This window comes from Pieris rapae, chromosome 5 (assembly GCF_905147795.1).
Source record: "Pieris rapae chromosome 5, ilPieRapa1.1, whole genome shotgun sequence".
Classification (NCBI taxonomy): Eukaryota; Metazoa; Arthropoda; class Insecta; order Lepidoptera; family Pieridae; genus Pieris; species Pieris rapae.
The window spans coordinates 9,196,394-9,340,572 of NC_059513.1; the positions used below are offsets into that span (position 1 = coordinate 9,196,394).

The 144,179-nt window shown below is 32.9% G+C and overlaps 9 protein-coding genes across 25 annotated transcripts; 5 read left to right on the forward strand and 4 right to left on the reverse strand.

Annotated features, from left to right (window-relative positions):
* Nucleotides 1–2,394: 2,394 nt before the first annotated feature.
* On the reverse strand, nt 2,395–9,487 carry LOC111003626 (E3 ubiquitin-protein ligase arih1l). Of its 2 annotated transcripts, none has more exons than XM_022274248.2 (10): nt 9,111–9,487; nt 8,312–8,491; nt 7,642–7,710; nt 7,236–7,322; nt 6,958–7,086; nt 6,374–6,544; nt 5,760–5,956; nt 5,013–5,202; nt 4,256–4,482; nt 2,395–4,002 (listed from the first exon to the last, which is right to left on the reverse strand). In XM_022274248.2, exons 1-10 carry the CDS (start codon nt 9,312–9,314, stop codon nt 3,921–3,923), a joined length of 1,536 nt encoding a protein of 511 aa, XP_022129940.1. In that variant the 5' UTR covers nt 9,315–9,487; the 3' UTR covers nt 2,395–3,920. The 2 variants fall into 2 exon arrangements, with proteins under 2 accessions (XP_022129940.1, XP_022129941.1); XM_022274249.2 differs by having other exon boundaries at nt 8,339–8,491; nt 9,111–9,486.
* A 183-nt stretch (nt 9,488–9,670) lies between these two features.
* On the forward strand, nt 9,671–10,733 carry LOC111003630. The gene is made up of 2 exons (XM_022274256.2): nt 9,671–9,990; nt 10,066–10,733. Exons 1-2 carry the CDS (start codon nt 9,959–9,961, stop codon nt 10,622–10,624), a joined length of 591 nt encoding a protein of 196 aa, XP_022129948.2. The 5' UTR covers nt 9,671–9,958; the 3' UTR covers nt 10,625–10,733.
* Nucleotides 10,734–11,172: 439 nt separating this feature from the next.
* LOC111003625 (isoleucine--tRNA ligase, cytoplasmic) lies at nt 11,173–15,228 on the forward strand. Its single transcript, XM_022274247.2, has 4 exons — nt 11,173–11,394; nt 11,472–11,577; nt 11,652–11,853; nt 11,965–15,228. Exons 1-4 carry the CDS (start codon nt 11,261–11,263, stop codon nt 15,093–15,095), a joined length of 3,573 nt encoding a protein of 1,190 aa, XP_022129939.2. The 5' UTR covers nt 11,173–11,260; the 3' UTR covers nt 15,096–15,228.
* Nucleotides 15,229–15,692: 464 nt separating this feature from the next.
* Nucleotides 15,693–61,069, reverse strand: LOC111003631 (dmX-like protein 2). 11 transcript variants are annotated; one of them, XM_045628221.1, is made up of 63 exons: nt 60,774–61,069; nt 59,977–60,177; nt 57,177–57,330; nt 56,116–56,189; nt 54,035–54,164; nt 53,132–53,234; nt 52,695–52,880; nt 51,301–51,428; nt 50,506–50,666; nt 50,210–50,285; nt 49,456–49,530; nt 48,729–48,912; nt 46,785–46,969; nt 46,569–46,673; nt 45,786–45,967; nt 45,413–45,527; nt 44,331–44,523; nt 43,632–43,779; nt 43,273–43,468; nt 42,833–43,039; nt 42,363–42,514; nt 41,666–41,811; nt 41,363–41,466; nt 40,981–41,288; nt 40,327–40,611; nt 39,858–40,121; nt 39,090–39,239; nt 38,231–38,382; nt 37,821–37,884; nt 37,166–37,243; nt 36,425–36,547; nt 36,161–36,299; nt 35,289–35,468; nt 34,531–34,752; nt 33,981–34,156; nt 33,677–33,814; nt 33,290–33,405; nt 32,627–32,861; nt 31,879–32,113; nt 31,452–31,608; nt 31,006–31,208; nt 30,179–30,406; nt 29,312–29,544; nt 28,710–28,882; nt 28,157–28,257; nt 26,786–27,030; nt 25,752–25,943; nt 25,135–25,253; nt 24,685–24,821; nt 23,978–24,140; nt 23,650–23,752; nt 22,719–22,886; nt 22,031–22,212; nt 21,517–21,625; nt 20,084–20,167; nt 19,510–19,570; nt 19,119–19,351; nt 18,440–18,509; nt 18,258–18,332; nt 17,696–17,913; nt 17,327–17,432; nt 16,952–17,054; nt 15,693–16,530 (listed from the first exon to the last, which is right to left on the reverse strand). In XM_045628221.1, coding segments are annotated over exons 1-63 (9,621 nt in total). In that variant the 5' UTR covers nt 60,861–61,069; the 3' UTR covers nt 15,693–16,529. The 11 variants fall into 11 exon arrangements, 10 of the variants coding, with proteins under 10 accessions (XP_045484177.1, XP_045484175.1, XP_045484176.1 ...); XM_045628219.1 differs by having other exon boundaries at nt 49,456–49,527; nt 53,132–53,252; XM_045628220.1 differs by having other exon boundaries at nt 43,638–43,779; nt 53,132–53,252.
* Nucleotides 61,070–61,403: 334 nt separating this feature from the next.
* Nucleotides 61,404–90,455, forward strand: LOC111003627 (endophilin-A). Of its 6 annotated transcripts, none has more exons than XM_022274253.2 (12): nt 61,404–61,654; nt 73,088–73,161; nt 79,243–79,311; nt 80,295–80,511; nt 80,966–81,099; nt 82,547–82,613; nt 83,686–83,786; nt 84,371–84,474; nt 84,829–84,920; nt 86,361–86,447; nt 88,008–88,126; nt 88,728–90,455. In XM_022274253.2, the coding sequence occupies exons 2-12, from the start codon at nt 73,117–73,119 to the stop codon at nt 88,851–88,853; spliced, it is 1,161 nt and encodes a 386-aa protein (XP_022129945.1). In that variant the 5' UTR covers nt 61,404–61,654; nt 73,088–73,116; the 3' UTR covers nt 88,854–90,455. The 6 variants fall into 6 exon arrangements, with proteins under 6 accessions (XP_022129945.1, XP_022129944.1, XP_022129946.1 ...); XM_045628228.1 differs by lacking the exon at nt 86,361–86,447 and having other exon boundaries at nt 61,406–61,654; nt 84,829–85,085; nt 88,728–88,900; nt 89,090–90,455; XM_022274252.2 differs by lacking the exon at nt 86,361–86,447 and having other exon boundaries at nt 83,701–83,786; nt 84,829–85,085.
* A 3,162-nt stretch (nt 90,456–93,617) lies between these two features.
* On the reverse strand, nt 93,618–96,299 carry LOC111003629 (polyubiquitin-C). Its single transcript, XM_022274255.2, has 2 exons — nt 96,140–96,299; nt 93,618–95,924 (listed from the first exon to the last, which is right to left on the reverse strand). Exon 2 carries the CDS (start codon nt 95,912–95,914, stop codon nt 93,857–93,859), a length of 2,058 nt encoding a protein of 685 aa, XP_022129947.2. The 5' UTR covers nt 95,915–95,924; nt 96,140–96,299; the 3' UTR covers nt 93,618–93,856.
* Nucleotides 96,300–96,918: 619 nt separating this feature from the next.
* LOC111003525 (ras GTPase-activating protein 1) lies at nt 96,919–115,821 on the forward strand. Its single transcript, XM_022274072.2, has 20 exons — nt 96,919–97,473; nt 97,661–97,774; nt 99,184–99,256; nt 101,151–101,304; nt 102,248–102,372; nt 103,220–103,375; nt 103,647–103,833; nt 104,719–105,012; nt 106,091–106,261; nt 106,785–106,960; nt 107,291–107,363; nt 107,750–107,868; nt 108,267–108,397; nt 109,165–109,334; nt 109,789–109,917; nt 110,444–110,573; nt 112,895–113,049; nt 113,401–113,533; nt 114,199–114,372; nt 115,021–115,821. The coding sequence occupies exons 1-19, from the start codon at nt 97,317–97,319 to the stop codon at nt 114,348–114,350; spliced, it is 2,799 nt and encodes a 932-aa protein (XP_022129764.1). The 5' UTR covers nt 96,919–97,316; the 3' UTR covers nt 114,351–114,372; nt 115,021–115,821.
* A 3,442-nt stretch (nt 115,822–119,263) lies between these two features.
* On the reverse strand, nt 119,264–119,979 carry LOC111003570 (protein kish-A). The gene is made up of 3 exons (XM_022274158.2): nt 119,801–119,979; nt 119,569–119,678; nt 119,264–119,418 (listed from the first exon to the last, which is right to left on the reverse strand). The coding sequence occupies exons 1-3, from the start codon at nt 119,801–119,803 to the stop codon at nt 119,313–119,315; spliced, it is 219 nt and encodes a 72-aa protein (XP_022129850.1). The 5' UTR covers nt 119,804–119,979; the 3' UTR covers nt 119,264–119,312.
* Nucleotides 119,980–121,885: 1,906 nt separating this feature from the next.
* On the forward strand, nt 121,886–124,071 carry LOC111003601 (protein prenyltransferase alpha subunit repeat-containing protein 1). The gene is made up of 3 exons (XM_022274206.2): nt 121,886–122,118; nt 122,225–122,613; nt 122,802–124,071. Exons 1-3 carry the CDS (start codon nt 122,042–122,044, stop codon nt 123,653–123,655), a joined length of 1,320 nt encoding a protein of 439 aa, XP_022129898.2. The 5' UTR covers nt 121,886–122,041; the 3' UTR covers nt 123,656–124,071.
* Nucleotides 124,072–144,179: the final 20,108 nt, after the last annotated feature.

Here is a 144,179-nt window from a genome sequence, read left to right on the forward strand (position 1 = left end):
ATTTATCTACTTTCTCGGTATATGCATCAATTGTCGAGCGAACCGATTCGGCTATCTGAAAAACATGACCGTAATTATTAGCAGTAAGATATTAAATTGATATTACTAAGAAATCGAACGTCCCTTACCGAGTAAGGTAGAATATTATCTTTATTTTCGACATTTGTGTTCAAAGCAGACGTGATTGCGTATGCCCATCGTCATACATGCTCGATTAGTTCAATGTAGTTTTCAGTCAGTGTCTCTTCTAGCACAATATGAGTGAAGAACGTTTATCTTGAGAGTAATAAATTTTTTACTCGAGTGTAAATATCGCTTACTGCCGGGAGGAGCCCGAGGTGCTTGACCTCACCACACATTTTAATGTTAAAACAGCGATTCGAATACGATTTAAGCTTCAAGCAATAACTTTAACTTGTGCTCGAGTTTCGCTTTTTATTACGAAACCGGCGCGTAATAGTTGTGTGTTGGTTGTTTCAATTCGTTTTTACATGTGCATTGTGAAAAAACGAACGTGCTAGATTTTTGCAAAAGTCAGTGTAATGTAACGTTAAATGAGACGCTTAAACTTTGGCACACATTTTAAATTAATAATTACGGTTACAGATAACAATTAATATGTAGATACTTTTGTAATTGTCGCACGGAACGAGGGCTGGCGAGCTTCCCCATCGCTCGCACTCGTTTTGTGCCTTCAGACCCAATATTTTAACAACTTCTGTTCACCTTACAATGCTGTAATAACATCGTCGTGTTCAAGCATTTGAGAGTGACGACCAGGAAATCACTTAGCCTTATACCAGGATTTGATTTAATGTAAAGGTCATATTAAGAGAGTAGAAAGTTTGTTGCGGTTGCCTGCCTTATAAAATCTACGAACTCGGAAAGCAAGCTAAAATCTTCTTAGCCTAAGTGATTTCCTCTCTGTCAATAAGTTATATTTTTGTTGATGTTACAGAATGTAAAAATAATTGTGTTGGTAAAACCAAACATTTTATCTACTATTAGGCATATTGGCACAAAAGAAGTTGTGTTTAATTAAGTTTAGACAATAAGTTATAATATCATTGTATTTTTTTCTTTAAAATAAACTTATGACAAAAAGTGAGTTCAGTTTGCTGTATGAGAGGTTTAATTGAGTATTTATTATATATATTGTTGAAGTTTGTACAAAATAAATTAAGTAAACGATAAAATATAGAACTTGACTGCTTTACTACATAGTTTTATTTATATTAAAACATCGGGGTCTATTTTTATTGAAATTTATTTTCAAATAATATAAGACATATATATGAGTATAACTGTACATTTTTGTAAATCACAATTTTATGACAATAACAATAGCAAATTAGTCTTTACACACTTGATTTGGAATTTATTGGGATGTCACTTGCTCGTCTGAAAACAGTTTTTTATTTTGTCACATTTAATTAAAATAGCCTTTTCTCACAATTGTTCAGATACACAAGAGATAGAACAATCCTTTGCTAGGTTGCAACTTATTAATTTGCTACACTACGCTACAAAAAAATTGGGTAAACGCTAACTAGGAAAATACTTGTCAATTTGTTTCCTGGGCGCACTGGCGAGAAATTTTACTCGAATACCAAACACTCACCAAATACTTCATCAGGCCTTACCAGGTCTCGTGGGAGACGGAGCCAGAGCATCCCTGAAGCAACAATGTATTTTAAAGATAGTTTCTACAACTAGCTGTACCGCCTAAAACACTAAGCCCCAACAGACAGGTCTGCTACTGCCACTGAGAACTAAAAGGGAACACACACAGGCGACGATATTGCAGAAAGGAGTATTAAGAGCAATCTAGCAGCGGCAATGTAAATGTGGTATTAAAAGCATTTAGGTGATATGGATATAGGGGCTTGTTCTAATTTCATTTTTTCATAATTTAACGGGCATTAAATTCCTAACAGTGAAGGGAAAACAGGACCTTATGCTGCCAATAGTTTTACAAATTTAGAGTTACAAAAGATCCAAGATCCTAATTCATAAAATAAATTTGTGCACAAAAAATATTTACGGGCTGTTAGGCACAGAAGGTTGATCAACTATTTACGGCACGTATCTCGGTCAGATTTCGCACGTGTTTGCGTATATATATATATATTTTGAGTGACAAACTTACAAATTCTAAGCATGTATGACAATGTCAAGTTCCAATGAAATACCTACTAACCACGTCACCCACTCATACCGTAAAATTATTAATAGTAAAATAATTCTGATAAGATTATGAAACCAATGGGTGTATATCTGGATTAGAAATAAAGTTAAACTTGCTTAAAATATGAAATTCAGATGTTCTATGTACCATTAGCAGTTTCGAGGATATTATATTCATTGACGCGTTGGATAGGAAAATAAAAAAAATCGATGTTACTATTTTTATTTCCGTCTTAAGATAATTATTGTGTCCTAAAAGACACACATACAAGATGCTCATAATATAATAATGAATATTAAACATATCAATTTATACAGCATCCATTATATGTACAATGTATGTGTGTTTATGTATCGTTTCATCTATTTCAGAAATAATGATAAAAACATTCCTTTAGTTATATATAATAACTTAGAAAGTAGAGCCCGCTAACTCTGACACATGTCAAATGACAGTTGACATATGACATCTGAAATAGACGTAAAACGATACTAAAAGTTCACTATGTGAACGACTAACACATTTACTGGCAGTGCAATAACGCACAATGTACGACATATATTAGCACTAAATTTTCAAGCGAAATCTGTGGACTTTCCAAGCTTTATATATACCATCTTGCTCATCATGTAAGAGTGTAAAAGAGACATCTCAATCCTTCATACAAATTATATCTCGATTTTTGCTTTGAGAATCCAGAATTCCGGTTAAAATAGGTCAATTAAACTAAACCAGTCACTGAAAATATTACTGATGAAAATAAAATAACTTTAACTATACCATTCCTGAATAAAAACTACATTGCAACTAAAATACGATTTAGGTAAAAGAACGCGCTTTATGATAAAACTTGATATTGCATAGATATGTTACCAAAATTCATAGACAAACTTCAGAGAAATATCAGCGCATGTTTTAATAAAGCGGATTCTTAATCTATAAACGTATAAAATACCTCAGACGGATTTTTATCCATTCGAATCAGATCAGACAAATAAACTATTATCATCTATGATACAATACGAAATGTTAGTATGGGAGATCCGATATTACAAAAATACTCTTACATTAATTATTATACAAGCGAAAACTATGATATTACAATGTTCGCATCGGATGAACATGACATTTCTACATTACTCTAATTCCTAATTGGATTGTCATGTTATAAACAGCACCAAATGCTAGTTGTAAATGAAACTCAGTTAAATTTTAACCTTAGGCGGGCAGATCTATTATAAAACATAATTTAAACATCGTGCGTTGCCATGGTTACAATTCTCCGTGTTAAAATGGTAACCATGGTAACGACACGGTTTGGTCCACGTTTTATAACATGTCGAAGTTCCGTTCCGTTTCACTTTCAACTCGCTTTAAGCGCTCGAAATATGTGATTATTATGACATTTGAGTGCGTAAATTTAATATACCTATAATTAAATTATAGGTTAAAAGACTGTTTAGGCAGAAGTGAAGTAGTCAATATTAAAAAAGAATTTCCCTCTGAATTACGAATAAGTCCAACCCGTTGCCTATATTTACACAATTCCGTTTAGTCTGCAAATTTTATTAATTTAACTAGCGACGAAATAAATAACCGAAATTTTCTTTATAGAAATTCAGTTTGAATCCCTCAGGAGTAGTTGGTTCCTACAGGTGTTTATCGCTTAAAGAATTAGTAAAACCTGCATAAAGTGTTTGGTTTGTGGTGTGATAATGTGCGAGAGAAACATTTACTCAGTGTAGTCCCAGCAGTCTTTCTCGTAGCCCTCGTGCACGTGCTCTAGGAGTACCTTGCGCCGGCTGTCACAGTATCTGAAAAAAAAACCACCTTTAGCTGTTCAGTATTCTTTATCATTTTCATGATCATTTGTCAATGTAAGAGGTAAGTAGGTCATCATCAGCCTCTTGTGCCTGATTCATGCCGTCGGGTTGGGTCTGAAGGCATGTATTCACTTTGATAAGTGCAAATGCAAGTGATTAGTGATTGAGGATGATTAGTCCAAGTGTGTACTGCTTGCACTTGCACTGCTGCCAACTTACGTATACGTCCCATATTTCTACAAACCTGTACTTGTCCTGCACTTTCTGCTTAATATCGGCAAGATTTTCGCTAGTGATGTCCCTTTCGAGATATTCGGAAAGCGTTTCCGTAGCTGATTCGAGGTCCCGCTGGTTGTCCTCGAATATTACTGACTGGTTGTTCTTACGCAGATAGTACGCGAACACGTACGTATACATCAACGTCTGCCTGCACTGGCACAAAATGTCCACCGCCTTCTTTAGGAATTGGACCTGGAAATGTTTGGGTTTTGTCAAATATATGGTCTGGAAAATATGTATGTTATAACTTATGAGATTCCATGGATTTCCTGAATAGAGAGATAATCACGGTAAGAAATAATTCGGGTTTATACTATTTTATATGTATATATATATACAATATTATACTAGTAATTTTATTCTTGTTTATTTGATCTCGCACTTCTTTTACCCTTAATATGTCTTTTTGAGAGTTATTAACCTTACTAGGGTTGCCTGTAAGAGTTCGCTTGTTAGCGATAAGGCCGCCCGTTGCCTCTCTAATAATTTAAGTTACTTGATTTAATTAAAAAAACAAAAATACTCATACATTCGAATACAGGTTGCTTATAATAAGCGTATTTTATAAATGAATTAGGTTATTATATACCTAGTTAGTTATTAGCATTTTTTGAAAGGCGATTGTTGACTCATTGTTGAAGGAAAAAAAACAATATATAACTTAGAAACCATATGTTTTTGACACGGTCTAGTGTATACGATACCTCTTAAATTATACTAACCTCGATCCAGCTCATGTTATGCTGTTGCATCTCTTCCATCTTCTCCTTGACGGAGGCGTACAACTTAGACTCGAAACGCAGTGACTGCATGTGATTCATGTACCGGTTGCAGTAGAACAGATATCGTTGGAGGGCCGCCCTGGAACGTTCCTGGGCGTCTCGAGCCGCTTTAGCTTCATCTTCATCATATCTGAAAGGAATAGTCAAAGTTAAGGGCCATTACTTACATATAAGATGTTACTCAATTGAACTATCAAGAGAGGTTTGTTTTTAAAAATTATATGCATTTTTACGTACATTCTGATCTCTCAGATCTATAGATTTTTTTAACATACACAGTAATGCCCAAATATAACGTGGTACATGCGTATTCTGGTAAAACCGTTTTTTTTTTCGAAAAATTAAAAAACTAGGAACACGAATTTCATAATCTCATTTAGTTTAATTTTATAAGAACACTATTGAAACAGATTCTAATTTTATTAGATAGGCAATTCGTTTTATGGGACGAAAGTCGCGCTATACGAAAACGCGTTATAGATAATATAATTCTATGTGCAACTTCATAAGACAAAGAACGATAGTAAAAAAAACTCAATTTACCATATCAAACTCTTTAATCATAAATTTGAACGGGTATCTTCAGAATTGGTAAGATTAGGGCCACAAAATGCCCACTAACACAAATTTTGTATAATTTACTATTGAAACATATAGTATGTTGTCTATTTATTTCAATATACATACCGGTTACAGTTGTACCAGCTGCTGCCATGCGGCTCCCAGGGCCCGAGGCAGACCCAGCAGAAGTCGGCCTTACAATTCTGGTTCTTGCAGACCATGTGGTTGCAACCACCATCCTTCTCTATCGTCACATTGCATTTCGGACACTCTTTTGTATTCGCCGCTATCCAGTTGGACGTCTCAGAGTCGTCATCGCATTTCTACATTAAAAGTAATGAAACCTATTATTTGAGAAGAAAATTTATAATTCATGGTATATTTACAGCTAAGTATATTTTCCATAAGTCGAGTAAATTTTATTTTTATCTGCATAATTATCCCAAACATAATACCTATTAGTAATAATAGTTAGGGAGTGCATTAATATGGATGGAATTCATTTGAATCAGGTTCTAAGATAGAGAAGCGGTGGTAAATTTACGATTAATTTAATTTGTTTTTCTTGACGTTCTTAAGTGTACATGTTTACCTAAATGAATAAAGATTAGATTAGATTGAGAGATATTTTGATTTGATTTGATTTGAACCGTTTAAGTTTTATCAACGTCAGTTTACTAGTTAATGTAAACAATGGTAAACGATATTCAAAGTTTTTTATTTGCAAGCTTTAAGCGTACCTTAATCCACTTCCTGAGCAGACAGCACCGTACGGGGTCGTGCCAATTCTCTCCGCACGCGAAGCAGAAAGTGTGTCCACATCGGCAAGTGACGGGTGCTGCTTCCACGTACGCCACTTTGATCGCGTTGCTGCAATCTGGTGATGGACACCAGCGGAGAAGCCGGTTACACTAAAAACATTTTATTAATATTTAAAAATAAACAGGGAAAGAAGCGTTTATTTGAATAAAGTACACAAAATATTGAACATCGACAAATAGCTCAGAAATGAAAACAAGTGACTTCAAATTAAAAAAAAAAAAAATTTTTATTTTATTTTTATTGAATGAAAATGTATGAAATGTATATGAATAAAAGAGTATGTATTTAATGATCCCTCTTTCTAACACACAAAAAAGTCAACACATGTCAGGCACAGACGGCTAATCACCTTGCTAGATAAATAGATCACTTATGCCCACTTCCGCTAGTTTAATTTTGTTTTGTTTATTTATATGTATGATACTCTAGAACGATAAGTATAAAGGTATAAAGATGGAATTTCAACATCATAAAAACATGGAATTTTAAAAGAAAAACTTACCTCAACAAAACTGTTGGTGATGATGTGCTGGTACTTTAGCTTGACGCGCGCGTCACGGACCAGCCGCATAACGGTCGCGTCGTCCACTAAAATTTCGCACGCGTGAGCGGCGCACGCGATTGTTTGACCCTACGACGAAATCAAGCACAAAGTATTGAAATCATCTATGTAATAATGCCTGTTAGATTTTGAAACTTTTTTTCCCCAGGAATTGAAGTCAAATAAACAAATATTGTATGTACAAGTATCAGGCAATAGATAGAAAATACTACACATACCAAACCTTCTTCCATAATCTTGGTTGTTAGATATTCACACCAGCACTGAGTACAAAAACGGTGCCCACATTCCAGCCCAGTCATCATCTACGATAAAAAATATATTGCTTAATAATACTCTTTTATATAAATTAAATTAAACAGAATAAAAATATTTTCAATGGTTTATACTGGAAAAGATCTCTGTAGTCGTAACTTTACGGCAAATAATGATGATATAGATAAAAAATTTAATAACATATGATCCTAGCTCCTGGAGTATAGGATCAGGGTATATGTGATTTCCCAGTTATGCATTAGGCATAGCAAGAATAATTCATTCTTATCCTCATGTCACAGATCTAAGAATGATTGCAAATAGTTATGAAAGAACTAAACATATAAAATAGTTTTCAAATATACATACTGAATTGGGTAAAATAGAAAAGCAAATTTCACATTCTTCAGCTCCCGAACTGGATATTCGTCTAGGTTGCTGTAATAAATATTATGTAAGATTAACACATCGTTTAATCAACATTTTGACCTGACCCAAATTGTACAATATGACTCATGTTGATAAAGTTATAGAATAATAATAATTGTAAAATACTATATTTTGTTATGTAAAACATTACATAGGATTGTGAAATCACGCTGATGTAAACAATTAAGTAAAATTATTTATCTCAAATTAGAATTTCTTAATTTACAAACAGTGCAGAATTATGACTCATCTCAATGTTTTAATTAATTAAATTTATCAAAAGTGCAATAAGGGATTGTGTCCAGACATATTTACATATATTTCTTAATGCATGAAAATTTGTAACTCTACATGGGTGAGTTGAAAGTAAGGGTAAACAATCAATAAATGTAAGCCCTTGTTACTAATTTTTGTTCAAACTCAAATATCAATTGTCATTCAATAAGAAAGAATCTAGAAAATAAAATGTGGTTTCAACTAAGGTTATTTATACAATTATTTATAAAAGCTAATATTATGACAGTCAGAAACAAACAACTACACAAATAAACTGAAATATGGTATTTAAAATATCTATGAGTACACAATTTGAAGCCCTGCAATGCCTTACATCCATAAATAATCCACTTTCATTCACCTTTGGCCTCTGTATGACTGGTTTTCTAAATGGATTTATAACTCTAGCCTCTGCAAATAGCTGATCCTGGTCACCATCGTAAAACCGTTCCATCAACTTTTCTTTGTCCCATTTAAAATGATTTAGAAGTATGCGAGTTGTTGTTGCTGGTATCTGCAATAAACATTTTTTATATTTCTAGATTACACATATCATAAAATTGTGATAATTTATTGGGTTTGTCACTGTAAATAAAATTATTAAAAGATACAATAAGTTCAATTTAATTTAGGTAAATATAAGTTAACATACATTTTAATAAACTATTTAGGACAACCAAGCAAAATAATAATTACCATATAACTGAACTGTATTCCACCCTTTAATAATCCTCACTAAGTGTGAAAGTTTGTTACTGTGTAGGATGAATATTAAACTAAGAAATTTAATTTTTGACAAATTATATAAGGTACACAATTATTAGTATGGTACTTTCTGTTTAGAAGACAAAAGATATATGTATATAATAATTCCTTTTATGTTATAAACATATTATGTGTATGTGACTAAAGGAATGAGTCATTAAGGTGAATATTTTATTTACCTAGTAATACTCCATAAAACAGATTCAAACAATTAATCTAAAACAAAGATCTTTCTGGTGATAAACAAAGGAAATAAAAATAAAAGCAAGTTAGTTCATAATAATATATAAGTAACTGGAAGGTTTAAAAAAAATGATTTTTTTTATCAGATGATGAATCCCATCATTGTTTACCATTAACATACTGACCTCGACAACTGTATTAACGTCTTTTATGCAATCGACCATGTGTTGAACAATTTCCTCTGTGGAAAGCACTTCGTATGGATATTCTTCAAGTTCCGTTTGTCGTTCCCTTGTACTGTGAGTCTCGTCCATGACAAAGTCGACATCGTCTCCACTGGACTCGTTACCAGAATCAACATCATCCTTTGTGTCGTCCTCAGAATCCATCGTAAATAAAAATTAATTATACACTAGACAATAAAGGTACTGGTTATAGCTTCTAATGTTGAAATAATTACACCTAAGATTTAGGAAAGGTCAACAATGAAGAAAATAGTTCACCCACGGACTGCCAAAATCTCTGACGTACAATACGAAAGTGGGCACTAGTTTGTCTTTGTAAATGAGGTGCACAGAATATAAATAACATCTAATCTCTATGGTGTATCATCTTTCAACGACTATTTTATTCTATGCTTTAGAGAAGATATAAGAGTTTAATCTACGAAATTTTTATAGAGTGTGTTATAATATGCGCATTCTTTGTATCAGCTCCATAGTCCATATTCCATAATACTTTTGACTGACGTTTAACTTTATTGAAAATTCTGAGTTTTATGACAGATACTTTTTAACTTCAGCGAATAGGAATAAAACTTGAAACTACCTATTTAAATTTGACTAATTTAAATAATTACCATGTTAATTCGTAAAAGCAGATACATTTTATAGACTTACAGGATTTGAATTACCTATCATGAAAGTGATATGTCCAAAATAGTCATTTTTTCTTGTTTCATCAAGTATCTAATTACTTTTAACACTTAACTATTGTTTTCAATTAAATATATAACAAGGACTTCTTCACGGCGATGGAGTCTAATTGGATCAAGGTGTCAGCAAGGTATACATCAAATGATTAGCCTTTTAAATTTCTAGTATGGTTTTAAAAGTTGTTGAATGTGTTTTTATTTTTTAGTTTAAGCAATGGTCTAGCAATCTTAAATGAGTTGGAAGACACAAAGTTTGAACAATTTCTGAAACGAATTGTTATGAAATTAAAAGCCCAAGAAACAGATAATATTTTTAGTGAAGATGAGAGAAGAAAATTAGAAAAAATCTTTAAAGTTGAATCAGATCAACTTTTATTAGCAATAAAAACTATTATTTACATGTTCAAAAAGATTTTTAAATATATATTCATGCCATCTGATTTAAAAATTGATTTGACAAAGTTTGGTTTAAAAGGAGAGAAAGCAGATAAATTTGTAAAAATATGGTCAGCAGAAACAAATAACACTCTCACTGAGTTGACTAATAAAGGTGACCAGTTTGATGATGATCCTGATTTTTCTTGGAAATTAAATGCAGAAATAAGCTCTATTTATCATAAAAAATGTAAAGTGCCAAAAGCTTACTTAAAAATAAATGGTGTCAAAAATGACTTGGAGGTTGAGTTAACACACCCCGAACTTCAATCAATATTCCTTCAAATTGAATCAATACAAACTGAATTAGATAATTTAATACTACCTTAAAATGATGTGGAATTGGACATTTTATTAGGTATTATTATAAATGTCTATTTTGTAGTTAGAGTGCCTTCAATATTAATAGGTAAATGAAAATAAAGTATATTTTTAACAAGCAGTTTTCTTTATACAAAAACAATTTCACTTAAATATAATTTGAAACTGGTTGTCTGAAAAGTTTTTTTATTTGGTTACTAATGCCAACTACCATAAGCTATAATAAATACTTTTTAAATTATAATCTTTAAAAGAACATAATATGATAAGAAATACTCTAAATTTTACAAAATAAATAAAAACCGTTTTAATCCAATAATATAAAAAGATTGTGTTTTTCTTTATTAAAAGGCTGTTTATGAAAACTAAACAGGTGAATTAAGTAAATCTCTGTAACGGTAAGCAAATTTGTTTCATGCCCCTAATGTTTAAAAAATAAGAAGGGTTAGTGTTCTTTGTTTCCATTTTCAAAGAACTGTGTTCTGTGACTAATTTTGTAGTATAGATAACGATTTACGAATGATATTGGTCACGGCTGACAACAGCCAATTTTGACATTAGCATTTGCGCTTTGTGAGTGATTTGCATGTTGATTTTTGGCATTTGGCGTGGCAAAATCCGGCATGAGAAAAATACTCTTGCGTCATGTCTTTACCAAGTCAAATAATTAGAGTTCCTGAGAACATCGATTTTCCAAAGGAAGAGGAAAACGTACTGAAATTCTGGAAAGACATAGATGCGTTTCAAACATGTTTGAAGCAATCAAAAAATAAACAGAGGTAACCTATTGGTACAAGTCTTACTGTTCTTACTGTTGTTTGAGTGTATTCACTATAAATTTTGATCTAAATTACAGGTACTCGTTTTATGACGGTCCACCCTTTGCTACAGGCCTTCCCCACTACGGACATATTCTTGCAGGCACCATCAAAGATGTTGTCACAAGATATGCTCATCAAAAGGTAAAGTTAACTGACTATAATTTTTTAGGGGCAATGTAATAACTATTTGCCTGAAATTCTGGAATGTGTCGTAGGGCTACCATGTTGAGAGAAGATTTGGATGGGATTGCCATGGCCTTCCAGTAGAATTTGAAATTGATAAGTCATTGGGAATAAAGGGACCTGAAGATGTAGCTAAAATGGGAATTGATAAATACAATGCAGAGTGTCGTAAAATCGTCATGAAATATGCCACTGAGTGGGAAATGATCATTACAAGAATGGGTCGGTGGATAGGTAAGATCAATTTTTTAGAGTGCATTTATGTTTGAATGACTCATGAAGCCCTACTATAATTTTGTTTTTTTATTTAAATTTGTTTATTTTTCACCCATTAAAATGTTTCAGATTTTAAAAATGACTACAAAACTCTATACCCATCATTTATGGAATCTGTATGGTGGGTTTTTAAGGAGCTATATAACAAGGGTCTAGTCTATCAAGGTGTGAAAGTAATGCCATTCTCCACAGCATGTTCTACTCCTCTTTCAAATTTTGAGTCTGGGCAAAATTACAAAGACGTTGTTGATCCCACTGTCGTAATAACTTTTCCTACTGCTGAAGGATTTTCTTTATTAGCATGGACTACCACACCTTGGACACTTCCTAGTAACTTGAGTCTTTGTGTCAATCCTAAATTGATTTACCTGAAAATAAAAGAAAAAGCTACAGGAACATTGTATGTGTTGCAAGAAAGTAGATTTCCAGTTATCTTTAAAAATGTTGATGATTTTGAAATAATTGAGAAATTCCCAGGCGACAAATTAAAAGGGCTAAAATATACTCCAATATTTGACTATTTTGTTGGAAAGTGCCCCAATGCCTACCAAGTGTTGACAGATGCGTATGTTACTGATGATTCTGGTACTGGTATTGTACATCAAGCTCCATATTTTGGTGAGGATGATTTTAGAGTATGTTTAGCAAATGGTATCATTACTAGAGATCAAGAAATAATTTGTCCTGTAGATTCAAGTGGGCGATTTATAGAACCAGTCACAGATTTTATAGGTCAATATGTTAAAGATGCAGATAAACATATAATAGCAAATTTAAAGGCTCGTAACAGATTAGTGCATTCAGGACAAGTGAAACATAGCTATCCATTCTGTTGGAGGTCAGAAACACCTCTTCTATACAAAGCAGTACCTTCTTGGTTTGTTAGAGTTGAACAAATGAGTCAAGACCTCTTAAAATCAAGTGAAGCCACATATTGGGTTCCAGAATCTGTAAAAGAAAAAAGATTTGGTAACTGGTTAAGAGAAGCTCGAGATTGGGCGATTAGCCGGAACCGTTACTGGGGTACACCAATTCCCCTCTGGATTTCTAGTGATAAACAAGAAGTTATATGTGTTGGCAGTATTGCTGAGTTAAGTGAACTAACAGGAAAAGAAATTAAAGACTTACATAGGGAGAGCATTGATCATTTGGAAATTCCCTCTTCTCGTCCAGGTCAACCACCTTTGAAAAGAGTTTCAGAAGTTTTTGACTGTTGGTTTGAATCGGGTTCTATGCCATATGCCCAGTGTCATTATCCCTTTGAAAATAAAAAGGAGTTCGAAGAAGTTTTCCCTGCTAATTTTATTGCTGAAGGAATTGATCAGACTAGAGGGTGGTTTTACACATTAATTGTACTGTCTACTGCACTATTCAATAAACCACCATTTAAAAACTTGATTGCAAATGGCTTAATTCTCGCTTCTGATGGGCAAAAAATGTCTAAGCGTAAGAAGAATTATCCTGACCCTCTTGATGTAGTTAGAAAATATGGTGCGGATGCATTAAGGCTTTACCTCATTAATTCCCCTGTAGTCAAGGCAGAGAACTTAAGATTCAAAGAGGATGGAGTAAGAGATGTTATTAAAGATGTGTTTCTGCCTTGGTATAATGCATTTAGATTTTTGATGCAAAATGTTGAAAGGATTATTCAGGAAGATAAAATAATATATAAATTCAATGAAAAAGCAGAAAGGGTAAATGTCATGGATAAATGGATAACTTCATTTACACAATCTCTTATCCAATTTGTGACTAAAGAAATGGCTGCATATCATTTATATACTGTTGTACCAAGACTAACCAAATTTATTGACAACTTAACCAACTGGTATGTAAGAATGAATAGAAAAAGACTAAAGGGTGAGAATGGTGTGAAAGACTGCCAAGTAGCCCTAGATACTTTGTTTGGTGTCTTATATGACATGGTCCGTGTAATGGCACCATTCACTCCTTTCCTGACTGAATTCATGTATAAGACATTAAGACAGCTGCTGCCTGGTGATTCCTTGGAAAGTGTACATTACAACATGATACCAGAACCAAAACTGGATTTAGTAGATTCCGATATTGAAAGGGCTGTGGAAAGAATGCAAACTGTAATAGAGTTAGGCAGAGTAGTAAGGGACAGAAAAACTATTCCAATCAAGTATCCTTTGCCAGAAATGGTAATAATTCATCAAGATCAGACATACTTAAATGATATTAACTCTTTATTAAATTTTGTTTTGGAAGAAATGAATGTAAAGAGTGTTGTTTTATCAAGTGATAAAGAAAAGTATGGTATCACACTCAGAGCTGAACCAGATCACAAGATACTAGGTGCTCGATTGAAAGGAGATTTTAAAGCAGTCACTCAAGCATTGAAAGATCTCAACAATGAAGATTGTGAAAAGCTAATTGCAAATGGATATGTTGAACTAGTTGGTCAGCATATTGATGTGTCAGAAGTAAGAATAATATTTCAAGCTAAAGGTAATGAACAATATGAGGCCCATAGTGATAATGATGTATTAATTCTGCTTAATGTAACACCAGACCAAGATATGCTTGATGAGGGCTTTGCAAGAGAAATAATTAACAGAGTCCAAAAATTAAGAAAGAAAGCGCACCTTGTGCCTACAGATGAAGTAGATGTTTATTTTTCTGTTAATAAGACTAGTGACATATTAAGAATCATTAAAAGCCATCGGGAGTTGATAGAAACGACTGTGAAGGCACCATTAAAAACAATTGAAGATTTGTCACCATCTAAGCCGATTGTAATTCAAGAAACTCAAGAATTAAAAGGCTCTCAGTTACAATTGGTTATTACTTGGAGAAAGGATGTGGAAATGCCAGCAAATCCTTGGGCAAATGTCATTCTTCAAAACATATCACCAAGATTTGGTGCTGAAACAAGTTACGGTAGTATTCTTCTTAAAGACAAGGATAACAAATATTTAAACATAGACAAGCTATACAAGGAAATTGAAATTTTGTTTGGTTTATATGGTATGAAGTTTTATTTATGGTGTGATGGAAATGAAGTTAAGAATACGGTTGACTTGAATACTAAAGTAATAGTTGTTTCTCCAACAAAACCAAAAAGCGTAGATGCTGAAAATATACCATATTGCAAATTTGTTAATGTTGCAAATGGAAAGAAAACTGCAACAATGTTTTTGGAAAATCCAAGAGGCAAATTGACGGTCCAGAACTAACAAGCATTATAATTTTAACATTATTATTCAGCATCAATATTTATTGTTTATTGTTTTAGTCCAACTTTGAAGTCTTAAAAAGCGTGTTTCATGTGTTATTGTTGTCTTGGTGCAAATATATTTAATTATTGCATGAGATCTTTTATTTGACCTTATTTTTTATACTTTACAATTATTGATATATAAAATGTTTTTTAAAAATAAACACATTATTTTGATTTAACCTTTATTTAAACGTCCTTTCATAAATAAAACAAATTAATAAGCATTTAAATACAATGTTTACAATTTAATAATAATAACACAGATATAGTGTGGCTTCATAATAAAATTGAACTATCTTCACATAATATAATAATTTAAATAAGTGATGCAACAATCTTGTATATACAAGATATATTAACAAGATTGGTAATTAATAATAATAAAAAAAAGATTTACCAAGATAAAATAAACATACTTGATTACATTTGTAGATAATATGTAAAAAGAATTTATTTGAATTTATATTTTTAATCTGTTTATTGACTGTTTTGTATAGCACATAGCAAATAACAAAGAAAACACGGCCATGCACACGCGAGTGTACAAAAAATATTGTGCGGTTTAAAAAAATACTTTCTAACGTTTGGTAACTTGTTTCAATGTGAATATTACGTACGCATATACTTTGGTTACTAAATAATAATTATCCTAAAATACAATTAAATAAAAACAATATCTAAGAAATTGTCTTTTAGCTAAACATTGGAAAGATTGTAACAGAACAGCAAATTGAAATAAGACAGACAAAATATGTTTGATTAATATCCGAGTTAATCGGAATAAAATGCTATATTACCGTCAACTATCACATCACAACATATAATTTAAAAACATTTCGCAGCCTTCACACATGTCTTAATACTGTTTTCCGAGGCTTCTGTTATTGCTCGCGAAATATATTGCTGAGAAAAATGGACCATTGAACAACACTCAATAGATTAAAGGGGGAGCAACACTTACACCTAAGGTTATTAAATGTAGAATGCCAATGAGACTGAACAATATTTGATAGAGATTATAAGAATAGTTATTTAAATACACATACTAAGCCACGACGACAATTAGAAGTATTAAAATATTTATTATGCGTCAACAAGATTACATTAAATGCGAGCTTACATCTCATAGAAGGCTCGACTTAGTCGGAATCATAAGACAGCGAGGGATTGCACACAGGACTGTTTCCCTTAGGCCGACATTCATTCGGGATAAATAGACCTCGTCTAGGAGAGGTTAAATTATACAATTGAACTAAAGATTCATATAAGACTAAATTATGGGCTACTCGGTGACTAGTCTAGGGTACATGTAACACGAACAACAACAACACGATCACTCCGGCCGAGCGCGTTCCTTTTTCCTATCTACCCTCTATTTTCCTAAAGTTCACCTGGAAATTATAAAATGTATCTATAACAAAGAAACATACTGTATATGTATTTCTACACTATATATTCGACAGATAAAATCAAAATCGCTATGGAAAAGAATTAGGTACGCAGATATTTTATGATTTGATATTGATGCGGCTATCCAGCGAAAATCCACATATTCGAGAAGTGTGAACTCAAATTATAGTAAAATTAATAATGATAATATTTCCGCATAACTTGCTAAATATATACGATATAAATAATTTTGATAGGTAAGTAAAAGAGGTATTTTTGGATCTCTAACAAGGCTGGACCTTAACCTTGAATTAGGCAAGTACCTATAAATAGACAATTGTTCCAAGTCTCAACTAATCATATTCGAAAACATCGCAATGTAAGAAAGGGTTTTCTTTTATAAGAATAATAAGATTCCCTCACTAAGTAGTGTAGTGCGCATGATGCAGTGGCGCATCTCGTTCTGGCAACTTGCGCACTTTCATTGTTCCATCTGCACCACACGAGAACAAACGGCCGCCATTATCTGAAAATAATGTACATTTTCAATTCCCTTTGAAACATTGTTCACCGCATAAGTCGATTTTTAGTTACCACCAGTAAAAATTTTTTAACGCGTATTGCATTTGATAACTTATTGAAAAAGAATTTCTATGAAATTCCGCCGCAAATGTGTGCTTGTGGTTTGAAATCAAACGGCATCGTTGCTGACCACGACTGCTGTAGAGGATTTGACATTTTAGACCGTTTAAACTTTACGATGAGAAAAGTATGTTAAAATTTATTCCTAATACTTACCAATATGTATTTGTGTGACACCTTGTCCAATATGTTTGAAGAAGGAACTTCTTGCGTGTTCACCCGCGAACGTATGCAACAATTGATGCGTCGCGAGCGAATACACCTGAAAATTTTAGTTTTGTTGATTTTTTGCTTTAAGATGAGGACCACGATACTTGGTTTAAGAACACTTTGTAAAAGAAAAAACTTGTAATGTAATTATATAAACCGAATAACTTTAAAATAAATTTTATTTTATTTTGCTGAAAGGATAATGAATTAATAGCTCTAGTTTTGCTTTGAAACGTTTTATATTTACTACAAATTGCTTTGACTAATTTATTTTTTAAGGAAAATTAACTATTTTAAAACGTAACGTTTGCGTACCTTTATATCCCCATCGGCGGCGCCAATAGCATAATAATCCTCTTTAGGTGAGAGTGCCACGCACTTTATGGGCGCGTGATGCGCGTGCAACTTGTGTCTTGGTGCACGTGCACGTAAATCCCAAACGAGCACGTCGCCGCGACGCCCGCACGAGACCAATGCGCCAGTGCCGCCTGCCCATGCGACACAAGAGGCGCCGCCTTCGTGGCACGTCCACGCTAAAAATATCACGTGTACGAGGATGTCTTAAAGGAACTACTATTTTATTTTCAGTTTTGTACAAATAGTTAGAAATAAAGAACTGAAATTACGAATTATTGTTTTTATTCAAATTCAAAATTTATTTATTCATGTAGGTAACAATGTACACTTATGAACGTCAAAAAAAAGAAATATTAAATGAATTTAATTTTACATTTACTGCCAGTTCTCAAATCAAGGGCGTAGAACGGAAGAGAAGAACTGGCAATAAACTCTCCGCCATTGTATATTAAAATCATTAATAATCAATAAATAAGCGTTTTGTCTTATTTCTATTTAGTAAATTTAGAAATATACTCACAAACGACTAAAGCCTTCTTAATCGGCATCAAAGTATCCCAAATAGCCACGTTTTTACTTTCCGAACTGTGACCGGCTGTAAAGAAAGTTCATATTTTTAATAACATATCATAAAGGTGAAATTGTATCTTTCCCTTTTATAACTTAGTTACTTATATTATAAGGTATATTAAATTTTCTTACCTGTGGCTACTAAACTACAGGAACCCAAGAAAACAAAGTCACTAATTCCTTTGCTATGACACTGGTGAGTCTGAAAATAAGGTAATTTTTATTACTAAAGAAATCTCTGGACGATGACTTGTATGATATATGTAGTATATATCATACATATCTATAAAATTTGAGACTATAGATCAACCTCTAAAACCAGCGTGGGAACATAATATCGTTTACGTCAAATACCTGTTATTACTAGCTTTAAATGTTAACTGTATATAGTTAATGGACATAAAACATTTATCATTTATACAAAAGTATAAATAACAAAATAGAACACAAGAACAGAGTGTTTTCTTCCCTTTAATAGAGACTGTAAGTAGTGTTATTGGACACTTACTTATATTATAATCCTTATTAGTAAATTAGGTTAGACTTAAATTACTCATTAGTCTAAGTTAGGCTAGATCGTAATGTTCCATGATGTCTTAGTGAAGACACATGTATATAGAAAAAAAACAAAATTATACAAAAGACCCCAAGAAAGAATCTATCTGCCCTTTTAAATAAAATTTTATTAATTTTATTTGTTTCACAGAGTCGTTAATAATTGAGTACTTGAAAGGAGTGCTGTGGCCAGACTGTTAATATCGGATAAAGAAGTTATGTATATAAAAAAGAATATGCAAGACGGATTCCTTACAAAGAATGGCCTCGGTGGTGTCTGCGGCTGGCTGGTTCCATTTTTGGAGGACGGCTGCAATTGCCACATTGCAAGATTGCCGTCCGCATCTGATGCCGCGAACTTATTGCCGTAGTCCGAGAATCGTACCCGGGTTACTTTTGCAAAAGCACCAGGTGCGCGTGGAGACCATACACAATAGGGATGGCCCCACTCCCAAAGTTGAACTGAGCCGTCTGCGCCTCCCGTCAAATCTAAAACAGATATTAAATCACATATAGTACCCAGTGCGTAGTAAGAGCCTGCATGAATAAAAATAATATTTTTCTTAAATTCCTAACACTATACTTATTAATTAAAAAGGTTTTATTCTCGATTTGAGTTGGTTTACTATAAAATAAATATTACTTACATAATGGTTGTGAAGGGTGCGCTGCCATACGCTTAATGTTGTCAATCTTATGCTTCAACACCTAAATAAAAAACATACGTTTAAATTGACGAATAAGGGAAATGAACAAAGCAGCCAACACCTCTTCATTTTATTAACACATATATAAAATTTATAGGTGTTTACATAATAGCAATAATATCGATTACAATAATGTTATAATTAGTATAAATAAAATACACAACGAAAACTTAATACGAGCACGTATAAAACAACAAATGTTAGCAAATTGCTGTGCAGCCAGCAGACGAAATCAAATGCCAAAATAAAAAAGTTCCAATATCTAAAATGACGTGAGTAAAATAAAAGAACACTGAATGAAAACTCTGCAGCTAAAACCAAACGACACGGTGAAACCAAAATTTCAAAAATGTGAAATCAATTTAAAAATGATCACGATGAAAGGTAAAAGAAAAGACGACTTCTAATGAAAGCATCTGGCCAAGTGCGGGACGGGGGGGGTGGTATGGACAAAGGGAAAATGATAAACGGGAGTTTTCATTAAAGAAAAAGGGGACATTCGGTAGTCACTGACCGGTCTCATGAGAAGCTTGGAGCGATGTAGCACCAGACGACAGTATTTCGCGTCGTGGCAACCCGGGAACTGCAATCCTTTCACCTGTGGTCAACACTTAATACTTTCAACGGAAACAGGCACACCTCATTTCTTAACCATTTGGGATATTGGAACTTCTCTTTACTCTTCTCCATTTGAAGTTCATCTAAGCGAAGCGCGTAGGCGACACGCAAAACGTTACAATTTGCCCACACCAAACCAAAAACCCAGCGGATAATAATTGAGTGAATTAATATAAATCTGACTAATTATAACTAAAAAATAGGAATTGTGAAATAATAACCTAAAACCCGCCATAGTTCAAATGCGAAATAAATTTAATACTTAAAAAGACGCCTTAAATACGAGTTAGTATCGTACGTCGTTCAAGATTGTTTGAGAATAATACTTTGTTTATTAATTCACTCAATCCCATTAGCAACAATTGAATGTTGTTAGTTAATATACCGTTCACGTACTGTGACAATGTACGCTTCATGCCCACTTGGCTTTGTGGCGATAAGGCTTGCCCGTCGCTCGTGCTGTGGAGTTGATACTTGTTAGCAAGCATTATCCTTTGTTATTTACACTATTAGTTATGTTAAAAATTAATACCATTGAATTAGTATCGTGGATAAATAAATAAATAAGGGAACTGAGTTATACAAGCGCGTGTTAATTACATCTGAAATAAAAATTATAAGCAACTAGTTTCTCACCTGCTAATACCGCATTTAATTTAATACGTAAATCCTGTAAAAGTAGACTTGCTGTCAAAGTACTTCAGTTGTTTTGTTAAAGTCAGTCCATCGCAGTTTATTTATATTACTCTGATATTTCATTCCGTAGAATTCTGACGATAAGTGTTGCTACTAAAAAAGTTCTACACCGAAAAAGGGACATTTTTGTCCCATTTGAGAACAATAAAAAATAAAACGCTATATATTTTTATATTATTCCTACATAAAGGTAAATCTAAATATTTACTTAAGTGAAGTAATACAAAAATAACAAATATTTCAATATTCTATAATGCGATATTCATTAACTTTCATTGCTTTAATTTATTTCTTAGCTGGCACATCACTGCCTACTCATTTTAGGGACGTAATTATCACTCGCCGTTAAATCACTTTTAATGTGGAGCACTTAATAAAATAGAAACATTCACTAACAAATAAAATGTATGAAAACATGTGTTCAGATGCGTATTGAAATTGAAAAATATGCCCGGCCAAAATGGTTTACCATCTCTGACATGTCAAAAAATGATAACTGTCAGAATTCTACGGAATCAAAAATCTGAGTATAAGTGTATATGTATATTTGAACTGCATAGGAAGAAATCCAAACCAGACAAGGAAAACGCTACAATTAAGGGAATATTAATGATTATACATTTAAGAACTAACCACGCTAGCTCCCCTTCCTGTCTGTCCGGCCATTCCTACAGGCGCCTGTGGCGCGTTGGGATTCATTGGAGAAGTATTTCCTGTTCCAGGCACAGAACCACCGTTGCCCCTGAACGGAAAGTGAAGTTAAGCCTTCATAGCAATCCGAGTAATTGAAATTAAGGCTTTAAAATTTAAAAAAAACCAGTGTGATTGTAACGAAATGTTAACCGTTTATATAACTATGAAATACATAACACGGGAAAGTTTTAGTTATCAAAGCTTTTAATAATTATTTGATAGCCAAGTCAATTTCTTTAAATTTATATTTCTAATAGTTTTAGCCAGACTAACATAAACCTAAACTTTAACCTAACACTTTCAAAAGTAACTTTCATTACCCTTAAAATTCTAGAGTAACCCTTAAAAGTATTAGAAAAAACTAAAGCAAGCTGAATCACAGTTAAATCCTTAAAATAACACAAAAACTCATTCAAAATCAAAATTCCACAATTATAAAACAAACAAGACTGACTTGTCATGATGCTGTATCAGCAGGAAGCCGGTATCGGGTAGAGCTGCAGGGTCGGAGGCCAAAGCGAGTAGATCTACTTCGCATTCATCTTCAGCCCAACAGGCACCTCCTCGTAATAAGAGAGACACGTCCATCTCTTGCACTTCACGTGCCGTTGCCACTGCCAGGAGTCCACCTCCCACCTGTTCAAATTATGTGATCAACAACAAATATTATTTGATACACAAAGACAACGTGTCAATCACAATATACATCTTTATAGAAATAGTCACAAATTATACGATTTTAAAAAGTCGGCGTTCTGTAGATTTTTATTCAGCATTTTTCAATGTAAGCATCTAAAGTTTAAACGAAAAGATGAAAAATCCATAAACCTGATAAAATTGAATTAATTTTTACCATAATATGTAAGTGTAAAGTCCAAGTAATGTCGAAAACGTCTAAATTATAAGTAATAATAATTTAAAATAGTCATTTTAGCATTTATATATAACAAGGGGAAAAGGGGCAGGAGGCAACCTCTGGATGAAGTTAAGTAATACCAAATAATACATAAATAATACATATAATAATACAATAAGTAATACCAAATCCTTGGGGTAGTCTGTTTAACCTCAATATTTCCAAGAGGGCATTGCATCACTTGTTACAGTTCCTTTGATGTATGACGTCTTTTCATTACACTAACCTTATTAAGACAAAACGCAGCTATGGAGTCCTGTTCCTTATGAATAATTCGAACTGGACTGTGAAGATCATCGTCCTGTTTCGTCGCAGGCCTGTCTGTACAGGGCGCTGTCTCGCCAGATACGGATTGAGTGCGTCTACGCGAGAACACAGCACGTATGAATACGTCCTGAAAATTTTCAACACATGTTTTTACGTATATGGCATTAATCGTGTGTATAAGGAGAGTCTTTCGCACTTTTTATCCTACGCTAATAAGGTGTAAACTTGTTAAAAAAGATTCATTAAAAAAATAAAAAAAAATAAAAAATAGCCTTTATTACTGATTAACCTGTAACAAATATACATTACATTTGTTTCAATTTTCGGTATCAGTTTGCCTTTTGGCATAGGCCTCCCCTAGGCTTTCCCATCCTTGAAGAATTTAGGTTTATTTGACAATATGAAATCTATCTCATTTTTCACGTTCCCGTCTGGAGAAATCCAGGTCCATTTTTTATTTTTGTTTTTCTTATATAAACTATTTAATATCCTAAGGTTATGTGCCTGTGCCAGGTGTATTAGTCTTTGTCCGTTATCATTTCTTTTTCCTGTGCTGAATTGGCCTAGTATGTTATTTTCGTTTGTTAATCTTTTACCAAAAAGATTCATTACTAAATTACAATTTAAAAAAATAATACCTACTCAACAATTTCTACTTAGAAATTTGAATTTGCTTTATTGAACAGTTTTGGGTATCGAATTCAATATTTTTTTTATATTTATTTATTAATTATTACATACATGGGCAAATTTCAACAAACATATTTAGAAAACGTGCAATTAAAAATGGAGGACGAGTACAGGACTCGTCCTCCGTGAAGAGAGGAGGATAAACAAAAAAGAATTTAAAAAGCAATTTAAATTTAAACTTTTAGTTTTAGTTTTTTTACCTGAATTTGTTCTTGTCTTACGAGATAGCTCCACAGTCGCCGTGCGGACGCCGAACTGTAGATGGACGAGTTGAAGGGCGTATTGTGTTTTTCCAGGAGACATCTGAAATATAACAACGTTTCCTTACGTTTATTTATTTCAAGTATATTGAAACATTAAAAAAAATTAAAGCCTTTTCAGAACAGCTTTTATTTGAAGGGTTTCATTTATATTAAATTTACTTTTCCACTGCAGTCTCACGAAGTTCCATCGAGTCCTCAAAACCTAGTTATTCTTTAAAAAACAATTGAGTTTAGATTTATATAATTTCATTCGGCTAAAATTTACCTGTATTTGTTTATTGGTGGTCCACTCGTTGTTCTATCCGGGAAGCAACCCGGGATATAATCGACTGGAGATGGACGGGACTCCAAAGTTTCAGTCAATTGTTGCTGCCATTGCTCCACGCGGCGTAAAGCGGCATGTACTGTGGGGCTGGTTGTCGCTAGTTCTATAAGTGAATGTTCATAGCGTGTTGTTAACGTAATTTGTTATATTAAAAATAATTAGATTGTAAAAGAGTACAGTATACAGTAGCTATTTGTATAATATTTTCTTAATTTAAGCGAATATAAAAGTATCGACTGCAGTGTCATCTGTCGGGCTGATTTGTAAATCTAAACCATCCAGGGCTCCACCCAAATGCATTCAAAAACAATAATTCAAATCGGTCAACACACGGTGACATACACAAGTACTTCTCTTTTAAGTTACATCAAACTGCACACGGAGTGCAAATTTGATTAAAATCTGTTAAGTAGTTTATGAGTCGATAGTGGATAAACAATGCGTATTTTTTTATTATTTCAGACTTTTTATTTATTCTGATAAAATACACGCTAATTGAAAGTTTATACCAGTATAATGCTTCCTTTCTCATCTTTTCTCACTTCAAATGTTATGAATTTATGTCCTGTCTCTTTTAACAGTCGCTTTTTCGTTTCATCGACTTTCATCACGAGACTAAAGAATGTTTCACTTCAAAAATACATTACCAGACATCTCAATGCCACACAGCTGTAGGAAACTTTGTAGTTTGCTTTGCGCGAGTCTCAACACACCGACACGCATAACGTACCAAGAGTACGATTCTGGGTCTGAATGTTCGGTGTTGCTTCGAGATTTCGTTGACCTATTGAAAAAACAATGATTGAACTTTATGACTCCATGCTTTTACTAAAACTAATGTTTGTTTTATGTTGAAATGTCTCATCAAAATTTTGATGAGACAATAATGATACATTCAATTAGCTGACATTTGATGCGAATTTTCAGAGTAATTAAATTTTAAAGTTAAAGTTATGATAAATATAATGAGAAACCTTTTGCTGTCGGGAGTATAAGATTCTTAAATGCACATATTTTACTTTAAATTGTTCAGGTCATTTGTTTTACAGATCTGATTAGTTTTTTTGCTCGAAAAACCGTAACATTCAAAACCTTACTTAGGGGCGGAAGTATCAAAGATGTCGTCTTCAGCTTCACTCTCACTCTCATGCTCATCTTCTACTCCTGATTCTGCTGAATCGTAGTCATTGTTATCAGGATCTTGTTCGGGTGACGGCTGCAAATAAAAAACAATATGAATTCTTGAATCGGACTCTTGGCCTTAGCTGACAACCCCATATCGATCAAAAGCTGCTGAAGTGAGTTCATGTGAAAATTCGATAATCGACATTTACAGAAAGTATCTCAGTAAAAAAGTTCAATTTATTGTATTTTCTTAAAGTTTTATTATGTAAATGTTTATTTGAAAAATAACACAAGCATGATAAGCACAATACATTAGCTCTCTGATGTTCAGGCTAAGTAAGTAATATACAGAACCACCATGCCTGAGCCCGAATGATGACAAGATCAATTTTTGACGAATTCCGATTCTTACAGAGTCTAATGTATCTATGTAATGTATTACTCAAAACTAGGCGATTGAAAAGAGTGGCAGAGAAATGTTGACTTGCGAAGTGGTAGTAAATTTAAATTTAGAATCAGTTTAACATCTTTTCTGTTGACCTCCATAAGTGTACTTTGTCACTATGAATAAAGTTTGAATAATATTTACCTTCGTAAGTAAATATGTGAGAATACTGCATTGTGGTGACACAAACTGTTCTCTGTACGTGGGCCTGCCTTCTTGTATATTAGTGTGAGGCGCGGTGGGTCCCAAACCTAGAAGGCGCATATGCAACAAGGCCCGTTTCTCCCGAAGTGACGACCAGACTGACGTACCTTCTGTTCGTTCTATTATCTTTGGCTGTAAATATATAATTATTTTTAGAGGGAATGGTAAATGCAATTCAATATATACAGTGTTTAAGAAACGCCATCGATTTATCGTTGCTATTTTTACTATCCCATTTATAAACAAATCTTATATGTTTAGTTGTACCTTTTTGTAGTAGAAAAAAAATACAATAATGTAAAGGAATATATGAAATAACATAATTGTTCATAGAAGTCCACATTTTGCTAACTGCTTTTAACTAATTTTGATTAATTTCGTAGTACATATATTGTATAATTATTCTATGTTACCATTAGTTTAGCCAACCTTGGGTGATAAATGATATATCACAGATAAGATACGGTATTTAGCCGTTTATTACATTATAATAATTTATAATGAGCTGTGTCGGCCTAGTGGCTTCAGTGTGGCACTTTCATCCCTAAGGTGGAAAGTTCAATCCCCGGCTATGCACCAATCTACTTTCGAGGGCGCACGCATGGCGAGGGAAAACATCGTGAGTGAACCGCCTTGCCAAGACCCAAAAACGACGGCGACAGTCAGTTACAGTAGGCTGATCACCGACTTCCCTATTAGATTCACAAAATATCATGAAACAGATAAAGAAATCTTGAAATGTACGGTTCCGTAATCAAGGTGACGCTTTAAATAAAGGATATTTTTTTCACTCTATAGGTAAAGAACAGAATTTATTTACTTTTTTACACATATTGTCTATGCTTGATAACGAAATGCATTTTCGAAATTTCTTACAAAAAATTAATACGTTTATGAACTATGTTGATAATGGGGTGAAATGGGGGCGAATTAACCGATACATTAATTTTATCGTCTATTCATAAACAACTCACTTGTGGCGGTGCTGGTGCAGTCGTAAGCAGTCTTCTTACACCACCACCAAATAGCCTTGAGTGAATTTTCGTCTCCATATTAAGTGCAGATAATCTGTATAGGAGATGGGCATCTCTAGCAGCTAATGCCCAACCCAATAAAGCGAGATAAACAGCGCAGAAGGCCTCCGCGAGTAACACGGGAAGGCGTGGAGCGTCTTCCTCTTCCGCAGCCCGTAATGCCAGTCCACGGAGGGCTGATACACCTATAAGTTTTCCCTTAGTAGATTAAATTGAAATAAAATTCTCATTAATTTTAAGTTTTTTTGCGAGTTCAGGCCATGTATGAGCGGCGGTATTACTTAACAGCAGATGAGCCGTTTGCCTCGTTATGTCAAAACAATAACCATGCGGCCATATTTATGGATACAGCATTTAATTAACACTTTGTAGGATCTGCAATTTAGTTCTACTATATACAGGACATAAAAAAGACGACATAAATAAAGTAACACGCATTCCTGGGGGCCTGAGAAAATTTCACTTAGAGATGTATTATATTATTGCCAAGAAAATTAAAATTCAACAAAGCTAACGTCATTTTCATACAAATTCGTGCGGCTTAAGTGAAACAGATTCGTTACCTGATTTCGTCTCAGGCCTCAGTGATTTAATTGAAACTGTGATAATCCTTATCAACGCCTTGAAAGCATTCAAAGATCATTTACTCGACATCCAACTTTCATCAGTAAAGAATTTTCACAAAGATACCATCAACGAGTCAAGAAATTTAATATATCAGTGTACGATCGGAGAATTTTAGTCGGTGTTACGTTCTTGTATAAATTGCTAAAAAATCAAATACAGGGAGTGACTTCGTACAATATATTAAAATTATCGGCCCTTACTCATTCCCCAGGTCGGAAATCAGCAAAATTTTCCAAATTCCTTCTCCAAAAACCAACGTTGGAGTTCAGGCACCTCTCTTTCAAATTCTTCGCGATTTTAACAGATTAAAAAGTACTTATCCAGAGCTGGATATATATTATATTTAGTAGTGGAAATCTAATCAATTCTTTTTTTAATTGCCATACATTTTAGTTAAATGAATTAGTAACATGCATTTAGTACTATGTATGTATGAAGTTAACTTTAATAATTAAATAAAAAATAGATCAAGTTTTCAAAGTATGTTAGTCTTGTTATATTGTCTGGCATTTATAGAACTAAGAAGTTAATTCACCCGCTGTCTATCCCTTTGAAGTACAGTGCAAACAGGGATAAAATGAACTAAAACGTATTTGATAATCCTGACGATAATCTTCAATTAACTGAAGGTGATATAAGTAAAAATACAATTGAATGTTATTGAAATCGTATAAAAAATATTACCAGGCCACTTATTGGACGGAGTAGTGACAGCTAACTCTTCAGTCGAGTAGCGTCTTGATCTCACAAGAAGATTCGCAGTTCCCGGTGTTTCAGCAATTATTCTGTAAATGATTAAAAATATTTAAATTTACAAATAACAACACGAGTTTTCATATTCATTCATATCCTAATACTAGCATAAGGTTTATCCGTAATAGTATTTTGAGTGTTAAAAAGAAAATTTGACAGGCGAAGATTTAAAAGTGACACTTGATAAAAAAAAATATAGTAAAAAATGTTGCTTGAAGACTTTACATGAAACACTTAAAATTTAGATTTCAGTTGAACTTAGGCACTCACTTGGTTGCTCCAAATTTATGTCGCTAAAGGTGCTCGTTTAAATAAAGCATTTGACGTGAGTAATTATATATTATATTATATATCATTATTTATAATTAGTTATCTAGTGCTTGTTGATACAAACACAACATATATTATACAGATACTCCTGATATTCATTTCATACAATATGATATGACGGGGTCTAGTTTTGAATTAAATAAAATTCACTCACCCCTCATGATGCTGTGGATGCTTCAAGCTAAATGTGTCAGAATCGCACAAACTCTGATATATACAGGCAGATAGAGCTACGGCCAATTCTCTTAAAGTGTGGAGTATTCGCGTCGCTGACCCTCCTGGTACACCCAACTCTCCGATCGTCCCCAACATGTCATGAGCTACCGCCTGAACAAGTGTTTATTATTTAATATGTGTTTGCCAACCTATTATTAAAAAGTCTGCAATTGACTTCAGTACTCCTTCATTTCTGTCTGTCAAATTGTATTTACGCTATAGATGAAAAGAGACAGGTCAAAAGTTTTTTAACATTAAAAATTAAATATAAAAAAACATATTTAAAATCACAAACATTAACTCATTGGGTTAAAATTTGGGGTACTTTGAATAAAGTTCTAACCACCGCCAATGGACACTTAAAATAGCAGTTGTGTTGCCGACCTTTAATTTTGCTCTATGTTTTAGACAATGTAATATTGAAGTATTTTAAATTATTAAAGGTGATTGTATACGTAAGTAAGGAAGTACGTTATGTGTTACGTATACGTAAGTAAGCAAGAGTAAATTCAAGACGGTACAAAACCTATAAAAGTTTACCTGCAAATGCCTAACAGGATCCGCGACGACCGTGTTATTAGCAGCAACGGCAGCAGCCAGCAAAGGCAATGTTGTTGGGAATGGCAACGGCGACAGCAATTGTTGGTGTTGCTTGTCTTGTCCCAATTCTTGAAGTAATAGTACTAACTCCATACGAACAGAGGCCAGGCCTCCGCCACCCGCGCCGTGGAGGGAACAGTATGAAAGCAGCGTGCGTAGGAGTGTTTCATTGGCTAAAAATCCAATATGTAATTTAAGAATTCAGAAAAGAGTATTTTATTAAATTTAAATTAAATTGCCTGTAATATATTAAATATTTATTTATTTATTTTATTTATTTGTAATAAGTAATCCAACAGCTACTTAACACATATTATTATACAAAACACAAATACAATACACAAAGCCAAAACAGATTACACAGATTAAATAAAAAACAGAAAACAAGCATTAAAAGACAAAGTGACATTTAAAAGAAAAACAAAAGAATAAAATTAAAAACTGCAAAATTAAAAAAAAGGAACAAATAATACTAAAAATTTATTAATATCTACTACTTTAAAAAAACTACTACTTAAAAAAATTGGTAGTTGCTTTTTGTAAGAAATTTTATTCCGCTGTGCGATAGAATTTTTTAATTAAAGTATGCGTGCGTATACGTGTTTGATTTTTGATGGACAACTAGAATTATAATAGTTAAGCAGAAAAGTCGCGGTCTTATTTAAAAAGTAATATTTTCTAACTGCCGTTATTTTTAGAAAAAAGTAATTAGCCTTCTATAACGGGATCGATGATTCAGAACACTTTAGAGAGTTGCATTATGCAATAACTTTGAAGGTAGAATTAGTAGTTATTGGCGTTCATTACCTTTGAGCCACTTCTTCCGTCGAACTGCTCTTTGCACTTTAGCTTCAAAGTCGGCTTTCTCGCGTACCAATAGCTGGTGTAATGTAGGTTTATCCGGTAAAGAAGCTTGTTCTGGGTCTGCGCACAAAAGTTCGCCCGCTGGGGGCGTGGCCACATATCCGCAAAGGCGGCGAAGCGCTTCGACTTCACGCTCCAGCCAAATGTATAGTTGGTATCGGAGATGACCACCTATAACGTCACAGTAGTGCTCATTAGTGTCTAGCAAGATATTGGGTATCTTCATATCCATAATTTAAAAAAATCTTCTAAAACATTTTTTATGGTTTCTGCTGAAATAGAATTAATTTTTACAAAATTGTAAGATGATCCTAAACTTCTTGTTTCATTTAATTAATGTTCCAAAACATCATACTTCAGAAATACTTAAGATTTCGTGTATTGTAGTGTCGTTTAAATAAAGCTTGCGTTTTTAAGAACAATATATTCTCCGATAACAAACTCAATATTTGTCTCAGATACATTAATTTAATGTATTTGAGACAAATATTGAATTTTAATATTGTCCATCCACACATACATTAAATCACATTTTAACAAATAATACTACACAAATGATTAAAATCTCTCAGGAGTGCTGCAAATCTGTCACACTTAGTACAGAAAAAATAGTTTGAGAGCTCTTGACGATTCGTGCCTAAATCTTTTCCGTCAATAGGTCCCAAAGTTGTATAAATTTTGACATTTATTTTATCATTCCGATATCACATAATATTCTCCGATATTTCCTCTGATTTTGGAGCCGTGTATAGACGGCACCTAATACATACCATCCACTTCAAATCCAGTAGCGAGCGTGCTAAGTTCCTCCATAAGTATTTTGAGACAAGCTACGAATTTCAACTGCTGTGCCATAATATCCACCGCAGGCGGTTCATCTTTCTCTTTCTCGTGTGTTTCAATAATAGGTTCTTCTTCGGTTTTACCAGTCTTCATCTCTAGAGGTGGGGTTGATGTTCCGGATGCTTCAGAACTGGAAATATAAATGGATGTTATTTGTAGTTCTATCTGAGAAAACAATATTGTTTATCTTTCAATAACCAAATATGTATTTGATGAAGCGGAAAATCTTCACAAATTTTGTTTAAAAAAGGTTACATAAAATTAACTTTTTCTCTCTTAAATTCTTTTAGAAATACAATACACATTACTCTCCAAAATCTTTTGAAACCTGATTAATTTTGAATGGACATTACAAGCAGATACAAGCCCTTACTTATTGTCATCATTATCCCAACTAAGGACTAGTTCTTCATCCTTCGCAGAACTAACGGGAGCTCCCCAATCTAAATTAAGTTCATCAGTCTTGGGTGATATGACTGGAGCACTCCAATCTACTGATGATGCACCCCAGTCCACGGTAGTCTCCTCTTCTACAATCAGGGATGTTATGTAGACATGGATGAAAGAAACATATATGCACTCATTATTTTATGAAATCGTTTTATAATATAAGAACAAACTGAAAAATAATAAAACTCTGAAAGAGTCTTTAAAATTTTCCTCCCAATGGAACAAACCCTTTTTGAATGAAATCAAAGAACATTCGGTTAACCAAGAAGTCGAAAAGCTAATGTTACACGGAGATATAGATTAACATCAAAAACTTTTAAAGTTAAAAAAAATATATTTCAAAAACATACTTTTACTATTATCTTCGCTCAACTGTCCTGTATGAATAACAGCATGATCGACTACAGGCACAACTGCCTTCGGTTTATCATCTCTTATACGTGATGGCAGCTTCGACAGAACTTCTAAAGCTAGCGCAGGGCATCCTGCCTTGAAGTGCCCATGGGCCGTTTGGAAGTACAAACGGCGTTCCAGACGAGTGATGCCTTCATCTGACTCTTGATTTAGTAAAGCAAGTGTCGCACCCTAAAATTATAGTCCCCACTTAATATTACTTTGTTTATTTAAATAAAATTTCTAAAACAGTCTGAGTTTGTAGTGTAAACAAATTCCTCGTAGATTTAATTGAAAATAAACCCTTCAAGAAATCTACGGCGTTTTCAATCCGATCCCTTAGCTCGTAAAATAATATATTTTAGTTAATAATTTAAAAGTGCATACCAATTGTTAACAATTATCTTACACTTGAATTTCATTAAATTCTTGTTAGTTTTGGTACTTATTAATGAGCTTTTGTTATTTCATATATTCATACATTATAATATTCTAGTTTCCGAGAGTGTACAGATGAACATAAATATCTCAAGTTAAAATGATTTCTTAGTTTAGTGTCGTACCTTTTAGGTTAGCTAGGTCTTGTTTTAAATTAATAAAAATACTTAGCTTTGAAGAAATGGTTTCATTCATTTCAACAACCGCCAGCAAATTTACCTCGCTAAACAGATTTTTAAAATTTTCTAATCTATAATTAGTACGCACCTGACTTGGCATATTATGCCGCTTCAATCTCGGATGTGTACGTAGGTATACGTAGAAGTTGAATACGCTCGGTTGTGGCTCGTTATTATCTGTGGCAGCATGTAAACGTCCGGCTGGACTTAAAAGTGTGTCTAACGCCTCTCCATGTCGCTTTAGTTCCCACAACGCCATGGAACGGATGAATGGATCTGCGTGAGCGCGTTCTAAGTCCACGTCACCGTTTTCTGAGTCACCGCTAAATTCATAATACAGTTAATTTATTAAAAATTCAAACAGATATACATCAAATTAAATTGTCTAATATAAAGAAATGTAAGAGGGAGGGTAAAACTTGCTGAGTTTCTTGCCCGTTCTTCTCAGAACAAGGTCTCCTGGTAGTTTTGCGAACGGATCGCGTAGTTTTGCTCTTTCGCGAATTTTGTAAACGTTTTTGAGATTCATAAGCATGCCCTAAGACGCATCTAAATTGAATAAATGAATTTCGATTTGATTTGATATAAGACTTGAATTTGATGCTCTGAAATAGTTACCAGTAACATTTCGTTAGGTTTAATAAAAATACATAAATTACGAACATTTAGATAATATACTGTAGCTGAAGCAGAGAATCGTGAATAATAATTATGTTTTAGTACAAAAGTTGCTCATTTTTAAAATACAAACCCCAATATTTCATCCATTATTAACTTCTTCAAACTTGGCGGAAGAGTAGTTTCAGATTCATACAATCTCGCTATAACCATGGCCAGTTGCAAATCTCCCAAACGAGTTATCAGCACCTTTAACAAATAGTTCACTGGATTTGGATCAATTAAACCTCGTTATCTAAAACTCAGTTTGGGGAAATTAAAATATTTATGTTGCTTAAAATAAAGTATATACTCTGATTTTTCATTCCGTAGAATTCTAACATTTCATAGATGTTGCTAGAAAAAAAAATGACCCGTTGCACTAATCCAAAGCGCCTAATTCGTAATTTCTCTTACAATTAATATATGTGTATCTTAAAATGTCTGATGTTTAAAACCATAAATAAAATAAATAAGTTACCTCTAAAGCGTCCTTTAAAGCACCGCCAAGAAGGAAAAAGGCAGCTGCGTGCTCAAATCTCTGTCTTCCCAATAAGACGAAAGCATTTTTCAAGGCTGCTTTCCGCCAACGATCTTCCGAAAAGTCATTCGAGAAGAACTGCAATAATTTCAACGGAAATTCCTTATTTAACAATAGGATAAAAATTAGATTAGACAATTAGATATATATGTTATCGTTACGTATCTCCATAAGTATGTACCAACAAAATTGATCACAAACTAAAAAAAAATCTATGAAGGAAAAATTTCACGTTGAAACTTACTGCAGTCATTTTATCATGATGGTTTGATCTGAATAGACCCCATAGCAGAGTCTTCTTTTTCATAGCCAAGTAATACAAGGCGGCATCCATCGGATCCTGCTTAGCCATATAAGCGGCACGGGCTAATTTCTCCACACAAGTACGGAGAAGATCGCCACGCACCCACCAACCGACACCTACGAATTGAAGAGTAATGTTTTTTCTATTCATTATATACAATCGAATCAATCGTTAAAAAGAACATATTTAGAAGTACATTTATAAAAATAGGTGGAATTTTCAACACAGAGAAAAATAATTACTGTAGACGTAATCACCAAATAAGAAAATCACTCCCCGCCCCCTTATAGTAATCGTTTTGGCGCTGTAACCGCGCGGATGGTGTAAGAAAGAAAGAGAGAGAGAGACAGAGAAAGAGAGAACTCTGTAGAGCTTCTATCTATAATATCATAACGACAAAATGAATATAAAGCGACTCCAATGGCCCATATTGATGGTGTTTGTAATCGATTATAAAAAATAATAAAATACAAACGGTTAATTTTCTTACCTAATTCTCTCATAGTACTCCATTTAGCTTGTCCTTTGGTGTACCCTGGTACTAAAGCCAGCAACTGTTCGTGTGACTCGGAATGGAACGCCCATACAAGATTGCAGGTGCCAACGCCTATTCTTTGTAGGGAGGCGCGTTGGGCCAGCGGCAGACATCGGAGAAGATATCCGTAGTGCTTCATCGCTAATAGGAACCGAAGTCCGCAGTCATCGAGGGAATCTGTTAAAAATGTGCAAATATATGATATATACCATAATTGTGTGGAAATGTATTACAATTATTTGTCTTTCATTCACAGTGTAATGAAGTGTATTGAAAAACTTATATCAAATCAAAATTATTGATTCATATAGGCAACATAATGTACACTTATGAACGTCAATAAGGAAATACATATAAAATGCTCCTAATTTTACATTTACTGCCAGTTCTCAAACCGAGGTCGTAGAACGGAAGAGAAGAACTGGCAATAGACTCTCCGCCTCCTTTTGTAATCGCCAAGTATTTTGTTTTACACAATGTTTTTTAAGGAGCTGCAATCATTCAATTCAATTTCAAAAAATTCTTTATTCAATCATTGGACAATTATGACCAAAAAACTAATACTTTCTTTTCACTATACGTCTTTAGTTTAAAATATGGTATTTTTAATCAGAGGATTGTAATTGAACCCCATAGATTTATTTATGCCAATAGGCTCTTATGTTAGATGCTAGGTTGACTAGAATTTAACTAGGCACACAGTTAATACCTACCCGGCATAACTTCCTGTCCACCACCTTGAGCGACATCCACTCTAGTATTGGTTGTCAATCGTTCTGTGAAATCCGCATCGCAAGTGGATACAGTATCAGCCAAGGCAAGAAGATGCATTTGGTCAAGTGAACTGAGACCAGGCAAATGAGTGTGGGTTAACAGACGCGAAAGGATGCGACCTGAAAATAAATTCGTTTAGAACAGATATTTTACACACACAAACAGATTTTTACAAACAGTACTTGCATTACAACTCGAAAAAACCGCTCGACTAGAATACATTTATTTACTTTTTCTGCCATAGTATTTTACTGTTTATCTTGAGTGTGTGCTTATGAACACGCGTTAGATAGATAGATTATATGTTTTGGCGTAACAAGATAAAAATCTTTTTTCTACGTTTGTAGAAAAAAACGGCACTATCAAAAATGGTATTTATACATTGAAAGTTTTATTATCTAATTTAATAAAGTTTATTAGAATATCACAAACACCTAAAATGTTAACTATAGCTAACTTCAGAGTGTCGGTTTTTTTAGACGAAGTGTGCGTGCCGTCTAATAATTTTCCCTTTTTTTCCATTTTTATATGAGTCGATGGCATTTTTCGAGACAACATGTTTGAGAATTCGGATATATAAACTAACGTAACAAAATCTACACGCGCTTATTTCAGGAATGAAGGAAAAATATTTTGAGGAATAGAGACTTCTAATACTGCCATCGGGAAGTGTTAATGCAAATATAATTTTAATATCTATGCAATAAATTGAACTAATTTAGTACCTATTATTTTCACCTTTTATCTTGTAAATTGAATATAAATCGTCTATAAAATTATATTTAAATATTTTTTTATTAATATGAAGTACCTTGTCGTGGTCCAAAATGTGATAACGGTTGTCTTTCAGGCATTGAAGGCCTCCTATCTACGACATCTTCGTCTTCTAAGAGTAAAGCGTCTAGATCTTCTTCCACCTCCATTGTTCCTTCAAAGAGTTCATTGTAGTCCTGAAATAATTTCAGTTTCATAGTGCATTCATAATTTAAAATAGTTTAAAGTTCACTAATTTATTATGTAGCATATAAGCATTAACGCTTACGTTTCGATTTAGATTTAGAATTTTTGGGATTACCTTAGCTTCCTGAATAGTAGAGGGATGGTGTGCAGATTCCTTGTCAGCAACAAGTAATGTCCACAGCGGTAAAGGAGGGACCGATGTCAATTCAGCATAATCCAGCTGCACATCTTCTGTTATCTATTTATAACATATAATTGGGACAATTTTATATTTGAGCTATATATACAGTATGGACAGTTTGACAAACCTTAACATATACTATAAAAGGGTTCAAGGATTACGTTACGCAATTTTTACGTTACGTTACGTAACACTTGAACGCTCCCCAACCCTTATGAACAATTGTCTGTTGTAAAGACTTTAGTTCATAAAATACACAAAACCCGATGTGAAATGTTTATCATGATGAAAGTACAGGTGCTTCTAGCATTGTGCTGAAATTGTAATGATTGCGTGAATGCTTAAGTTAGAATTGGGAGATGCTTTAATCGACTTAAAATAAGATCCGGAATAATAACTTCGATAACATAATTAATATAAATATATCTTAAATTTGAGGAACACCGTACAAAAGGCATAAAACACATTTTGCTTTCTTATTCATAAAAATACTATATGATTTATGTATGATATAAATTTAATCTAAATGTACACAATATAGTATGTGAAACTAATTGAAAGATATCGCTGGAATGTTCCTGTAAAAAATAATTTGTTGTATTCGTAGTACATTTACGAACAATACGGAGTGTTTTATGCCTAATCTGAATTTCCCAATATCTATCTATGTGTTACCTGTGCGACGCCGTCAAGAGGCGATGCAGCGCCCGCAGCGAACGAAACGGACAGCGTACGCGAACGCGACCAGCCACGCTGCAACAACGTGCAACATGCATAAGCCGGGCTAAGTGGTGCCACATAACCTATGTACATTTTACAGGTTTTTTTTCTACCAACCTACTGTTTAAAATGGCAATTAGTTTATTTATGTTGTTATGTGTTGATCATCGCTAATGGTAGATTATTTGTATCAACTATTTGATCTTTTTAGCTTAAAAATGTTGTGCAATCGTGCTTAAATCTTGGACATAAGCTTGGTGACGTTTTACTTATAATCAAATATCATGCAATGCAGGTATTCTTGTGGTATTTTAAAAAACAGAACCCTTATTACAAGTTATATTGAGGAATATTTTGAAATAAATGAGGTAATTGAACAAGTTTAAGGTATGAGTATTCAGCCATATATCGGATACTCTTAGGGACATTGGTGAGTATGACCTGTAAATCAAAAACCTATTGGTCATATGGGATTCATGTATCTAGCTATGTCTTGAACGAGAAACTTACACCCTGCGAAATGGAACATTTGTAACGATATAACATCTATACAAACTACAACGAAATCACAATGACACGTACAATTAAGTAGTTTACATATAATAAATACCTGTCGAGATATACTATCCTCATCGCCTTGGGAGCTTCTACTGGTGTATGTTCCACCTATACATCTGCAAGAAATTAATTATTTTTAACCGACTCAAAGACGGAAAAAAAGCAATTCCGAAAAACGGCATTATATATATATGACATTTGATTAACTAGAACAATCAATAGACTTAATTATTTTTAGGTCGATTTTGGAGTCTGTAAATAAAAAAATTATTTTATTATAATTACTCCTCCCTCAAAGGCCGGCAACGCACCCACTAAAAGTGGGTGTCTATGGGCTCCGATGACTGCCCTTTTTAGGCGTCTCGCAGGCTCGTTTGTCCCCCCTTTTATATATATAAAAAATCGAAATTATATTTCCTCTAAGATACATATTATAGACTAGTCGGTATTGAGAATTCTTACCTTACTAAATGTGCCAATATAGCTTTCACCCATCGAATCTTGCCGCTATTAAGCAATTCCATTAACTGTTTAGGGTGGTATTGCGGTAGAACCGGGCAAGCCATTTGCGATGCCTCAAATAGACCAAAGTCGGGCATGTAGTTTAATAATGGCTGGAATAAAACCGTACAAAGTAGTTAATGATTTTTTTTATTTAGGCTTGTATATTATTATTTAAGGATAAGATTTTGGGACACTTTGCGAGTCAGCATCTGTCAAAGTAATAATTTGGCATCCTTATACGTTTAGAGTTTAAGTTAAATAATTTTACTCACAACAATTAAACATATTTCCGAGTAAAAATTATCCATTTCGAAAGTATATTAGCTTATTATTAAAAAAAATCAAACACACAACTACACGTAATACTCATCGAGCGAGTTTGCTTATCTTGCCTTGCTTAATTATTGGAAGAAGTCTATTAGGTATGAGGGTGTGCAATTATTTAATCAAATACCGTCTAAAATTCATAAATATTAGCGCATTTAACCAATTTAAAGGGGCATTAAAGATACATGTCAGAGTGACCCTAGTAGACTAAAATTGGAACGGCTAATGGCGAAGTGTATTTTGTTCGTATATGTGTCGCAGTAAAGTGGTTAAACCAGAGAGTTAATTGAATCTCTAGACAGTTAATTAAAGATCGATATTCAATCAAGTCGCTAGCATTTTTATTTAACTATTTTACTGCGACATATACATATAAGGTTTCTCTTGTAAATAAAATACATTTTTTTTGTAATGTTAAATTAAGTTTTTTAAACATTATTAGTTGAGACTTAGAAGGGGCATTACAATCATAATCACACATTTTGCGTACCTGCGGTTGATCCGGTTGTGTTTTGTTTTTACGTCTTGCGTCTCTCTCTAATAATTGTAAGTTGATAGAGGACACACGTTGCAAGTGTGGCGCCGACACGCGTAAATCAGAGTCCCTCAGAGCGCGGGCTTCTCCGCCTTCTTCGACTTCCTGTTTAATTTGTTTATATTCAATTAAACCAGCTTTAAAAGTAAATGACTCCTACGTAAATTACTAATACAAGTCGTCATACGGTACAAATATTTATCTATTGAAGAAGCCTCTATTATGTGAAATTTCAATTTTTTCCCCTAAATTAATTAATAACTAAGAGCAGTTTTAGCCTAGAGGCTTCAGCGTGCCACTCTTATACATGAGGTCGTTGGTTCAATCCCCGGCTGTGAACCAATGTACTTTCGTTCTATCGTATCATGATCGTGTGTCGAGCACTACAGTCCTGTTTTTAACTAATACACAATACAACAATGCAATACCAATAACCAAATAACAATGTTCAAACCTCAAAGTAAGAAAGTATCTTGGCAAATTTTTATAATGCGCCTATCTAATATTTTATAATAAACCATATTTAAAATTGTATATAATTGTTTTACACAAATAATTTAAAACTTAATGAAAAGTAAAGTGGCGAGTTTCTAGGCCAGTTTCTCTCGTTCGTCTACGTAATTGATACGAGAAATTGCATTTAAAATTGGTTTTACATTAATTTTTACTTTAAAACTTAAATCTTTGGATCAATTCCATTAAACAATCTGCTAAGCAAAATACCTGTCCATTCTGCTGCCCAGACGTAATCTGTGAGTTCTCTGGCTTCCATTGTGAATATACATGCATCTCCGAGTCCATACCCACAACCAATATACCATCTCTGACCCACGATATCTGCATAGGCAACGGCGGTAGACCATCAGCCGTTTTCAATTCTATACGACGTAATTGCATCCACCTTATCTCTTCGACGAATAATGGCGCGGCTAGAGACGAGGCTTTGCGAAGTATCGGACGATTGTTGTTAATAGATTCCTTCATTGCCTAAAATATGTTTAAATATTTTGATACAGTTATGTAAGTATGTTTCATTACTTAATAGTTTTCGTTAAATTAATTCTGGCTTTTTTAGTGATTTGTCAATATGACTTTAAAATTCATTAAAACCGATACACATAAATAAAATGTATACAATGCTCGTTCGAAATCGAATTCGTACCGCCACGATAGTAATATTTCTGTGTGATACCTTTATATTTGCCTGCGCTAAATCACTCGAGACAGGCGTGAATAGCAAAACCCTGGAACCGACAGCTACTGTCAATATATGAGACCCATCCTCCTTAGAAACCCAGTCGAGCTGCACCAAATGCTTCTGTGTGAGTGGACAAGTGTTGCCATTCTCCATTATGCTCTTGCGCAGCGATTGTAAAGTACTGAATGACGGGACGGCGAGAAGACCGGCAGATTTGCCCGTGTCAGCCTCGCCATTACGATTATTACGGCTTTCGTCTGATGATAGCGTTTGTAGGACCTAGGTACAATAACATTCTTTAACGGTAATACACAAAAATATTTTTTTAAAGAACAGGGAGCAAACGGGCAGGAGGCCACCGTTCATAGACACTCAAGGCTCGCAAGTGCGTTGCCGGCTTTTTCCCCTAATCGATAATTGCTAACTGCTTAGTCATTAGAGTTATTTCTCACCACAGTTTGTTGTCTGTTTGTTTTATTCAATTCAATAAATTTGTATCCAAAAAGTCTAATTGTTATAATTATAAGCCCTTCAATATACATTGTACCACACGTTCAAATAAAAAAATCGGTCACACAATCTAAAATTATATAACTTAACTCCGGTTTACTAATAATAAAAAACATTAATTTTAGAGCGTAAACCAACCTGATTAATCCTCTGTTTCTTCTGCATAAATGTTGTATCATGCAAGTACGAGAGATCTATCTGGGTATCAGTACAGACTCCAACCCGTGGTAAGCTGACATTTCGCAATGGTATCGTATCTTCTAACAACCACTCCGCGCCACCGGTACTCTCACATTCGTATACGCAAACGCATAAGTTCACGAAACGTGCGTCTGGGTTGTTCAAATTCGTTGTGGACAGGCCTTTAGGTCTCGTAAAGGAACGTCCGCATTTGTACGCGCACGCAATTCGACCCGAGTACGCTGCGCTTATGTGTAAGGGTTGCCCTAAAATCGTGTACAATTGTGAATTTACAGTTAACCAGTTTTTCTTTAAATATGAAACAGAAAAACCAATTTACCTGGTATATCAATAGTAGATTCTTGATCTTTATTCATCATTTCCCATTCCTTCCACGAATATTGAAAATCATCATCTTTTTTAGTCACGTCACACTTCCAAAATCTGGTGACACAAACAGAAATATATACTTTCTGGTTCGAAGGACCAAAAAAAGTTTTCCAAAATACCATGCACATTCTAGATGCATTATTTGTAAATTGTACTTACAAGCATCAGTGATCAATCAACAGGCATAAATCATGCATTACTTTGCAACAATATACAAAACAACTACACCCACATACAAGTAGACGTGTATTACCTGAGTGTACTGTCAGAGCAGGCAGTAGCTAGTATATACGGGGCAAGGCAGGCGGGATAAATGGAAGCTGAGCTAAGGTGGCCAGCCGCTGGTGTCGCGTGAATCACATCTACGCCTTCTGGGAGTGATAACGGGCATTCACAGACCTGTAGAACAATAATTTGTTATATGTTGCAAATTTTTCATTTAGTTGCTAAGTCCCAGTTAATGCAATTGGAATTCTAAGGGCCTGTTTCACAATGTGTGGATAAAGTGCCAAATAGCTATCCAACACATAAATTATTCGAAAGATAAAAGTTCCAAATAAGATACTTCGAATTTCATGACGTATAGCGCTATCTGACAGTTGTGAAACGCAAAAATACTATTTACCATACCAATAAGTAACAAATATCTTATTTGGAACTTATCCGGACATTGTGAAACAGGCTCTAAATCATTTGTTATTATCTTTTTATTAAAACGGGCAGGAGGCTCTCAATGCGAAAGGGCTCGCTAGTGCGTTGCCGGCTTTTTAAGAAACAAGATCGAAATTATAAACATATTATTCGGATTATTGGTATAACTTGGCAGAATTATACGTTCAGAAATACTAATTATGTTTCAAAACTTTCAGTTTTTCGGAGAAATGTGTACGTTAACCTAACAATTATATTTAATTCATTCTGTGCGTGAATTTTAATACAAAATAATAAACCTTTTTCGTAGAAATAGATAGATGTGAGTGAATTTGATGTGCGGGTGCTGCTTGGTCGACATCTACTGACACGGAATTCTTTCGGGACTCGCCCTCATCTTCTTGCACTAAAGCACTATCAGGAACGTACATCATACTATTCGTCATATCATCTAAAAATATTATTTGTGGTTAATTAAAAGGGTTTATTAGCGAATATTATATGTAGAAGGCATAGGTGGAGGTCTGTCTTGGGGAAGACAAAACACCATACGATAGTAAATTATAAAATTCAGTTTCCCTGAACATAGAAGTATACAGAAAACTATCTTATAAAAAACAAGTTACAAGGTGAGAATCATGAATTTTTTTAGCTTAAAGAAATGTTTATAGGTTAAGATATAGATAGATATAAGGATTAAAGGGAAAATAGGAAATTTCTATCTGCATTCATATTTAATTCCGGGATGTTATGAAATAATTTTATTTACCATTAATATCACCCTGCGAAGATACAGTTAGCCTCCACATATGTACCGTGGAGCCACCGTCTGTCCTCTCAAGAACAACAATGTAGAAGGGCTCATTAAAAACTGCGGCTTTCCGCAGATCCACTATTGCCTCCATTCCAGCTTCCGTTATCGTATTCACGTCGCCTTCCACACCAGAATCCGCACTTTCTGTTGATGTCCTTTCTCCTATTGGAATGAATTCATGTATTACAATTTAAATTTTTAATAATTTATAGAAGTTCTGTTTTTTTTTAATTGAAGAAGAATTTTTTTTTCTCAAGACAAACGGAACGTTGTAATATGATTATGCTAATAGGAAGTATTGATAAAAACGTCTTCGGCAGCAATGTGGATTAATTTTGGAAAAAATTGCACTATGTATATATATATGTATTAAATACAAAAAATATATAATTAACCTGTAATTAGCTGTTCTTGAAAGACGTGTAACAGTTGCGTGTTATGCCAATCGTGTGTTGCATCAGCGATTGCATGTAATTGTATTATTGCTCCTGGCCGTGCCGTAGATTGCTGGGAGACTATTTTGAATCTGTCGTGAAGAGGAACTCCTCCTTCTTCGACAGTTGATTCTGATGATATCGACATTGTATCATGCTGAAATATGATGAAAAATTAGAACGTTTGCATAAAGATTTGGCACGCAATATATATGAAAAAAAGGGGGGGGGGGGATATTTCCTAGTAGAGTACACTTTGACGTTTAGTGATATCGGTTCCTATGGATAAAACAAAATTAATTAACTTAAAAACTAATTACCATTACATCTTTATGGCGGCGTTCAGACGAAGCTATTTCAGCTAACAGAGTACGCGCATCAATAACGGCTTGGAACAAACGCAGACTCTCTCCGTCACTTGCCACGAAACATGCGGATGGCGAATTCGAAAGATTTCCTAATGTAGTGCTGGAAATAAGAAAAAAAATGACATTCAACTTCTTGACACCCATGCAACTTTCTTGATACAAAAATCCCCTCGTGAACTCTGTGCTGCGATGTCGCGGGCTACTCGTTTGTGAGGAAGTTGTATGGATATTGCATTGTTGCATCGGCTATACTTTGGGTTTGCCCATAAGTTGGTATCGGCGATACAACGATACTTTTCAAATTTGGTGCTTTTAAAAATGTATGTAAACGCGCATCTTGTTTGATCTAGGATTGCCCCTCTCATTTCGCTAGACACTAGTTGGCTTTAAACTACTATCGCGCGTAGTATTTTTTCGATACTACATAAAATAAAATACAGTATTACAAAAATCTTATCAATGTTAATTTTATTTATTTTAATTATTACTCTTAATTTTGAATTTTAATAACAAAACCATAAATCTTATTCAAATATTGTGATTAATATGATACTAAACATTTTACCTAAATTTCATTTTAATTCAATATGCGTTGGTATCGGTACAGTATCGGCAAAAAGGCGTATCGATGCAGCCCTACTAAAAACTCACCTCGGCAGCAAGGTGGGCAGCCAGGCAACATTACTAAATGCGGACAAATGGGGTGAATTCACACGCGCCAATTCAGAGACGCCACCAGACTTCCCCAAAGGTCCCACGCATTCCACGCGCCACATAATTAGTTCTGAACAAAGACCACCAGCAGCAAATTGATCGTCCGTCGGAGCTACATCTCGCGCTTCATCTGTGGATTTTATTAATATTTTACCATCACCTCCAACTTACCAATCTTGACTAAAAAATTACATCGGTCAAGATCAAGGCACTTCCTAGAATAAAAATAACACATGTCAGAAGTGAAGCCTTTTTTGTAAATTATTTATAACTAAGGTAAAAGCCCCAATATATAGTCATGTACCAGTATATTAACACTCCATGTATTTGTATATCTATATTAATAAATATATAAAAAATCTGCGTTTACTCGATCTGCTTTTCTCACTTCGGTCTCAATCATTTTCTCCCCTTACTAATGCTAATATTATAATTTTTACTCTTATACTTTAGAACAATAGAAGAGAGTTTGGAAGAAAGACTGTGTTATAACACAACTCTATCTATCGTGATTATTACTGTCACTATATTAATTTATAAACCCTTGCCGCTTGGCACATTGATACAAAACATTAAATACAATATTAAATCTGACTGTGATTCTTTTTAACTAAATAAAAAAATAGATTTATAAAAACCAAGGAAAAGGAAAATCGATTTCAAAGTGTGAAGGGACCAACTATAGATAGCTCTTTGGATATATAGTGCTCTACATGAAACTCGTACAACATGTAGCTCGTTTATAAGAATGCTAGATATCTGTGAGTCGTTAAAACAAGTTCATTTGAAAGGAGGGACAAATGGGATGATAAGTTGCGTAGTATCAGGTGATGTGTTAAACAAAACACGTAACGGATAAAGTTTTAGTATGCTTTAGAAATTTCAAATATCGTCTACAAAATCTCTGCTTAACGTATAGTTTTGAGGATGTAGAAGAAAGTAGTATACATATACAGATACAGGGTGAATGCTTTTGCCTTATTAATTCTTCTTAATTGCCTTCAGTTTTTATGACTTACCAGATATGTTGTGGTGACTCGTAGTGAGCAACAAAGGCAATACTGGATGGCACGTGATGTCATTAACTCTAAACCTGTGACCCGAAGCTCTTGAAGCGTGACCGATGGACAGCACCTAAAGTTTAAATATAATAAAAGTTACAAAAGTCTTTAAAATTCGAAATCTTGCAATTTTTAAATAGACATAGACAACGAATATACACAGTACAAGACAAGAGCACACACGGTTTAACAAATGTTTTTGTGATAGTTTATGGTAGGAGATTATCTTAACTGACACAATTTCGTTTACCCGGATCCATAGACTAAGAAGATCCATGGAAAATATTCAATAACTATAAGACCTAGAAGTATGGATGTAAGGAAATCTTACTTGAGAAAATTTAGATTTATCATCAAAAGTCAACTGCCATAGATTGAGTGTCCCATTTGTGTGATTAGTGACCATAGATATCACTGGGGCTGACTCTAAGACATCACTGTCTTGATTCTCTATATCTTCGGTTGCGACACTTGTTTTCCTTTTCATATCGTTGTTATTCTCTTCTCTTGCTCCTAAAATAATTATCAAATAACTAACAAATTAATTTAATACTTTTGGGGGGAATAATATAGGAGGAATCAAAGAAAAAAATTCAATTTTATATATAACATTACTTAAAATAAAGTGCAGTTCTCAAATTTATTTCTTATTTATATGATGATTCAAATACAGCCAATATTAGATATAAAACACGTATTTTCAAATCAACTAATTATTTTTAACATGCACAAATGTTTTGACGTGACAACGTCTTATAAATTGGTTTGCCGGGTGACACTTCAAGAAACTGCTTTACGCTCCGCTCACGTTATGCGCTCACAATGAGAGCGAGTGAGAGGCACGCGTCCCTCCCACTCGGGCATGGTTAGCCCGCCTAAGAGCGACAGAGACAGACATATGAAATTCAGTGCGAGATTCTTTGTATAAATTAATGTTTTAAATATAATTCTTTGTATAAATAAATGTTTTAAATTGTTACTATTATTTCATCCTTCTTCCTACTATACGAATGAATATTCACATTAAAATTATTTTACCACTCAAAGTCGTTGTCACGTAAAACTTTCGCCCGTATACCGACTTTACAGGCAACCAATTCTTTTTATAACTTACCATTTTCTTGATTTTCCGCATTTTGATCATTTTGAGGCCATTCATTTTCATCTTTTTCTTCTTGAACACTCGCTAGTGGCGTTGTAACAATTTCTGGCTGTTGGCCTAGACATATAAAAAAATCGAATTAATAATATAATTTTTCAGGCATAATAATTGCTCAATATTTGATAAAACCTAGAACATTCTGGATACAACAATATCCTGGAATCTTACCAGTATTAACCGGTTTTGTCCTATGTCGCACGTAGAGTGGTTGGGCCGCTGCGTGGTAAAGTGCGGCCGGCGTACACATGGTAGTAGCGTCTCCGAGAGGAAACGCGGATGGTATTCGTGCAGAGAAGGACACTTGGGCTTGCCGTATTGCACCCGCTTGTAACTCATCTAGCCACTCACATACCCTGAAATAGTATATTTCATTACAAGTGCGGAAAGCCTGTCATTACAACGAGTTCCGACGAATGTCTACCCGAGCCGAGGCGCAGCCGAAGGTGAGGGTTGACAGTCGGAACAAGTTGCAATGACGGTACCGCACGTGTACTGAACGACTATTTTTAATACAGTTGCGAAAAAATTAGGCAATTTAATTAAACTATTTGCTTTTTTTTCTCTTCTCTCTACGGAATAAATTCGTTGCACGTAGATATGTAGCGACTTACATGTTTTCGGTAAATTGTTCTCCGAAGCATTTTGTGCAATTATACTGAGTTCGGGTGGTATTAATTCAAATAAAATATCATCGAAATTACTCATTTTGTGCAACAAATAACTCAACTCGAAAGAACATTTTTGGAAAATGGCGCCAACCGTCAAATAATATGAGCAAACCTTTTTTTTTCTTTTCTTCACCCATTCTGGGTAGGCAAAGGGATCTTCGCCCATACAGCCAAGTTTTCAGTAGATTATTTTTATTGCAATGAAACCAAATCTAACTTATTGAATCCAATCATTAAATCTGATATGGAAACAAATTAGTAGCTTCTTTTTAAAATATTTGCATGAATCATAAAAACTTGTGATTTTTTTAGTAAAAACTTCGTGGTTGGTTTTTTCTTTTTAATATTTTTTTATTGATATGAAGCAAAATCCAATTATTAGTCAACTTTTTAGAAATACGTATTTGCATATATCATAAAATTATTTTTAATATTTTTTTAATTGATATGAAATGAAAAGAAACCTAACCGAACTTATTGAATCCAATTATTATAATATTTAGAAATCATATATCATAAAAACTTCTATGAATCTTTTTTAATAAAACCTTCGTGGTTGGTTTTTTCTTTTTAATACACATTGTTTTGACAGTTGGCAAAGAGAACGCACGAGTGCGGGAATGGCAAAGAAAAAGCACGAGTGTGTAATAGCCCACTTTCCGAACGCTATACCTCCCTGCAATATGCCACTTTTTGAGCAACTGTATTAAAAAAAATGTTAACTTTCAGGCTGTCCCAAGTAAAGCACAGTTGGGTAGGTTGTTTCACTCATCCCAGAGGTCATATACACCAATGCAATTTCTGCCTATGTACCTTAAACTTGCATGTACGGTGAAGGAAAACATCGTAAGGAAACTGGCATAATCGAAATGTGTGAGACGTCTGTCTGGCTTAAACACCTACTCGTTAATTATATAAAAATGATCAAACGGATGCAGTATGGCCAAGACTTTCTGAATTTTATTTTTTATAAGAACGTTTAAACGTGTAGTTTTACTAAGAAAATAGTTATATTATACTAGTGATTTGTCAAGTGTACTTGCAACGCCATGAACATATCATGCAAGGGCATGTTATATATATTACATGAGTACAAATTATTTTAAGAAGTCTATTAGGTATGAGGATGTGCAATTATTCAATCAATTACCGTCTAAAATTTAATATATTAGCGCGTTTAAAAATTCAAAAAAGGAGTTAAAGATATATGTTAGAGTGAACATAATAGACTGAAGTTGGGACGGCTAATGGTGACGTGTATGTCGCTGGTAAGTTTCTCATGTAAATAAATTATATATTTTAATGACAAATAAAGTTCTTTCAACATAATTAATTTTAAATATGTAAAACGTCTCGTGTAATAAAGTTTTAAGAACGAACATGTGTAGAAAATAAGATTTAATACAAAAATTATGTTTTTTTGAAGTAAGAATAAAAAACTCACCATATGAGAAAACTGCCATCCACAGGGTGTATCGAGAACAGTAGATCGGGGCTTTGATGCCAATCTCGTAACAATGCCTCAATTTTGGCATCCAGGGAGTCCGGTAAATGTGTACACGTCACATCCGTCGCTATCGAGTTGATGGACGTCGTATTAGAAAGGCTTGGGTGACTGTTGCCATTTCCTGTAATTATAAAAATTGTTCAGTTTTCCAAAGTAATAATAAGTAATGGTGCTACAAGCTCTTTAGGTCTGGGCCTCAGATTTCTGTATCTCTCTCATGAGAGATGATTGAGAAATGATTCTCAATCTAGTAGGTGATCAGCATCCTGTGCCTGATCCACGCCGTCAACTTTTTGGGTGTAACCTCCTCACGATATTTTTCTGAACGCACATATAAATTCCATTTGTGCACAGCCGGGATCGAACCTACGACGTCAGACTCACGCTGAAGCCCCAACACACTTAATGAAAAGGAAGGACTAAATTTCTCCCTTGAACTCATTTCATACAAAAGATTATTTTTTAAAGCAGTCAAAAAAAAAACAAAAAAAAAGTTTCTGACTTTGTCTCGAGTGAATTTACTACTAGTTGTAAATAACAAATAATTGATAACTTTGTGTTTAATTTTTTTTTGTATTAAAATAAATAGACACATGATACAAATTTGTATAAGGTCCTAGTGATATGACTCCCGCCTATTACTAAAGCGTTGAAGCATATTTACCTGCTTGCTCATCGCTATTGCTGTTGTCTTCAGACAGTCCTTTAGTCAAATGTTGACTCGGTCGCCTATGTCCTACTTAGCAGCATGAAATAAGCATTCAAATCGAAGCACAATTCTATTACATAAATTCTAATACTATGCTTTTACGCTAATAGCTAACCAGTTTTGATAAAATTAAGATTTTGTATTCGTTATTTAATGTAGACTGAAAGCGTACTAATTTATAGATCCTATAAGAAATACATACTCGACGCAATATAAACTGAGGCTTCGGGTCATTAATAATATTTATCTGCCTGTCTCGCTCGCACTCATAGGTCTTATGGAGAGGTGTAGTGATGTGCGTAATAATGTAAAGGTTATAATTTGAATTAAATTCGGCCCGAGCTGATTTGATGTCACTATTTAATTTATTCAAAGCCACGTTAGAAAAATTAAAAAAAATCTCAATTGTGCGTAACGAACCGTAAGTAATGTGATGAGTGTCATAAGAAAACATCTTATATTTATATGAAAATAACCACCCTTACTTGTAACGATCAATCAGTGCGTACGCAGGTATCTGAGTATCGATAACGGGTTGCATTGCGTGCACATTCCTACTGTGAGTGACATTTATTGCCACGACGGCTCAGATTATAATGCATCGACTATAGAAATATTTCTTGCTTTATATATTTGTGTGTGTACATGAAAAATCTCATAGGATCTGTATGAAATGTCAATGGTGTGTGTTAATAAATTTGGGCCATACTTTCATGATTTTCTCCCTCCGGCTGTGTTTGATCTGATGTTGAACCACCTTCTTCAGTTTCCTCTTTGTCTAATATCTGTAATTGGCAAGTTTAAATATGAAAGTCACAAGTTAAAAAAGGCACATTTCGAAATCATTGTTAGTTAAAAAACATTTTTTTAAGTTCTTTTTAAATTTATTTTAATATAATAAATCCACAATCGTATGCAATAAAATAAAATAGTACCTGGACATTCGATTTTATAAAGTCATACTAATTGATTACATATTTAAAATAAATTAATATTAATAATTACTTTTTTAGTTAAATCATGTAATATCGCTTCAGCTTGACTCGTGAAGTGCATTTCCTTATTATGAAGCCAGTGTAGGATGAACCTTCCACCGCCAGAAAGAGATGGAACTAGTGGTATGTCTGTTTCCGCATTTATTGACGCTGCCAGGTGGAAGTGGAGACCTAAATACAGTTTTATGGAATTAGATTTAAATAATAAACTTCTTGATGTTGCAATGTATACTTTTTTATAGAATAGGGGGGCAAAGGATACGGCTCATACGATGTTAAACCATCAGAGGAATCAACCCAAAGAATACTTCAGTACACTCACCATAGCACACTTTGTAGAAAACGTATAGAGAGTTTATGTAATGAGTTATGAGTTATGTATTTAAAAGTAATTGTTATTGCCTGGCCCGTTGCCCTGTTCATAATTTAATAATTACTATTTGTACTGATTTTTTCAACGAAAAGTAAGATAAACAAATATAGCTATAATAATTGAATGATATATTTTTGTTAAACTTCAAAGTCAATGCTAAATGCTTAAGTAAAATGTCAGCTATTGTTGACTTGGTTTGAACTTTTCCAGTATTGTTACAAAAAAAATAAATAAAAATCTCTTCGAGTATAAAAATATCTCCTTATTGTAATAGTTGTGTGTCCGCTTGGATTCAACAAAATAACGTCAGAACCATAATTGAAAAGATTTGGATTACTTTGATAAGTAAATACAATGTGCTGTTAAGTAGTTACTGTAATTTATTATTAAAAATAATCGCGAGTACTTATTAATTTGAAGAAAATTACGTACCAGCAGTAAACGACGTAGCGTGGTAGGAGTTGTGGAAGTCGTGAGCGCTGTACGTAGAAGGAAGTGTGGGAATCGGAGCGCCCGGCTGCTTCGAAGACTGGGCCGTACGTCTGATGTGGAAACACGTTCTGTAAAAAAAAGGAATTTATAATTATGTACCTCATTGTTGCACCATTAGGCTTCGTTCACACGACATTCTACTGCACGTTTTTTTGCAGTATCCATCTTAACGTATTAATAGTGGCACATACATTCTCTATAGAACCATTCACATGTCGCTTGTACTGCAAAAAATCGTACACCGTTTATACGTTTAAACGAATACTCAACGGACTTGTCAAGCAAATCGAATGAACTTTTACGTATTCGGCTTGCAGTGGCACATAGTATAGTTCTGTCTCGTTCACACGGCACGATGTTTATACGTTTTTTATCGAATAGCAACCAAACGCTTTTTTATTTTTTTAGTTTAGTTTAGTACGCCCTCTTTCTTCATTTATAGGATGTACCCAAAACCTTCTGCTCTGTCGGCGGGGAAACCGTTTGCACCTTCGATTGTACCAATATAAAAGAACAACCAAGCGTGGATCCATCACTGACACAATTCACAATCACAACTGTGTGAAGACTGCGGCTACTCGTTTTTTATACGAAGGAAAATCTACCGTGTGAATACCCGGGTGATTGTACGTTAAAAAAACGAATACAAATAAAACGTGCAGGATAATGTCGTGTGTACGAAGCCTTACACTGCACTGCCGAAGTAAGTATTACGTTTTTCATAATTTCTAATTATTTATTTAGTTTCGTAAATATTGATCCTTTTTGTATATATGTCGCAGTAAAGTAGTTAAATCAGAGAGTTAATTGAATTCCTAGTTCCGTCAGACAAGTGACTGAACGAAACGTTTGGACGAGTTTCCTAAATGTTCTAAGGCAACAAGACTAACCTTACCTAACCATTTACAATAAAACAAAACATGGAATTTCCAAGATCTCGAAATAATCATGGCGAAGTCGACAACATGCTGACAAATTCACCAAAGACCACAATTTGAAACAAAAACTTTTTATCAACAGACTGGCACTCAGACAGATAGTTAAACGTTTTCGACGCTGCTTTATTTAAATCAAAATGCTAGGCGACTTGATTAACTTTCGATCTTTAATTATCTGTGTGTGTAGACTGTAGATATTCAATTAAATCTCGGATTTCACTACTTTACTGCGACATATATAACGTATTCCATCTTTAGCTATATGTTAAGTATAATTGTTATTTGTTGTATACAATATACAAACAGATGGAACATTGTGGTCCTTCGAACCGGACTATCAAATTTGGGACGCTATAGAAATTAATCAAAATTTTCTTCACGCGTAAAAACACTTACTTCATATGCTTCAAACGTTGCATGAATCGATGTTTATGCCGATGTGTAGCGCGTTGTCTCCGGGGTGGGGAACGAGAATGGGCGGTCACACATCCGCCCCATTCGTCTTCTGGCAATAACGTTTCAGCCCACACGCGGCAGATATTGTCAACGCATGATGTCACTAGTACGTTGCCCACGCTGCCTCTGTAACAATTAACATGGAATGAATCATAGAAATATTTAACGATTATATGGGTTCAAAAATTAATACAGGGAACGAATCTAGTGCTTCAAGTAGGTCATAATTGGTTTCGAAATAAGCTTATAAAATTACGTATGTATTACGAACGTAATTCATCTATTTAAATACCTATTTGTGTGAAAAACTGCAGCATAGCATAAAATTTTAACATCTTACTTTTAGAGAGTTAGAATAAGAATAGTGTTTTACTCACTTAGGCATGTATTTGCTAGTCTTCCTCCACGAGAGGTGAGTGACTGCCCTCGGATGTGCGACGTAGATGAAGGTGTAGTTGAGTTCCGGCGCCGAGTGTTCCCCTTGCGTTTGAACCAATACTAAAAATTATCGTATATAACTTACGTTTATATTAATTACCCGATAAAGGATAAATGTGATGCAAAGTTACATACTGGAGTGTGGGGATATCTTACGGGATACACCATATTATTGGTAACTAGCTGTGTTCTGCAGTTACACCAGCATGAATTCGCTCGTAGCAGTATATATACTTTAATTAGACTTTAATACAAAAATATTTTTTACTTTTTACACATTTCAGTACCGCGGACATTATAGTAGATATTAATATCTTCTAACTAAACTCTTGTTTGAAAATCTTTCGAATTGTTATTGGTCTTTTTAATACCTTGGGATGTATCCCAATCGTAATTTCATACAGAACTATAACGTTTATGAAAATATAGCGTATGTTCATCACATATAACGTAGGCTTTTAATTGTGAAATAGTTTTTCATGAAAGAAAAATCAGTCCTATAGTTAGCCATGCAAAAAAATAAACAAAATCAAATCTTTATAATATTGGTAGATGACCTCTCAAATCTACAGAAAGGGTGTAAATTAATATTAGTTATGATTTAACAAATCCGATAAATGGGCCGTTCAAGTATTACGCAAGCACTACAGGGGCAGGGGGTGGGCTTTGAATTTCTTATTTGACGTTTACGTCGCCAATAATAATTTTACTCTATATCCACATATTGCATATTCTTAAAAATGAGACATTCATAGCAATGGAACAAAATGCTGTAAGTCTGCTTACCTAATTCTTGAACGGCCCCATAAAACAAATAATTAAATTAATATCTTTTAACATACCTTTGTTCTGATACCATATCTTTACGAGTCTATCATTCATTCCGGAGGTCGCGAAAAGCACTCCATCTGGTGAAAACGCAAGGTGATGGGCCGGTGTTGCGGTGTGGCATTGCCAAACACACAACCAACCCTGTAATAAATAAGAGATTTAAATCATGAAAGAGAAACATCTGGGGTGTATATAATACAGTAAAAGTATATTAAAAAAAGGCACATTGTAATTGGTCAACAGACATTTTCAGTCTTATGACCGCACTCTTTTCAAATCCTGTACTCTAAACATACACATTTGTATAATTTTATACTCATTTGTATTTCTAAAGGTTTTAATAGAATGCTGCAAAGTTTTAATGCAATGCTGCTGTTGAAAGGGTATTTTCACTAGGGAATGATTATTGGAGCAGTGAGAAGTCTCAACTTTCTGTAAAAACATTACCTGTTTACTCAAATTTATTATGCAAAATGTAAGATGTTCGGATGTGGCTACATTCAAATCAAATCAAAATTTATTTATTCGTATCGGTAACATAATGTACACTTATGAACGTCAAAAAAAAAAAAATATTAAATGAATATAATTTTACATTTACTGCCAGTTCTTAAGGGCGAAGAAGGGAAGAGAAGAACTGGTAATAAACTCTCCGCCACTCTTTTTAATCGCCAAGTTACACTTTCCTTTTTTGTATGTGATTTTTTATATTTTTTTTCTAGACGCTCCTTTTTAAAGCGTTGCTATGTGTGAGATAATAATATTACTTCCACTCATACCAATCGCTTCCCAAAGATTACCGTAATTAAATTCAAGGAACTGCGATTATACATTTCAATTACATACTTGCAATATAGGTAGAGATAACATCAGACAAGTATAAGTTTTGCAGCCTAGAACAAAGACTTACATCATATTGTGTAACCTAGGTTATTTCTCTAGTCAACTGTACCTGTATAAAACGCTTAAAAGATCATTATAGAACAGTTGAGACACGCGATAACATAAGTTTATAATGTGTATCGATTTCAAATTAGTCTGACACTATTATCTTAGAAAAATTACGATTACGTATTAACAAATATGTAAACAAAACTGAATACGTCGTACAAACAGGAAAATTCTTCACTACTGTTTTTCCGTTTATTATCTATTTCCTGCGGCCGAAATATTTCTTGAATTGCTATGTTTCTTGTTATGTAAGACAGCCCAATGAGTTTACTCTCATTAACGATATCTTACCTGCGAGTATTATTTTGTTTGACAATATCTATTACCCCCTCTAATCATCTCTAATCTATTTTAATGTCATAGGTACGTATCTACATCACTAGCGATTCATATCTTTATTCGCTAAATGACAATTTCGATTGACACTCGGCTGAATGATCACGCAATTTTATATGAAACTTTCAATCAGTAAAGTATATCTTTTGAATGTATGTTTTATCATAAATTTGACAACCAAGTTAATATTCACAGACGAAAAACGGCCTTTTTACAAAATATCCGGTTGGAATTTAAAAATTAATTCATTACATGTTTTATTGGTTCATTATATTATTACTAATTGGACTTTCTCGCTTTAGCTGATAGGTTTAGTTCTGACCGCAAAAAAATATGGTAATGTTGTGTAGATACAATTAACGTACAAGTTTTGCGTTTACAGTCTGCCCCTATACACACCACCGCCAGAAAAATTTAAAACTAATTTTACTATTTGTATTATTACTAACATGGCTTTTACACATATAAAGAAAACATTTTTTTACCGGATTGAAGCTGTATATATATTATGGTAAACTTAAAATTATTTAACATAATTTTAAATTAATTCGACGTTTCGCATGCTTTACAGCGAGCGTGGTCACCTAGACCGTGTTAAATAATTATAAGTTTACAATGATACATAGCTTCAATCCGGTAAAAAAGTGTTTTATGTAAATTTTACTAATTACATACAATACAACACAATCAGATGATACGAAACATTTGCATGCCTTCATGATAATTTTATCAATAGTAAATCAAACGCGTGATACGCCTGACAATGATATCAGTTTCTTATCAGCGCTAACAAATAATTTCTCACCGGTTCATCCTCTTCAGCTTGCTTTGGCTTGTCATCTTTGTCGCCGCCGATTTGAAACGTTACGCCGGAACTGGCTGAAATATTTACCATAGATATAAATATAAACAATAGAATATGTAATGGCGGGCATAACAATGGTTATTCACTAACCAAGCGTTCCGTACTGTGAGGGATATATATATATTTAATAAGATATTTAGTCGATACGGCAATCTCGCATCGATTTCTTCGCATTTTTTGTTATATATATATTGCCTTTCGGAAGCAATTAGTTTCATTTGTTAAAATATGTAAGGTATTATTTGGATTTCAACTTTTTGATTTCAATTTATTTATTATAATACTAACAACTTATTATTATAATTATTAAGGAAGAAAAATTAGTTTAACTAGAACTTAAATTAGTTTTATATAATTTCTGTTTCTAGTACGCCATATGAGAATAGAATTATAAACATTCTATAGTGAGACTATGACACGGTCTGAAAACAATAGTGCGGCTCGACTATTCAATATGTCAAGAGCGCGTTTCATACAATTTTTATCGTTAAAATGACGAAGTTCGACAGTACTAAGTTCGTGTCTTGAAATTAAATAATCTGACCTAAAACAGAGAAATCGATAAAACAGAATCTAGAGGAGTAACTGGAAATTTGCCAGGAAGGTCGTTTACTTCTGAAATAGTCTGTGCAAGTTCAATATTAGCAGGGTTGAATTTTTGACATATCTTTTCAAGACGTAAATCAAATGGTAAGGATTATTATCAAGGTCGTGACCATATCCAACATGTTTCTACCCTAGCGGATATGTCTAAACGCTTCTATTCTTCGTTTCAGTAAGCAAGCATTATTTTTGCACCCAAAGTCATGCAAAGCAAATTATTAACAAAACTATTATATCATTTGATTATAGATTTATTATAAAAAATATATAAAAGTAATTTATATGTAGTAAAACGTAATAGTGAAAGCCCTACTATTTCTATGTGATGCATAACACATGCTTGCAGATCATTTAAAATATGTATATACGATATGGTCAAAATGTTTATAGAAACTTACGTTGACTATCATCTTGATAAAGCGATGCCTGATGCCACAGTTGTAAAATCCTACCACCAGTGAGCAGACGCGTGCCTTCAAGGTTCCATGATAGAGCGGTTATAGGGCCGTCTGCCACCAATTTTCCTGTTTGGACCCATCTGTATTCTAGTCCCTACAATTAAATAATGAAACTTCAGGATATTTATATGAATATAATTAAGACCAAAAAAGAGGTTTCTAGAGATATATAGTAACGTTTGATAACTTTGAAGTTGTGTGCATGATAATGCGAAGTGTCAATTAGATCTACAATACTCTTAGGTAAAATTTGCATTCGAATGAAAATCTTATTCGCGGATAAAATAAATCAGTTTCACAATGTAACTGTTTAATCTAAGCCAGTGAGGCCTTAACACGAACTTATAGATAATGATATCTATTCCATTTAACATATGGTCTGAGATAATGTTTTTTTCACAATATTTTTACTCAAAACATTAGGTAAGGTTTACTTTTTAAGTTTTTATATTTATAACATCTTCATCATCAGTGTCTCGTGCTCTTAGTAAGAGGGGATCTTGATCACCAGAATACTGTTATTTAGTTTTTATTTTTAAACTATAACAATTATATTTCCTTTTACTCTTTCTAATAAACTATATCTGTAAACTGAACTAAGTATAAGTAAGCGACACGAACAACAGCGAACAAATAATTCAGTATTTGTATTGTCGAACAAGAAGGTCAACAAATCTACGCCTTGTTTAGATTCGCAAATACGGTTTACATTTTCATATATATTTACTTACTTACTATTACGTTGTAAAGGAACATTAATTATTTATTTAAGTCAAGATTAGCCTATGGTGACCGTATCTTGCTTTGTATTGAGTATATTAGGACTATTTGACTAAGCTCCTTTAAATTTTTATTACGAGTTTCTAAAAGGAACCGTCAAATGAGAGTAGATATAAATATGTTATAATTGTATTAAAAACAAATTCACAATACGCTAATGAGCCTATACGTAATTTCTCTAGTTTGTAAGATTTCAAAGTGAAGTATTTAATTGTGTTATATTTAAAGTAAATTATACGACTGCTAAGACGTCTGTCCAGGTTATTGGCTCGGTCTAGAATCTAGATCTTATCATTTGAGGCCTCGTATACGGATTAAAATCCTAGCACCCTCTTGCCGCTTGACTTCCGCTCAGTCGATACAACATAATTCAATCTTATTAGGTGTCATGCCCACGTTCAAAGCTTAGAAGTTTTCAGAGCAAACACAAATTTATACATAACTGAAATATATTAGCACGTTAATCGTAAAATGAGATGATAAGTGGGAGAAATAATTCTTTCGACAGTACACAAACCTAGTAAATACTTTTATTGCAATTGGTGGCCAAGTACTTAATAAACATCACTTGTTTTCTAGGACAGTGAGGTAAAAACTAGTTAACGCATATATAACGATTCGAACGCGATTTTTCGATTGGATGACGTAATAAGCAAGTTAGCGGTACTGAATTATTATGAAGAGCAATTTAATATACAATTGGTCATGTGACTGACGTAAACTGAACAAATTGATTCCTGCAAACCCGTTTAGATTTTTAACACATCCGTTTAGGTCGGATAGACAAGTTAAGTAATGTAGAAGTATCAATAGAAATGAGTACACCTAGTCAACCGTTATCGATGAACAAATATTAGCGATACGTTAATATAATGCAAAATAATTGCCGAATAATCATACCCACAATACACGTTCATTTATTTTTAAATCATATACAATTCGTGAAAAGTTTCAGCATGAAAATAACAAAATGAATCTTAATTAAATCATTAATAATACTAATCGTGAATATGTATGCTGCGTCATATTACATTCTGTATGCAGTGAATCGAGAGCAGAAATAAAATCAATACGCAAAAATTACATAACTTTAAAGATTAAATGTATAATTTGCAAATTGAAAGAGATTCTTATACAAAACTGTGGATTGGAAATAAAGTGTGTAAGGTAAGAAATTTCGCATTTTCTATTATATTACGATTATCAATCTATCCAAACCATAATACAACGCCGCAATTGGTACAATTGTAAAAATAGTTTACGTTTTGCTTGCGTTTGTCTGAATGTTTTAATCATTAACCTAATTTATGATTTCTGTTTCAGACGCTCCGCGCGGTGAAAACGTAATTAAAGTGAAAATAAATTGTATGGTATATATCAAGGTCACACTCAATACAATTAGGAGAAATTTCATGAAGACAACCAACTAATCTAAATTTATTAAACCTACGTTTTCAATATTGTTGCAAAAAATCAACAAAAAGGTAGATGCAAATTACTATATGGTGTAGATTGATGATTTCATACTAACAATGTTTAAATAATATTTTAAAGAAATATATTTTATTCATTTTAGGGAAAAGTTTAACATAGTTGCTATTATTAAGAAGATTTTCTCTACTATATTCATAGATAAAAAATAAAGGTTAGCTTTCTTTACCCTATATCTGGACTATATCAATAAATGTCAGATAAGAAGGTAAACAAAGATAGGTTGCACCTAATATCTTATCAGTAAATTTTTGGAAGTACCTTTTTGTTCCATGTGCATATTAACACAAAAAATAATATACAATAGTTACTTAATCTAATAATAAAAAACACTGTTGATTAATAATTTTAGATAACTATTATATACAACAATAAAAATGAAAACAAGATACAGTATCTCAACTGTTAGGCATCTCAATTACTCATATCTTATATTATTTAGAAAAATTACAATAATTTTACTACTTACATGAGTAGTGGATGCTGTGTGAATCAATGGTGTTGGTTCAAAAATGCACACTTCAGCACCATATGCAGCAGCAATCTTTCCCGTATCGGTACTGCAGTCCAGAGAACTTATGCGAATGTAACCATGTATGGCACCAGGTATTATTTGAACACGCTCAAAATTTGATGCAAGAATTACTATGTTACATCCCGCTGCATATGCCTTAAACAAAATATTCTTATAGAAATTTTCTTAAATATATTGAAACTTACAATGTCAAGACTAAATTATTTCAAAAAATAAAAACATATCAAATATTTATCAGTATTTACAATACCAGTAAGTGAGATGTGAATGATTACAATAGATACACATTGCCAATGCATAATAATAATTGATTGTTAGTTTTAAGTTGGCTGACCAACTTTACATAAAATAGTATATTTATGGTTATTTCAATTTATTACTATAAGAATAAACCATTCAACACCATAATTCTTCATTAATTAAAAGTAGTATAACAACTGAAGGTGAACTATTTATCCTTTAACTTAGGATAATATCATAATTTAAATATCAAAGACCTTCTCAACAATTCACACTTCATGACTATACATATAAATATTTATTTGTTTAAGGCTCTTCAAAGTATATAACTGTGTCAAATCATTTTTAGTTATGACCAGTATAAAAACAGATGATCTAAGATAGTGTTTAGTCCTTATATCCCTAATGTTACAGTAGAATTTAAAAAACCCACAAGAGATACAAAATGGTCTTGTATAAATATAATAGGCCAGTAAATAATTATCACTTACTGTAAAAGGAATTCCTTCTACGGAACCTACAGCAAAACATTGATCCCCTGAATTACAGGCACCACTAAGAACTTGATGACAGTTCATTATGAGCTAATATAATTATAATTTCTTTCCTAAGTTTGCACCAAGAAACTGAACAACCGTAACACAATTTTATAATAGTAATACATTATTGATTAGCATCTCAGAAATTTCAATCTGACTATAAATTAAGCCACTTTTTATGATTACGAATATTTCTATGCGAAATCACGAAAGAAACCATACATCGAACGTAACAGAATGACGTACTTAATTTGACATCGAAGTCCTGTGACAAAGAAGTAATAGAAGTAAGTCGCTATGACTTTGATTTATTAATGACATATAGCGTACAAAAGTCTACCTTCAAAATCTAGACAAATTTATTCATTCATGATCAAATCATTAATAAAATTATATAAGTTTAGCAAGTTAATAATAAGAAAAAGGAAATCTTTATTCCCTACTTTCGTTGCTCGTTGCAGAATTAAAAATACGCTATTGAGAGGTGCAAAATTTAGACATTGACAAATAAATTGAATGTTAATTGACGAATTGTAGCACTTTAAATTGCCAAATGTTAGTCTAGTTAAACGTCATCTGTTAGACGTCAATGAATGTTGTATCTTAGAGACTGATTGGAATTTGGAAATAGAGATATTAAAAATTGAAAAACTGTAGGGTGTGTAAACATATTTTTATTTAAAACCTCTCTGATTTTATACATAAATTTGATTTGGCATCTTGTTTCCACAATAAAGAATATTTATTAACTTGCTCCAGTGATCCTTCCATATAAAAATAGTTGTGCTGAGTATTCTGAAAGTTTCTGGTGGTCTACCTAGCATCTAATCAAGGTAAGTTTTTTTTAATATCATAAACTCAGTTTAAGCAATAGATTAACAATGCTCTTCATGCAATTGATTAGAAGCTTCAAAAAAATTTAATGCTCTAGTGTGCAATTATTGTTGTTGAACACATGAAATAGTCAAAATAATTACAAGATATCATATCCACGCAATGCGCCTAGATTATGTTTGAATTATAATTCCATTAATCATACTTTATATTTAAACAAATACTTTATAATTAAATTTTTTTATGGTACAGCAAAAGTACCCCAGGCACTAGATAAAGGTTTATAAGAGTTATATACAAAATTTACCTGTGATAAATCTTTCTTCAATAGAAATAAAATATTTTTAATTAATAAAATCAATATAAAAACAATATATACATTTATCCCATTTAACAATAGATTAATTTATTTGCAGAGAAATGTCTAAGAAACAGTAAAGTAAGTTAATAAAACCTAATGAAATAGAATATATGTATTCCATTATATTTATAAAAAAGTACATGTTGAATTTAGATCTCCTTCGGTTTTTTAGATACTTATAAATATGTATACTTTCCATTTTTAATTAATCAGTAAATATGGTTAAGATTATTATTAATTTTCAATTTACAAATAATGGTCTTTTATATTTATTTTTGTAAGAGGTTAAATTTTAAACAAAAAATGATTTCATGTTATTCATAATTTTGTCTGATAATTCTTGAATCAGTGGCCTTTATTTCCGGCTTGATTATATCATGAATAGTTTTATTTTTAACAGACACTCCTAATTGGGTCTAATAAGATCTGTATTGCCATACCCAATTGTGTTTATGGAAGAATCAACCCTTTTTACTGTATGTCAAAGTTGGAAGTTTATTATATTGTAATTTTGAATGTCTTATTGTTTTCATTTCACTGATTAATCTTTCATTTAAGTACTTGAATTGCTTTTTGTAATGATAATTTGATGGCATCAACCTTTAATTATAAGATTAGATAATCTAGTTGGAAATAAGTTTTACTAAACAATTTTTTTATTGAAGTTCTATTATATAAAAATGCTCTTCTTTATATTTTTTATTGTGATTCAAAAATCAACCAAAAATATAACCAATGGGTGATCTACTAAATTTTGTGTTACGTAATTAATCAAAAAATGTAGCTATGAAAAAAAAATCAACAAACAACTAAACCCTTTAATGCCAATTGCATACACAGACGTCGCGGGGTTCCGTCTATTTATAGAGTACCCTCGCTTGCCCTACAATTAGCGCCTTTACTACATCCGCGCCGGTTTGAAATCGCGGCTTTTTATAACGACCATGTGTTTGTTATATAAACAACAACGCTTGTACCATGGCTATAAAAAACACAAATATGACTTATGAATAGGCCTTTATATTTATTATGTATGAAGACCCTTTCTCTCGGCATCTGAGGTGTAATAAGTGTATAGAACACTTTTTGTAGGCCTGAACTTCTTTTGGCACCAATCGAAGATTAATCAACGGTTTCCTGTTAAAATAGAACATACGTGTATTTTTTTCGGATTAACTTGGATTACTTCGCTTACTTATTTATTTATAACATTTCGTCACATTGAACGTAATTAAATGAAAGGAGGATTAAGGATTAAATTACATACGGTACGCAAGAAATGCAAAAATACATATTACATATAAGAAAAAGTAAAAAACTAAATAGGTATAAAAAAATAAACTAAACTGATACATGAAAAACCAAAAGTAAAAAGTGCACATGAATCATGATACATAATTTAATTCAAGATCAGTCTCACGTCAGTTAGTAATTAGTACGCAAGTTAGGGATAATACGTGGACAGGTAATGTTTGTTCAGCAGAAATTTAAAGCAAGAATGCAGATTGAAGACTACAGAGACCTTAAAGGATTCGCCAAGAAAGGAGGAGGAGATGGAATTTCAAGGATATACTTTTCGAAAGAGCGTAAGCTATCGTTATGGGTTCCCAAAAATTTGAAATCATTTTTGAGATAGAAAGGAGTTTTAGGATTGAACTTAGGAATTATATGAAAAATCTAAAGTTGTTAGACGTAATTGTGAGCCAACATCGCTCCTTTTTACTGTAAATAAGTATCTGAAATAATATTGTCTTTATCTAACTTCTGTTGTATTCTCTAAATTATTGTATTGTTATTTTATATTTAGTATACAAGGATTTGGAATATTTAAAAAACGACATATGATTCCTGAGCTTTGAACCATAATATAACTGTACTTTTCATTGCTCTTAAATAAAAAAGAATTGCTGTATAAATACCCCTAAAACCTAAACTTTATCGATCAGAGCATTTTGCTAATCTCTCTTTTCATAATAGAGTATACACAATTTTACAGAAAGGGGAATTCAATTTAAAACCTATTGAGTATTTATAAATAAAAGGTATTTTACCATACCCGCCAAATAAAAAGAAGTCTTTCAATTCATTCCGCTCTTTCATTCATAAATCCATTGACAAATAACCTTATCATTGAATGTATGCAGTAACTGATTAACCAACTTTAAAATTATTATTTAGGTATGTTTAAGAGAATCATTGACTTTAGTAATTGTCTAACCAAACAGTCTGTAAAATTTATACATGAATACAATTAATTCGTACAACTAAGGAAGGCTAAAGTATGTGCGTAGAAGTAAATTGCTATTAGCATTATGCCTATAGTTTTTTTTTGTATTTGGCCTTATATATGCAAAATGATTATTATTTATAGTGTTACAACAATTTAAAACTTGTTTAAAATGTCCTTCAATATTCTTTATCTTAAAATATTTGAAATAACTGTTCATTACTTGTATGGAAACAAGTAATTAAAAAATATTGGACTAAAAATGGCACATGATAATAAAGGACTGTACTTAACCTACTTGGCTGGAGCTATTGGCCTGGTTCATGGTTAAAGTGAGTCGTCAGACAGGCGGGCGCCCTATCAGATACGCCTACGTCTTGACATCCTCAAGGTAACGGGATGCTTGCCTATCTTAGAAGCTTCACTGAAGCATGAGACCCTTTCATTATAATATTTATTTAAAAAGGTACCTTTAGAAGCTTAGAATTTATTGACGACCTTTTTGCTTGATTAAAATAATGTTCTAATTGGTGTTTATTATGTTAATGATTGTAGCGAATGATAACGATATCAACATATGGTGAAAAATATTCATGGTCATTATTTCATTCTAAGAAAAAGTTTTGTTTATATTTTCCGAACGTTAAAATTATAACGATTTAAACAGTTCCCAAGCAGGACTTAATTTTAATAAAGTATGGGAAACTGAGAAAAATTTTATAATTGTAAATGTTTTTTTAGTTTCTTGACTCTTGTATTAATAAATAACATATAGGAATGATTTACATACTTTAGAAACAAAATGCGTTGTATATATGGAAACCAAAATAATTGTAGAATGATTGGTTCTTATTTGTAGATACTAAAATAGAACTACAGTATAAATAGTATTGATGTTTTCTTAAAATCACAATTTCGTAGAGAAAGTATTTGGTTAAATTGTTATAAGAAAGCTTTTAATCAACTTGTATTTACATAATTCCATTAAAATCTGTGTTATTAATATTATTAGAAATTGGGTGTGTTTTATAAATATTACATTGTCGTAAAGTCCCGCTTCAGACACAAATTATATTTCGATGTCAAGTCTAATTTTTATTACTCTGGAAAGCCGCTTATGATTTACGCTTCAATCTTTAACAATAATTTTTAAAGTAATGAGTATACATTTTGAATTGTTGCCTTCGGCTTGGATCGGATATTTTTTATAGAATACTAGCAGACTCGGCCAAGCGTTGCTGTGGCTAAGTTTTTTGTTATATTACATAGTAGTAAATTAATCAAGGGAAACCGTAGGAGAACTTATGTGAAACGTTGGTACCACGACACGGACCTAAACTAAACTACCTTTAACTCAGCGCCATCTGTTAGAATTGTATCAAATAATAAACAAATGTTAATGTTATCGTAATTTTAGTAAGGATGCCTATTTTTTTTGAAAATGAAATATAGCCTATGTCACTCAGGAATGATGTAGCTTTCCAACAGTGAAAGAATTTTTCAAATCTGCCAAGTAGTTTCGGAGCCTATTCAATTCATACAAACAAACAAACAAACAAAAAATCAAACCTTTCCTCTTTATAATATTAGTATAGATGAAAGAAATAGAAAATGGCTCTTAGTTTGAAAAAAACTTGGTTAATTTAATAACAAACGTCAAGCTTAAGGTCAACCCATCAAAACAAAAACACCAACTACTAAAACCGGAAAAGCATAACTAATATGGAAGAAACACATTCTAAAAAAAACAAAATCTAGAAGTCTTTCCACCACGGTTGGTCGCCGCGAGAAGATAGAGAACAGTGGAAAGGATTACAGGAGATATAATGGAGTGTCGGAATTAAAAGGCTATATTATTATTATAATTTAATTAAATTCATCATCATCATCATCGTGGTATTGTTGTTGAGAAATTACTAAGCACAAATCAAATATAAAATTTTGTACGAAATTTTAATTCAAATGTACATCTGCAAAGGATTAAACTAACAAGTCGAGATACCAGATACTTTTAAATCTCATGTATCGCCAGATAAGTTGTATCATGTGTCATGGTTAGTCGTAATCGTTGTGTACAGATGCATTTTTAATATCCCCGTTCGTATGAACTTATTATCACTCAGAAACAATTGGATAGTTTGTACTGTGGGCTCTGATTAATAATATTTTTATTAAAAGTATATGCATTTTTGTGATTGTTTAATTAACTAGACTATGGACAGGCTATCAGCAAGCGACAATGATATTATTGTAGTACTACATGTCCCAATACGTATCTCATAGCCTTGTCTTGGACTTGATAATTTAAAATGTCATATAAAATGGTTGAACAGCTCTTGAAACAAGATTCAAGTTAGATTTATTAGATTATTCATCGGGTTTAATCTGCTTCTAGAATACACTGTGACGTAATTCACAAGCGAGACTAATATAGATACCCTTATATACATAAATTAAGCCTTATGTTTTGCTGTCGTTAATCAATACCGCCGGCATAATATGTATAATTAGAATGCATATCATATCGAACTGTTATTATCCCTATGGAAACACACGTGTTTGTTTTTAACAAAATTTTGTGACTTATTTTAACAATATAAAGTTATAAAAATACCCTTAAGGCTCTAGATAATGGTGATTAAGAAATTGTGTCTAATTCGATATTATTAAAGTTTCATAGAATCTGGCGAAATATGCGCGCGCAGCTTACTTCGATCCAAATGTTGGGGCATATGAATGAACCGCCAGGTCATCATTCCGTCTACTATATTACCTTTCCACGTCAATGTGAGGTCACGATTACCCCTGGACCTAATTAGTAATTGTAGGGAAAATATGCTTTCCTTTTAAATATAAAAATGAAGACTGTTACATAGCACTCATGTTAGCGAATGTTGACGATAAAGACCGTTAAAAAGTTAATAAATATATTTAATTTAACGGTTTGGGAAATCAAAGTAATTGTTTGTAATAATTTATTATGTCAATTTTGTATGTTTGAAGGCGTCTAGCTACATAGACATATATATAGATAGGACATAAATAGTATAGGAAGGTGTTATTATTACTTTAACATCGTGAGAGTATCATATGTACCGTAGATAATTGTCTGAAACGAAAGCTTGTTCGAAAATTTGCTACACCAAGAAATCGAATTGGTTAAAATTAAATGCAATTGTTTTATTAATAAATTACTAAAATACAATAAACACCTATTATTATTTATTATTTAACGCCACACATATTAAAATCAATATATTAAATTAAATTAAAATTCTCCATAGTAATATCTAATATATGTAGATCTCAAAATTGAATCTTATTTAGAAACGCCTTTTCAGCATCTCTACTAGTCTAATACGTTCTCCGGGAAGTGGAGACATTCTCTAATATTTCTAGTTTCATGCTTCTAGTGATCAAATATTGCAAATAAAAAAAAGGGAACTACGTGACTGAAAGATTTTAGTTATGAAGGATATAAAGCTAAATAAAACATACGTAGTCTTGACTACATTTACTTGTAAACAATTGTCTCTATTCTATAGAATACATATATATGGAGCCTTTGGATTTGTTATTTTTATTCTATGCCTAATAATCTATAAAAACAATGTTTACAAATTAAGGGGACATAATCTTATATTTTGTTGATATAGGAAATTTAATTCAGTGATTTCTCGATTAAAATAACACACTATACATGCACGTACATTTGATACACCTGTAAAATCGGAAACAATAGAACATTTTGTACATGTTTCACTGCGGTCTAAGCAGCTTTATAGCGAAGCATACTTTGTATAAAATCAATTCTAGGTCTGTGTTTAGACTTGTATTAAGTCCTATATAATAAGTATTTCATGCATTCACGCTTGGGCATAGTACAATTTAAAAGTTATAAAAGTTAATGTATAGCGAATTTTTTATACATAGGCTATGTTCAGGCAAAACTAAATAAAAGTATGATTAAATTTTATGAAGTGCGAAACTTATAGTATACAGACGATATTAAACTAAATAATAGTTTTGAAAATTAATGAGACAAATATCGCATTTAATATAACAACCAAATATACAGTATTTATTATATATCCCTAAGATGCATAGTAATAATAAAAATAAACAAGTGTAAAAAGTTTGGTCCCTTTGTACCTTAAACACTGACAGCATTTCCTCGCTGTATTGCGATATTAGTTGAGCGACGAACCAGGTCACCGGTACTATCTAGCAGGTGCCTACTTTAATCTTTAATTAGTGCATGTGTACTTGAACCCTACGCCCCAAGAGTCTCTATTCCAAAGGAAACAAAATCAAAGTTGGAGGAAAGACTTGAATATTTGAGCCAATGATTATTTTTCGGCTACTGTGGGGCCACCCCAGCTTTTTTGCTTGTCCGAAGGAGGTAAAAAGGGGCTTACGTGAAAATTAATCACTTAATACTTGAGGAAAAAATTAATGATTAAAACTATTAATGTTTAGAAAATATTAACTATTTTAATCTGTTAAAGACATTTCCGGCCTAAACAGTTTTATCTCAAGTTCCAATCCCGTTTTAAGCGATTTGAAATATGTCAAACTGCATTCAAATCATCATGGTTTGATAGCCCTTCACTATATACATTTAAATGATAATACAATTATTATTATTATTATAGACGTCGTAGATTAGGTATCTAAATTATTTGCTTTGTTTCAAATTAATAAAATACAATTCAAAGCAATAATAAATACATTTTAAATGTCATATAGTCGAAATATTATCCTTAGGGTATATTTTTCTCGAGAATAAAATATATTTAAAATACAAATATAAGCTTTTATTTCAGCTGTTATAGATAGATTACGTAGGCGAAAAGCCCGTAGGTGGCAAGTAGTCCTCCTTTGATAAAGTACGCCCACACTGTTTTATTTGAAAGCGCGTGTGGTGTAACTGTACTCTCTCATCCTCTCATACCTTGTATTTAATTTGATAATGATAATAAGAGTGGCAATACTTAAATCTCCAGTGTTTAATTATTTTATTTTAAATTTTTTTCAACTCTTTGACAAAGCTTCTACAGTAACAACTTAGTTATTACAACAAATCGAGATAAAATTTTAATTTTTTACAGGAAAACACGGATGAATAATCCACAGTTAGAAGAAGAGTAAATAGTAGAAGATATACTCATCTCTTACCTTCTACGTAGTGTATACTGCTTTAATTTAAATTATTTTACTTCATATTAATTTTAGTACTAACGTTAATATGTGTTGTAGTGGTCTTCACGTTGTGTATAAAACACAACTAAGAGTATTAAATTCGTATATTTTATATAATTGTTTTAAATTAATGCGTTTTCTTGGAAAAAACAAGTTCGTTAAATCTAGTAGCAATACTGCTCTGAAAATTTCGTTAGTAAAACCATCATTGTGTTATTTAATGTTTATTAAATGATGATACTTTAGTTTTAAATTAAAACTTTGACATGAAATAAGTTCGGTCGTAAAAGAGAAACTTGCGGAACGTGTTGTACAGTGAGGACAAGTTACGCGGTGCAAATGCAATAAACTATATTGGGGCGTCCAATCGCTTCTTGGTCCTTTTATATATGTACTCTAATTCCTACATATTCTTATCTGTTTCTTGTAATAAAAATACTGTAATTATACTGTTACAAATATGAAGTTTATCTACAACTAGATTTCTATTCCTCGTTATGGGTAACTAACTTTTTAGGATAATAATTTAAATATATCCTAATATAGATATATTATTGCTTGTCTTATAAAATACGTAAGATAATTTAATGTTATAGGTATGGAAAAGTAGGTTTCATCTGCGGACGTAACAGATCAAGCAAATATCATACATAACTGATTAACAAATGATAATCACCCCCCGCTTATATATCTAGGTAAATAATTTTGAAATAGAATCTTGGATTGATATTGGGTTCACGTAGTGTGGGGGCGAGGCTGCGCGCGCACCTATATTCTCTACGGAGGAACGTAGTTGTCCCCGAGCTACGAAATACGCGTGACCGCTACGCCTTCGTAGCACTGTAGCTCCGTAGCATTATTACACATTTTGTGGCATTTTACAAAGGATCCTGAGGTAGGTGTCTTGTATATTATGCTTTAGTGGTTATAATATATCATTACAATGTTTATAATAATTATTATTTTCAAATTTCAAGCGTATTACGTTACGCATTAGGGCTATTAAATAATCGTACAATAGACTTGTATCGATTGACAAAAGTGGCTATTTTTACTGCTTTAATACTGTCGCTATTCTTGGTTCTTTAATATTTTATATAGTGCTTAATGTGCTATTTTAAAGCGCGGTCAATTACTGGGTGAATCCAATTTAGGAATCAAGAGGGCGCAACTTGATAGCTACGTGGGTAGCATTAGTTTGCGAATAGTGTTTAATGGCACTTTATATTTCGTAGAAGAAAACGGTGGAATCGATTAAGTGTTCGAGATCTTATAAACAAATAGACATAGGTATATTATTTATTACAAATAAAAACACACACACAAAATAACAATAATCAAAGAAAAAAAATTAAATAAAAGATATAATGAGAGGTATATTATTTTTTCCTTTTCCCATTCGGTTCGTCTCAAGTATGTAATGCGTGTGTGCTGTGGCTGTAAATGGCCCTGTCTCACAATTATTCTGAGGAGCAGAATGTTCCACAGTGCTGGTCATTCTGCCAGAAACCACATCAGCTAGTTTGCGCCTCAGTCTCAAAAAAAGAAAATAATGTATGCCACTTAGATGTCACTTAAGTACGCAACCCAAGTGTGAAAGTTTCTGTAATTACAATCACTAATTTCGCTGGTTAATTTATACAGCAAATTAATGTTGAGCATAACTAATGCAAATATTGTTCTCAAGGGAAATAGTGATTATGATTCTCATATAAATTTTCTTCTATAGGAAGTTTATATGCGTGTTTATAAATATATTATGTTTAAACTATAATATTTCTACGAAAGAAATGCGGCAACTTAGGAAGTACCAAGATTAGATAAGTTTTCTAAGCTCCAACTTCAGTATCTCGTAGGCTTATGTCAGCAATCTGCCCTTATAAAGGACTTTCATGAAAAAGGCTCTCCTTATCTTCAAACGGTAAGATTTATTGGAGAATCGTTTAATCAATATTCTGGAGATTTATATTTCGAACCGAATTCAAAAATACTGGAGTGTCATAAACAATTGGACATGAAATATGTGTTAAAATTCATTAAATTTGTGTTGATTCAATGTGCTTAAGAAACCTCAATTTTGGATAGTGATTAATTTCATTTCAGTTATTTATTTTACTTAAAGTATACCAAAGCCTGCTTTGGATAGACTGGACGCAGAACAAACTGTCATCTTAATTTTACGTAAGTTACAATAAATATGAGTATATAAAGCAACTCTTAGTAAGCTAAATTGCAAATTTAACACCTTTTTTTCATAATTTCTGCAATTTATGACATCAAAAGCGTTCTTCTTTTTATCAATGGAAATAACCTTTCAAGCATCAATTTCATTCATTGTATATTACTTTGTAACAGTTGCTTGAAGCCGACTGAGAGATTCAATTCATATGTAACATGCTATTGACATGTAAAATTAATTGAATGATTCAGATTCATTTTATTTATTTTTATTATCTATGAGGCATCAGTGGAAAATGTTATTTTTATTTATGACTGTTAACTAGGTCACAAAGGGGTTTAAGTTGCTTGCGTTAATTACTTATCTGCCCTTCGCATAACGTTTGCAAATATAAATACGATGTGTGCTATTTTTGTGTCACTATAATATCCAAAAAAATTGATATTCCAATTTTGAAAACACCTGAGCTTCAGTAACTATTTGGACCTCATGGACTATTTACACACTAATTGTCGAATTTACGTCACTGGAATAATCCAGGTTTTTACGTTTAAATGCTAACCAAATATGCAGATTATAATTGTAATTTACTCTTCAAAAGATAACTCTTCGTACCAATATATACTAAATTAATTATGTACTGAAATTATTGACGGCGTTGTCCACTTTCTCTATTCCTGCTATGTACTTATCGTATTAGGATAACACGTGATTGTTCAGGCTCCATTACATAATGTCCGTCACACATATCGATCTGTCCGCGTGGCGACTTGCCAATAACTGATGCTGTTCTCGAAGTCAGATGTGGCTAAGTGTCGGCTACGTGACTATCCCATTAACTTTGGTAATATACGCCACTTGGAAGTGATAACCTCCATATGAACATACAATAATATATGTTTTGGCCTTGCCCTAAGGATATTTGATTGTCTGGAAGAAATCGCTCTAAAGTGTTGTTTAATATTTTACTTTTATGTAATGCAACGAAGTGTTAATAAATAAATAAATAAAAATATTTGTGTAGTTTATGGTTGGATAAAAATTTTTTGAACTATAATGTTGCGTGTTTACTTAAGTAAATTAACCTTTATATTTCATTTTTGTAAAACTGTGAGCCTTAATTTATGTTCACCGTACGCTCGATATGCAAATAACGTAGGTATAAGCGTGTGTACTGACTGAATGATGACTCCATATACTGAATTATTATGGTATTACTAGGTATAATTTTTGATTCGGGGTCACAAACATCAAAATGAGTTTTGAGATTGAAAAAAAAAATTTCTTGAAAGAGTGTTTAAACAATGTTTATGGCCGATATAATGAGGCCTAGGAATGTTTAATTGTTAAAAACTTGCACCATTTGGAATCGATTCCGATACCGCTTAGCCGTGAGACCGTCGTCTACCCAAAACGTGGCCTGTAAAGTCGAGTTATTAATTAAATACTTTCTCTTGTTACAGATTTTTAATTAGGCACCACTCACGCAATCATGGCATTCGCAGGACTTAAAAAACAGATCAACAAAGCTAATCAGGTGAGTTATAACTTCTGAGGCCAGGAACATAAATTAAAACTTATTATACAGGCTTTGGGTGAGGTAATAAAGTTTTCAATTTGAAAGTCTTTTAGCTTTAATCAAAAATATTATAAGGAAAGTTATTTAATGTACTGAAAGCTAATGTCGTAAAGATTGTTTTATATCTTCATAACTGAGACCTATATCCCTTTGTTAATGTTACTGTACAGATAAATAATATTGAAAGGGCCTTCGAACGAATTTTGTGCTAAACGTTTCGCATTTTCACCCACAATTTTGCACCATGTTTGATTTGTGATTGTTTATGGAAAATGATTTACTTTCTGGGGTAACTCTTACGCATAATAATGATTATATTAGAATTTTTTTAATATTAATTAATAATGAACAAAATTATATGAACAATAAATATGGAAGCTCTAGCGCTAAAATTACTTTTAAAATGCAGACTATTTTCAAATAAAAACATCCAGTAAGTCTATACATATCTATATAGTCTATCTAGCTATGCAAGATTAATTTATTATAACTTGTGTCGTTAGAAAATTATTGTTTTAATTTTTATTTAAAAAAGTACTTATATATATAAGGTATTTCATTGTTACATTCTTTCTACATAATACTTAATTTATTAGAAATTAATACAGAATTTTAAACGTAAAGAATTTACGAATTTTTAATTTGCCCGAGACATCAAATTTAAAGCCACTCATATTGAAAAATGGATGAGGGCGTGGTCGCCGCTGTTTTCCTCACGCAATCAAAATGTTGTAGAAATTTTTGAGAAGTAAAAGCTCCACTATATGATTACAATGTTTTATATATCTGATGAATGACAATTAACAATTATCTTAAAAGATATATTTATAAAACCCTATGAAAATTCAAAGAAAACATACAGATTTACCAGTACGTAAATTTCACAGTAAGCAATATTAGAAAAAATATAAAAGTTTAAAATTTGAAAGTATATTCAAACTTATTATATAGTTGCTATGCCTTCGGTCGAGACAGAAAGCTTTACGATGTTACGCGTATTTCAGGGAATAATTTAAACAAAAAGGTTTTATGTATTTAAGGTGTTTATGTGGTTAGGTATTATACGCACCTACCCACGTTGTTTTGTTTTTTTTTAAAGAACATACTCATAATACGTTCTTAAAAAGTGTATTTTGTATTCTGTATTTTATTTTTCAAGTGTGACATGTAATGCTAGTTTAATTTTAATTGTCTTAATACATTTTGAAATAACGACAAAAGTCAATTAAATGATGAAAACCGTTTTGTGAAATCGTCATCCATCCGTAATTTCAGTGCACAATTTCCGAGCTTGCACGTGATCTATGAAGTGGGGATGATTTTACAAATTCACTTTATCTCCCCTGTGAAGGGTGGGGTGACCCTGACCTAGTACGCGCCCTATATTGTCGATCTGGCCTAATTATTGTAGCCTTACAGTCCTGTGACATTGTGAATAAAATGGTAAAATGTTTCCGATTATTGTTGTTTTTATTTACTAAGGCCATTATTGAAGTATCCTAATGGGACTGTTGACGTGACGGAAGTTTTAACGAAGAGTTTCTAAAATTGGTAGCGTTTGGAAAATTAAATGAAACTAAATACTGAAATGTATTATATTCGACATATCTATTCAAATTTTAATTATTCTAAGGGCCTGTTTCACAATGTATGGATAAAGTGCCAAATAACTATGCAACACGTAAATTATGTGAGAGATAAAAGTTCCGAATAAGATGCTCCGCATTTCATGACGAATAGCGCTATCTGACAGTCGTGAAACGCAAAAATACTGTTTATCCTACAAATAAGTAATGAATAGCTTATTTGGAACTTATCCGGACATTGTGAGACAGACCCTTAATACAACAAACAATTCGTAGGGTAGATTTAACAAATAGTGCGAGAAAAACAGCGCCCGGATTACGAACAATATCGCTATAATGTCTCTGTTTACTGAGCGTGACTCCCCTTCTCGTTTCTCATTAATTTCTAATCTTCTGTTGATGGCGCATAATTAACTGCAGATCACAGGCAATGCCTAATTACTATCTGCTATATAAAATGCCATTACATTATACCACGATTTATTGGCTTATCTTTTATTGCTTGAATAAATTTTACGACGCGGCTAGACTTGTCATAAATTTGTATAATTTTATTATTATGATTTCTTCTTATTTATTTGGTTACAGATTTACCTAAATATCTACACGTGTGTAGCATAGTTCTCCTTTTTGTATTCGAATCATTTACTCCCTCCTCAGTCATGTCAAACCGTTAGAAAATATTAGTCAAAGATCAGATATCTGTACCTGTATAGATAGGTTTTTCTTTATCCTTCCACTATCACCATACGAGCCGTATTCAATGCGCATATAAAGGGCCAAGGTGCAGTGGTGCACAGTCAGGTGTGTCATCTACGAACTCACGCAGCCACTAGGCCAATACTGCTCTGAAAACAAGGAGAAGGATTTAAACACCTTTCCAAAGATGGGACGAAATTTCTTAAATGTGTATGGTCATGACATTATCTCACGTTTGTCACGTTACTGTTGATACAAGTTTTGATCGATTGTCTGTAAATGGTTTCAAGGACTGGAGGAAGAACTGATTTAAAGACAAATCAGTGAAGCAGACCAATGAACAGAGAAATGTGTCTGCTCACCAATGGGACCTTTTCTATCACGCTCGAATTAACATTTTCACTTACGGTTTTCTACATAAATGCAGTGACGTAAGCAATATTGTAAACACGCTTCAAGTTATAAATAAACTACCTTAATTTTTTTTAATAAACGGAAACTTCAATCCAAAAATTGCCATATCCTGATCATAAAATCATGTTTGATCTAAACATTAAGTTGACGTTACAGATGTTTAACAAAAAATATATAATTAAGCCATCTTTACATATTCGACGGAAAACCTATTCCTATAAATTAATGCTCTCTAAGTGAACCCTTAAATCATAGTATAGGGCCCCCAAATGTTTCACAAATAGGACGGTCTCCGGTCGAGAAATCTTTGAAGCTGCAAAATTTGTTTTCGCTGGATAGTGCTAGTTAAATGCACAGCGAAAACGTTTTATTTCCGGCAGCGGTGATTTGTCCAGAACGTTACCTCTCATAGTCTCCTCCAGAAAATATGAGCTTTCCGTTTCGTTATTAATTATGCTTAAACCAAATGTGATCAACGCAAATCCCTACGAAGTTCCAGTGAATCATACCCTAAAACCACTTTCAAATACTAAGCAGGGTAGAAGTATAGAAAGAAGTTGTACCTTCTTTTATATACAATTCTAAGAGACTTTTGCACCCTTTCAATCATTACTCTATAATACCTCTTACAATTGTATAAGTATTTCCGAACCAATTCGACTTAGGGTCTTTCAAGATAAGAGCCTTCTGGCTGTGTGAGTGTCCATGGGCGGCGGTATAATATAATATCCAGACCGACTACCTCCTGTAACATATAAAACAAACATATATCATATCTACTTATCTTACTAACGACGAATATAGAAATCCGCGGGACAACCGTAACCTAATTGAAATATACTATATTATAAATTTTTAGTTTTCTCTAGTTTTTGGTCTAGCATTATTTTATTTTAAAAAATTACAAATATATATGAAACCTTAATATATATAAATCTCGTGTCACAATGTTTGTCCTCAATGGACTCCTAAACCACTTAACCGATTATAATAAAATTCGCACACCATGTGCACTTCGATCCAACTTGAGAGATAGGATAGTTTAAATATCAAATTATAGTCGCAATTGTATTTTATTGCAAATTATTTGTTTATTATTTGATACAATGCTAACAAATGGCGCTGTGTTAAATGTACCAACGTTTGACATAAGTTCTCCACTTCTCCTACCGTTTCCCTTAAATAGTTTACTACTATGTAATATAACAAAAACCTTAGCCACAGCAACGCTTGGCCGAGTCTGCTAGTAGTATATAAATATTTGAATCTATAAACGTTTTATGATAAATGAACGCCGTTCACGTCATATCGAAAAGTTAGTACAATATGGCCATGGGTGAAACATAAAGATAAGGAACAGATTAAGAATGAAATCATCTTGTTCAGTATACAGTTACACGATATTATTAAACTGTTTATCAGCGGATTGAAACTGCATATTTTGTAACGTAACCTATCTCAATATTGCTATCAAATGCGGGAAGGACCTTCAAGACTGAAGGGAATTCATGTCCATATAAAAAAGGCATCTTTTGTCAGAATGGCTGTTAGTGTAATATGGAGAAATTTTATTTAAATATTATAAAACTGTATGTTTGTCGCTGGAACTAGGAGTAGAAATGAGCAGTGTTGGCCATGTAGCTTCAGCGTCTGACTCTAATAACTGAGGTCGTAGTTTCGATTCCCGGATACGCGATCCATGTCTATGTGTGTGTTTAAAATTCGCTCAAACGATAATAGAATACAGCTGTAGAAATACTAATAATAAAAATCAGTGTCTTAGAAGAAATTAAAAAATTCTGGTAGCGGAGTAACGTCACCGTTAAAATATTTTTCAGTTATGCAAATTGATCAAATCAAATTAAATGAAAATCATTTATTCATATCGGCATCACAATGAACAATAAAAACAAAAAAAAGAAAGATATGATGGTAACAAGACCTCCCTACCTTTGTGTTTCTTCTCTTAACAGGGATATTTATTCATTTATTTATTTATTTATTTATTAAGTCTACAACATTATACATATTACGAAATCTACTGATAATTTTATAAAATCTTCTATCTCATATGTACGATAATATATGTAAACATAAGTTTTGCTAAGAATAGGAATTAAAAAATAGGGATATGTTTTTTGTGAGATCTGATATAAAAACAGCACAGTCATTTGTTAGTACTGACCTATCTGCAGAAAAACATAATTGAAATTATTAATAAACGACACTTGCCATCCACTGTCGCATGACATCCACATGTGTCAGACATTTTTAATCGAAGCTAATTCACCTGGTGATATTGGCCGATAACGATCTTTAGTTTTATAGAGCTAATACAATAATACATATGTTTTATTGTTTTGAGTTCATCGACTTTATTATAAATGTACCGATTTTTATGGCTCATTCCACTAACGTCTCAGAAGTAACAAAGGCTATGTTGTTCAAATTTTAAATAGAGAAACTAGCTACTGTTATTGGATTACAAAAGGAGTAGAGGAAGACCAGAAAAAAGATGGGAAGACGACATCAGACAAGTGGCAGAAGTTCTATGGAATAGAGTGGCCTAAGAAATATATGAATGGAAAAGATTGGAGACCTTTGCCGACTGGCGAACAGATCTGTAGATAACAAGCAAGATCCAAATATTACAAAAGTATTTTTTTCAACATTCCAATATCTAATTTAATATAATGATCTATGTTTATGTGTGTACCTGTGTATGTGTGTCGATCTGGATAAAAGGCTATATTATTTGGCTGCTGTTATTACAGATGTACCATAGGTTTAAGCTATTCGTAACTTGGAGAGCCATCTGCGGTGCTTTTTATCTATTATAGGTAGAACTTCGACTGAACACAATCCGGTCAAGGTTAGACCTCGACCTAAGCTTTTGTGTTTAAGCGAGCGTTCTCTACTTCACTCCTTTTGTATTTTCGTCATACTCCTAATGTTATTATTATCGGTAAACTTTTACCGCAGTAATTATATTTGGAATATCGATCAATCAAAATTAGCGTTTCTTTAAAAAAAATCAAATTTAGAACACTGGACCATGAGCGCAAATTTATTTGCATAGTGCAACCTGCTTGTTGCTCGTGTAAAGGGAGGATTCTCATATTAAAGTTTAGTATGAATGCTGAGATCAAATGATAAGGTCATCAAATTAAGTTCCATATTTTGATGACTATTTCAGGAGAGTTACAACGAAAGGTACAAAACTTTGTGCTCCAAGCTTTACAAAACCGGGAAATAGTGTAAACAAAACGCAAAACACACTCATGAAGAAAATTTATTTATACGAGACGATATAAATTAATTATGATTTTTTTTATTACAGTATGTCACAGAAAAAATGGGAGGTGCCGAAGGCACAAAACTGGATTTGGATTTTATGGAAATGGAAAGGGTAAGCATATATATATATAACATAACTTACGAGTATTGACGCTTCTTGGTCAAGGACATCTTAAGACATACTAATGGTACTTGTATGTCTTAAGATGTCCTTCTCTGGATATTTGGGGCTTTCTCTCGCCTCTGCACAACTGCATCTATATGTGTATTTATATTTTGAATTATGATAATAATATAGTTGTAACAAAATTGATTTAACGCTAGTCTGGTGTTATGGGTAATAATGAAAAAACGCTAGTCTGGTGTTATGGGTAATAATGAAAACAAATATTTATTCCGCAATGCAGTTTTGCTACGCGTCTTATTTTAGTACAAAGATTTACCAATGCGGGCGGCTTACATAATACAGCGCAGCATCAATACAGACGCCAGCCACTCGAATAAATTACGTCGATGCATTAAATTTTTGACGTAAAGAAAAACCTTCAAATTTTTCAGATGTGATTTTTCCAATCATCAGATTTAAAGTATTGCTTTTAAAAATAAAATGTAGTAAATACACAATTAAATTGTTTTTAATTTCATTATTAATTGGAGACGAACTGCAATTCAGATGATCATTAAATGTATCACTCAATAATGAAACACTATATTGTTACGAGCTAGGGCAGCATTCAGATTGAAAAGCCACCTCTTCAAGGGTTTATTAAAAATAATTAATAATAAATTTAATTGCACTAAAAAATACTCTATATACACCACCAAAAAAATTATTGCGCACTTAACACTCTTGCAGTAATTAATCACTTGTCTTACTATAACTCATTATAAACCACATTTCAGTTGGTTTATAATGAGATTAAATTTCATTTCAGAAATTTCCGTCTTCGTAAAAATGTAATACAAAAGCTCCCTCACACCTCTTACTCTAGCTTACTCTCTTAATAATTAAAGTTTATGGTATCTGCAATAACTAAGCATCAAAACAAATATAGTATGTAAAATTAGTGTTAATTTCTTATCATGATATTTCAGAAAACAGACGTAACATGCGAACTAGTGGAAGAGTTACAAACTAAGACCAAGGAGTTTCTACAACCAAACCCAACAGCCCGAGCCAAGATGGCGGCTGTAAAGGGTATCAGCAAACTGAGTGGGCAGGCCAAGAGTAACACCTACCCACAACCTGAAGGTGTGCTTGGTGATTGTATGCTCATGTATGGAAAGAAGCTGGGAGAGGACACTGTCTTTTGTAAGTATACACTATTCTTAATTTCAAATTTTAAATTCTTATTCTTTGTTAAATTAAACAAATTGTAAAATTGTTAGTTTTATATGTATTCTGATAGAGATATGTTAATTTGCGTTAAAATTATTTATTTATTAACACTTCATAGCATTCGTTACATACAGAAATAATTTCATTTAATTGACATAATTAAATGAAATGGAGGGCAACTGGCAGCCTTATAACTTTTGGTGATCTCTTCCAAAATATAGGTAATTGATATTTTGTAGTTAAAATAGATTAACGTTCGCTCCTGTTTTGCCATTGAATAAAAAAGGGCCCGATTTTTTTCTTTATTTCTGTAATTTTAAAAGGCTTTTATCACGCCCTTCGTTCAATATGCATTCTTACTTAATAGAGATATGAGAATATATAAAAACAGTTTTTTTTTCATATAAAATTATCTATATTTTTTCAGCACAATGTATGATCGAGATGGGTGAGGCTCTCAAACAAATGGCTGACGTGAAGTACTCCCTGGATGACAACATTAAGCAGGGCTTCCTTGAACCCCTACACCATCTGCAGACCAAAGATCTTAAGGAAGTCATGGTGAGACGGAATTGATAATTTGTAATGATAACTATTAAGGGAAACTGCCACCATCGGCTGTGTTGAAAAATGCGTGTCAAATCTATTATATATAGATAATTAGAACAAGTTATATACTCTAGAAAGATAAAAGATTCTTTCCTCAAAAGGCAAAGTTTATACGGTGATGCCGTTGTAGTAAGAAAATAATAAGGGTTTCGCAATTCCATAAGTATACACTTATCAGGCATGTGAAATGGTATAATTTCGATTTCAAGTAAAATAAACTTATTCGAGGCTTAGCTTTCTGCCATGACTTATTATTATATCTTGGCGAGATTATTTTAAAAATAACTAGCTGCCTCCGCGAACTTTGTTTCAGCTTAATGCCAAGAATACCTTTTTAGTAGATACATACCAACATGGAACATTTTGCTATGCTACTCCAGAGGATTTTCAGTGATTTTTCAATATATATATGTCACCGTAAGATTGAGATTTATTATTTAATAGGAAATTAGAAATCCTGACATATGTTAGAAACAAATTGTAACGAAATATTTATTCTACAAACACAAATTCTAATTAAAAATTTCAAAAAAATCAACAATTATTATTATTATTTTTTTATTTATTTAATTGTTTATTTCGGAAAACAAGGTTCCATAGCAATGTTAGTAAGTACAACTTTTAACAACAACAATTATGTCTTTAAGCACAAATTATAAAAATAGAAATAACAAACAAATATGATGTGTGGCCGGGGTGGCGGGGGCACATACCATTCAACCAATCAGAGCGCGAGTTGCATTCCGTCCTATGCCGGTTCACAATTTGACCGCTTCCCATCGATAGATTACAATATACCGAAAAATGATGCGTTAAATTGCAATCATAATGATACGGTTCACAATCTATCGATAGTTTACAATCTTACTAGATAGATTGTAATATAACGATGTTTACAATCTTACGGTGACAAATATACCTTAGAGTTCAAATGATAAGTTCTTAGCCAACAAATAAAAAATAAGGGGTAGATTTTAATGGCTAGATAAAAATTAAGGGTTTGTATTATCGTATATTATGTAGATAGTAGCCGATTCTCAGACTTACTGAATATGCATACAAAAATTCATAAGAATCGGCCGAGCCGTTTCGGAGTAGTATGGGAATTGTGACACAAAAATTTTGTATATTAAATGTTTTTAAGTGCCTATACACGCTGTAATGTTTTTGACATTAAACTAATTGCTTAAATTACAAATTTCGAATTCACTGACTACAAGGTAGCTCAACTGAAATTTGTTTTATACTTGAAATTGAATTTATCTCTATTTGAAAACACTTATACGATTTTTTAATTGTATGTTATCTTTCGTATTGTTTACTTAAAGCTTATACGAATTTATTGAGATAAAACTTGTGATAGTGTTTCGTTATTTTAGTGTTTTTTTGTAAATTGCAGCATCACCGTAAGAAACTTCAAGGGCGAAGGCTAGATTTTGACTGCAAGAGACGAAGACAAGCTAAAGGTAATTAATACTTTTTTCTATTATTTTGTGATTTATGACTGAATATTTTTGAAATCATTTTCCTGAGAGTACATTCGAAACACTGATTTTTGTATTATATATCAAAAATACCAGCCAAAATTTCCTGATATTTACAAAGACAATGTTGAAAAAACAATTTTTCTGTGCCCAAAAATTTTCTCTACAAAACAAACTTTTTTGTTTTTCAACTTGATACATTTTTCTGAATGTTTTTTTAGAATTTCCTATGAATTTATTTTATTAGTCTTGTTAAAGATAGGAACGTAAATCATTAAATTCGGCTTAAACTATATTTATAAGTTTACGTTTAATATACAAAGGTGTCCGGATAGGTCCTTACGCAAGTCCGAGTCACGGGAGAAGTGGTGAGATATGTATGGCTAGGGTATTTGGTGTTGCCAGATTAATAAAAACAATCTTACATTAAAAAGAATAGTATTTACATTTTTATTTTTAATTTCTTAGAGCTATATTTAAATGTAGGTTGTATTTATCTGTGGCCACATCATTAAACCTTTAGTGAAAAGCTACTGAGAAACATCTATCACAGCGTTTAGAGTCTGTGTGGAAAGACAAGGGGAGAATGAATTTACCTTGTAATATGGATAACTATATTACATGTTAATTCGATTTTTTTGTAATGTGTGAATGTTATTCCCCACAGACTCTAGCATTTATTTAGGTTTATAGTTTAAGTCGAGATTTAGCGCGAACAATGTCAATACATTTTTGACATTATATTTTTGCCGAAATTGAATAATTATGTTTTTGACATATGAAAGTCATATTTAGCACTAAATGCCGGCTCTAAGCTTTAGCCTCACCTCTAGTGCTAGATTGAATAAAATATCATCTTGTACAAGACATAACTTCTAATATAAGCTTGTTTTTTTTTTCATGTTCCCGTTCCGCCATTGCACCGAATCTCCGATCGCATTATTCAACCTTTTTTTTCTTTGGTCTGTATTTTTTCTTTACGCCCATTTTTATACTTTTATTTATCGTGTTTTGTTGTCATATTTCTAATGATGTGTGGAGTTACATACATCAGGTTCTCACATTCCAGACGACGAGATCCGTCAGGCTGAAGACAAGTTTGCAGAGTCTCTTAGTCTCGCACAAATTGGCATGTTTAACCTACTTGACAATGACGTAAGTAGATTTTTATGCGCTTTCAAATTAATGAAAAATACGTATTTTAAATTTATTAAAACTATCAAACTAATCATAGAGCTATTTCAATTGAGGGAACTGTTTCAAAATTGTAGAAAGGGAGTGTTCAAGTAACCTAATGAATTTGGGGGATTTGGGGTAAAACGTTACTATGCGGGACGGGGATAAAATTGTGCTTTATTATTAATATTGTGCAAATAAACTATTTAATATTTATAATTAAAGTTTCGTCGGAAACCAAATGCAAGAGAGATATGTATACACATTGTGTGTATCAACTAAATGCGGATGAGGGCCAACTGAACTTGTCCATTCTCACAATTATTTACGATATTCATTTATTCAGTTTCAGAACAACTAAAGGAATAAGGAATAACTGTAATAAAAAGTCTAATTTTTTTTTCTTCTTATTCGGTACGCTCTTGACAGAGCGGTCGTGATGGCTATGTGGTAATAGAAGGCGCAGATGTGATGCGTTTCACGACGTTCCGCCATCGTTGCCTATTGGAGAAATTTTTTTTTATTACAGTTAAAATAGTAAACTTTTTATATTTTTTTATTAGGTGGAGCAAGTGGCTCAGCTATCGTTCTTCGCAGAAGGTCTTCTTGAATACCACCAACAATGCACGGAGATTCTCAAAGGACTTGTATCTACGCTTATGGAGAAGTAAGTTTTAATACAATTAATCGGTACTACGCTTTATTTTAATTAATATCAAGCTAATGAATAATTATTTATATAATTTCTATGTTTTTATTTTATAAAACTAAAGAATTTGTATGTTTGATCTAATTTCAAAAACTTCTGGTTTCAATAAAAAAATTGTTTTACTGTTGGACAATATTCTTTTCATTTTAATTTTCATTTCCATTGCGACTTTTGTTGAGAAGTAATTTGCTAAATTAACGCATTTTTAACCCATCAGGCATAGCTATTGTAATAAAACTAAGGAAGTGATGGACAAAATTTTCCAGGCTCCATCGTATTTTGAAAAAAGTTAATGCAAAATAAAATTTTCAGAAAAGAAGAGGCGATAAGCCGACCCAAGTTGGAATTCGTGCCGAAGACCCTCGCCGACCTGAACATTGAGGGCATCAACGAGCTGAACCACGGTAAACGCTACGGCTCGGTCCCCAGCCTAACCCGCTCCAATAATGCCTCCTCCTTAGCCGACCTTTCCTCCCTCGACAGAGCTTGGGATACCCAGATCCCGAAACCCATAGGGTTCAAGCCTCATCCTGCTCCCAGAATTGTGAACGGAAGAGACCCCTGGACAGGTGATTTATTTTTAATTTGCTTTTTTTTTTGTTCATTGGTTACGCGTGATTTGGTATGGGTTTATGGCTAAAAGGTTCGGGTGCTCTTAATTTCTGGGAATATATGTTTTTCTGGTAACCGTTAGTCTATGTTATGTGTTCACTAATATGGCACTATTTGTTAACAGGCTCATATGCTTCCAAACACTGCAACTTCTGAGGTTTTAATTAAAAAGATAAAAGTAAAATTCTTTCGATACTTAACAGCCACTGTTATATATATATTATCTTAAGCACGAAAACCTACGTACGTTATACATACTTTTTTTTGCTTCTTATATTCGAAGACACTAATGAAGGTGAATATTTAATCAAAGTAATATTTCAGTGTCCCTTCCGAAATCCTTAGCAATTCCAATCCATTCATATCCATCATTCCATCCGTTTTTTATATCAGTTCCTTTAATGGTAGATATAAATACCCAAACTCAATTAAACAATTTAAGTATTTAAAAGTTTGATTAAGTTTGGACTGTGTATATTGATGTCAGTACAAATATATGCAAAGATGAATTGAATTTGGAAATAGCGTAAAACATTTGCATATAATATGTTGTTTATGGAGTTCTAAATGGATATTTTCTCAAATAATAATCATTCTTTATGTCTCTTTCCTATAGTAGTTCTGGTTATTTCTCCTTTTGATGCCTTATTACGAATTGACTAGCACATTAATTATTAAAAAATTACAAGACCCGTAGCCCAATCGAAAAAAAATTAACAGACTAGATAGTATGAGGTAGTCTCAAATTTCTGTTACCACTTTTAATATAGTTTTTTTATTTTATTTGTGTGAAGTGAAAATTCTACGTAGAGCCCGCGAGTTATTTGTTTTTGACATACGACGCCTATGTGGAGGTGTTACGGGCTGCTTATATTCTTGCAACATTCTATTTTGCCGGACTTAATGTTGCCAGTTTTAGTTAGCCATTTCAAAGGGTAATGAAACACAAAGCGATCAATTTTACGATTGGGCTACGATGTCTATACATCTTGAAATCGATCAAAACATTACGTAAAATTATATTAATTATATTCGTTACAATTTATGTGTAATTCAGTTTAGCAGTGAATAAAGACAACAAATTTTCGATTGTAAACATTTGGTTGCGATTTTGATCGAATTTATTCCCAATATTTTATGAAAATCAACAGTTTAGTATATACACTCATAGGCAATGTATGTATTACACTATGTATGTACAAATTGACGTATACTGAGTGATTTGGGAGCAGGCGGCTCTCGAGCAAGCTCGCCGGAGCACAAGCCGCCATCGAACCTGGAACTCTTCCCGGGCGGCAACGCGCAACGCTCCAACAATGGTAACACACACAAACACAAGACCGGCTGCGCTGTTAGATAATGGATCGCCCTCAGATATAATATTGCCCAATGCTGTGCTCTAGTAGGCATTGCATTGTTTCTAGAATATTGTAGCAGTCACGAGTCTGCTTTATGTGGTTTGCATACGTTGTTCCCTTGCTTGGCAATTTATTTGAGGCACTCGATAAGTAGTTTTGTTCTATTGCCTCTAATTATTGGCTTAATCAATTTGGAGATCCCCTTAGATTCCGCATTGAGGATCGGTTCTATGTCTGCCAAATGTCAAAAACGTTTTTAATTTGACGTACGGAAGTTATACTCTATCGTACCTTTAGAGGAACAGCGTTAAATCGGACTAGATTGTAATCAAATTATATGGAGTCAAATTATATGTATAAGGATAAAGAGTAAACTATAAATTTCTTGTCTCCTATGTTAGACTTTGTATTCTCGCTCTTTTTATACATGTTGAAATTAAATAACTTGAAACTTTCCAAAATAAGTATTAAGAACTATCCAATATCATTAACAACAGAACTATCACTGTATTAATAAATTTGTCTATCTCTTGAGATTATCCATTCTCAAACCGCCAGCGTACATGCGTAGTTGATTTTGCGTAGGTATAACACATACATTAAATAAGTTGTGCAACATGATTTCTTAGTCATTATTTAATAAAATTTAAATTTAGATAATACATCAACATAATTACCAACAAAAACACTCATTAGATGACTCACTCTTGACATTTGCTAATATTATTGAGATGTGCTTTTGGGACTGATATTTTGTTCCGTGCATGTCATGCTTCTCATCCATATGACTCGAAGATCCGTTTCATCATATTGCAAAATCATTAAACCACTAAGAGACGTGTATTTTGGGGGAAATAAATTGTGTCAGCTGATTTATTTGTTTAGGAAAGCGATTATAATCGCTTTTGTTTCTTATCATGTTGACACGATTTATTTGTTTATGTTTTATTATTTAGGCTAGTGTTATCGATGTTTGGATATTGACGATTTTCCTTAGAATCTTGCGCAATGATAACTGTTTCCTATGAGTCATACCGTTTATCATGTTAATGGCCTTTACAGTATGATACGACCTCAATAACAACTAGGATATTCTTTGGAAAAACCGTTAAAATGCTTGTTTCGTTTGTGCATGATAAACAAGGCACAGTAAAAATAATAAACTCATTTACTTTATGTAGGTTACCATGGTTACCGCTTACATGGAAGAACATCGTAACTATGGTAACAATGGTGCTACATTTAGTCCACGTTTACTAAAGCTTTTAGAAAAACAAATTTTGTTTTCTATTTTCCAATATTTAGATAGACAGTGTAAATTTTATGACGGAAGGGACTGCGAGAGTTGTTGTTTTTCAACGATATTTAGTATCGGATATGGCAAATCGAGCAAGTCGAGAAATATTGACGGTAGTTTGAAGTTAAATCGAGGGTACGTCCCTTAATTTACATAGAGTTTACACTGTAATAAAACTTTTGACTTACAATTTGAGATTGATAATTATAAATGATGTAATGTAGCGTCCCCATTGCCATCTCCCGTGAAATCGCCTGCGCGGACGCCGAGCGTGCAACAGAAGGCATGCTGCACCGCCCTCTATGACTTTGATCCCGAAAACCAAGGAGAACTTGGATTCAAGGTAAACATGCATTCAGTTTGAATTTTCATTTATAAAATGGAAAAAAATGGTTTAAAAAAAAGTGCGTGTGTACAAAGTACACATGTCAGAAGTGAAACTTCTTTGTAAATAAATTATTACTGATCTAAAAGCCCCAATATATCATGTACCAGTATATGATCACTCCATGTATTTCTATATTCACACTGTTTATTCTGTATACGTGCTAAAGATCATATATGTATAAGTAAAAAAACATGGTAATTTAATCATATGTAAACTAGAGTTTTTTCACTATCTAAATGTATTAATGTTTCTTTAAAAACAGTAAACTTTAATTTATAAGTTTAATATCAATCTTTAATTTTGCAAAACTAAAATAACGAAAGTTTGAAATTCGGTAAAATGAATCTCATTTTCTTCCACGTTAAATCTTATGAATTTATGTTTCTGTCTCTTTTTCCGTTGCATACGGTTTGAAATCCCATCGATTCTAAAGATTCACTTCAAAAATCAATATAATCTCGCAGAATTGCATCCTAGAAAGAAGATATTTTTTTAATACCTGAACCTTAAAAACCGAAGTGTGAATTAATTTACTAAATTATCATTTGTTTTTTAGGAAAATGACGTTATCACCCTGATCAATAAAGTTGATGAGAACTGGTTTGAAGGGAGCATCAATGGGAAAACTGGTTACTTCCCCATCAGCTACGTTCAAGTCACTGTTCCCCTGCCCAACATGTAATTCACTTTATTAAAATGCAACACGCCATTCTTTAACATAAAAACAAGGTATTCGTATGTCTCGTTAAATTTATTTTTGCTATTGACTCAAAGAATTCGTTTGCGATAAGATAATTTTGAAATTAATGGGTAAAACGTGATCGAAATAAATATAAAAAATATTTTACGCCTTTTCGTCAATTATTACAAATATGATTTAACCTAACCAAAGATTAACATTCAGCTATATTTTTATAGGTAAAACCTGAAGAATGGCTGTGTTGCATCAAAATCTCAGTATTACAGTAGGCAATTTATTCGCAGATAAATTGTGTCTAAAGCTCAATAATTAAAATGTTAATAACCTAAAAAATCTTCATTATGTTCATTTTCGGTCTTCCATTTGTTTCGATAATTCAAATATTTCCATTACAATTATGCCAAATAGAACCCAACGAATGTTTTGAAGCTAGTATATGATTTTAATTTTAGACCAAACATTTTTGAATGAATGTTTAAATGCATAATAAATGAGATTAAATGCAAGTGTATATTTATAAACATTCCTGTTTTTGTGTAGCGTATTTTGATTTTAGAAATAATTTTCTTGTAGCTACTTACGATAGTAGGTACGCTTTGTAAATCCGACAGGTGATATTTTTGTGGAATTAAATTTTATATTTTGTAGACATATTCTAGAAATGAAATTGACATTTCCTCCATTAATATAGATTGTCACGTATTAATAGGTTTGATTAGATTGCATAGATTATATTGCGGGTATTTATTTGACAGAAACGTATACAAGTATATACACAAAGAAAACATTGTGGGGACGTAAGTTGTTGAATCTTGCCAAATATTTGTGGCTATTCGATGTTCGATGTTTATGATAAATGTATTATGAAATGATGTTATTGTGATAATATTAATAATCATGCATTTTGCGCTATGTCGTGTACGGTCAATTTTTATGTTTCGTTTTATGACAATTGACATAATCATAGAGAAATTAAATCCAATATGTGGCCTCTAAATAGTTGTTGTACATTTAATGCATGCATTTCATTCAGAATTTCACGATATTTATTGGTGTTAATGTGATGTTATAATCATAATTCATAAATCATTCACATGAATTTGACCCCATACTTCTGGCATATAAAAGACAATACCTAGGTCTAATGTTAGGTGTATGTAAGTTCTAATCGTTCTACCTTCAAGTGTCTATTATAAGTATTTTGAGCAAATAATAAATTACAATTGGTGTTAATGTAATCGGTGTACGGCCGACAGATGTGTTTAAATGTTTCTTCGAAACGCTCATATCGTTGATCCTTCCACGTGGTGAGTTTCGGATCCCTCAATATATATAACCCTAACAAACTACAAATGACTGGGTGCCTATATTTCAGAGACGGTTATATTTTTAAATGTGCTAAGTATATTGGGTGCATGCACTCGGTGCGAGTTGGTAACTGTTCCGTAAATGTATTCTTGTTCATGTTACTGTAATATTAAATCTAATTGATAGATACTTGACAATTTACGAGATATTTGTTTATATTAAAAAAATATCCTGAACTTTATGCTCGTTTCGCCTCCTAATAAAATGTTAACTTAATTATGTGTTTTATTCTCACCTACTAATTCCTCGTTTATAATAAATGCTTTGTTTGTTGATAAAAGCAAGATAAAAACTTGTTTATAAATACACACCTCGTTATGAATTATGCTAATATGATAAAGTACAAAACAATAATTAACGTTGGAAAATAATATAAGAAACGTCTAGAATATTATAGCAATTATATCAAAATAATAAATTTCAATAGAATAAAACCGCATTTACGTATCGTAATTTTAGTAAAACTGTTGAAAGTTTTGGAACTAATAATGAAATATACTAAATAAAAAAATAGTGTATTTAAATAAGACAAGCTCAAATAGGTAAAACAATATATCATTACTAGCGACCCGCCCCGGCTTTGCACGGGTGCAATGCTGATACTAAAAACACTACAGAAAATCTGTGAACGTAGTATATAAAAATGTGGGTTATCCATAAGAGATAGACATATACCATCACGGACTTTTCTGTAGACCTTTTCAATGTGTACAATACTTAGTGCATTATTTTGATAAAACTCGTAGGGTTCAGCCTGCGTTTGCAATGTAAGCGGAAAAAATTTAATTATTTACGACATCACATTAGAAACCTCAAAAATAGCAGTACTTTTCCACTATTTAATGGATTTTATTATACATATAAACCCTTCTCTTGAATCACTCTATCTATTTAAAAAAACCGCATTAAAATCCGTTGCGTAGTTTCAATGATTTAAGCATACAAAGGGACACAGGGACAGAGAAAGCGACTTTATTTTATAATATGTAGTGATGTTAGGACTGTTTTCTGGTTCTTAAGTTATTTAATACAAAAATGTTTATGTATATGCTTTGGAGATGTGCTAGTTGATGAACGACTACGGTTTGAAAGTTAATACTGTAAATCTAAAAGTGTAATTTTAGGGGCATGCCTCAAACCTTTAATATACCTTAAATATATATTTATACAGTTATTTTATAGTTAAGAGAATCCCCGTCTAAACTATAAATAAAATGATATTTTTCAAACCCAACGCAATTATTGTTATGGTGATCGAACCCCTAAACGCATTGAAAACTCTAATTACTGAAATACGCCCACAACAACCTGTCTTCTACAGGAGATACCTATAATACTTTCTCGTATAATCTATTAAATATTCCACTTAAATGAAGCCCAATAAATGAAGAATAAAAATAAATATACGTAAACGAAGCCCTTGAATTATAAGCCGCTACAAGGTCATTAATATTATTATAATCTTGAGGTAAAGAAAACGAATAAGTATGTTTTACAAACTACGTAATATGTGAAGAACACTAGTTAAAACTAACGGTGTCTACTGTCTACTCGTTTAAATACAGACAAAAATTGTGTTTAAGTATACCGGACCTACCTACTCAGTATTTGCATATCTATTCAGTACTTATAAGTATTAATTTATGAATTATACTGTAAGCAAACGTCAAAGAAACAAAACTATACAGCAAATAGCCTTGTTTTTTAAAGTGCATTTCATATTTTTTACGTATAAAATAGAGTAGAGCGTTTGTTAATGCCCAGATTCCGAGAAAATCTTTATATAGAACAGAAGTAGGAGACGTAGAGTTACTTATTAATGTAATAAATACAACAATCAGTAATATCTTTCTCTACTATTCTTCATATGATTTATTTTATACCAGGGGCCCGTCCCGGCTTCGCACGGAAGATTATTGATATGTTCTATAATATTGTGGGATATTTTTCTGTTCTATCATAAATTTTTTTCGCAGTGTATGCGATGAACGATATATTATAGCCATTTTTTTACACCTAGTGTACCACAAAGGCCGGTTCGGTGGCCGTCGATACAAAATCTTATTACTTATACTAAAATAAGTCCTAAGAACATACCTCGTTGTACTTCTCCTTAGTAGGAAGAAAGGCACACAATGACGTCAGCCGTTAGGATATGAAGTGGTTAGACTTATCTATTACGAACACCTAGGGTAGCATTATTGTAATTTTTTCTAATATTTCATGCAATTAAAAGCCTATATTAATCAGTGATAATGCATTCAAATGCTGAAAGAAGTTTTAAAATCGGTCCAGTACTGTTTCAGCCAATTCGTTACAAACATACTTACATACAAATCTTTCCTCTTTAGAATATAAGTATAGATTTTCTGTCCTTATTTAAGACGTCAATACATTAACCTCAATAACTTTGAAGCTAAGTATAGAGCGGTTATCGTCTTCAGTCTGGTACATTCACCTCTCTCCGTCGCCTCAATGATCACGTTACTCCCCAAAGTCCAAAAGACGATCAATAAATGGAGACAACAAAGGCAGCAAATTCATACAGACGGAGAATATAAAACATAGTATGTGAAAATATTTTCAGGTACATACATTACATATGCACTTTTTGTATTATTTAAACACTCCAGGCTTTTTTTTTATTTTAACCTATATATGAATAAATATAATGATATATTCAGAACGTGTAATTTTATTTGAAATAGCTTCACGTTGCCGTGACCTAGATATTCATTGGTTCGTGAATTACTAATAACGCGGACCGCCGCCGTTTCCACTAGGACTAACAAAATGCTATCAATATTTTTCGTAGTTTGCAAATAAATAATACTGTCTACATAAGTGCATATCCTATCTTTATTGAATCTTACGTCCCGGTTTAATATATCTAAGACAATAATAAAATTAGTATTGATTGATAAAGAACTGTGGACAAGCCAATTTCTAAATATATATATATTCAAATAAAAGCGATGTTGTGTTTGGTTATTTAAATCCTATCCCACTCTTTGGTTTTATCAGGTACTAATATTAAATGGATCAAATATGTTAAAAAACACAATAAAATTAACAGATACTCATTACAATTAAAATACTGACCAATTAGTTTGATTACAAAATTTCAGTTATGTATAGTTTACCTAATGGTTGGTACAATGCTATAGAAAGTTGCGGAAAAAGGGATTTGTTACATATCGCATTACTTTAAATCGTCAGTGTAAAATGTAAATAAAACGTTCTTTCAAATTTGGAACGGATCTCAAATAATTTAACCTTACTTAAATCAATGGCAAGTTGTTAAAATAATATTAATTTACAGTATAATATTATATTGATCATTTTCCCAGTTTTATCCCCTAAAATGAAATCACTAGGTAGTCTGTTGAGTATTCATTTATTTTGAACATAAATTGCGTATTGAATTTATACAACTTCAAAATTATATTTATTATTTATATAGCATGGTCAAAACAAAAGTAATTTCAGAAAATAATTACAAGTAAATTTACAATAAAATGTTGAAAATTTACATGGAAATATTGGAATGGTTTCATACATTTTCAAAAGATTGTTCAATACAGCAACAAATTATAGCTTGAGAAGCGGTTGCTTCATCAATTGCCACCTCTCAGACGGAGTACAAGATGCAAGGTTGATTCCTTTTGAATGTTGTAGTCTGACAGCGTTCGGCCATCTTCCAATTGCTTTCCAGCGAAGATAAGACGTTGCTGGTCTGGTGGAATACCTTCCTTGTCTTGGATTTTAGCTTTAACATTTTCAATGGTGTCAGAAGGTTCAACCTCCAATGTGATGGTTTTTCCTGTCAGTGTTTTAACAAAAATTTGCATTCCTCCCCTGAGACGTAACACAAGATGAAGTGTTGATTCCTTTTGAATGTTGTAGTCTGAAAGGGTGCGGCCATCTTCCAACTGCTTACCAGCAAAGATGAGACGTTGCTGGTCTGGTGGAATACCTTCCTTGTCCTGGATTTTAGCTTTAACATTTTCAATGGTGTCAGAGGCTTCCACTTCTAGGGTGATGGTTTTGCCTGTCAGTGTTTTAACGAAAATTTGCATTCCTCCTCTGAGACGTAATACAAGATGAAGTGTCGATTCCTTTTGAATATTGTAGTCTGAAAGGGTGCGGCCATCTTCCAATTGCTTTCCAGCAAAGATGAGACGTTGCTGGTCTGGTGGAATACCTTCCTTGTCCTGGATTTTAGCTTTAACATTTTCAATGGTGTCAGAGGCTTCCACTTCTAGGGTGATGGTTTTGCCTGTCAGTGTTTTAACGAAAATTTGCATTCCTCCTCTGAGACGTAATACAAGATGAAGTGTGGATTCCTTTTGAATGTTGTAGTCTGAAAGGGTGCGGCCATCTTCCAACTGCTTTCCAGCAAAGATGAGACGTTGCTGGTCTGGTGGAATACCTTCCTTGTCTTGGATTTTAGCTTTAACATTTTCAATGGTGTCAGAGGCTTCCACTTCTAGGGTGATGGTTTTGCCTGTCAGTGTTTTAACGAAAATTTGCATTCCTCCTCTGAGACGTAATACAAGATGAAGTGTCGATTCCTTTTGAATATTGTAGTCTGAAAGGGTGCGGCCATCTTCCAATTGCTTTCCAGCAAAGATGAGACGTTGCTGGTCTGGTGGAATACCTTCCTTGTCTTGGATTTTAGCTTTGACATTTTCAATGGTGTCAGAGGCTTCCACTTCTAGGGTGATGGTTTTGCCTGTGAGTGTTTTAACGAAAATTTGCATTCCTCCTCTGAGACGTAATACAAGATGAAGTGTGGATTCCTTTTGAATGTTGTAGTCTGAAAGGGTGCGGCCATCTTCCAACTGCTTTCCAGCAAAGATGAGACGTTGCTGGTCTGGTGGAATACCTTCCTTGTCTTGGATTTTAGCTTTAACATTTTCAATGGTGTCAGAGGCTTCCACTTCTAGGGTGATGGTTTTGCCTGTCAGTGTTTTAACGAAAATTTGCATTCCTCCTCTGAGACGTAATACAAGATGAAGTGTCGATTCCTTTTGAATATTGTAGTCTGAAAGGGTGCGGCCATCTTCCAATTGCTTTCCAGCAAAGATGAGACGTTGCTGGTCTGGTGGAATACCTTCCTTGTCCTGGATTTTAGCTTTAACATTTTCAATGGTGTCAGAGGCTTCCACTTCTAGGGTGATGGTTTTGCCTGTGAGTGTTTTAACGAAAATTTGCATTCCTCCTCTGAGACGTAATACAAGATGAAGTGTGGATTCCTTTTGAATGTTGTAGTCTGAAAGGGTGCGGCCATCTTCCAACTGCTTTCCAGCAAAGATGAGACGTTGCTGGTCTGGTGGAATACCTTCCTTGTCTTGGATTTTAGCTTTAACATTTTCAATGGTGTCAGAGGCTTCCACTTCTAGGGTGATGGTTTTGCCTGTCAGTGTTTTAACGAAAATTTGCATTCCTCCTCTGAGACGTAACACAAGATGAAGTGTTGACTCCTTTTGAATGTTGTAGTCTGAAAGGGTGCGGCCATCTTCCAACTGCTTTCCAGCAAAAATTAGACGTTGCTGGTCTGGTGGAATACCTTCCTTGTCTTGGATTTTAGCTTTAACATTTTCAATGGTGTCTGAAGGTTCAACTTCTAATGTGATGGTTTTTCCCGTAAGAGTTTTTACGAAGATCTGCATTTTAAAAGATCTGCAAAAAGGTGAATAAAATATTACTTGGCTATTTAACAGTTATTTGATTGACTGTGTTATTGATTTGGGTGATTAAATTGGAATGACGCATCTTTGAAGTTCGAAACAAAGAAATTTCTCGGACACAAAATGGCGTCGCACACCACTGCTCGTCCTTTGTTTGAATTTAAAAATATGACGCAATTACAAAGAGAGATTTAAAGGAAAACTTACCTTTAATTACACCGAAGTACGAATAATTACCAATTTTTATACTTAATGCAAATATTAATTAACTACAATTCACAATATTTAGATAACATAAAAATTAAAAGTTATATACAGCACTCTAGTAACACGTCAATACTCAATAACGCTAGAGAAAAATGAAACGTCAAATTGCGTGGAGTACGGAATTTATACTTTCGAGGCATATTTTTTAATATTGCAACCCTCAAATAATCAATAGCATACATAATACTACATTACACTATAACATATTATTATTAAGTGAATTTAATTTAAACAAAGACATAAATCATTATTTTTATTCTCACGTTTTTTGTGTAAGAATTCAGAATAAATTAAATAATTATCCTCTCGAATCCCACCATTGGCTTTTAGATAGATCAGGATTAGGTGAAAATTTAAACTTATGTTAAGGAAATATCGATTCAAATAATTGAAAATTTGCAAATTTATACTACTACTTTTGTTACTTTAATTCTACCGTCAAGTTCTTCATAATTTATTTTTACCGATATAGAAAGGAAAGGTGTATAATATAGTTGAAAGTTAATAGTTTGCTTATAATATATATATACTACATATCATAATATCATCACAAATAAAGGAAAATGAAAATAATAAAAAAAATGGAATATTAAATTTATCGAGTAGGTAATGTAATATTGTGACAGATGATCAGATCTGTTTTTACTGTTTCTACACTGCCTTCCCATATCGTTGACGTTTAGGTAGTTGTCATTTCCAAATACGTTCGGTATTTTAGCTGTCATTTTCCAGACAGAATTTCTAAACATAATTTTCGCGTTGTAAATTGTTCGGTAAACCATCCATGATTAAAGATTTTTAAATAAATACGATATTTGTTAGGGCGTTGAAAAGATCGAAACTAAATATAATTTCTCAGTTCTTGTTACATCAACGACATCGATGAGATTAACTGACGAAGTACGTGATGTTTAGCGACTTTATTACTATTATATATGCAGTCTAGACGAGTATTATATTCAGACGAAGCTCGGGCGACTCGGGGACTGACAACAAGAAACCTTGCCTACAATAAAATCGATGAACTTTTACTTTTATGTTTACAAATGAATAATGATTGTTTTAAAGTTAAGTTAAACTGCGTTTAATTGGAAAGTTATAACTTTAAGAGAAAAAAATGGCTGATTTGATACGAGCGATGGGGGCTCCGATTGGACCCCCTATAAAGGACAAGTTAGGATCACCCTCTACGGAGTCTGAAGACGGGGGCGGCGATATTGCCGAGTTGACTGCTGATTTAGAGCTTGACGAAGCTGACGGACCTAGCACTAATGGTATTATTTAATATACTTTGTTAAATTTACTCAATGTAGCATCTTCTAGTACTACTACTAGAAATATGGTTCTAGAAAGAAGTTAAAGCAGCTTTGACTTTCCCAGCTATTTTGAGTTTTTAAATACTTAAAAAGCTACTTGTAATTATATATATTACCTTAGTTCTAATAAACTGTTTGTCACCAGGAGAAAGACAAGCAGTGTTGGCTCCTCCAGAAAGTGAGTGGTACCATGGCAGACTTGATAGATATACTTCTGAAGAAAGATTGTGGGCTACAGGAAAACATGGCAGTTACCTGGGTAAGTCAATAATAATAAGATTTTATATTTAAATAAGGCATTTTAGCCATTTTCTATTTATTGTTATTGCTATGATATACATAATGTTTATTTTTAAATTCTGTGAACTGTGTAGACAACATATATTTCACTTTACTACAGTCTGGTATATACTTAAGTAATTGTTTTTAAAATTATATAAATTAATCTATTTTATCTTTGATAAGTGTAAATATGGGAATTAATATAAGATTTTTTTTGTATCTTTGACATTAATTTATCATTTTGGCATTGCTTAATTTATCATTTATTTTCGTAGTATATTGTTGTGGTTATCTATCTAACAATGAACAATACAACAATAGGCAACACTGATTCCCATAGAAAATTATAGTAACTTACATAAAGATAGAATTATAAAAGAATTATTATTAGAACAAAATTCTTGTGTATTTGTTAATATTGTATATTTTATAGATAAAAGTTTTTAACTAATTACAATTTTGATATATAAATATGACAGGAAACAATAGTTACTGGTAAGAAAGCAAAATGTTGTCCATTAACATTATGGAACCTAGTACACAAATAATTTAAAATATAAAGAAGGAAAGCTTAAAGAGATGTCTATGTTTGCCATCTAAGTGATGATAAGTGTCAATTATATTCTTGTTAATAAACAATTAGAATAACTTAAACTACTTAAATTTGATAACAAATTACTAGAATTATAATTCTACTAATTCTAGCATATCTGTAACAGATTGTGTTGATTATAACTAAATTCAACTAAAATGTCTAGGTGTAATTGTTTTTTAAATGTGCAAATGTATAAAATAATATAATATTTATTTATTTTATTGTATATATAATCTGAAATGAAAATTTAGAACACTGTGGTGCAAACACCAGGATGTGAAACAGATTTAAATAATTAACTTAAATACTAAGGCCAATGACATAGACATCATAACAATAGGATATATCTAATATATAAAATTCTCCTGTCGCGGTGTTTGTAGTTCTACGAAACGGCTTGACAGATTCTCATGAAATTTTGTGTGCATATTGGGTATGTCTCAGAATCGGACAACATCTATTTTTCATCCCCTTAAATGTAAATTTCTTTCTTATTTCTTTATGTTACAGCATTAAAAATATACATACAACCCCAAATTTTCACCCTTCTACGATTAACCACTATTTTTTATTCAATTGTTAAGGATTTAGGCATTAAGGAGCAACGAAGTTCGCGGGGGCAGCTTATATATATACTTTTTTCAAAATATTGAGTTGAATTATAATCATCTATAATTTAGAAAAAAGTTACTTTAAAGTGATTTTACCATATAATGTACTGAATTATTTATTATTTCCATATTTGTTGACAACACACATGTTAGAATATATTTTTTTAAAATTATTTTTAGTTCGAGAAAGTGATCGAAAACCTGGATCATATGTGTTAAGCTATCTTGGACGTACTGGAATCAATCATTTTCGGTGAGTTGTATGTAGATAGGTCACTAGTTTTTAGTTTGAAAAACAATTTTATACACTATAGTGGTACAGTAGATTAATAAAGATTGATCTATGCATATGAAATCACCGTCTATTAAATAAGCCGAAATAATTGTTCTCGCGAATTAAGTTTCGTGGCGGTTGTTGTATGTTGCTGATATGTTTAAATAAACGCTTTGTTTGAAGCTGGGTAACAACTTACTTAAATGGGTTTAAATACGAACTTATACCTAACATAAAAGTAGGGGTAGCAAAAAAACAAACAAACAAAATATCTTAATTCATCTAGGTAAAAAAGTACACTTATAAACGTCAAAAAAATTAATTAATTGTAAATTTACATTTACTACCAGTAGTAGAGAGGTTGCAAAAATCAAACTTGGCTTATTCAAGGCTTCATAAATCTAAATACTTTACACTTATTTATTGGATATTATTGGAAATGAGAAATGTGTGCGATGATTGTTACTTTTCTAATTACATGTTATATACATACTTGTCTGGCCATAAATACTGATACAATTAAAAATAAACAAAATATTACATTTTAATTTGGAATCTGTTATTTTTATATGATTGTCCATTAAGTTTTCTCATTTTGGCGCCAATACTTTGTATAATATTTTGCTATATTAAAATGCAGTGGGGTGATGAAGAGAACCGAATCGCTGTGATTTCATTACCAAAGTAGGTATAAAGCTAAATGCACATTTTAAAACTCTCCATACGCTTGGTATTTGTAAAATATTTGAGTACTGGGCTATTAATAGGTACAATGAGACCTCCTCTATTTGTGACAGAAAAATATCTGGCCTTCCACGTAGTCTTCTTAAGAAAAAGGTGGTCAAAGCAGTAAGGGAAAGAATTCGAAGAAATCCTGTCCAAAAGCAAAAGATTTTATCTCGGGAGACAAAGATAGCACCTAGAACCATGTTGCGTTTTTTAAAAGATGACTTAGGACTTGTAGCCTATAAGAGACGTTCTGGTCATTTCTTAAATGATAATTTAAAAAAGAATAGGGTGATAAATCGAAAAAATTACTGAAGCGGTACGCAAAGAGTGGTCACAGAAAAATTTTGTTTACGGATGAGAATTATTTTACAATCGAGCAACATTTTAACAAACAAAATGACTGTATTTGTGCTCAAAGCTCTAAGGAAGCTTCCCAATAAGTTGCCAGTGTGCAACGTGGGAACTATCCGACTTCAGTGATGGTTTAGTGGGGTATTAGCTATGAAGGAGTGACTGAGTCATACTTTTGTGAAAAAGGTATCAAAACTTCGACACAAGTGTATCAAGATACCATCCTTGAGAAGGTAGTGAAGCCATTTAATAACACCATTTTCAATAACAAAGAATGGTCCTTCCAACAAGACTCGGCAACGGGTCATAAAGCTCGGTCTACGCAGTCTTGGTTGAAAATGAACGTTTCGGACTTCATCAGCGCTGAAGACTTGCCGTCGTCTAGTCCCGATCTTAATCCGCTAGATTATGATTTATGGTCAGTTTTAGAGAGTATGGCTTGCTCTAAACGGCATAATAATTTAGAGGCCCTAAGACAATCCGTACGATTGGCAGTGAAGATTTTTCCCATGGAAAGAGTGCGTGCTTCTATCGATAACTGGCCTCAACGTTTTAAGGACTGTATCGCACCCAATGGAGACCACTTCGAATAAGCTTTTTATATTATAAATTGTTGTTTATTTATGTATTAAACTAACACACTGTAAAAGTAATAAATGTTATTTGCAACAGAAAAAAAAATATTTTTCTTTGTTTCAGTATTTATGGCAAGACTAGGTATATGTAACTTGACTAATGAAATGAAAAGGTTGCATAACTGGCAGTTATAGATTTTTTTATTTATTTATTATAGCATAACAGCCGTATGCGGTGATTACTATATTGGGGGTCGTCAATTCGATTCCCTCACGGAATTAGTTGGATTCTACAGCCATTGTTCGGATTTACTGAAACGTGAAAGACTCGTTGAGCCCGTTCCACCGCCCGAACCTGTCAATGATAAGAAGGTATGCTTATTTCATGTTAACACAGAACAGATCCAAGTAATGATGAATTATTATTGTGGTAGTCTAAATTCTGTTGGAAACCTGTTCTGTTTCGTAAAGCCTAAGTTTGTTAGCTAAATATGTAATGTCTGATTTCTCTCGTGTGTTTTTAATAGTAATCAATGAAAGAATTAGAAGTAATTATTTAGAAATAATTTGCTCAATAATTTATTTTTTAAAATGTTACATATCAATATAATACTTTTATAACGTAAGAGAGCGCTTGTGTACATATCAAGATATCTTAATACTAAAAACATTAACGTCTTAATACCCAGTATGGTGTACTGGTGTGTGCTTACCCTTGTTTTTATATAGAAAAACTAGCGGATCCGACAGACGTTGTCCTGTCTATACGTCTTTAATTTGAAAATTTCAAACTTTTTTTAATAAGCTAAAACATTCTGGACCATTTTGATGAAAATAATTATTCAAATGTTATGACAATATCTAACGATCCAGCACATGGTCTACAATAACACAATGATAACAAAACTTTTTTTTAATTTGATCGCAGCGCTAACTGTCGGGACAGACTAAAATTAAAATTCGGATATTATTTAAAATTTGACACTGCGATGGTAGCGCCGTCTGTCGGATCCAATGTAAAACATTCCAAAATCAACAACTACTAATTAATTAAAAAAAACATTGTGAATTGGACAAAATTGTGAATCTAAACCATTCTCGAATCTCCACGAACACACACAAAAAATTTCATCAAAATTGGTCCAGTCGTTTAGGAGGAGTTCAGTCACATACACACGCACACAAGAAATATATATATTAAGATATCGTAATCATGGTAAAAAAAAGTCGGGACTCGTTACATGTTTATAAGGCTGTAATATTTCTTTATATCATTTAAAGTTTGACAGTAATACATATGAATGATGTTCATTAGCGCGTGGTCGCCATCCTGCCCTACACCAAGATGCCAGACACGGATGAGCTCACGTTTCAGAAGGGCGATATTTTCTTCGTACACAATGACATGGGAGACGGCTGGCTATGGGTCACTGCACACAGGTATATTTAAGGCGGCCTTTGACATACGGTTGTAGTATTTGAATAGGCGTAATGTCTCATATCGCGAAATTTTCAGAAATAGTTGTAGGCTTTACGTGAATGCGATTTGGCGCTTAAAATTTAATTGATAATTTCTGTCGCATTTAAAGAAATTGCGTTGATTATAATTACTTTTAAATAGTATTTAATACATATTAACAAATTTTACATTCTCGACTATTAAGTTAATAATATTTATATTTATTACAAAACAACACATTTACCCTGCCAAAGACACAAAAAGCTCTGAAATGAATGAAGCAAATTTTAGAAATTAATTAAATTTTATATTAGTATATCTTTTCTATTAAAAGAAAGTACCTAATTTTATTAGAACATCTTCAAGTTGCTGACGCATATAACGACTTTTACTGCGTAAAGACGAGTTAGATCGATAAGATTTGCGTAATAAGGGATCTTAAGAAGGATTTCAATGGCTTCAGTCTTCCTTTAGGGTTTCAAAATTAAACTAAGTAAATTGATAAACAATGAATATTATAAACGATAGACAATTACTCTCTCTTTCTCTTTACTAGCATAGTCTATATTATAGTTATCTATATTATTGATTATTTTGAGGGATATTTATAAAAAAAATGACGCTAGTGCCGAATAATGAAGCTTCTTTGTGATTTTTTAAATTTAAAAAATTGGTAAAAAATCCTCAATATTATATTGTAGATGCAAGCAGCTAGTCATTTCATTAAGAATATATGATATTATATATTTTACTCCTTTACATATAGCGTTTATATATTACCTTAACTTAACTTTGTTGAGTACTAACAGCTTGTTTAAAATCTTCCAGAACGGGAGAGCAAGGAATGATCTTCAGGGAGTTGGTTGAAGACCTGGATCCGTCAATCGATCCAAATACGGTTTTCTCTTGGTTTCACCCTAATTGTACTAAGAGTGAGGCAGTTGATATGCTAGTCAAAGCTGGGCCTGGAAGCTTTTTAGTCAGGTTTGTTTAGATCAATGTTGCCTAAAGTTGTGCGTTGCGGGCAATTAAATTATAATTAAAGGATGATTCAAGAGATTCTATTTGCTACATATATATTTTTATTTTGTTTTTTGTATAATATGTTACCCAAAAATTATTTGAATGCCCATATAGACGTGCTTTTTATAAAAATATTTCAATAAAGTTAACTTTGACTTTCGAATAGATGAATCAAATAACTGCATATCAAGCAACAAATAGGTACTTTTAACCGTCCGTATACCGTCCATAGGCCTTCAGATAACTCACCTGGCGATTACTCCTTATTCTTCCACATCAATAATCAGATTCAAAGGTTCAGAATCGAGAAGAAAGGTGTTCGATACCTGATGGGTGGGAGGACCTTTGAATGTTTGGATGCTGTGATTAATAGATACAGGAAAGAACAAATTGTTGAAGGACATACGCTTGGGCAGCCAGTAAGTACTTTTTCGCATATAATATAATTTGTGAGTTTGTGGACTTTATTGCGAACTAGCGAACTGTGGAATCGATTCCCGGTGGGGGTCTTCCCTGAGAGATACGACCTCCAACTATTCAAAATTCGATTTTCCTCCCTCAAAGCCGGAAACGCACCCACTAAATGTAGGTGTCTATGGACTGCGATGACTGCCTTTTTGGGCGTCCCGTAGGCTTGTTTCGTATTATATATAAAAAAATCAGACTTACAAAAGAGTAACTTGGTTGTTACGGTTTCTGTCTAAATTTCTACATAGATTTTTATTAATTTTAATTTTCTTTGGTTTATCAGAAGTCTTCCTATGTTTGTATTCAATAATGTAAGCAGAAAAATAGAAAAAAAAAATGTAGGTTATATGTACCTATCTTATCTGTTTTTCTAGTCCAAGTCCGATTTTTTTTAATATCCAAAGTGGAAATGCATTTGCACATTCCATACTCTCAAAAGTTGAAGGGATATGTAGAACTCGACCCACGCTAGTATACCTTACATAGGAGGTAGGAGATGGGCATATCTTCTCCTATTCACTCCTCGTCTTCTACCCCTAAGATTCGCTCAAACGCTCACGCATAAAACGCTCCCTCTCTCGTTCTTTTGTCTCCTTCTGTAGCTTTACTTCCTCACAAAAGGATATCACTTCATTATTACCCACCACAGAAGAAAGATTATGACGTAGCTCAGACAACTGCGAACAATCCTCCAACGTATGCTGTGCCGTGCCAAACTCCAACTCGATTCCGTCGCACTTGTCCGCCTCTTACAAAATAAAACAGGTTTATCAGTAAAATACGCTATTTACGTTACCTATATATCGAATTGTATATCTATTTGAAATGTTCCCTAGCTTATAGCCGAGGGCCACCAAATAGAACCGCAACAGAACACGACAGGCGCTGCAGCGGAGAAGATATACGCCACGCTTCGTGAATGTCGGGACCAGATTGGTTTGAAGAAGATGAAGGGGATCAAGCATCAGGGATACCTTCACAAGAAGTCGGATAAGGCGGCTAAGAAATGGAAAGCTCTATATTTCGTCCTCCTCCAAGAGGGGACGGATACTCATCTGTACTTCTACGATTCTCCTAAACGTACGAAGCCTAAGGGGTTGATTGATCTGTCGTGCGCCTATTTGTATCAGGTAAAATTAATAGTAATATCGTTTATATAAAAAAATGCGCGCGTACAAAGTACTCATGTCATAGTGTAAAGTGTTATTACTAAAGTAAAAGCCCCAATAGATGATCAATTGATTGATAATGCTAATGAGAGTATAAATCAATAAAAAATCTGCCCTTACCGCATAAGACGTTATGCGATAGAATTGCCATCTAAAGTTCTAACTTCTAATATGTATCTACTAAACGAATACATCGATCAATAGCGTGTATTTTTCTCGATCTCACTTCAAATAAAGTCAAATAAAGGAGTGTGTGTGTAATAAATATTTTATTGCGCACGAGAAGAACAACTGAACGCTTCTTTATAGAATTTTTGTTCCTATTACGGTAATAGCTATTGTATTTTTATGCACTTGTAAATTGATATGTGCAATTTATACGTACTAGTGCCTGAACAATGTTCAGCCCTACAAACCATCAAAAATAAAAAAATCATAATACAGTGTAAACTCTTTATAACGAAACTTCGAGGGACTGAGCATTTTTTGTCGTTATAGAGAGTTATCGTTATATGGAGTGAACAAAAAAACAAATTAATAAGAATTTTTAACACAAGAAGTTCACTGGCCATGTTAACAGTTTCAAAGTAGGTTTACGACTGATAATACGATAGGTACCCAGTATGCTTGGTCGAAGACCATCACTTCCGAGAAAACAATGCGTCATACTGCACGTGTACAAGGCAATTAAGGATAACAAAAGCTAGACCGACCTTGGATGTTTTGGAGCTTCAACGTCTTTTGTTACCTGATAACATAACATAAACAATAATACCGATAATAAATATTTACTGTCTACAAATATGAACACATTTCTTCGTAATAGAGAATGACGTATCGCTATAAAGAGTGTTTCAATATGTGAGTTTTAACGCAAACCAACCAACTTGTTCTCACTCCAACGTTATAGGCAACGTTATCGTTATAAAGGATAATGTTCTAAAGAGTTTACACTGTTATTATATTTTGCCTCTCACTATCATCTCGAAACCACCTATTCTTTATTGCCATTTAATCAATAAAAATTGTATTTTTTTAGGTCCATGAGTCCCTATGGGAGCGTGAATTTTGCTTCCAATTAGTGGAAAGGGCGCTGCCATGTCTCTCGACGCACACTTTCCTCGCTGCGTCCACAGCAACTGAACTCCGAGGATGGCTGGACGCTTTGCGTCCATTGTGTGTTCCGCAGCAGGCCAGGCATCAGTCTAAAGTAAGATTTTTGTGTCCGTTTTTTTTAATAGTAAATATTTATGTTCTAGTAATTCTTTGATTAATTTTCTAATGACAAGTAAATTCTGTCGATGTTTTAGTTCATGTGAAATATAGAAAATTCTGTTTTCGTTCACTGAAATCTTTTTTTTTTTTATTAACATTTTACTATATTGCATATATTTTAATTTTTTGCCCGTAGTTTAATTTACAGTTGCTGAACGAAACTGTTTTGAATGTTAAAGATATATGTAGTTTTGTTTTATTGTATACATGTGGAGCCAAAAGGAGCTCTGCACTAATCAATTAATATGGAAACTATGTTCATATTAATTCTATTTATAGATCTATAAAGTAAATTAGTTGTTGTTTCAACACGGGGAAATTAAAGGAATCGCAAAAGAAATAACGCCCCGAATCTAGAGGAGTATTGCTTTACATGAACGGATTACTACTCCCTCACTCGAATAACACTGTCACCCAAAATGTGTCTCTATATTTTTTTTTATATCTATCTATAATAGGTATCTCGTGTGGTATGGCTCCGGGCATTGCGCGTACGTTGTGTGACCGCTCACCGTCTGCCGGCCCGTTTGGCGCCGCGTCCGTACTTACGCTTGGCGTTGGGCGCGGCCCCCGTCGCACGTACGCGACCGCGCCCATCGCCCGACCCGCATTGGGACGACGAGTTTGTCTTTGAGTACGTATTACTAATACATACTTATTCTCGTATTTTGTGTGTATGTTTGCCATTGATTTGTGTTGGTTCCTAGTATTAATGAATATTTTTGTGCAGTTATATTTTGTAATTTCTGTTTCTGAATGTTTTTTTCATCTAATTCAATAAGATTTTATGGAAATTGACTGAAATATAACAATTGTTGTTGCTAATTTAACACTGCTGCGATTTCTAATCTCGGTTAAATTTTCAGATATTAAAAAAATATATAATTTTAATATTTCTAGAGTAATATTTGAATTCTGTATTTGATATAATAAATTCTTGTAATAAGCTAAATAAATGTTTCAGTGATGTGCCTCCAGACGTTACCGCGTTCACTATTACGGTACATAATACGGGCAAGAGAGGAAAGGAATCTGAGGTAGGTTTTGCGGCTTTTCTTTTTATAAATCATGTGAAGAAAAAGCACTTAGAAATTTCGTCATTTCTGATTTCATTGTCAGATGAAATTTTGATATATTTTTAGAAACGGTAGTAAAAAGTATATTATTCTATAATTTTTAGCCCCATAAAATCTATTATTAATAAAGAGACAAAACTTTTTTAAATATAACAAGCAAGAGAACCGGCAGGAGGCTCAAATGATGTTAAGTGATAACAAGTGCGTTGCTGGCCTTTTAAGAATTGGTACACTCTTTTCTTGAAGGACCCCTATCGACTAGGTTCGATTTTATGTTTTGGCCTTGCTTATATAGAGTGTAGTTGCTGTAGAGATTTCCATTTTCAATACTTTATTTTTATTTTTAGGTGGCAGAGTTGACGATCGAATTGGCGAATCTCGCGAATGGCGAAGAAGTTGAAGAGTGGTATCCGCTAGCGGGAATGACTCCTATAGGTGAATGGGGTTCGCTAAGACTGCGTATAAGGTACTGTGTTTGTTTGTTTTTTTTTTATAGAACAGGGGGCAAACGGGCAGGAGGCTCACCTGATGTTAAGTGATACCGCCACCCATGGACACTCTCAATGACAGAGGGCTCGCGAGTGCGTTGCCGACCTTTACGCCCTTGACGCTCACACACTCACACACTGACAGGCAAACCGTGCCTCGACTTTCACATGTTTGGTGGAACCCTTGTTCGTTAACTCCAGCAATATTTTTGATTAATGTGGTGACGAAAAGTTTGAATACAGCGTGACAGTATGAAATGCCAACTTCGTAATAGATGGCGACATTTCATTGGAATCGATATTAATATGGCGTCCCTAACAATTCCCGAAAAACAATTATAAAGAGTTACATGTAAATCGTGGTTATCTTTTACAGATACATGCAAGAACTAGTGATGCCTCGTGAAGAATACAACCCACTGCGGCAACTGCTTCTAGAACCGGGTTTGCCTGCTGTTAAGGCGCTCGCTGATTTATGCAGGACGGACAGACAACCATTGGCCACATGTTAGTATATTTTTCATTTCTTATTCGCAACATACAAAATAGAATTAATCAATCAAAAAAGAATACATCAAGAAGAATAATAAACGTAATAGATTTGCGGAGTACATGTTAAGAGAAACAAAAAAGTGGAGCAAGTAAGTAAAAACTGGTTTCTAAGGTATAAACGCAATAAGGATGACAATTTAGAAGGTGGATTATAATAAAAATAAATAAATTATTATTATTATTAATAATAATTATTTATTTATTTTTCTCCCTTAAACATTAACAATAATAATTCATGGATAGACCAGATTAAAGAAATAGCAAGGGGCGATAGAATTAGAGGGTAGAGAAGAGTATATAAAATAAAGAAAAGATCATGAAGAATAATTAATGTAACAGTTCTGCGGGTACAAGTTAAGAGTAAACGTAAAAGGTAAACGCCAGACCAGATTAACGTAAGAGCAGGTGGTACACGGGAGAGAGTGGCACGTGGTAGGATTAGGAGCATTCCTCTGCAAAAAAAGAACACAGATACAAGATGATTGATGATCAAAATACAAATGCCTTTTATTATTATTAGTATTCCTCTTATAGATCAGAGATAGATAGATAGGTTTTATTTATGTTGGTTGTCAGCCTTCTGTATCCGACACACGTTATATTTTTCTTCACCGGTTTCCTGGTTGACTGCTTGCTTTAAAACAAAAATTAAAAATTACATTTTTTTCTGAAAATTGGTATTGTTGTAATCGATCTCCAGTCAATCAATTATGTCTTATTAGCGGTCCTTCACGCCTTTTCCGAGTGCGGTCGCGGTGCGGAACTGGCCCATGAATTAGCGGCGGCGGAAGTAGTGCGTGAAGCAGATCACAGAGCGTTGTTCAGGGGCGCCTCTCTCGCCACCGCAGTACTGGATGAGTTTATGCATGCTCTGTGTAAACCTTTCTTGCAGGTAAATTCATATTTAGGTTTAAAAATATAGTATATATCGACTAATTAACGTCATCTAATATCCCTAATAAATACATAAAAAAACAAAATAGTGTATTAAAAAAATATTTCAAAGAAAATAGAAAAAGTACAATAGATAATAAAGCAAAAAACGGCGAATTTTATTAAGTAAAATTTTAATTTTCTTAATAATACCACTGCAAGTTTTAAAAAATTAAATCTAATTAATTCTATAATTATTCTATTATTAGATCTATAAAAATCTAACTAATTTAAATCTTTTTGTATTATTAATTTAGTGAGTTTACTGCTTAGCTTAAGTTTTGATTCAAATCTTGGCAAAACCATAATTGTTTAATAAACGGTCCTATTTCTTAAAAAGACAATCAATGACACAGAAATGTGTCGGCCCCTTGCCCATTGACAATAGAACTTAAACTTATATATATGTCCAGGCGGCGATATCCGAAACAGTGCAGAAGTTAATAGACGCGAAGCAATCGGCAGAATTGAATCCAACTAAAATGGACTCGCCTGATGATGCTTGTAACAACGCCGAGTTTCTGCTCATGATACTTGACCAGGTGAGTTTAATTAATGTATTTGTACTTACATGAGATAAAGCTACGCATAATTTGTTTTTGTAATAAGGGGAATGTTCACAGTGTGGGACTAAACATTCTACCTATACTCTGATTTATTATTCATTTTAAATATAATGTAAATGCATACAGGGCATTGACTTAACCTAGATAATAAATGCAATGTAAGAATGATTGCGCCATATATGTAGGCATCTACATTCCATAGAATTCTGACAATTCATAAGCGTTCATATTTTATCCACCGAAAAAGGGGAAAAATTTACCCATTTGTGAGTAATAAATGGAATTAATGAAGTAATAAAAGTTTTAATAAATTAATAATTACTCAAGCGACTTAATACAAAAATAACAAATATTTAAATTCACGAAAAATATATAGAGTAAACATTAATTATTTTATTTATTAAGCTTGCATCACTGCCTACTAATTCCAGGCTTAGTAAACAAATACTTTTTTCTATGCTATAAGTTTTTTGGACCACCTAATATCTGTCATAATTTCCAGATAACATTATCGATATTTACGTCTCCCGAGGCGTGCCCTCGGCCGATCCGTTATTTGTGCGGGTGCTTGCAGCGCGCGGCCGTCGCGAAATGGCCCAACGAGAGATTTGTCCGGACACGGGTTGTTTCTGGTAATCTTATCTTATATCTTTAAACGAGCAATTCTTGTATATATATATATATATATAATTGGTTTTTCCGTTTCCGGCATCAGAACTGTCAACACCGTAGTGATAAACTCCGAGTAAAATTAAGTGAAATAAAATAGTGAACGTAATTTGTGGCTGCTAGTATCCGTCGATACAGTACTGGGACCTCTGGAAGTGACTAAAAAACAAACAGGGAAGTGTGATCACTGGAATCCACCGTAAATCTACAACCACAATATCAACTATTGTATTGGAGGTTAGAAAACACAAAAACAACAAATTGTTACTCAGTGACACTTGCCGTAAACGTCAAGTAATCTGACATATCAAACAGTGTTGCCATTTGTGAGAAATATTATATAGCTATTACGTTCCGCTACACGTAAACAACAAATATAAGATGGAAGGTCAATTCCAAATATTATTTGAAAAAATTAAATTAGAGATGCATAGTCAAAACGCTGAATTGAAGGAGTCTATAACAAATAGTATTATGGAAAAAATAGATGATAAACTAATCCCTATAATAGAAGAAAATAAGAACCTGAAAACTAAAGTAGAAAAACTAGAAAAAGAAATAGATTATCTTAAGAGGTCTGAGAAAAACAATAATATTATTATATTCGGCTTAGACGAAAACGAAAAATCCTCTTATGAATTAATCTTAAAGCTCAAAGATACCTTCAATCAAGATTTAAATATTAAAACGGAAGAATATGATTTCAACAAAACTTTTCGCTTAGGAAAAATAAAGAAAGAGAGCAACAAACCAAGACCGATACTGTGCTCGTTTACAAGCAACTGGAAAAAGACTGAAATTTTGAAAAATAAAAACAATCTAAAAACTATACACATTGCGGAAGATTACTCAAAGGATGTGTTACAAAAAAGAAAGGAGCTGCAAGCCAAGTTAACTGAAGAGAGACAAAAGGGCAATATAGCATATCTGAAATACGACAAACTTATTGTAAAAGAGAACAACTACAGCCAAGAGAAAAGGAAAAGGGAAATATCTGCTTCACCCTCTTCAGGTAACAATCAACCAAAAAAACAACAAACCGAAAACGCAATGAAGACTAACAGGACAAATGCTTTTGATCTAATGCGATACAGATCCAGCTCCTTATCGAACATGCCTATTACTAATAAAAACCAATAGCAACTCAAGAACGACAAACGGAAACCAAAACCAAACAATAAAACAGCCAACAAAGAATCAAAAAACAACGAACTCCCCCAAGCCGACTGGTCCTCGAGGGGGAAAGCGACCACAACCCTCCAACATATAAAGACAACAACCACCAAAAATTAGTAATTTACATAGCATCCCTCAATGTACACCTTGAGAAAAGAAGAAAATCTAACGGAACTGAATGGAAAAGGTTGGAGGAGGCCTTTGCCGACTGGCAAACAGATCTAGGGAAGATAACAAAACAAATACTACACTAAATTTAAGCATAATATAAATCTTTAGAATTTAATGTTAACTTAACAAATCCATGTACCTAATTGATCTGAATAAAAGGCTATTATTATTATTATTATTATTATTATAATTGGAATCTCGGAATCGGCTCCAACGATTTTCATGAAATTTAGTATACAGAGGGTTTCGGGGGCGATAAATCGATTTAGCTAGGAATCATTTCTAGAAAATAACATTTTATTTGTGTTTTATCAACTTAAACATAGAATTGCTCGTTTAAAGATGTCAGTCAAATAAAAACTTAAATATGAATATAATTATCTTTATTCGATAATTATATTCATATTTCATACTTTTATTAGTATGTAATTCGTACTTAAATAAAATTTCCAAAAAACACGATTTATAAAAAAAAAAATACCGAGCTAAGCTCGGTCATCCAGGTCCTATAACGTTAAATTACGAAATGTTTAATACTGTCATAATGCATTAATTGGGTTTCTGAGCGTAAAGTAACTTTATACTTTATAAATTCCAGTAAGATTTTAGGGCAAGTTATTAAGCGAATCGATGTCTGTGTTTATACACATTTTTTATTAATATGAGGTTATTTCCACTATGTGAAACCAGCTGCTGACCGATGGATTTAGAGTCCTTCAAGACAAGTGCGTACCAATTCTTAAGAGGCCGCCAACGCACTTGCGAGACCTCAGGGAATCCGGAAGCTTCCGATACATAAAAAAAATCTATGAAACTTTTAGTGTGAATAATAATTCTGAAATTATTGCCTTTAATAAATTTATACTTTATGGACACATTGAATTAAAAACGTATTAAGATCAGCGTTTACTATGATAAAAGATATATTTATTTACAGGTTTCATATTCCTTCGCCTTATATGCCCAGCCCTAGTGGAGCCCCGAGCGTGGGGCCTACTGAGTGCCGCCCCACCACCCCACGCCCAGAGGTCACTGCTCATGGTCGCTAAATGTCTGCAGAATCTCGCTAATCTCGTGGAGTTTGGGGCAAAGGTATTAAGAACTTATAGTTTTATAACTGGATCATCATATTGAACTGATCTCATGTATCTAAGAATGTTTAAGAAAATTCTATGCAATATTATACCTATTTAACATATTTTTTGTATTCAGAGATTTATTATAATACTTTTTACCCACTTCTTTATTTATTGATAATTTCATTAATAACAATTTTTTTCTATTTTTCATCGATTATACAGAAAAGTAATTATATTATCAATAGCTATTTAAACATATGGTCAGGTTAATTTAGAATGACCATTTCATTGTACACAAGGTGAAGTCGACATTACTTTAAGTTTAATTTAATGAGTGCTGTTACACATATGTAATATTTTTTAGGAGCCATATATGGAAGTTGTAAATCCATTCATTTTGAAGAATAAGGAACGAATGGTCGTGTTTTTGGATCAACTTAGCTCAGTACAAGACCCGGGAAACGTACAGACAAATTCTAACAATAACTTCGATATAGGTACGTTTTTATATGTATTGTTATAACTTCTGAGTATGCATATAATTTTTCTAAACTATCCTTTAACAAAAAAAGTGCGTGCGTACAAAGTACTCATGTCAGAAGTGAAACTTCTTTGTAAATCAATTATTACTTACTAAATTATTAGTAAAAGCCCCAATAGACAATCATGTACCAGTATATGATCACTCCATGTATTTGTATATCTATATTCACACTTTTACACACTGTATACATGCTAGTGTTAATTTTGTGTGTACTTCACAAGACATTATGCGACAGAATTGCCATCTAAAGTGTTAATATGTATCTACTAAACGATTACATCGACCAACCGCATGTATTGTTTCTCGATCTCCATCTTCTCACTCTCTCTCAATCGGTCTTAATCGCTCTCTCCCTTTTCTTCGACAAAAACTCTGCATATCTTCTTAAATTTTCTAAAGAAATTTCACTTCAAAAAACAAATTTTCTTTGGCAAATATCTTTAAAATAGAAATTAATGCTTCACAAAAACATTAAAAAAATGTAATAGCTTTGTTTTGGAACTACCCTAATTGTTTTTTACTAATGTCATGTGCTGAGGGCTGAATGAGACGTCATTCCCATACATTTTTGTGAGCGAGAAATTTCAGAAGAGATTAACTCAATATTCTTCATTATAGCCAAAGAGCTGGCTACAATACATCACATCTGTGTGTCTCACCTAAGTGAGCTGCAGACTTTGTCGAAAAGTCAACCCGCTATACGAAAACTGGTCACTGTAACGGAAATGCTGACGAAACACAAGCATAAGTATCTGGAGATGATCAGATAGGATACGCCTTTACGTCACACAGGTAATGTTCACTCCGTAAAACCTCGTATTTCTTTTCGTATACGTGCTATCCTTATTACAGTAGTGTCTTACCAAGTGGAGGCAAGAAAACATATTTTGTTTATTTGTACGTACTACTTGAGACTAGAGATTACGATGTCGAAAGAAGAAATTAGGTTGTTTCTCTTGATTGTAATTGGTCGAGACGATTGACCAATCACAATCGAGCGTGCCATCGTTTTATTATTGTATTTTTATTTTACTTAGTACCTTTCATTGTAAGGTTTTGGTGCCACGGGGGAAATTGGTTTATGCTTTTATTACTGAATGATTTTATCTTCTGCGAATTAGATTTGTTGAATTAACATCAAACATCTCAGTAGTGAACATGAATCGCTGAAGTGGATTCTTCATTGTTGACAACCCAGAGTGCCGAACTGCACGATTTGCCGTTTCTAGTTCTTACATGAAAGTAGTGGAACTCTCCCCTCCCCCTTCCATATTCCCTAGACAGTTTAATATGGGTTCATTTAAGCGACGGTTAAATATCGTTTCATTTAACAACAGGGATTTTGGCCAAACTTCTGTACTGTATGAAAAAATGAAAGAAACAATACGAAAAGAAATATATAATTCTGGTTATATGTATTAAATATATATTTATTTGCAGGGTAAAAGCAAGAAAGCGTAGAGGTAGTCGCCTTCGGGTCTTAGTCGTACGCGTGTAGTCATTTTAGCTTTAGCGTTTATTTAACTTTCACATTTGGGCGTTACAATATCAGAGAATATAAACAGTATGGAAATTCGATTCTAGTTGACATCGATTATTAAATAAATATTAACTCAATTATCGTGTCAGGAGAAGTATGAAGAGATCAACGTAACGTGACGTCAGTCAAATTAATTTAATTTAATTAATAAAGTAATTTAGCATAGATAACGCTTCATAGAAGTATTTTTTTTAATTGGCCTGAGATAATGAACTATTTATAAAGATATGTTCCCATTTTAATTAGGGATGCATCGATACGCCATTTGTCGATACGATACCGATACTCTTACAGATATCGATACCAACGCTTATTGAATTAAGATAAAATATATCAAGTTTGGTTTAAAGTTTTTAATTTTTATTATAAAATATAGACACTCACAATCTTTGAATAGGATTAAAGGTTTAGTTATTTAAATTCAGAAATAATTAAAATTAACATTGCTAAGATTATTTTAACTCTGTATTTCATTCAATTTGATAACGAAAAATACTACGCGCCATAGCAGTTTAAATCCAACTAGTGTCTAGCGAAATGGGATACGCGGGGATAAAGCGTCCGAGTCTCGATTGCAAGGCGCTAGATTAAACTAGATGCACGTCTAAATTAATTTTTTAAAGCGCGGATACCGATTAATGGGCATCATTAAAATATCGATATATCGGTATCGGATGCATCCCTAATTCTGTTTTTTTTTTTTTAAAAAACCTGATGCAACCGAGCGTTTAAAACCGCACTGCGCACTACTGCTACTAATCTCTTTCTGTCATTCTATACTGTTTATGCATTGATGAAAAGAGACAGATCAGTACTATGTTTATAATGCTGAAAATACTGATTTATTTTGATGAAAAAAATATTTTACGTTACGCTAGTAGCAAACGAATTTAGTTTTTTATAATTACGCATTATTCGATGTCAACTAGGTTTGCATTTCCTCGGTATAACGTGCCAAATGAATATAATCATATTATTCCAAAAAGACTGTCATACTTTGGAAATGGCGATTCCATGTAACAGTTTATTGCAAATTATTACATTGTTTTTAGGTTGCTATTGTACCACTATATTTGGATACGAACAATTTCTTGAATAACATCGACTAACCTAATAACGAGTGTAACGGTGGTACTCAGAGTCGTTATATTATTCCTAAAGATAGATTAAAAACGCTAAAACTTAGCCCGAGTAGTTACAGACTGAAGTATAATATATTGGATCATTCGTTTACAGGCTAAACTTATTTAAATCTTAACATGACTTATATAGTCTTTACTCTTAATGAACCACTCTGAGTGCAGCTGAAAAACATGAGTATAAGCAATGCAATTCCATAATAATTTTTATATCACTGCCTAAGTTACAGAAATAGCTCTCTAGAATCTAAGTCGTATTTATTGTTAGTAGTTTTAGGAATACGGAATTTATTAACTACTCCGCTTTTGTATTTTTTTATAAATCATAGGAGGTTTTAAACAAAATACCTCGCTACATATTCTAAAACTACATTTTTTTGATAATTTTTGCGCTGAACTTAAATTCTATAGCCAAGTTTTGATATTGAAAAATGTCGTGAACTACAGTGCTTGGTGATAAATATCGATCTTTGGAAACAGATAAATAATTTCGGCTTGATATAGCCGCCAATAACACAAATGCCAATGCAATAATAAGATTAAAATCGAGTAATCGAAGCCTATAAAGTCTCTCTTAAGATGTCAAGTTGCAGGTAAGATTTAGATCTACCCTCGAGTTTATAAAAAAAATATATATAGAAAAACAGCTATTGAATAGAATATATTGAATTTGTATATGATAAAATGATCCACAAAATTGTACCTTTTCAGTATTGTTTCGCAATATTTATCGCCAATTACTGTATTGAATGTAAGGAATTCGCTGTTAAATACAGCGCTCTAAATTTTTGCTAAAATGTATCCTAGATTTAGACTAGAAATATAAGGTATAGTTCGATCGTGATACACCAAAAATTAGGCGAATGGAGCTTTAGGTATTCCAGATTCAAGTTTCCATGCTCCGCACTTCCTACAATTATTCTCTGTGATAGTGTTAAGAAAAACTTCCAAGAATTGTTTAATTTACTATTGATTATTTTGTGTGCAATAAAACCTTAACATTGACACTTTCAATTTAGTGTTGTATAAATTTGATTCATGTTATTTAGAATCTGTGTTCGAGCATTGTGTTTCTATGCTAATATAAAATTTTTTTGTTTATAAAAATCATTGACGACTTCGTCATATATTACAGTTCATGTTCTTGTGAATTATACGTTTATAAGTATATTTTCTTGTATAACTAAATGTTTTTTTTTAATATTGGTAAATTAGCATAAAAACTCAATGCCATAATGTACGTACAGATAATTTAGCTTGGAGACGTTTCTGCATCTTCTCAGTGAGTAAAATCGGAAAGAACAGATTCCCGCTGTCATCTGTCGTTTAAGCCTGTGTCCTCAGTAGGCAAACTGTTTGCCGTCGACTAAGTGAGCCCACTGAGATAATTTCGTATAATGCTGCAAATTAGATTAAACGCAAAACAAGCCAACTCGGAACACTCCAATTGTAAAGTATATGAAAGGGCTTACTAACCGATACGACGCTAACTCAGTTGAAGGCATTGCACTATAAACGAAAACCGACTCCAAGCTAAGCAAGTACGTAAGTTATTGTAATTCGTACAACAGAACAACAGGAGAAAATATTGATACGATAGCAAAAATTTTTTTTATTAAATTAAATTTTTAATTACCAATTTCGTTGGCGATACGACCTCTTGAACTTGCTGCAATTGATTGTGTTATACGGCTATAATTATTTCGATATCACGAATTCTCTTTGTGAATAATTTATGCTCAATTTTAGATATTTCATTATTGTGCCATACTCTTCGTAAATTATTTGTTTGACTGGTTTCTAATGTACTTATAAAATTATCTTAAGATTGGTTAACCATGTCGTAAAATATAACTAAAAGTTAAATATGATATATGTATGAGTATAAAAACGTTATTTGCTTAATGAAAAGTAGTGGGTTATGTTTATTTTAAAGCCCACTTGCGCACTTTTATTCCTTATGGCATTTATACATTTTTAACACGACATTCTTTTTATATACATTTGTATAATTTATTTATAACATGCCATTTATAAATATTTACTATGGTTCATAATTGGAAGCTATCTTATTTTATACCAATTTTCATAATTTTAATACAAATAAAGTGACTTCTAATTAAAAATAGCACTACGCTGGTCACTACAAGTGGCCGTCATAATTACTCTAACATTGTTTGAAAACAGAATACAATTTTTTTTTCTTAAAATTTTAATACTAAGTAAAATATATGTTGTGGCAATTATATAAATAGCTCCATTTACAGAATTGCATCGAAAACTGTCATCTATTTAGTAATAGCTTGTAGGTCTAGTGGATCTGTCGCTGTACTGTGTTAGCTTATGATAGGAGAATGTCTAGACTGATTTACGCTCCAATTATTAGATTTATAAGTATAAAGCACTTCATTCAAAATTGTAATCAAGTGATATTTTTTCAACTTTTGGCCAGTTTGATAAAAGAAATTTTCTACTTATTGCAAATTGCAAGATAATATATTAGATGAGTCTATACAATTATTATTTTCTTTTATATCATGTATCATTGTTTTTATACACAAAACTAATGTTTCCACATTTTAAGAATATTATCACTTTTACAGGAATTGTTTACAAGTAAAACCCAATATATACTATTAATTTTGACAGAAGATAAGAATAATAATTTATTTATGGGAAAACATTGGGTTAATATTGGTTTTGTATGTTATTATAATATAAAATTAAAATGCAAATATCAATGCACAGCTTGTGCACTTGTTAATATTTGCATCCAATGTAACTTTTATTTTTAAAGTACATATTCTTTTAGACTGACACAATTTGATAACATTTAGTTGTTTTTTTTGTATTTTGTATACATAGATACAAATGTAATCAAATTTAGCTTTAGATTTTGTGACTGTTCTATAATCTTTTTTATATTCTAACCTTAGTATGTACTGTTTTTTCTATAAAATTTTTAACTGTGCTAGAACTCTGGAATCAAAATAAAATTCCCATAAAAAATATAATGTATTTTTATTTAAATACAGCTCTTACTTGTCTAATATCTATGTTAGAAATAGTATAGTAAATGCCATAACAATGCAGCATACTGCTACATAAGGTGATTTTCTTTCACCAATCCTAGCACATTTCCAAAAAGTTCCTAAAAATCTGCAAATAATAATAATACATTTATACCAATGTAAAACTGAGGATTATTATATTGCATAATTTATGTGATATATTTTAAGGTTGCTAAATATTAATATGAAAACAAATCTTATTCAACATATGTTTGTAGATTTTATAGGGATAACTTACCCAGTTTTATTTCTATCCATAAGTGAGGGAAAAAATGATCTCAGATAAGCACAAGTGCAAATTAACAGTAGAATTACTGATAAAAGACTTTGGAAGTTAAAAATTGCACTCTGAAACCAAAAATGTTAAATAAAATACACTAATTTATTAAAAGAGTTCGATGAATTTTTTAAATTCATGGAAAGAAAAATAAAGGTGAGGAAAATTCCAAATAGAGCAATTTTAATCATACCATATTGAAGTTTTAAGATATGTTTTAGCTAATGAATATTTGTCTAATACTCATATCGACACTAATAATTTGTAGTTGTAGTAGTTTTATGTATTAATGCAGTTTAGGATTTAGGATAATATTTATTTTATTATTATTTACGTTAAGTGGAATGTGGCAGACAAATGACAACTGACAATTGCTACTTTTTATTCAGGGAAAGATACCAACATATTATTTCCTTTCGTTCTACTCGTAGATAGAGTATAGAACTAGATAAGCTTCTAAAATAACAATAATAACTAAAGAGAGAAGACATTAACGTGAAATACTTAAGTGCAAGCGAAACAGAGTATCAGTTTTTCTGTCTCTATTTGCGTATCGGGTTTTATTTGTTTACCACCGAGCCCTTGGTCAGTTTCAGTTCAGTTCAGTTTTCAGTGCAAACCGACTAAATTGCGAATCATGTTACCAACGTCAGGTAGTTGCCACACTTCGTGTCCTTTGTAAATAGTTGGATTACAATATTCGCTATCTCACACGCTGTACGCTGATGCCTGGTCTATACCACATTCCGTCTACGGTTCTACTACAGACATTTTTTTAAAATTCATTTATTAGCCGGATACAAAGTTCATTGGCACACTACTGACAGACAGACGCAGTGTTACTAGATGGTATTGGCGAGATACCCCTAGACTATTAAGACCCATGTGGCCCGAATCTTGGTAATGCGACATTTGGTACAGAATATTTTAAATAAAAAAGAATGAACAAAAACCTCAAAATACAAAAACAATAGTGAATTTTAGTGTAATTGTGGAATTTGTATTTCATTAAAATCACGTTGTTCTTTGTCAGCTCTAACGAATTTACATTTAGTAAGGTTAGACACACGGATCCTATTCTTAAGATCTGTTCGTCTTCAATTTAGTTCCAAAATCAGCAACGTAATATTATGCAATAGCAAAAAATGTACTTGGCGTGATTTTGAAATTTCCCCTAAAAACACTCCTAAATATTCTTTTCCCTAACCCAGTTGAGAAACCCTTAAATCTAGGGAGAAAGCCCTGACAGACGTAGAGAGAAGACAGAAGAGAGCTAGACAATACTTAAACACAGATATTGAACTCGAAAGTTCAATAAATTCATTTATAATATGTACTATAGGTTGTCATGTGTAAGTTGGCGTGTGGCAGAAAAAGGTACTAATTTTGACAGTTGTGTTGACAGTTCTAACAGCTTGGTAGTCTCACGTGTGTCGGTGCTAATAATTTGTGTTTTAAAGTGTAAAAATCATTACGAAACATGCCAAAAGTAGTGCGGAGTGCAGCTAGAGAAATTATTCTAGCTGTAAAACGTTTTTGTGAAGAGGAGAAACGTAACAATGGGCCGATTATTCCATTTCAACAAGTGAATGCTCGAACAGCGGCTTTGACAGGTAAAGTATTGCCAGTTAAAAGTGATATTTATATCCCCAAATTTAGGGAAAAATAATAATTGCTTTTGAAAGTAAATGTGATTGATGGATAACTTAAAATATTTTTTGTTTTATTTAAGGTGTTTCTGAAAGAACCGTGAACCTCTCTGAAAACATGGAACAGAGAATCCATAGTGCATTTTCCAAAATAACTGCTGAAGAATGGCAGAAACACTGTAATCACGTTATAAATGTTGAAAATAATTATCGTATGACAGACAACTGCCTTGAAACAGTAATGGAACCATTTTTAATTGATTTGAATAGCAGCGACTCAGATTCTTCTGACACAGATGACTCTGAAGAATTCATGGAAGGAATAATGCCTCTAACAGACCATAATTACTATAAAAAATAATTTTTTGTTATTAAGTTTTTTATTTACCTTTAATGTAATATCTAAGAATATCCATCAATCCAAACTAAACAAAAAAAGTGGCAACACAGAGGGTTGTAGGAGGCGCCGCCACTGGAACGCCAACTTATACTTGACAGTCTATAGTACAATATGTAATTGTTCACAGATATTGCTCCAGTGAGTCAGAAGACCATTCTGATCTGCGACAATTGTCAAAAGCTAAAGCGATAGTGACAGGAGTTTTTTTTAATATTGACATTATAGCGATTACTGAATACTGACTGATGACAATTGGTGAGAAAGAGATAATGAAACCAAAACATACAAATGAAATGAAAGTGAAAAATAGTAGTAGTTAATCATTCAGTTAGGGGCAAATTTTTAAATATACATTTATATTAAATGTGGTTAAGAATTATTTAAAATGGCTGATGAAAAACAGGCCCTGGTAGAAAAAATCATCAAAGATGTGCATAATATTTTGTCGAAAACAGCTGAGTTGTGAGTATAGTTTTTGTTCATATTTTGGCTTATGTCCAGTTAACTTAAAGAAAACGAAAGTGTTGTTTACACTACAGCTACAACATTTACCATTTATACCTTTCAGATATGCCTTCGATATTGTTCCTGTGGACACGAATTTTAGGAATAAGTCGCCCGTGATGTGCATAGAAAATTGCCTGGGTTTGGAGTCCTGGTGCGTGAAACAAGTTTATTTGCACTCTTATACTGAACTAATGGATAAAGCATGCTTTAAAACACATAAGAAGTGCAGACAAGATTTGGATTCTGAAGCATTATTAAGATTACTTAATGTCACCCTCCTTATCAATCCTGATCTCTGTGTATTATGGAATAAAAGAAGAGAAATGGTCCAAGAATTTCTACTTGACAAATCATCCGAATTAAAATTTACAAGATTAGTTTTATCAAGAAAACCTAAATGTAATGATGCCTTTGCATACAGAAGATGGATATTAGGAACATATTGCAACAGTAGGTTATATCCATATATGTTTCTTAGTCTGTACAATTATACAATTTACATAGAATCATAACATATTTTCAGTCTAATATAACAATAGTGAAAAATATAAAATATAGGAATGCCTAAATAGTGTATAGAAATTTTTAAGTCATAATGTTACAATATTCTTAATAAACGATTGTTTTTCATTTTTCAGATCACCAAATAAATACTTTGGAGAGTTTAATTAACACAGAACTAAGTATATGTGATTTAGCAGCAGACAAATGTCCTAATAATTACCATAGCTGGAGTCATCGCTTATGGTTTATAAACAAGCTAAAAAACATCATGAAGCAAGATGACATGCATGCATTATATGTAAAAGAATATAACTTTTCTGAAAGGTGGATGTCAAAGCATGTTTCAGATTTCAGTTGTTTCCATTATCGTCAGTTTTGTATAAAAAATATCTACAACCTAAGTAACTTGTCTTGGAAAACTTTTGAGAACTCTTTAGATATAAATTTTCGCAAAGTCCTTGTTTGTCTCCTTGCTAATAATTTTCCAAAAGATACAACAATTCAAGCATCAGAACAGGACTTAGTTTCATATTCAGAAGAGAATCTATTGAAGTTTTTGCTGTCTTATAATAATAGTTGTTCTTGCAATGTTGACAGTATAGCATTATGTAGAAAATTTGAGCTACTATGCTATGAACTCACACTTAATAGTGAGCTGCTCCAATTCTATAAACATCATGAGAGTATGTGGTATCATAGACGCTTTATATTGCATGAAATTATTGAAATGATGTATGATCATTTTGGTTTGTTTCGACATAATGGAGTTCTTGTAAAAAAAAGCTGTAAATATTGTAAAACAACTGATCTGAAACAAAAGCAGGCAAAGGTAATTCGATCTTATGGTGACTGTTTGTATAAAAGTGTTCTCTTTCAAGTAATAATAAAACATGAAAAAAAATTTATACAAGAAAGCATAGAAGACAATCATGCAGTTAGACATGAAAAATATTTGAAGCTAATTCAAGGATTAAACAATCTTATGTAATTTAATAGAAAAGAGAACTAAACCAGCATCACTATTACTGTAAAATAAGATTGATACAACTGTTATTCATACCTTGAGATAGAGCAATATAAAAGCTGTTTCAGTTTTAAGATATTTGAACAATTAGTAAATCTTGGTTGGATTTGGGCTCTGCAATTTGACATCAAATGTTGCTGGGAAATCTTGCCAACACAACTCTTTCCATAAATTCCTGGAGAGATTAGATCGTTTCTGAACAACAATCTCAAGGGTTATGTTGCTGTAGATTAACTTGCTCGTTTCCTACAACTTTTGTATTATATGGATTTTATATTGAAGCTTAGAATTATTATTGTACTATTTATGCATACTTATAAATTTGTTTTAATATAATGTATGTTTTTTTTATTATATTGAACTATATTGTACTGGATTTATCATGCGTCTTATTGATTTGATTATCTAATTTGATACATAACAAAATTTGCTCCAGTTGTGTCTGGCATTATTTAATTAGAAGTTTCATTATTTATCAACCATTGTGGTTTTCAGCTATTATAATACAGACATTTATCCAAATATAAAGCCTTGTTGAGAGGTAATTTTACTTATAGTATAAAAACAATATAAATTAATAGTTTAAAAAAAATCAATCACTAATACAACAAGCAACTAAGTAATATTCACTGAGCAGTGTTGGTTTAATAACTTGAGCATGCGAGCATAGCTTTTAAATATGTAACCCTCTATTCCGTGGAAATCCCGGAAAAGAAATGGATTGTTATTTTTATGCGCTCAATTAACACTTGATCGTACGATGAAGGTAACATCGTCAGGAATCCGGTATATCTAAGACCCCATCCAAAGGAAGTAATAATAATATAAAAAATACATCTTTTGGAATCTTTATTAAGATCAACACAGCGTTGTTGTGGCTTATTTGATAAGCGTTAGTTTAAATGCGTTCTAAATCATTATCACCAATAACACAACGAATATAGGCCGTGGCTGAAATAGCGTGCTTATTTCCAAACCCTGAAAATGATTAAATATACTCTAAAGAGATCAATCAATAAGCTTAATAAAAACGAATCAATAAGTTGTTTATTCTTTTCTATGGACACTTTTTTTAAAATTATGACAAAAATAAACATTCAGAATAATTACAAAAAGATTTTCTAGCGGTATCCAATGTAATGTAAAAGCCTTATGATACTATCAGGATTCAGGACGTTTTAAAATTGCATACGCATTACATAGTCTTCTGTTACTGCCCCTTATATGGGTCAGGAGGTTTTATACGCGCTAACACCTTCCGTTCTTAACAGAATAGATCAAGGGAGCGATTGTATCTTGCAAAACGTACTTTAATGTGTCCTAGCATGGTAGAAATTGGGGTGAAAGAAATATCATATATCACAATAAGAAATGTGTCGCTGGTGACGTCACAACCGCGTCCCGCGTTTCCCGATCGATATTGTATTCGAGTATTTCCGTGGAAAATCGGAAGCAGGCAAGTGACGCTCAGCGCTGACACCACGTGCGAATTACATCACTGATATTGCCTACAACTCATTGACGAAGATTTGTTAACTCCGAATATTACATAAGTTTCATGAAAGTTTGTAAATACTTTTATAATTCAGCCGAAAAGTTTAGGAAAAGTATTTAAGTATAAGTTACGTAGTTTATATGGCTTCCTGCGTTTACTGATTCTAGTTTTCATAATAAACTTTTGTAGATTGAAATATTTAAATGATATAGATTCAAATCCTTGATATTTTTTAACATGTAATAATATAGAATACGAAAAATTTACATTAAATAATATTTAAATTATTAAATAGTTTGTGTATTTTATACAATTTTGAAATGTAGATATGAATGAATAGTAATTTAAAGAAAAATACTGTAATTAGTGTTTCTTGCGAATATGTTTATTACTCGTGTATGCAAAGTATACGAATATTCTTTAAAATATAAAAACCAGTAAAAAATAAGAAAACATACACCTATATTCTATCCTTATTCGAGCTTCCTTTAACAGAGGTAGGAAGATTAGCTTTGCTTTACTATAATAATTAATTTTATACTTTGATAGAATTGAATTCTAGGAATTATTTTTAAGTACCTTGTAGTGTTTTAGTTAAACGTACCAATTCATGTATAAATAATTTATATCGAAAAATATCTATATGTTAGCGAGTTAGTAACAGACCAAGAAAATAACACGTAAGTGCAAAAGCATCGCGACCGGAAACTGCAAATAGCCTGCCTACGTGTTCGCTTATAGGCTACGTGCAATGAATTTTCCAATTATAACTAAGTAGGCATTTTCGACATGTCGCTCGTTTTTGTAAAAGGTCTGCCTTTGTCCTCTTTATTGTATTTTCATTGCCAACATATTCGAAAAGTGATAAGACAGAAATTCTTATGTAGTACTACATCATACATTACAAACACAGTTATTTATACATTATTAATAGTTATGTATATTACAACGAGATGTTTAATTGTCGTCTAGGGTATCTGTAGAGTTCTGCTATTAAGCATGATCTGGAAGTAAAGGTCAAAAGGAACCACCGATTGGCGTATAAAATTAATATTTGATAGTTTAAGAATTAACATGCAACAGAATATATTTGCTAGTGGAAGTTCTAGTTCATTAAAGTTTACTGATTAATAAAAATTAAATACAATGTATCTTGTAGATAGTATATTACTGATTATGGCTTTAAGTGTTTCAATAAGCTTTTGTCACGTGTCAAGTAGATAAGAATTACATATATGTAATTGTATTTCTCATGAAATTCATAGACAAAAATCTATTATAATTTAACTACTTACTTATTCTCGATCAGTAGTAAGCAGCTGACTCAATAATATATTACAATATCTCTCAAGGCGAGAAAAGCTCAGTTACCTATAAACCAGTTAGTATCTGCATCGTTCTAGGACTAGGCCAGTGCAATAATTGCATCCAGTTAAACCGGGTTCGATCGATGTGAGGGTATTTACCTCGCCGGGCGAAAATAATCCGGGTGCCGGTGATGTCAGAAGACGTCCCGACCGCGCATGCGCGCTCTACGTGAACGTAAAAATGTGTGGATGCGCTTTCGAAGCCTTATTACGAGTCGAGCTGACACACCGAGCTTTCGTTGAGCGAGTGGCGCGCTGCGTGCGGTCGGTGGTGCTTTTAGAGGATGTTTGTATGTGCGTGTCTGTGATGCGATGAGTGAAAATGTCGTTATCGGGGCAGCCGGCCGGCGGAGGCATGTCCTGCGGTTTGTAGGTTGATGGCTCGGCGGGGAGAAGCCGGGCGTCAGTCGGTCGCCGGGCCGCGAAGAGCCGGGCGCGCGTGTGCGAGATATGGCGCCCCGCGGCGGCCGGTGAGGCGCCGGCCCCGCCGACCGCCTCGGGTCGACGGGCCAGCCAGGCCAGACGGCCACTCGTCCCACCATGTCCTTGCTCAGCGTCACAGGTAGTATAACTTTCGCGCCACTTAACAATCTCTTTGTTTCTTGCCACTGTCGTTATGGACGCGCCTACACTGTAGAACTATGTTATATGGAACAATCTTAAATTTTAAATCGTTACAAGACTACTTCGTAGCGATCGTAGCTAACTTCGTAGCGGTTAAGATCGTAGACTATTTGTGTTTACATAAACCATTTATTTATCCCTTATCTATATACCAATATTTTCCGATTCAATTGTTGGCTAATACGTCAATAAGATGATCGTTTAATATGTAATATAAGACATAAAGCTTCATGAAAAATATTTTCGCGCTCTAGTGAAGTCAAAAGAACTAGGTCAGCAAGAGTGCTACAGTCTTTCATATAAATTTCACAGTTGAAAGTTTTTGTAGGATTGACAAGTATGTACAATGTAATTTTAATTATACGAGTGTACAGTTTATTTTTATAATATCATAAATAAAGAGACTCGTAAAATGTAAAGCAAGTACAGAAGTAATTTACTTTTATTATAATTGACGCGAGGACTCAATCGTTATGTAATATTGCAAAACATTTCACGAATTTTATAAGACATAGAGAACGGATGAAATTAAAATTAACTTTTGAAATACAATTAAAACTAACCCGAGATGATAATTCAAAATTCGAAAACAAACAGCCAGTGGACTTTAGTCTGTCTGATGAAAATAAATTAGTAGAAACAGGTTGAACGACCTGCAATCAAACTGAATATTCCAATTTATTCTCCTAAAGCTCAATATTCTAAATTCTGCAGCCATTGCATTTGGGGCTTTACTATAGCGACGTTATGTTTAATATTGCCTACCATTATGTAATTGCACGTTATTCAGTAGATTTACGAATAAATTTGCTTTAGTTAGGAATTGTGGTTTTGGCTATTTGTGATCAATAGAATGCGTTAATTTTGGTTTATAATAATAGCTCGTTACTTATAAAATCGACATCTGTATTATTGACTTGGCGTGGTAACTAAATCTATTTATATATTTATTTTATAAAACTAAAAGCTAAAACAATTTTTTTTTATTATTGATAATAACAGACCTGTAGATTCATATAATTTCGCATAAGTTGAAAGCTCACGTTAATATTGTGAGCTGCAATTTACTATACACTACAAATTTATTGTAAAATGATGCTGGTATCTATTATGAATTTCAAACAGTATTGACAATATTTATTTATTTCCTATTTAGAGGGTAACTTAATAATTTTACATTAGAAAACTTATTAATATAAAAATTGAACTAAAATTATAACAAAAACCTAAACCTAATAACTTTGAATAATGTAATTCTTGTGGATTCAGCCAATGTGCAAGTAATTATATCCGTATCACATGCATTAACATTCAGGGTGCGCAAGACACGCGTATATCGCGCTTCTCTGAGCAAATTTGTACGCGCCCGAGGCACTACAAGCAATTGCGATCACTTACCACGTCGAGTGTGGTTATTTGGCGCACGCAGCCCCAGTCGGGGAAACTGGGGCTGCGTGTGCCAAATAATAGTGCCATTCGCATTATATAACCTACATTGATAATTGTACAATTAATATAACAACGTTAAATTAACAATACACTCTTGACCGTTGCTTCTGATCACTTATATGAATATTTTATTAACAATTGTCATTTATGTTTCCTTAGGAATTTTTTGACTAGTATTCAATAGTGTTCATAATTATTTAATTCAACCTATACTCATTCTGATCTTTATAAAAGAACTACCATGTTTATCGCCTTATCGTGTTGTTGATATACATATCGATTTTAAACACTTATTACAATACAAAATGTTTTCTACGAAACGTAATTTTATTAGTTATTGTGATTTGTAGCGCATAATTTGACACAGAAAGCACTCGTACGCAATACCTCACATAGAAAACGTTCCTTTAAGACAATTTGCATAAAACTCTCAAGTCTATAACCGATTTTAGTAACTAAATTATCGAAACTGTTACGTATAGCTGCGTTTTGATATTTATAAATGTTTCTGTTACCATACAAGTTATGCTATACGAAATCAGTACGTGGAATCAGTCAGAAACCTATATGGATTTGTTTTCACAAAGCCACATTTATTAACTTTAAGTTATAGAACAGACCGAGATTTCTTTGAAATTTCGAATTAATCGATTAAAATACTAGCAGTTATAGCTGGAACTATTCAACGTTTTCATAAAGAATTTCTTCGTAAGAAACACGCAAGTATTATGAATATTAATTTTTCATGAAGCAATGGAACGACTTCTATACATTGGATTTACAAGTATTAAGTAGTATTTCAAGTACTATTTAAAAACAGCATATCAGATTAAAAATCTTAATCAAAAATCATAATTAAATGTCAAATCCCTGGTTATCTTACATATTCCGCAGGCTTATTGAGTCCATATGTAAGGCTCTTTGGTTAATTCCGACATTATAATCATAGTTACGAATTGCAATGAACTCATCCTAGTGTAAAGATAATAATTAAAATTCATCACTAACTTAACCCATAAACAAGAATATCTAATTAAAAAAGCTTACACGGTATTTAAGACTAAAAATTTACATTATATTTCTTAGCAATTCATTTAAATTCAAAACACATAGATCAAGCAAGAAAGTCTTAAATTTTGTTGTCACTTATAATACCATTTTAGTATAAGTATGGTGTTTTATCAAATAAAAAAACTTTTTATGCCATATCACATAATGATATTGTTATATTATGTAACCAAGTAATAGTTGTTTTATGTACTAATTGTGAATACTATATACAATAATAAGTTACGAAATAAAATGGATAGCAATCAGGCATTTTCTTTATTTCTTTTCTTCGAAAACCGAGGCACCCGTTAGATTTCCCCGAAGACAACAGCGCTCTTTCATACCGGCTCGTACGATTTAAATAAAAAAAAAATAGAATTCCCGAGATATTTTTATGCATAAATATCGAGGAACGAATAATTTTTGATCTTATTAGTAATTCGAAACAACTTCGTGGATGAAATAAACTTATTAATGTCGTCTTTACTTATTCTGTTTCAAATTATAAGACAAACGATAAATGCGACATTTGTATGAAAGAATATCAAGATGTCCTTGCCCTTTGATGCTCGAGCAAATTAGTAAACGTTTAAAGTAACTTTAACCTTTGCTAGATAAACGCAAATATCACAATGTTAAAGCCTACGCTTTCGCGTGGGCGGGATATGTCACAAGTGCTTTGTAGAGCTGCAGATTGGTTTGTTTAATTGAATTTTGTTCTATATTAATGAAAAATATGTTTATAAATATATATCATTACTTATGTTAATTTTATTATAAATAGCATATTTTAGCAAGTTTGGTATTAACTATTGCGAGTTATACGTACAAAATCAACAGTTTATTATTATTAATTCAAACACATGATTTTCTTCTTTTTTTAAATTCACTATGGTACATTCAAGATTATACGATTCTATGCTTTTAGTTTTTCATTTAGTAAATGAAAACGCGAAAGACAACGTTTGATTTGATTTGAAAGTGTTTCAATTAAAACTGCACGCGAACAAAACCATTCAAATGAATACGCAAATATTCTGGTCTTCGCATTTTGTGTTCGAACCATTTCTTTGTATTCTTTTTTACGTTTTTGAAGCCAAATAGGTCAGTGGTTCTGTATGTTTCGACTGGAATTATTGCTCTATATAGCTTGAAAAATGCTTTGAAATTAATAGGGCATTAAACGTGACAGTACATAACATAAATCGCCAGGAAGCAGGATATTTCGCTGCATTTTCCAGTGAAGTGACTCTTATATTTAATGACGTTTTATTTGCACTACTAATGATCCCATCATTTAAAACTAAGTTAATTTGATATTTAAAACTAAGTTATAATTTACTGAAATACTACCGGGAAGCGGAAATATTTTTTATTTTAAAGCTTGATGTCGGAATAAGAGAGAATTCGAATTGAGTAATTCCCAGTGGTGTATGTAACACAGTATGGTTTATATACGCTGTTTAACCACAATTTTTCTAAAAATAAAATATATGTATTTATTATCATTATATTATTATTAAAAAGTGAGGCAGTATTTTACTTAATCTTTCTTACGCTAAACGCGTTTTACGCTTAAAAATTTAATGACCGCAAGTTAAAATATTGACATAAACATATTATGATTATGAAATAAATATAAAAGTACCTTTAATTTAAAAACATGTACAGTTGTTTGTTTGTTTAATATATAAAAATCTGCCTAACGCTCGTCGAAATTCAAATTATAATCTTAGAACACAGTTAAATGTCAATCTACGTATTATACAATAGTTTGACTTTAGATTATCACGATGATATTCGAAAATCTTTTCTTTTCTTCTATATTTAATATACTTCAAATAATGGATGCAATCTGTATTACGTGTTGTATATTAATTAATGATATGATTCTTTTAATAAAAATCTTTAGGTATAGTCATGAAATTTCTAGGATTTTAAATTAGTAATTATATTGGATGTTTTTGTTTAAGTATTTTAATTACATCTATTATCAGACTAACATTTGACTATACATTTGACAGTGTTATATTGATTAGCACCACTTTACCCCTTTAATAGGTGAGACGTGACCTAGCAAGGAACGCAAGCGAACTGAGAGCCGGTATTACTCAGAATATTTAATGTGTTCACCTGCCTTGGGGTATTTTTAGCGAAGCACACTTGTCTTATAAATTATGCATTAAGATTTGACAGTTTAGATTTTAAAAGTAAAAACTGCTTTTGTGAAAGAATATATTATGTTACCCAATTTCAAATATGTATACATTCTCTGCAATCTTTTAAACAAATAGAAAATTTTCATGGTATAAAAAGTTGCATAACTACGTCACACGAAACGTAAATTGTTCAGACAGAACACAATTTCAAAATTAACAAACTTATCAATAACCCTCGGTACTTTATATAAAAACAAAGTCTAGATAAAGGAAAAGGTATGTCTCTCTCATTTGATTTATCTTGAATTTGAAATCATAAACAAATTTAAAAATAAAATACTTGTATCAATTACATGCGAATTGTTTATGGTAACGTAAGAACAATTTAATTCCCAGCGATGTAAATAGTTGTTTCGTATAACTTCCACAAAAATTATGAAAATAGATGCAGAAGATATTAGAAGATAAATAGAGATACAATCTCTATTTCGAGTCTATTTTGTTATTAAGAGCTTCTTTATTGACAGTAATAGTATCTCCAAGACAATTAGTTAATTATGAATACACTGTGTAGTGTGTATGAAAATTAATATTATAATGCATGCCCATGGTATGTACGCAAAGGATATGTTATAAATACTTTAAAAAAAGAAAAGTGGTCCGACATAAATAACTCTATGGAGTTCCATTTAGCAAAGAATAAGTGGTGAGGTGACTTGCGGGTTTTTTGTAACAGTGTTTAATTATCCACGAATCAAACGAATGTAAAAATTTTTCGTAAGATTTTTATGTTTATATAGAAAATTCGTACACGTTCGAAAATGTACGTTTTACATTAAGGCAAGGTGTATTTCTATGTTTTCTTTCTCATCCTACTTCATAGGCCTTTTATTCCTCGAATAAATCTCTACAAATAAGTTTATTTGTAAAAGGCCAAAAAGCACGAAATTTATAAAACTGTAGCATTCTGTCAACTGATATAAATCAATTTTTAACCTACATTCTTTTATCGGATCAACTTGAACTGCACTTGTTGTTATCATGATATAGATTTTGTTATATTGATGTTAAAATTAAATACTAGGAGTATTTAATTTGAAATGCCTTTAAACGTAAGACAACCATTGCATTTCTATGAAGATACAGATGAACTTAGTTTTATTTTGTAAATATTTTTTTCCTTTATAATTACTATTTGTTACCGTGTAATATACGTGACTATAATACTAAAAAGTCTTACTACTGTATAAGTCACTTAAGAAAGTGTCAAAGATAATTTCTAACAAATTCTCTTACACATTTATTCATAAAAACTATCAATAATTAAATCATTATAATCAGCTGTGGTGAAAAGATAGGTATTATAAAACAGTACAAATAGACTGAATAATTACTTATTTAGTCTGATTACACATTACATATCTGTACATAATGAGCGTTTTGTTTAAACTAAATAATATTTAAATAGTAAAGACGCATTTCCGGCACTTATTTTACTTTTAATGAATTATTAATTAATATTGTAGATGATTATAAGTACCGCATTAATGACTTTATAGTGCAAGCTTCAGCGCAAAAGTTTGAGTGGTACTTAAGCGAGATTTCAGATTTACGAATGTTCATATATTACCTTGAAGCAAATATCAATCACAATATCTCGTTTTTGATGTATAAAAATAGATTTTAATTAATTAACGTCTATTTGAAATAGTGTAGGCCTAGTAGCTTCATCGTGCAATTCTCATCCCTGAGAACGTAGTTTCTTTACTTTCTGTCATCGCGCGCATTTAACACTCGCTAGTACGCTGTAGGTAAATATCGTGAGGAAACCGGCATGTCTCAAATCCAAAAATTGACATCATGTGTCAATCAGACAGCTTGTCACCTACCTGTCAATGAAATAAAAATTATCAAATAAACGGATGCAATGAGGGACCAGTGGCGTAATTACTAGCAGGCTGAGTAGGCTGGAGCCTAAGGCGGCAGATTGTTGGGGCAAATTTGGGGTCCGAACTTTGCATGCTACCTAATAGAAATCAAACAGATTTTGAAATTTTTCTGATGTTTGACAGATGACTTTCCCCTCTCACTTGTTGAAATAGCAAACTTCCACATTCCAGAGTGAAACCGCTAGATCGCCGCCACCACCTCTGCGCCCTCAGATCACACTTTGTATGAGTAAAAAGAGCGAAGACAATGTATTTACCTCTTGCCTCTTCTCATGCCTATTTTTTTTAAACATTTTACATGCAATTTTAAACGAAATTATTAGATTGTTTATATCTCTACCGTCTCGTAGACTCATATATACTCGTAGACTAAGATATCAGTTTGCTTAAATGTTTGCCTTTAGCATACGTGTGCTTAACTTACGCACATGCAAAAAAACATTTGTCTACATTTTGCTACATGGAAAATTATCTATTCCTTCTTTGGTATAAAGCTAGGTAGTTACGAATTGAAAAACTGCACAAAATTGTGAAATACCTGCATTAACTTGTTAATTAAATTACATTATAAAGCTCTTCACAGTATAGAAATAGGGCACTGGAATAAAATGTAAAATATTCGGCGCACGATCTGCATCGACGGCGGTTCCTAGCTTTAAAATTGCAGGAGCCTATCGTTGCCACCACAGAATAAGAATGCTTGAGATTCCTCAGCACGTATCACAGGCGTGATTGCACTACACCATTTTGAATATAATCTACATTTTGACAGATCTGTCAGGCTCTTTGACAGATTGGTGTTTTATGAAATGCAGTATTTTGTGATAAGGCTGTTATTAGAAAAAGCTATATCATATGCTTCTTAGTTGAAGCATATAATATAGCGAGAGTTCGACAGACATATATTTTTAAAAACTTTAGTTTTTATAGTTTTGATGTTTAATTTATATTAATTTTGGCACAATGATGACAATATATAAATGATTTTATTAACATCCATTATTCATAGATATAATAATTATGCTTTCAACTGTTACTATAGTTAACCATATTATAGATTATACATTTTAGAAATATCCAGTCTTTCCTTTGTAGATAAGTAGGTGATCTTTCTTAAATGCCACACACACACTTATAAGACACAATCGATTTTTGAGTCTTTTAAAAGTACCTTATCTCCGCTGGGGCACAAGGGGAGTCCAAAAGCACAATCTCTGGGAACTGTAACGAATAATACCGTTTTAATTACTAATACTTGAAACTTATTCATTTATTAGAAGATTATCGTGTCATGACGAGTTATTTATTAAATCTTACTTATTATAATCGAGAACATAATTTTTCATATTTAATACTAAGAAAATATAAGGGTAAATCAATGTTCGTATAAAGTTCATACGAAAACTATCGGAACCTACCAGTCTTAAGTTTCTTCGTCAGGACATACATAATATGCTAATGGATATGACGTGTGTAGGTGACGTTCCTGTACTATGTGTATCAAATAACCTTGTTGTTCCAAGCACTCAGCCTTTTGAGCGGCGACGCAAATGGCGCAGCGATTTTGTATAATTTCGTATAATTGTGAAAGTGTATATTCTGAATTTACTTTTTTGCAACAATACATTACATTTTGGCCATCGTAAAACATAAATGAGGATTTAATGAATTTAGACTCTATAATGGACAAACATTTTGTAAATTATACAAACAAAATAAATTCCAAAAATAATCTATATAATATAAATAATCGCAAAACTCGAAGATGGCTAGACTAATTCGCGTAATCTTTATAAATTTATTTCTCAAACTCTGATGATGGTTTTTATGGACGGAAAAAATCAAGAAAATCATATTAAGAGCGCCCTTCCCCATCCGACGAACTTCAACGCGAGCATGGCCAAAAATCTTGTTGTTTCATCCAGCTCAATGTCAGAACAAGAGGTAAAGCGAAAAGACAGAGAAAGCGGCTGAGCACTCGGGGGCGCTCGGGCGGTAGCGAGCCATTCATAAACATAATCTCGTATCGCGCACTTGCCTCGCTACGCGCGCACAGTTACTAACTATAGTTTTGTACATTTCTCTAAAATAATGCAGGTGTTGTATTTTTAATATTAATTAATTATTATTTAATTAATAACATGGAAATTATTTATGACATAGTATTTTCATATTTTTTGCATATACCTAAGTACCTACTTCTATCATTGTTTATTACTATCTTTGTTCGCCCATGAGAACAAAGAAAGTTAGACTGATTCTCGTAAAATCTTTTTAGTAAAAACTGCGCTACTAAGATTCGGCCAATTCGCTGTAAGCTCACTTGGCGACACATCAATTAGTAAAATTATATTTATCTCTTTTTCACTTGCGATACTTGAGTCATGCCATCCTATTTTAGTGACACATCGTAATGAAGTGTAGTGTGTATTGCAATATTTAGTTATTCATGTGTGCGTTAGTGTGCCGATTTGAAGATAAAATGCCGTGTAGATAACGAATCGATTCATTTATAATATCATTGATATTTACAAATTAATATTTGTATAGGTTAATTTGCACCGTAGGCGGTTGATCAAATAAAACAGTCTAAATACAGTTGGTATTTTTTATTTATTTCTGAACAACTTTGTTACACTTTATAAAAAATACATAAAACATATCGGTTATCGAGAAGATTCCGATTTCCTCCAAACACGAGTTTTTCAAATATTAAAGAATAAAGCATTATGAAAAAAATGACATGACTATTTTTATGGCACAGTAGTGAAGAAATCACTCACCATGGTAGACTGTGATCAATTTTTTTTAGTATTTGTAATAAAAAAGTATTTCTGGAGTAGGTAGGTACTCTCTATAACATTAAAATGTAACACAAGTATCAATGAAACAGGTACCTATACAATAGTGAAACATTGTGTAGCAATGGCAGGAATTATTTTCGTCTAAACCCTGGATCCGGCACAGGTTTTGCACGTTCGCATTTGTGTGTACCTATTTGACTCGCTCAATATTAGATTGCCTTTTATCTGTTTCGACTTGTAGTTATGTCTGCGAGCTGTCGTATAAATAGTTACTTACGTAATAGGTATCTATTTTAGCTCTTATATTATTAATTATTATGTGAAAAAATCGACTTACCCATTTTGAAAAACGATAATAAAACGAGTAATAAAATCACTCTTCTTCAAATTCCTTATTCAAACATAATCGGTGTCCGTATTCACTAGTGCCAGATTCGTTTCAAATCAATCACAATCAATAATGCTTTCTCAAGTAAAATCAGTGTCCGGTATGAAAACACAAAATCGTCGTAGTACGCGCAGTCAACAAATTCAATACCTATAACCTACTAACAATTCCGAGAGGCCCGATACGAGAGCCGAGCTGCCGTGCGCCATTCAACTCCCGCGTCTCACCCCGCCCGCCCCGCTTACTTCCCGCACATGGCTAAAAAGCAAGTGAGAACGCGATAACATTGAAAATTTGTACTGTGCGGAAATATCATAAAACTTGTTCCAAGAGATACGTGTTTCTTCGTAAGCCTTACAGAATTATAAAAAAGAATTTTTACATTTAGAAACTCCATTACATTTGCAAGGTTTCTATGTAAATATTTTTTTCAGGCTTCAATTATTAAGTACGTTATAAACGCTCAAACTTCACATAAAATTGGTGCAAAAAGCTGATTTTTGGAGGTCTGTACTGAATTTGTTTATTAAAATTTTAATTTTGCGTTTTGATAGAAACCTAGATATAGTGCAAAAGATGCCTATAAGTTCAAAAGTTTCAAAGAAAAATCTGTTACAACGCCATAATCACGTAAGAGCGTTTGTATGGAAAGATAGTCGGGTTGGGCCCTCTTAAGGTGAAAGTTCACGGGGGCACCTAAAATGAGACACAACTATTATTACTATGGTTATGAAAATTTTTGAGTCATTCTATAATAGATATCAGATACTCAAATCATAATTTAAAATAGAAATAACCAAGATCTCAATTATTTTATAATGAGACCGCATTTGATCTTATTGTTGCGGTTCAATTATTTATTTTAATATATAATGCTCATTAATTTGTAAATATTTATTAAACTTTGAACGAAGTATTATACCGTTTACTAATGAACTCTCGTTACTGAAAATGACTTTTAAGATATTAAAGCGAATTACTGTATGCGTCATAACTGACTTAAGCTTCTAAAATTAACCACTAGAACATTTTAATTATTAAGGATTTGTCTTCGAGTGCTTAGTCTTAATTTAAGACTAAGAACTGAAAGCGTTGTTCACGTATTCGTTGATAATGTTTTTTTAATGTCCGAAGATAGAAACAGAACGATGGATGAAGTAAAACCAGTAATGCAGTCATCAGTTAGTTTTGTAAGCGTCGATGGAAGACTAATAAATATTATGTAAATAGTTAGTCTCTAAGTATAATTAAGAAAAGAGTGTGTGTACTTATGTACACACGTTAGAAGTTTTACTTATTTGGCGTATGGAAAAAAAATAACTGAAATGCAGTAGTGATTAACGATAAATATTAAAAATAATTAAATAGATTTTATATATATATATGTACATAAATTATTAGTAAATACTATCACCAAAATTCCTCTTCCCCTCGGACCGCCGTATGGTGTAGACGTTCACACGAGCTGTTATTGAATTTAAAGAAAAAGTGATAAAAATCAAATTTCAATTAAAATTAAAATCAGTGAGATAATAGAAGTGCATGAAGCAAAAGAGGTGTTAAAGAAGTCGACAAATACTACGTGAGTTACGGGAAGATACACTCATTTCATTAGCTTCTGCTGCCCTAGTAAATCAGACTACGGACAACCAATAAGCATACATACTCGTTGGTCACGCCCTTGAATTCTAATTGGCCGCTTCTTCTAACAAATCAAGGTCGCGCGCCGCTTCTAACAAGTAACGCCTCCTAAAGTGTCATTGGTCGCTAGACCTGCGCTTGCGCCGCCTATCAGCTGTGATTGGCAGGTAACGCCACAGACCATAAGTGACCGATTGTAGTGACAAACTGACTCCTTGTTTGCATCACAACCTAGTACTCACGGGTTGAAATGGATAGGTCTAGCTCTGACTCAAATATTAGTGAAATGATGAATAACACACCCCCTAATTTCATGTCCTCGCGTAGTAAAAGAATGAGGGATGAGGATCTTCCTGGGGAATTTCTTACATTTAAGGATGAAATAAAAGAGTTATTTACTTCATTCATGAAAACCCAACAAAAGGAACTAAAAGCTATCTCTACTAATCTCAAAGAAATTCAACAAACTAACAATAATATTGAGAGTTCTATTGCATTTCTAACGAGTCAGAATGAAGAATTTCGTCAGAAGATAGAATTGCTTGAGTTGCAAAGAAAAAAAGACCACGAGTATATTGCTGTATTGGAAGACAAGCTTGAAGACCTGCAGAGGAGTGCTAGGAAAACCTGTATCGAGCTGAAAAACGTTCCTAAGATGCCTAAGGAAAGCAGTGAAGACTTGACTAACATGGCATTGTGCCTCAGTAAACATTTAAATGTTAATATGGACCGTCGAGATGTCAAGGACATTTACAGAATACCAGTTAAGAAGGATGGGTCTTCAAACACCCCCATAATTGTGGATCTAGGTTCTACTATTTTAAAGAACAACCTACTAAAGAGCTCGAAGTCTTATAATATCAGGAACAAGACCAAACTTCAAGCAAAACACCTCGGAATAACGACAAAGAACCCGGACGCTCCTGTATTTTTATCTGAACAATTGACGTCTAAAGGCGCTCGCCTATTCTTTCTAGCCCGAGATTTGTCAAAATCTAAGCAATATAAATTTTGCTGGACATCATATGGTCGCATCCTAATAAAAAAAGACGAAAATTCCCGTGCTATTGTCATCAGGAGCGAGGCACAAATACACCATTTGCTGCAGAACGCATGACTAATACGTCTTTTGATTTTTATCGCTTTGTTTTTAGTACATTTAATTACATTGTATATTTTAAGTTTAATTAATAGTTTCTACACAAAACACTTACACAAAATACTTACAGAATATCTCAACCGCACTCATTCTCAGCTCGTCATTAGAATAATTCAAGTCTTAAATTTTGAAATAATCGTGGTCTGTAAGCGTGATCACGTAAATATAGTCAAGTGCAGCTGTACGCAGGTGTACATTTCTGTCGATCGTCACAACCAGGTGAATTCGGTGAAGCGCCATTCGCTTGCTCTTTTCAGTAATGGATGGTAACGTAACTACTTGTCAGGAGTTGGACAATGCTGAAATTGGTAAGTCTGTTACCTTAGACATTGAACACTTGCCTACATACCTGCAGCAATATAACAATAACTTGACAGTATTGACTCAAAATATAAGAAGTATCTACAGCAATTTTGACGATTTTGTGGCAACATTGTCTCGAATAGATGTTGAGGTTGATGTTTTGATCCTGACCGAGTGCAGACTTAACTCTAAGAAACCGGTACCAGTGTTGAATAGTTATTCTGCATTTCATACCACTAGACACATAAATCAAAATGACGGCATTGTGGTTTATATTAAAAATTGTCACTTACCCCAGGTAAAGGAAATAAATGTTAGGCACGCTTCCGCTTTACAAATTACGATCTCTAACTTCACTATAATTGGAATATATCGGTCTCCATCTAACGTTTCCGCGGATAATTTTATTAATTCACTAGATCAACATCTTCAAACTATTCAATCGCATAAAAACATAATCGTTACAGGAGACATCAATATAAACCTAATTGAAAGACCATCGGATTCGGCACGTTTGCGGGCAAATAGGTTATCTTATTTAAATATGTCGGCTGTTCACGGTTTTCTTCCGGGACACTGCCTGCCTACCAGGGAGGACAGCTGCCTTGATCATATGCTCTTAAAGTTGGATAAAACTAAAAACTCTGCATTAGTCGCAATTCTGAATACATCCATAACTGATCACTTAACGGTACTATTGACCATATCCCACACATACCAAGCTACATCCAATAAAAAAACTATTACTATTACTAACTTTGAAAAAGCATATCAATACTTAGAGAGTGCAGATATATCTTTCTTCAACACATACGTTGACCCAAATACTCTTGCTGACAGGATAATAGATGTGATAAAAACAGCTCTCCTTCTTAACACTACAACCAAATCAGTTACCAGCTCCAAGCGTACTTTAAAACCCTGGATATCTACAGGGGCCCTGAGATGTATCAGGCTTAGAAATAGAATGCAGTTGCAAGCCAGAAAGGATCCATTTAATATTATAATAAGAGTAACCTATAAGCGCTTTCGTACGTTTTGCTCTAACCTGATTAAGAAATTAAAAAGAGATTATCATAAAAAACTAATTGCATGTTCTATAAAAAATCCGAAAAAGCTCTGGCAAAATATCAATAGTATAACTCATTTTAAAAAACCGAAATCATCTAATGTACGTCTTCTTCAAATCACACCACATCCTCCAGATTCCTTAAACCGTGTCAATAATTTTTTTGTCACAATTGGTAAAACACTAGCAGAAGACATAATGACTTCGACTGGGTTTCGTCCTAGTTCAGTTATGATTTCTAATTCTGGCTCACAGAACTCCTCTTTTGTATTGTTGGAGACTGATCCAGTGGAAGTGGACTGCATACTCATGGCTCTTGATTCGGGAAGTGCATCCGGATGGGACGATATACCTATAGGCTTCCTTAAATTGTCTAGGGACGTCGTAGTTCCTCTTATATGTCAACTGGCCAATTTATGTTTCGAATCGGGAATATTTCCGAAAGCATTGAAGCGTTCCATCATTACGCCCGTGCACAAGGGGGGGGACACGGGTGATGTCAACACTTACAGACCCATATCTGTCTTACCTGCTATTTCTAAAATTATAGAAAAACTATTAAATAAAAGACTTATTAGCTACTTGAACAAATATAATATACTTTCTGACTCGCAATATGGATTTAGACAAGGACGCTCGACACAGGACGCTATTACAGCACTGACAACTGAGATTGTAGGTAGGGTAGACGAAGGATATAAATGCTTGACAGTATTCCTGGATTTAAAGAAAGCTTTTGACACCGTTTCGATCCCCATCCTTGTGCAGAGACTTGAGGCGATGGGTATAAGAGGCACAGCTCTGTGTCTTTTTGACAGCTATCTTCGAGATCGGACTCAACAAGTTAAAATAGGAAACCTTTACAGTGAAGAAGAAAATGTTTTATTTGGTGTGCCGCAGGGGAGTGTGCTTGGCCCAACGCTGTTCCTGGTGTACATTAACGAACTATGTAACCTGCTGGGCAGCGGAGGGAAAATATTCTCCTATGCGGACGATACAGCTATTGTCTTCCATGGAGAAACTTGGGAATCCGTACGCCAGAATGCTGAACGAGGTCTTGCCGTTATATTTGACTGGCTAAAGGCTAATTTGCTGACCCTAAATATTCCAAAAACCAACTTCATTTGTTTTTCTCCAAGTCGGAGATCTAAACCGGGTGCTACTTTTGGGCTTGGGATACATGAGTGTGCGGACCACTATACACAGAAGTGCAACTGTCAAATTATTCAGAAAGTTACCTCTACAAGATACTTGGGCATCATTATTGATGAATGTCTATCATGGCACTCACACATTTCTACTATTATATCTCGAGTCAGGAAATTGATATGGATTTTCAAGACGCTACGCCATGTGATGTCTCCTGTGATACTGAGTAATGTTTACGTTGCATTAGCTCAATCAGTAATTACGTATTGCATACCAGTATGGGGTGGTGCCACAAAAACTAAACTTCTTGAGCTGGAAAGAGCGCAGCGGTCTCTAATAAAAGTGATGTATTTTAAACCATATCGATATCCCACAGTTAACTTGTACAGATCAAGTGGATTGTTATCGGTAAGGCAATTATATCTTTTAAATGTCACCTTATATCTGCATAAATGTGTTCCTTTTAATTCTGCTAGCCAGGATAGAAGACGGAGTGGTAATGTGGCCCGCTCCGTAATGGTCCATTCAAATTTTGCCAGCCGTCAGTACGTGAGTCAGTCTGCATATATTTACAACCAATTGAACTCTAAACTCCGACTTCATCATAGAGTTTTGTATGATTGTAAAAAGGTTGTAGCAGGGTGGCTGAGAACTCTAACATACGAGGAAACTGAGCACATTTTGGTGCGAATTCGCTAGTTTGAGACGGGCCGTATTATGAACTTGACAGCGTGCACACTCGCTCACACACAGCACACACATGCACACATACACACACATTCACACATTCATAGATTAAGTTAATTTAGATTTAGATTTAGTTAAAGTTTGTTTAGTTAAGGGAAGTAGCGAGCCAACCCCAACACAAGTGTCTCTTGACTACTTACGGGGGTTGTCTCATACTCATTTAATGATGTTAAAAATTTGAGAAACAATAAAAAAATTTATTATTATTATTATTATTATTAAAATAATATGTATGTATTCACACTGTTTAATTGTAGTGTTACAAAACGTGTTCTAAATATAAAAATACTAGAATATACACCTTGAACATAATTATCGATTTCCATGCCTCCTAGACCTAACTTTACGATGTCGAATTTAGGTGTTGGTGTGCGCGCGCATCGTAAAAATTCAAAAGAAGTATAACTTCAAAAAATATTCTATCTCATTGTCTATATTTATAACACACGACTACTCCAATCTCTTTGCGATGATTTATATATTTTACTTTGTCATTCCATAACGTAAATATAAATATTTATGGTCTTGTTTGCAAATCATAAAGCAGAATTGTCATTTGCAAATGGATGTAATGAGTGCTGGGTGCTCGAATCGCGGTCTGAAATGGCCTTGTCTCATGAGTCGACATTGAGGCTGTAAATTTTTATATTTACTGATGAATAAATGTATCTATAATAAATCTGAGTAAATATTTGCTGCATACAGTTGGGTAAAGTAAAAAGTCGAGTAGGAGACTTCACATGTTATAAATAGGTTTTAGCATTAACAATGTCATGGCACATATTTTTCTATTGATTACTTAAAAGCCCTTATGATCTTGATTGAATGTTTTCAGTAAAATGGGTTTATAAGAATCGAACCCGTGTGAAACTCGTCAAAAAAACGTAATACTTGAAGACTGAATCATATAGTCATCAATCCAACTTACTTTATTTATTGTAAGTAATAAGTGCAATTAAAGTTTTCAAAGTATGTATGTATTGGCGAATGACTTATGTTTAAAGTCCGACCACTAGTTCACTCTTGATTATCATAGGGATAAGAGGCTGAAATTCTTCTTATTAAAAGTTTCTGATGTAAAAATCATAAATGTTTTTACAGACTATTAATAGAATATCAATGAATCAGTATTAAC

What these genes read in the sequence shown, in the direction of transcription:
- LOC111003630 (XM_022274256.2), top strand. Translation starts at nt 9,959, where the DNA reads ATGGAGTCTAATTGGATCAAGGTGTCAGCAAG. An exon ending in TGGATCAAGGTGTCAGCAAG is followed by an intron (nt 9,991 to 10,065) that starts GTATACATCAAA and finishes TTTATTTTTTAG; the next exon opens with TTTAAGCAATGGTCTAGCAA.
- LOC111003631 (XM_045628218.1), bottom strand. Translation starts at nt 60,860, where the DNA reads ATGAACTGTCATCAAGTTCTTAGTGGTGCCTGTAATTCAGGGGATCAA. An exon ending in ACACAGCATCCACTACTCAT is followed by an intron (nt 57,331 to 59,976) that starts GTAAGTAGTAAA and finishes ATTTAATTGTAG; the next exon opens with GGACTAGAATACAGATGGGT. An exon ending in TAGCGCAGGCAAATATAAAG is followed by an intron (nt 40,122 to 40,326) that starts GTATCACACAGA and finishes AACATATTTTAG; the next exon opens with GCAATGAAGGAATCTATTAA.
- LOC111003629 (XM_022274255.2), bottom strand. Translation starts at nt 95,914, where the DNA reads ATGCAGATCTTCGTAAAAACTCTTACGGGAAAAACCATCACATTAGAA.
- LOC111003601 (XM_022274206.2), top strand. Translation starts at nt 122,042, where the DNA reads ATGGCTGATGAAAAACAGGCCCTGGTAGAAAAAATCATCAAAGATGTG. An exon ending in TTGTCGAAAACAGCTGAGTT is followed by an intron (nt 122,119 to 122,224) that starts GTGAGTATAGTT and finishes TATACCTTTCAG; the next exon opens with ATATGCCTTCGATATTGTTC. An exon ending in ATTAGGAACATATTGCAACA is followed by an intron (nt 122,614 to 122,801) that starts GTAGGTTATATC and finishes TTCATTTTTCAG; the next exon opens with ATCACCAAATAAATACTTTG.
- LOC111003525 (XM_022274072.2), top strand. Translation starts at nt 97,317, where the DNA reads ATGGCTGATTTGATACGAGCGATGGGGGCTCCGATTGGACCCCCTATA. An exon ending in TGACGGACCTAGCACTAATG is followed by an intron (nt 97,474 to 97,660) that starts GTATTATTTAAT and finishes GTTTGTCACCAG; the next exon opens with GAGAAAGACAAGCAGTGTTG. An exon ending in TGCTCATGATACTTGACCAG is followed by an intron (nt 109,918 to 110,443) that starts GTGAGTTTAATT and finishes CATAATTTCCAG; the next exon opens with ATAACATTATCGATATTTAC.
- LOC111003627 (XM_022274250.2), top strand. Translation starts at nt 73,117, where the DNA reads ATGGCATTCGCAGGACTTAAAAAACAGATCAACAAAGCTAATCAG. An exon ending in GGGAGAGGACACTGTCTTTT is followed by an intron (nt 80,512 to 80,965) that starts GTAAGTATACAC and finishes ATATTTTTTCAG; the next exon opens with CACAATGTATGATCGAGATG. An exon ending in AAGGAGAACTTGGATTCAAG is followed by an intron (nt 88,127 to 88,727) that starts GTAAACATGCAT and finishes TTTGTTTTTTAG; the next exon opens with GAAAATGACGTTATCACCCT.
- LOC111003626 (XM_022274248.2), bottom strand. Translation starts at nt 9,314, where the DNA reads ATGGATTCTGAGGACGACACAAAGGATGATGTTGATTCTGGTAACGAG. An exon ending in ACGTTAATACAGTTGTCGAG is followed by an intron (nt 8,492 to 9,110) that starts GTCAGTATGTTA and finishes TGTTTATTGCAG; the next exon opens with ATACCAGCAACAACAACTCG. An exon ending in AAAGTGCAGGACAAGTACAG is followed by an intron (nt 4,003 to 4,255) that starts GTTTGTAGAAAT and finishes TTTTTTTTTCAG; the next exon opens with ATACTGTGACAGCCGGCGCA.
- LOC111003625 (XM_022274247.2), top strand. Translation starts at nt 11,261, where the DNA reads ATGTCTTTACCAAGTCAAATAATTAGAGTTCCTGAGAACATCGATTTT. An exon ending in CAATCAAAAAATAAACAGAG is followed by an intron (nt 11,395 to 11,471) that starts GTAACCTATTGG and finishes TCTAAATTACAG; the next exon opens with GTACTCGTTTTATGACGGTC. An exon ending in AAGAATGGGTCGGTGGATAG is followed by an intron (nt 11,854 to 11,964) that starts GTAAGATCAATT and finishes AAAATGTTTCAG; the next exon opens with ATTTTAAAAATGACTACAAA.
- LOC111003570 (XM_022274158.2), bottom strand. An exon ending in ATGGATAGAAATAAAACTGG is followed by an intron (nt 119,419 to 119,568) that starts GTAAGTTATCCC and finishes TATTATTTGCAG; the next exon opens with ATTTTTAGGAACTTTTTGGA.